The sequence below is a fragment of the Aulonocara stuartgranti genome, assembly GCF_965226115.1.
Source record: "Aulonocara stuartgranti genome assembly, chromosome: 1".
Taxonomy (NCBI): domain Eukaryota; kingdom Metazoa; phylum Chordata; class Actinopteri; order Cichliformes; family Cichlidae; genus Aulonocara; species Aulonocara stuartgranti.
The window spans coordinates 33,009,631-33,153,809 of record NC_138939.1 but is presented as its reverse complement, the minus strand read 5'-3'; the positions used below and the strand labels follow the sequence as shown (position 1 = coordinate 33,153,809).

At 39.8% G+C, this 144,179-nt stretch overlaps 4 protein-coding genes and 1 pseudogene across 11 annotated transcripts; 1 reads left to right on the top strand and 4 right to left on the bottom strand.

Moving 5' to 3' along the window:
* Positions 1–16,851: 16,851 nt before the first annotated feature.
* Positions 16,852–26,480, bottom strand: LOC309709704 (N-acetyllactosaminide alpha-1,3-galactosyltransferase-like; the record flags this gene model as incomplete). Its single annotated transcript, XM_082538485.1, has 4 exons — positions 16,852–17,135; positions 18,522–18,611; positions 25,384–25,408; positions 26,230–26,480. 4 exons carry the CDS (start codon positions 26,478–26,480, stop codon positions 17,004–17,006), a joined length of 498 nt encoding a protein of 165 aa, XP_082394611.1. The 3' UTR covers positions 16,852–17,003.
* Positions 26,481–39,012: 12,532 nt separating this feature from the next.
* On the top strand, positions 39,013–47,151 carry LOC309709637 (N-acetyllactosaminide alpha-1,3-galactosyltransferase-like; annotated as a pseudogene). The gene is made up of 6 exons (XR_014280873.1): positions 39,013–39,056; positions 41,641–41,729; positions 42,487–42,552; positions 42,674–42,763; positions 45,549–45,686; positions 46,476–47,151. The product of XR_014280873.1 is annotated as an N-acetyllactosaminide alpha-1,3-galactosyltransferase-like (transcript).
* A 20,083-nt stretch (positions 47,152–67,234) lies between these two features.
* On the bottom strand, positions 67,235–114,587 carry mapk8ip1b (mitogen-activated protein kinase 8 interacting protein 1b). Of its 4 annotated transcripts, XM_082535396.1 has the most exons (13): positions 114,325–114,398; positions 106,323–106,514; positions 96,882–96,993; positions 87,325–87,582; positions 82,926–83,007; positions 79,793–80,905; positions 77,788–77,863; positions 75,410–75,582; positions 74,776–74,879; positions 73,842–73,958; positions 72,897–72,967; positions 72,601–72,699; positions 67,235–71,406 (listed from the first exon to the last, which is right to left on the bottom strand). In XM_082535396.1, exons 3-13 carry the CDS (start codon positions 96,912–96,914, stop codon positions 71,334–71,336), a joined length of 2,199 nt encoding a protein of 732 aa, XP_082391522.1. In that variant the 5' UTR covers positions 96,915–96,993; positions 106,323–106,514; positions 114,325–114,398; the 3' UTR covers positions 67,235–71,333. The 4 variants fall into 4 exon arrangements, with proteins under 4 accessions (XP_082391522.1, XP_082391520.1, XP_082391523.1 ...); XM_082535394.1 differs by lacking the exon at positions 106,323–106,514 and having other exon boundaries at positions 114,325–114,484; XM_082535397.1 differs by lacking the exons at positions 106,323–106,514; positions 114,325–114,398 and adding an exon at positions 102,975–103,148.
* A 612-nt stretch (positions 114,588–115,199) lies between these two features.
* Positions 115,200–127,189, bottom strand: LOC309708728 (malignant fibrous histiocytoma-amplified sequence 1). 3 transcript variants are annotated; one of them, XM_082536999.1, is made up of 11 exons: positions 127,101–127,189; positions 125,347–125,473; positions 124,369–125,242; positions 122,526–122,823; positions 122,231–122,417; positions 121,946–122,139; positions 121,109–121,608; positions 117,345–117,502; positions 117,079–117,253; positions 115,984–116,051; positions 115,200–115,880 (listed from the first exon to the last, which is right to left on the bottom strand). In XM_082536999.1, exons 2-11 carry the CDS (start codon positions 125,372–125,374, stop codon positions 115,864–115,866), a joined length of 2,499 nt encoding a protein of 832 aa, XP_082393125.1. In that variant the 5' UTR covers positions 125,375–125,473; positions 127,101–127,189; the 3' UTR covers positions 115,200–115,863. The 3 variants fall into 3 exon arrangements, with proteins under 3 accessions (XP_082393125.1, XP_082393126.1, XP_082393127.1); XM_082537000.1 differs by lacking the exon at positions 127,101–127,189 and adding an exon at positions 126,413–126,425 and having other exon boundaries at positions 125,347–125,733; XM_082537001.1 differs by lacking the exon at positions 125,347–125,473.
* Positions 127,190–129,922: 2,733 nt separating this feature from the next.
* LOC309711244 (guanylyl cyclase-activating protein 2-like) lies at positions 129,923–132,842 on the bottom strand. Of its 2 annotated transcripts, XR_014277915.1 has the most exons (5): positions 132,545–132,842; positions 132,302–132,451; positions 131,410–131,518; positions 130,328–131,288; positions 129,938–129,958 (listed from the first exon to the last, which is right to left on the bottom strand). XR_014277915.1 is itself a non-coding variant. In XM_082541422.1 (4 exons), exons 1-4 carry the CDS (start codon positions 132,749–132,751, stop codon positions 131,161–131,163), a joined length of 594 nt encoding a protein of 197 aa, XP_082397548.1. In that variant the 5' UTR covers positions 132,752–132,842; the 3' UTR covers positions 129,923–131,160. The 2 variants fall into 2 exon arrangements, 1 of the variants encoding a protein (XP_082397548.1); XM_082541422.1 differs by having other exon boundaries at positions 129,923–131,288.
* Between the last annotated feature and the right edge of the window lie 11,337 nt (positions 132,843–144,179).

Below are 144,179 nucleotides of genomic sequence, written 5' to 3'. Positions count from 1 at the left end.
GAAAAATATTGTTTACTGTAATACAAGAAAATGTATACTAACTGTAGTAAAACACTAAAAAAATGTATCATGTGCATTGAAAAAATTCTGAAATAGTTCAGGCATTGGCAGATTTTTAAACTGTGTTAAGTAAAATATATTAAACTCCAGATAAAACAAAGTTGATGAAAAGAAGTGGCTGACTCACCAGTTTCTTTTCAAGGCCACAACATTAATGATGTTTATCGTCTTATCCACCGTGTTCTTTGTAAACTTGTTCAATGCAGAAGTTGAGAAAATATCCCAGTGCAAATACAGAGAGGACGTCTCATTGTCACTGGTGAGTGTGTAAGGGAACTATGTGTTCTGTGGTTTTGTGTGATGGTTCTGATTACCAAGGTTCCGTGGATGAGAGGACACCCAAGAAGCTTCTTCAGAGAGCTTCTTCAGTTGTTGAACTGAAGAAGCTTCTTGAATGAGAGGTGAAACGTCTTCAGGCAACTTAAAGAAGTTCAGACAATTTTCTTTCTAATACATGTTCGTCTTTCTGAACATTTACTGTATTATTTAAACCAAATGAATGGGATTAAAAATCTTTACTGAAATTATTGCATCGAATGAGGATTAGAACAGGCCATATCTGATCAGCCAAAATTAGGAATAACCGTTCTGTTATGTCTTGTGTGTGGAACTGAGCATGCATGTTTGTTGTTCTCACTCAGCTGTCCTTGAATTTTAGGTGTGGAAAAGTTAGAAATGAACTGTTTCTGTGTGTGTGTGTGTGTGTGTGTGTGTGTGTGTGTGTGTGTGTGTGAGTGAGAGAGAGAGAGAGAGAGAGAGAGAGAGTGTGTGAGAGAGAGACAGAGAACAGGGGCAAAGCTGATTGTTTTTTTTTTTCTTGTGAGGATGGCCTTGAAATTTGAAGTGGGAAATAGAAAGCCTCATTCTCTCCTAATCTTTGTCATCCTACTTTTTTGTGAGATACGAATAAGATGATTGAACCGCAAAAACAAAATCTCACAAATGTATACTTGCTTTTTATTAGCACTATGTGCAGCATGACATTAGACTCACTTTTTTAAACTCTACAACTACAACACATAAGCTCACTGTTTGCCAGGCACAACATATTTGAATGCTTATATTCAAATATTTACTCTGAGACTAACTAAGATTTGAATGAGATGTCCGAACCACAAAACAGCATGTTAATAACTAACCTTGTGTTGTGGCTGAATTGTCTCAGATGTTCTATTGACTTAAGTTTGGTCTGTTTTCAGCATATTTTCCCTGCATCTGATTGCATGTGTCTCTGCCCGTTGGGGACTCTCACACTGACTTTTATTAAAGGGAAAAAAGTAAACATTCATCATCCATCTTCCCCCTGCTAATGTGTTTATTTTATCCTTTACATAGCTCTGTGGGTAATCACTAGATACCATACCAGTTAGCTTAACTTCAGTTACACTGTTTAGTTTTCTGACTTCATTTATGTCCAAAATGATAGGTTTTAGTGGCTAGTGGCTACAATGTAGCTTGCCATCACCAGTGTGTGAATGTGTGTGTGAATGGGTGGATGACTGGATATGTAAAGCGCTTTGGGGTCCTTAGGGACTAGTAAAGCGCTATATAAATACAGGCCATTTACCATTTACCATTTTCAGAAGCCCCTCAATCAGAACATGGTATATCATCTTTAGATGGAAACTAGCAAGCTAACTTCAAACTTAGTTAAACAGACAGAAGTAGAACACTAGTACAGTTGTCACCACTAGAGTATGTAAGAGCATTACAACCACTACAGGGGTCAAGAGCATTAATACTACTAGGCAGAGCTATAACATGGATGACCTAGCAGCTCCCCAAATCTATAACCAAAACGTCTCTATCGCCCCCTGGTGCCTGGCTGCAGTATAGGACTGAGGCCAAACTAAAACAAAACGATCCTTTTTTTCCACCAAGGATACTTTCAACTATTATTAGTAGTTCATCATCACACTGATTTGTGTTCAAGGCATCTCTTTTCTCATAAGTTGGATTCTGATTTCTAACTTTATGCTCTTAAATTGGGGTGCTACATCAACATGACAGCTTTGATTGCCAGTTGCAGTCACAGAGAAACTTGCATACTGTATCTCTGTTCAGGAATCACAGATAAAGCAGAGAGGAGGTCCAGCGTTTACTTATTCCAAAAATGCCACTGTTTCAAACCAACAGCGTAAGGTGTTCTCCATTAAACTGGTCTAACCCTGTCTCGCCTTTTCAGTGAGGCAAATGTGTTTGTAAAATAATCAGTAATTAATGTCCTTGCTAAAATGGTTGTCTGTTGTCAGGGAAAGCCATGTTTATTACTTAATCCATGCGCATGAATGAATTTAGCCTGACTTAAGAAATCCTGTTCATTAAAGCCAGGGCTGTAGTTCAGACATTAGCTCTGCTCTGACTGTAATGAACTGAAGGATGTTCAAACCTGCAGCTGAAACAGTTTATATGAGAAAAAGAGTCATTGGGCTTGCTCAGTCACATATTAATGCTATCATTATTGTACTTAAGTATACTGTAAGAGCAATAAGCTGGACTCTTTAGCTCCTGGGCAGAGCTGTTTATTAAATATGTACAAATAGCTGCATGTTTCTTTCTCAACATCTGTAAGGATGGTAACACCATTTTTTTTAAAGTGTGGACCTCATTATGGCAAATGTCTCCTAATTTTAATGAGACATGAATTACAAAGAGGATTGAAAATATTCTCACTGTATTCTTCACTCACAGACTGCCTGTCAAATCAGTTCCAATTCATAGCTAATATCTCAGTTTGTTGACAACACAGCTAGTGTCCACAAAACAAAAATATATTTATTCATGTTTTTACTGACTTTGTTTTAAGTACTCGGGTACAAAAGCAGTCAGAATACTCTTAATGGGATATTGTTTACAAAGTATTCTGTACAGCTTAAATTTAAACACGAAGCATTAATATATTTTGTACAATGAGGCTGCTGATCAGATCACTGCTGATAATACCATATGTACATATGTCTCTGTTAGGTGCTAAAGTAAAAACTTTAATCTGTAATTCTTTCACACTGTGATTTGCCGATAGCATGTGTTATTTATAAGGTAATTCCGAGGCAATCACTTCAGAGTACCCAAGAAGATAATTTATATTTTAACTATTTAACACTATACAACTGAATGTAACATCACTATGTTAAAGTCCAGAGCCTCTGTACATTATCTGAGGATGATGTGAGTACTTCTAACATTACACAAAGCACAGGTCACTATCAGACTGTTTATGAAGTGCTGGGTTTGTCCATCTTCTGGAACGGGTCTACAGTGGAGGTCTGAAGATTTCCCTCATAGGGAGCTGCTGGTGAAGATTGTGAGTCCTGCTTGATCCCTGTGATGAGCTTCAGTCCTCTGGATGTTTCTGACAAGACGTGTGCCTCAGTGGGTCAATGGGACATCTGGAGCAGGACAGCTGGATGAAAGGGAGGATTTTTTCCTCCAAAACCTAACTTACCCAGGAAAACCAGCTTGGTCCTGATGGCCTGCCTCATTTTTCACCAGGGTGAATGTAGCTGTTGATCATATTATGGACTCTGGCTACTGTTGTAAATGAAAAGAAGGATTTACGTTTTTGTAAATGCTTCTGCCAGTCTGTTTTCAAATCCACCATTTTATTTATTGTTTTCAAGTTACCAGGCAGGAGAGTGCTCTTTGGGTGTGTAATGGAACTAAAACTGTTTAAATCTTCAACTTTATATAATTTTCAGTCTTACCCTAAAATCTGAAAGGACAACATTTCAATCAATCAATCAATCAATCAATCAATCAATCAATCAATCAATCAATCAAGGCTTTATTCGCCACATGCAGGTTGCTTTGCAGTGAAACCTTTTAATTTCCAGATAATTTTGATAGTTGCATGCCCGCACTTCTTTTTTTTTTCTTCATCAGTTAAATTTTACTTATATTGTGCCAATCACATCAGCTGGTTCAAGGTGCTTTACATTCTAAGGTAAAGACCCTACAGTAATACGAAGAAAACAGAGAAAACCCCAACAATCATACGACTCCCTTTTTACAGGAAGGAACCTCCAACAGAGCAAGTGTCAGGGAGGCGCAGCCATCTGCTGCGACCGGTTGGGGGTGAGGGGAAAACGTTATACTTGCAGATTCAGGCATGCTAAAACAAATAAGCAGAAAATCATACTCTGTTGCTTAAAACAACTTTGAAAGACTGCATACCGAGAAACATTTTACAAATATATTTTTACAAAATATATATTAGATCTCTGTTTTAAGTTACTTTATAACTGATAAATAGAGGTACCATTTCTTTCAAAAGTGTCCCCACTTTACTTTGAAAACTTTTTCACAAGTTTATTTTTTTACTCTTTCCTAGAAACAGTTCAGTGCTGTAATTACAAGTAATAAGCTGTCATTTTAAAGAAACTGTTGTGCAAGAATTAATTATTTCCTATCAATTTATAATAATGATACAACACTGATGACATTTGATGCTTATTCAAGATCATCTCCTCAAAGGCTGGAGCTCTCACCTCTCTGAAAAAAATGGGGCAGAAAGCTATTATGCTTTTATTTTTCTCTCGAGGTTCCCACTTCCTGGTGAAAGGAGTCATGACAGTGCAGTGTCACAGTCTGGCAGAGGCAGTGTTGCAAAAAAAAAAGGACTCAAATGGAGACTGAAACAGAATGTGAAACATGAAGTGGATTAACAGAAAATGGGCAGTTTATCAAGGCTGGCAAAATAAATACAAATAAAGGGCATGGGTGAAACTAAACAATAACCTTAAATTGGGTGAACTAAAACTAAAACATGAAAAAACCTTAAACATGGAGAACTGCCATGGATACCTGGAGACACGACGTGAAAACACAGATGACCTGACAAGGAATGACTGAAAATACACAGACGTAATACACACAGGAGGATAATGAGGGAAATGGAAACACATGGGGAAACAGCTGACACACATGAACATGATGATGTCACAAGGGGAGAGTAAAACTAAACACAGAACACAGGAACAAAGGACTTCTTCAAAATAAAACAGGAAACATAATGAGACACAGACATGAGAACATGAACTTGACAACATAAGACACACGGACATGAAACACATGAAGGGCAAGGGAGACTTAATATGGGCTAAAAACACAAGGGGAAACTAATAAGCAAATGAACTTAGATAACCCAATGAACTTAAACAAAAATCATAAACATCAAAATAAACTAAAACTCAAAAAGCTGGGTCAAAAGACCCAGAATTGTGACATGCAGGCTTCTAAAAAAAGGGTGATGTGGATGTGGATCGACTGTGAAGTAGAGTAACTTTAACAAGAACATAAAAACGCCAGTGGTCAGCCAAGGATAAAAATCTGGAATAAAAATAAAGGCCTTCTGTATTATTACAGGAAGTGCACATAAACCATTGTTTTTTCTTTTTCTTTTTTGATTTTGACCCCAGAGGGTTAAGTGATCTCCGTAGCTCTGTTTTGGAAGTTCAGTTAACGTTAGAAATAAGTTTTGGAATTCTTCACAGTACAGGTGGAAGTCTTTTCTGAAAAAGACAAGAACATAAAGTCAAGGTAGCAGTCGTCTCTTGGACATTCTGTACTACTTCAACACAAACTTTCACAAAGTATATAAACATTCCCAAATAAGAGCCAACATGTACAGAACACTGCAAAGTGCCATAAAGGCACAGAAAGTGCCAGTCATGCCTGAGACAAGCCCTATTATTCCACAGTGTATTTGGTTGGTTCCATTTTTGTTGTTTCTTTTAATTCAGTTTCAAAGTAATTGTAGTTACATAGAGGAAAGAGTGGCTGATCCTGTGGGGGCAAATTTCTTAGTACCAAAAAGTGTGTGTACATTGAGGTTGTGGAAAGAGAGGGGAAGAGATATTGACATTGACAAGAGAAGGAGGAGTAATGAAAAAGAAAATGGACAAAAAGCGTCCAGTAACTCATCTTCGAATGTTTTTCCAATAACGTATGTTTCTAATAAATGCACCAGTGTTGTAAGACTTTAAGTTCAACTGGATAAATATCTAAAATCTAAGACACACAGGCAAATCTCTGGTCTGCTGGGTGCTATGTAATGAAACCAAAATACCTGCCAAAAGGTTTCAACAGACGTTCAGTACATTACTCATATTAAAAAAAGAATGATGATTACATGGTGCCCCCTGAAACAGTGCTCACCTACCCACTTTTCGTGTTGATGAATGACAGCTCTGTGGCTTTCCCCTGTGTCAATGTTATGTTACTGCTTAGTTAATTTCATGTTTTAAATGTTAGTAAATGCGCCGCCCTGTGGTCCCTTTAAGTCGATATTTTGTGACAGTAGAAGAAGAGTTAGACAGGAAGTTCATGTTTTCTTGCGATACTGCTTCAAGATGGCTGCTCCACATTCGTGTCCTTCTTTGGGTGTTTGTTAAAGCATTGTCTGTAAGTACTCAATGGTAAAAGCAACGAGGCACTCAAAGTGCTGTCTTTATGTGTGATGGACCACAGTTAACAAGTTTTCTATGTGCTATTCATATGTAAATGAGATCGCCAGTTCATATGCTAATTAACGGTGCTAATCGTCATGCTAGCTCCTCAAATGCATTGTTAGGTCATTGGCACATGTTGTTGTTAACAGTACAGATGAGTAATGTACATTTCCACATATGTTTTATTGTTACAGTTTCACAAAATGAAAGAACCAGTAAACTTCTCAAGATCTCATCTATTGTCTGGAGTTCCTGGGTTCATGTTTAGCTGTGTGGATAGCTAGTCAGACTTCTAGCGAGGCCATTTACAGTCAACCTGAATTTCATTATCAGGATGCAGGAATGGTGGCACATGTTGCAGCTGGGACCATTTTTATGTGAAGTTTGTGTAGCTGAAAAGGTTTATTGATACTGGAAATAAGTTTGTAAATTGAACTTTTCAACTTCTTACCTTAAAGAAGCCACATACAGGAACCCTGGTTAAGATATTTGGACATATGAAGACACAATGCATACTTTACAGCACCTGCATACTCAGCAAAAGAATAAGCTATGTTCTGTTATTATTCACAAGGGGTCACCACCATGCGTAGCTTTGCATGTTTGATTTTTACAGCAGATGCTTTTCCTGACACAACCCAAAAGGGAGTTGTTTCCTCCCATTTGTTGGGCAAGTCTGTAAACAAACACATTATGTAACCACAGAGCAACTGATCATAAGAAGACAGTTTTTTCTGTTCATTTGACTATTTTACATGACTTTAGTTAACTTATTTTCAACTTAATGCTAATTTTTTTTTGTGAGTCAGGGATCAGGAAGATGACGGTACTCCAGAAAATGAATCAGTGACATCAAAAGAAATAGCGACTGGGAGAACGGAGAGGGTATACGCTTCTTTTCTCTAAATTACAATAGAATCGTACTCATTTATTTACTATTAATAACCTTCACGGTAATATATACAGATACAGATGTGTCAGTATTCATTATGTGCGTGTTTCCCTGGTAGCTCTGTAAACACAGATGCAGCTCTGGCAAATATGGCAGAAAAGGACTGAAGTCATAATCAGAGACATGGCGGCATTCATCAGTGATGTATACGCTATTTAATTAAATTACGACATTTAATAATTAAAACTAAAATGCACTAGTAGACACAGAGCAAGAAGAACAAAGGGCATCTGTTATGGAAATATATCCCAGGGTGTAATAAAAAAAAATCTGAATATATACATTTGATCAATAAGAGAAAAAGGGTTTGCTTTTTTGTGTCTGTAACCTTGGTTTTCAACTAGCAAACATGGTGGATGTAGCTGTTGGCATGATGATATTGTATATCATTTCGATTAGTTCTTTATCTTGTCAAGGTCCATGTCATCATTGTAAATTGTTTAAGCTGTACGTTACTTGATGTTTTTATATTTTATGTAGTTAAAGTTTTGGTGCTTTTATTTTGAAAGTTAAGCTCGCTTACAAGTCACGCTAGTTTTCCATTTTGGGGAGAAAGAAGGAGGAAACACCTGTAGCGCGTAACAAGAATGGTCTCTGTTGAAAGTCATGTTAAGTGGACTTTAACTGCACACTGTTAAAGGAAACCTCAAAAGAACGGTGACTAATTTCCTTTTTGCAGCATGCAGCCAACGAGGTATTTATTGATTTATCATGTTTGTTGTACAGTGTCACTTTTTGGTGCTGTATCTTACGTTGAGTTTTATTTTGTTAATGCTGTGTAGTTTTCACGGTGGCTTTGGAGAGAAGTCTTCAAATAAACCAGTGACAGAAAACTACTGTTAAGGTTCAAAATATTGGGGATGGACACCAGAGGAAAAACCCACAATAACAACACTGGTCCGGTCGGGTTGAATCAAACGATGATTTAATGATCACACACGTGGGAGATGGACACTGTATGCAGACAGCCTCAGATCTCAGCTCAAAAAACACATCACCATAGTTTTATGAAATCGGGGTATTAGAACGCCCCTTCATGCGTAGTGACAGGTGTAATACAATCAATGTTGACAATTTTATTTAACACAAAGAATAACATTGTCTCCTTCTCGAGGGCAGACGCTGACTGCCCCCGTCTCCTGGAACCGTCTGTACCCTGCTAAGACACAACATGGCAGCTACAAGGACTCTTTCATTTGTTAAGACCATCAGTGTGTATTGCTCTAAATCAAGTATATAATATTAAATGAATATTGCTGGATCAGCTACTTCTACTTAAAACATATTAAAACATGACTAAGCACAAAATCACCAAGAATAACATCTTATAAGTGCTGTGTAAGCGCGTGCGGCCTTCCAAGCTCAAAGCCTTTGCCCTCCATAGATCAGCCAGACTCGCGCTGGCTGTAGCTTTTAACCTTTAATTACCTTGAGCACAACTCTAGAATAAGCAACGAACTGCAATATGTATGGAATGATCATGGTTACATCTGCAATGGAAAATCATGTTATTATTCTGGTACCTGTAAGAAAAGATCAAACTAAAGTTATAACAATCACTGTAATGCAAAGGATAATGTAAGGTCAAAGACTTCAATTTATGTTTAATGCAAAGCTGGTTATATACTTCTAATGAACTAATAATGCCATATTAAAATAATGAATGATAATGAGAAAAACATCCCCTCCATATTCTACACTACTTAAGTCGGTAAGCTGACTTAGTATCCGCCCACCACTAACAAATAGTGTTGTTCAAGTTATTAAAAAAGTAATTAGTTACTTATTAGAGATAAGAGACAACTCTTTATTGTTATTGCACAGTCATACTTAGAGCTTTTTATTGTCATTGTGCGATTTCTTGCACAGCTGGACCACAAAGGTGCAAAAGTAAAGAAAAAATAAATAAATAAAAAGCAATATATATGTACACATATATGTGAGTAACTATATGCATGGTGTATGCATAGAAACATTGAAACAGAAACATTGTGGGGCTGTATAAAAGGGCAGTTATGTAATATAATAAATAAATAAATAAGGGTGGGGGGCTATTGTCATTTAGGGTGGGGGTGGTAATTCCACTGAGACCAAAATATTGCACAAAAACCAAAAATATTGCATATGAGCCAAAAATATTGCACAGAACACGGAAAGACTGGGATATTGCACATAGATGATCAATAGTAGCGTCAGAGTGGTTGCATTGGAGAAGTCTATTCACACTCTTAGTTTGCTTTAAGAGTTCCTCATGGGAAGAAGCTGTTCTTTAGTCTGTTGGTTTTGCACCTGATGGATCTGAACCTTTTTCCAGAGGTCAGGACGATGAAGAGGTGGTGGTTAGGATGGAGGTGGTCCTTTATAATTGCCCTGGCTCTGGAGAGACATCTTGAACAGGCAATTAAGTCCAGGGAGGAGAGCGGACAGCCGATCACTTTCTCTGCAGATCTGATGACCCTCTGTAGTCTCTTCTTGTCAGTTGCTGTGCAACCAGCGTACCACACAGGGATGGTGTGCTCCAGCACACTCTCGAAAGTGGCATGGTAGAAGGACACTAGGAGGTCAGTCTGCAGCCTGTTCCAAGACCTGCAGAAACGCTCCTTCATGCATCAAGGACGCAGCAGTCTGTCACTGAAGGAGCTCTGCAGTTCAGCAACATTTACATGCATGGGGTGGGAGACTCTGTCCATCAGAGATGTTATTTTGGCCAGAGTCCTTCTGTCTCCCACTACCTGCACTAGGTCCAGGGTGCATCCCAGAACAGAGCTGGCCTTCTTAATGAGTTTATCCAACCTGTTCCTCTCAGCTGCCGATAAACTGCTGCTCCAACATACAACACTGCAACAAATGACAGATGCCACCACAGAGGTCTTTAAAAGCGCTCCCTGGACTCCAAATGACCTCAGCCGCCTCAGCAGGTAGAGTCTGCTCTGACCCTCCTGTAAAGAGCATCGGTGTTGTGGCTCCAGTCTAGCTTATTATTCAGGTGAACACCCAGGTACCTATAAGACTCCACTATCTCAATGTCCACTCCCTGGATGTTCACCGGTGTCAGTGTGGTGGGTCTGCATCTCCGGAAGTCCACCACCAGCTCCTTGGTCTTCCCGGCATTGATCAGCAGGTGGTTCTGCTGGCACCAGTCCAAAAAGTCCAGAGTCCACTGTCTGTACTCTGAGTCATCCTCACCTGTGATGAGGCTGACTATGGCAGAGTCGTCAGAGAACATCTGTTGGTGGCAGCGTGGGGAGTTGATGGAGAAGTCTGTAGTGTAGAGGGTGAAGAGGAACGGTGACAGCACAGTTCCCTGTGTGGCCCCCGTACTGCAGACCAGCGTATCAGAGACACAGCCCTGTGACCTCATATACTGTGGGCGTTTTGTGAGGTAATCCAGTATCCACTGGGACATGTGGTGGTCCACTCCCAATAGCTCCAGCTTGTCCTTCAGAAGTCGTGGCTGGATGGTGTTGAAAGCACTGGAGAAATCAATGAACATGATCCTCACAGTGCTTCCAGGCTTCTCCAGGTGAGTCAGAGCTCGGTGCAGGAAGTAGATGATGGCATCCTCCACCCCGGTGCCAGGTTGGTAAGCAAACTGCAGCGGATCCAATGAAGACCTCACCAGGGGGCGCAGATGGTTTAGAACCAACCTCTCCCTGCACACCCATCCGACAGCCTCTGAACCTCAGCTCTGTATGCTGTCTGTGGTATCCTCTGCAAACTTAATCACTACATTGTCTGGGTGTGTACTGACACAGTCATGTGTGTACAGACTGTGCAGTAGGGTACATTGAGTGTCCATTACTGATTACTTATCTAAAAAAAAGCATTCTGTTACATCACTGATTACATATTTTCAAAAGTAATTAGTTAGTTAGTTACTTTTTAAAAACATGATACACAATACTTGTTAAATACTAAATACTTAACAAAGCAATATACCTTTCATCCCAATTCTATTTTTTCTGCATAATTCATCATATAAAATTGGATAAAATAGAAAAGTCTCTTTTTAAAAATTTTTTTTATTAGTTGTAATCTTTTAATTTTATGCACATTGCATTAAGCAAAATTTCAATTATTTGCAACAGTCTTGAACAGTCAGATTTGAAGTTTAATTTTTTTTGCCGTGAAAATAAATTTTCTTCCCATGCAGAGTGTACAGCAGACGCTAATGCTTTTGTCACTTTTTACAGAATCAAACTATCAAAGTAATGTAAGTACATCCACACTTTTAACGCTACATGGTCGTACTCTCTCCCGCACTCCATATTATCGCTTGTTGATCTACACACGTCTGTTGCTGCCACAGACGTTGCACGCTTGTATGTCATTGTCATGAGACACTTTCACAAACAAAATAATGGTTAAGTAATTCAGTAACGCAGTGTGCTTATGGGAAAGTAACAGTGATTAATAATCTAATTACTTTATTTTGCAATAGTAATCCCTTACTTGTTACTTGAAAAAAGTAATTGGATTACACGTTTCTGCCCGTCTCTAGTCATTAATGATGTCTTGTATTACTGAATGCAGCTTTCTCTTTATGTTTACTAAGTTGATAAGGGAATTTAGTTTTGTTTGTTTTGTTTTTGTACACAAATTGTTATACACAGGTTCCAAGAGTACATGTGCAGTCAATAATATAATAAAGTGTTATATGACTGCTTTGAGAAAAAGTTTAATCAGTGTGATATGTAAAAAAAAGTATGCAGCATGTTCTTTCTCCACAGTGCTCCAAAATAGCTTTCTCAGTTTCACAGGAATTAAATAACAGGAAATAACAAAGTCAAAATAGCAACTGAAGCTGAATAAAAAACAAATACTGTAAACTAACATAAGACAACTAAAAAAAACACCATAGCCACAGTAAACAAAAAAACTAAATAGGTACCAGAGTTCAAAGATAGTATCAAAAGAAGAATCCAAAACTGAATGTATCAAATTTAAAAATCTAAAATTTAAACATCAGCAAAACAAACCAGAAGCTCCAAACTGAAATATAATGAAATTCAAAGCGAAGTTGAGGCTCACCCATAGATCAAAGTTTTGACATAATCACTGGCTTCCTCTGCTGAAACAAAGTCCTTCTCAACACCCTTATGTGTGATGTGAAGTCGTGATGGATGAAACAGGCCATACCGAACACCTTCAATGCCATGGAGTCGCTGCTGCTGTTGAATGCAGCACGAGTCCATGCCACCCAGCAAGTTTAGTCGGGGGAGACTGAGATAGTCAGGTCTTCAACTTTAATCTCTAGCACGTCATAAAATGTCAACACAGTCAGTGTGGCAATGAAGCCTGCATACAATGACTTGTGGACGGTCGCTAGGCTTAGTTGTGGGTTGGAGGGTCCTGTGGGAACGATCCAAAAGTAGCTCCTTCCCCAGATCAAATGCTTCTTTTAGCAAGGAGGCTACGGCAGCAGTGGTTCATGTATCAGGGCCCTTCGGTACTCCCACTATCCTAACTAACTTTGTTATGCCGCGTCCTGTATGGGCAGTGTTGGGGAAATGACAGTCTTCACTGAATTGAATTATGAATTAACATACATGTTTTTATTGAGCATTTGAAGAACCAGCAAAAAAAAACATAAACTCTTGTAGAGGACATAAAGTCAGAGATAGAAATGACAAGGAGCAGGTGCATCTAGTACAGATAGAACTGCTATCTATCTGATAGAAAACCCACAGAGCTCAGCAGCCTGCGCAACAAATTCTGGATCCTTGGCTTTTAGTTAGCATTAGCAGCACATGCTGCATCCGATGTGAAAGGACCTTTACGTTGCGCACTGTGACTCACAGCAATCGTCCCGGGTCAGCCCTGACTTTGTGTTAAACTAATCTTAAAGTAATAATGGTATTTCTAACCACTGATATACCACAACTTTATCCTTTCAACAGCTACTGAAAGTTAGGGGACCTAGCTTCTATCGGATATTTATATAGAGATCCTCCAGGTTCAAACTGTATTAGCCTTCAAGGACCTATAGTTCAAAAAAGCGCCCCTCCGACAGCCAAACCCATCTGTTCTCTGACTGGATTGTTAAATTTGTGATTAACATGACATTGGCCAATCAGATGAAAGGAAGAAAAATAGGGTCAAAATTCGTACTTGTAACTTGAAACTTGAGTGCACAGTTTCACACGTATTTTTTGGCTAAGTCCACACACAAATCTTTTTTACGAACACACAAATTCTTTTTACACATACAAATCCTGATTTACAAGTACAAAACTGATTTACAGTACAAAATATTTATGACCACAATTTGAGCCCATAGTCCTGGACTCCAAGTCTTCACATTTATTTTCCAGCTTGGCTACGTGAGCTGTGAGGCCCTTGATGGTTTTTTAAAAAATCTCAGCTATATCAGCAGAGAACACAGTGAGTGCGTGCTCCATCTCCCTGACTGTACCTTTTAGCTCGGATATGGTAGCGTCACTGGAAGCTTTATTGATCGCCAGCTGCCTCTTCACCACTTGCAGGTTGACATAATCACTGGCTTCCTCTGCTGAAACAAAGTCCTTCTCAACACCCTTATGTGTGATGTGAAGTCGTGATGGATGAAACAGGCCATACCGAACACCTTCAATGCCATGGAGTCGCTGCTGCTGTTGAATGCAGCACGAGTCCATGCCACCCAGCAAGTTTAGTCGGGGGAGACTGAGATAGTCAGGTCTTCAACTTTAATCTCTAGCACGTCATAAAATGTCAACACAGTCAGTGTGGCAATGAAGCCTGCATACAATGACTTGTGGACGGTCGCTAGGCTTAGTTGTGGGTTGGAGGGTCCTGTGGGAACGATCCAAAAGTAGCTCCTTCCCCAGATCAAATGCTTCTTTTAGCAAGGAGGCTACGGCAGCAGTGGTTCATGTAGACAAAGCATCACCCAGAGTATCCTGAAGTTCTTTTTTAAAAATATTGGTGATATCTTTCCTCAGCGAAGCCAGCAACTCAACCTCGAGATCTTCAATACCAGGATTAGCTTGGCACGAGGGGGCTTTGCAGGAGACAATGGCTCACTCGAGGATGTGGTTGCGGTTTGCAAATTAGGCCTCAGTTGTGTTTGAATAGTACTGTGGGTTGTAATATTTTTTGATGCCATTTTACGCAGGCCCGAGTAAAACCTCTCAACACAACAAACTACAGACTAAAACAGGACTAGAATTATGGCCAAAAAGCGCAAATGAATAACAATTTAATCGAAATCGGCGGGAGCTCCCAAACTTACGTCCTACTCCATCAAAGCTCAACCGGAAATCCCCAGGGGATCAACAATATATCTTATAAATATATACTGGTAGTTGAATCTGTGATTTGATTTGGCAAAATAGGCAAACTAAAAAATTCAGCATATTTGGCCTTGTGACAGCCGCTGCCACCTATGACATTTTATTTTCTTAATACTAATTTTTGCTTACTACTTTTCAAATTGCTCTTTTCAACCATCCATCTTCCTCTGCTTGTCCGATTTAGGATCGGGGGGGGGGGGGGGGGGGGGGGGTTATAACTTGACATAAGTGCATGCCTTTGAACTGTGGTAGGAAGCAGGAGTACCCACAGAGGACCCATGCAACCATGGAGACAACATGCAAACTCCACACCGAAAGCATTGTATTGTATTGTATCTTTATTTCAGACATATACAGAAAAAAACAATATATACACAAGTACACATACTTGCATTTACAAATACGAATATATATGTAAATACACACACGTATGTGCTCAGATAAAACAAAAAAATAAAATAAATAAATTAAAACAGAGTCTAAATGACATGAAATGACAATTATTAGGTCTGAAATGGAGTAGGAAGAAGTATAACATACTTATTAATCCCTACCCCATGCTCAACATTCTATTGAATCCCACTATTCACCTAATTCCCATCATCACTTACCCCACACAATAAACAAGGAGAACATGTATAAACATAGCTACAGTGATAGATATAATTTAGATACAATTTAGCATAGTTATATATACAATGGGTGATCAACTTTATCAGTTTCATATTCTTCCAAAAGCAGTTTTCGAAACATCTTTATAAACTGACTAATGCTTGAACATTGCTGGAGGTCCACAGTAAAACTATTCCACAGTTTTACCCCATAAATAGTAACACAAAAGGTTTTAACCTTTGTCCGTGCTTTAAGAGTCTTCAGATTTAATTTTCCCCTCAATTCATAGTCCCCTTCTCTGTCAAAAAACATCCTCTGTACATTTCCTGGTAACATATTGTATCTGGCTTTGTACATAATTTTTGCAGTTTTATATTTTATAAGATCCATAAACTTCAGAATTTTTAATTTCAAGAACATGACGTTAGTATGGTCTCTAAATCCTGCTTTAGTAATCATCCTGATTGCTTTTTTCTGAATTTTACATAGTGGTTGAAGTGAAGTTTTGTATGTATTTCCCCAGATTTCCACACAGTATTCCAAATATGGCAATATAAGTGAACAGTAAAGTACCCGGAGTGATTTGGAAGGCAAACAATGTTTAACTTTGCTCAGTACAGAGATGCTTCTTGACAGTTTAGCTTGTATATGCTTTATGTGAGGTTTCCAGCAGATTTTGTTATCTATTAGCACACCCAGAAATTTTGTATCAGAAACTTGCTCTACTTCAACATTATTTATTAACAATTTTGCTCCGGCATCTTTTTTACAATTTCCAAATAACATAAATGTAGTTTTTTTTTTTTCAAATTTAGTGATAACTTTAAACCCAGGATCTTCATTCTGTGAGGCAACAGTACTTCACACCATGCCACTTGAAGCCAATTTATGTAAACTTATGTCAAACTTATTTTACATCATGCCCCAAATACACTTTTACCTTGTGGACCAGACCAGGGAAACTCCTGTTTCTATCACTATACAGACATTTAACTACAGTTCCCTGAGAAGTCTTAATATACAGAAAGGATGCACAATTTTAACTGTAGGTCTCAGTTTTTCTACATAATAAATGTAAAAACAGAAAAAAAAGGTTATGGTAGCTCATTGACTACACAAATGTTTGAGTAGATATTTCTACACTAGCTAGTGAAACACGACAACTTTCGGTCATTTAACTATTGATCAATTATTTTTCCTTTGTGCAGTATCAATAGAAGTGGGAGATGTCTCTATCAATAGAAAAAGTATGGGTGCCAGGGTCAGCCTTGTGTTTGATATGCCTGATGTAAATAATAAAAATGTCTTTTCATGCCTGAGCATTTAGATTTTTCCGAGTTTAATCTTTAGAAAAGGAAGATGAGTTTCTCCCCCAACCCACTTTTCTGCATGAAAGCTAGTTTTGGCTGCAGGTGGTAGTGGGGGGCAACCACAGGGGTAGCTCCACATGTATTAATTTGGAAGATTCATTTTATTTATTTGTTTAGGAATCTGAAAATCTTTCACTGGTTGGTGAATGTGTAGACCACTATACTATAGAGCCACTAGCTCACTTAACAGATAATACCCCAATATAAAATCAACAACAAGCTTGCACTTCTCTCACATAGGGGTTCTAATTTTAATTTCCTGGCCACTCTACTCATTACGAAGTGTGTCATAGTGTTTCGGTGCCCACACTAGGCGGGTGACAAATATATCACGCTTGACCCAAATGCTCTGGTCCCAGCAGTACTTTGGAGACAGCAGCCTGCTTGGCTTATGAATCCAAAGTACTTGTTTAGGAGTTGGCCGTCCGACTGCGGTCTGGGGTGTGGGGCCTCCCTGCTGCTGCGGAGTCGGGGTGGTCTGCCTCTCCCCACCGCAGGGAAAAGGGTAACACCACCTGGGTCTGGGTGCAATTCCCCCCTCCAGGGGCAAGGGTACCTAGACCCGGTTTGTAGAGTACGCTTGGGGAGTGTGATTGTGTGTACAGCGTCTCTTTATGTCTGTCTCCACGTTGGTTAAGTGTGGAGTGAGTGCATATGAGAGCATGAGGGTGGGAATGGATGTTTGTATCTGTGTGTGCCTGTATGTCTGTGTCTATATGTCAGGCTGGGTATCAGACGCCACCTCTCTGGGGACACCTCAGGCCCTCCAAGGTTTGGAGGCCTATCTCCACCCACCACCACTTCCCCTGCCGGTGGCGGACTCCCTCAGGTGTCGGTGTGTTGGTGGTTCTTTGTGTCTGGGGGTGGGTGTCCGGGTGCACACCGGCTCACTCCTTGGCGGCCGCTTGTCGGGGCCTGGGGCCTGGGGCTCGCCCGGGCCCCTTTGGAGGTGGGGTGCCCCCGGCCTCTCGGCCTAGGGCTCGGTCACTCAGGCGCAGCTGGGGGCCGGCGGAGCTCACGGGCGCGTCACTGCAACTCCCCCTGACTTCTGCTCCGCGGCTGCTGGGCGAGCCCTCATCTGGGACTCTCCTCAGCTCTTACTGGGACAGTGGCGCGGCTGCCCCTCTGTTGGTCTTCCATGGTCTCTTGTGTTCTGGGGGCCTCTGGATGTCTGGAGTTTTGATCTCCTCCATACCCGCTTCACACCCTGGAGGACGGGGCTGTGGCCCCCCCACACTCCCTAGCAGATCATTACATGGAGAAACCTTTGGAATGCAAGCATGCTGATCCACACAGGTATGCACACATGGGTATTCACAGACGCGGACTAAAGCTTTCTTGGCTGCTGCCTCAAAGCACACTGTGCGCTGTCTATCTTGCGTGCTGCACAATATCGTTTATTACTTAGTAAATACTGATATCTATGACTAGCTAGTTTATTGTGATGGTGCTTTGTTTTCTCTATTATTATGTTGCTCTTTGTTGTTTGCTGTCTCCTCTGTTTGTTTTTGTTTGTTTGTTTTTTTTTTTTTCTCCATACAGGTGACCCAGGAGTTTTTTTTTTTTTCTCTCTCTTCCCCCCCTTCTCACCGTCTCTTCTCCCCTTTGGGTTTTCTTTCTTTCTCTCCCCCTCTCTCTCTCATTCATTCCCCCTGTCCTATTTATTAAAAAAAAAAAAAAAAAAAAAAAAAAAAATGACAAAGGATGAACTGAAGCTCTGCCATCACGTAATGTCGCATACTGCTGTTTCTGTCATTTAGAAAAAAAAAACAAAAAAAAAAAAAACAAAGTACTTGTTTAGATGGCTTTCATCGTGCCACAGAGCTTCCACATTATTAATAACATGTTTCACAGTATCATTTATCAGTAATATTTCCTACAGGGTTTGTATTGCATTGAATATGTCTGTCATCACATTGACCTTTCTATTTTTACAGGTTGAGTTCATTTTATACACAATGCATAAATGTGCTTGAAGTTATTACCTTAAAAGGCAAGTAATGTAGAAAGGAGAAGTTATATGTCGGTGTAAGGTTATATGTACGTGATGTACCCTTGTCTGCACGAATTGAACTTTTGCCCGTCTGTCACCATGTATTTTTGAACTGCATTAACGTAGGTGTGATATTTTGTCCTATAAAACCAGAACCCAATGTATTCTTGTCAGAGCAACCCATTCCGTATGCTGACGGTTGGTTGTTCTCCTGTGATAATAAAACTCATCGTTTGATTGCACTTTTCCGGAGCCTCCGTCGTTTGTTGTCTGGTCTAAAGTTGATCGATCTCGCAACAATATTGTACACAGAGTCTGCTCATGTTACCTTTTTCCAAAAGACACTGTAAATAGTTTCAGCACGTCACTGCAAATAAACTTAATTCATTTACTTTATTCTGTTTCTGCATTCAACTCCTGCTTGCTGTCGGAGTATGACACTCCTATAATTTTTCACATTGCCTTTGGTGCATATCTTGAATATATGGAAATAAAACCACAGATGACCAATGGCAGATAGTAGAGAAATCCAGCACACATTGGCCTGTGCATTGAAAAGCACGTTTATTGACAGATTAAACGTGAACTCCCACTTCTTTGGCCCTGTCATTTCCCCGATGAACAACATTTTAATTGCGAAGAAAGTTGTGGCAGATAGACAGAATCAAACCTTAAAGAAAAGGAAAAAACAAACATTAAGCCTCTATTTGCATTTCTTTGTGAAAGGGATATTGCACTCTAAAAAGTAATTCATCAGGCCTTTTACCACCACTTGATTAAATCCATGGCTGCAACATAAAAATTCTAATTTATTGATTAAGATAGACCTTCTAAGTTGCAAACTTTATTTTTTTGGGTTGTGTTGAAATAATAATGTTGGTAATTACATTAAATTAATTTTATATGTAATTTGAAATTAAATCCCAATGTTAGTGGGTTTAAAATAAAATTCAAGTTGTAATTACTTAAAGAAATTGAATAGATAACTTATTCTTTTTCCACTGTAACTTCTGATTTCAAATTCCCTCCCCTACCGACTTAACTAGCCCGGGCAAATTCACACATGTTGGGTTGCATGGTGCAAGCTTTTGTAAAAGACATTTCAAGGTAAGTAACATTTCATTTACAAATAACAGTTCTACCAAAGCAAAGCATTTGTGCTAGTCACCTGTAGTGGATTTGTGTATGATGTGATGCTCATACAGATAAGGAAATACTTTGCACTACCACATGTGGCTAATGCTAGCCATTCTAAACTTTAGCACAGCAGAGGATAAGACTTATAAAGTTTCATTTGACAAAAGTCTTCAGCTAGAGAGTGCAACTGTGGCTAGGAAAAGCGTGGTTAAAGTTTTGCTACACATTGCAATCTAATTTCGATCTTAGGCTGATTTTGTTTTTCTTTTTACCAAAATTAGAAGCCTTTAAGCTGTGAATAGTTTTGTCAGAGGATGACCTAGAGGCTTCTTTTTCCCCCCTGGCTCACCTATTTTATGTCTTTATAAAATTTGCATGACCTATATGTAATATTACATTGTAAATGATTTTGGTTACTATTGTGATACAGCTTAAAGTAAGTATTGTTCTTGATCTTAAGAGCTGCAGCTATCTTTGTTTCTTTTTGAAAAATCAGGTTGTGTGAAATATTGTTAATGTCATTCCAATAGCATTATTCTGGCATAGGCTATGTGAATCTACTTAACATCAAGACTTTATGTAAGCAGTTAGTATAGTGTGATAATCTAGGGTCATTAGTGCTTTGTTAAGTTGGGACACAAAAATAAAAAATAAAAAAAAATAAAAATATCGAATTTCCCAGAGGAACCCACCCGAGGGATTAATAAAGTTCTATCTAATCTAATCTAATCTAATCTAATTTTTTACAAAATGGGCTGGGAGTGAACAATGTGTAAATTCGAAACCTCTGCAGAAACAGGGTTGCTAAAACATTAGAGATTACACCACGGTTATGGTGGGGAAGTCTCCCTTGTCTTCACCACGATTGTTTTGGTTCCCTCAAAACTTGGGGTAGCCTTAGATCATGTCTATCCTCTTTAAATAATGTAATACAGCATTCATTAATGCAGTATAGCTAATAGTCTGCAAGGTTTAATTCTTCTGTTTGTGTGGTCTACAGATAAAGGAGGAGTTCAAGAGAATAACCACTGTAAGCCTTGAATGGCTACACTTGACCATTGCACCCCAAAACTGATGGATGTCATTTTATCAAGGGGAGGAGCTAAAGGAGTGAGAATCAGGCAGATCAAGGACATGCTTCTTGAGGTAGGACAACTATTTAGACTTTGGGTAGCTTTAAAATGCACTTTGTTGGCAGTCACCCATGTAGTTTATACGCATACTTTATTTTTTCTTAAATAGTACAATACAATTGAAACACGCAGAGAAGTAGCCATCTGCTGCCTTCTTCCTTGGAGAGAAGGACGAGGACCTTTTCATGGAGTTTGGTGCAAGTAATTCAACAGTGTGTGTTCCATTGATCATCTGAATTCATTAAGATTCAGTAAGTATAAAAGTCTAATCTATAATTCACTAACCTATTTTTTAAAATTTGCTTTACAAGGACACCGAAGAACTTAAGGCAGGTGATGAAGACTGCCATCATCAGTAACCGGTACACCCCTGGATCTAACCATAAGACTGCAACCATTGTGGTGGAGGAAACAAAAATCATGGAGGGCCAGAATTTCCCAAGGTGCTGTGTTTTGCTCATGGGCATAATATATGCTCTCAATCTAAGCTAATGCAAGGATCTGAAATATACTTTTGAAGTTGTTCAGAAGCTGTTCCTTGACCTTGATGGAACTATCATTATGTTAAAGATGTTGACTCTGTTTCAAAAATTGTTAACTGTTTTGAATCCTGTATGTGTAACATTGATCTTAAAGGTGTTTGCTGCATTGTGTAATAGAAAGATGCAAGATCTTGTAAAGTTTAGTAGGCATTGAAAGTTAACATTTACTGAACACTTGCATGGAAGTATTACTGCAACAAAATGTTTTCTAAGTAGATTTTTTACCAATTGAACACATTTGTTTCTGTGGTGTTAAATACATAAAGGCATATTCTATAACTTGGCTGTGATGGTATAAATCTAAATTTCTGGTTTATTTTCACTTTTTAAATACAAAGTGTTGAAATGCCTACTGTTAAAAAATAAAAAAGTTATTTGATAAAAAAAATGTTGAATGAATTCCTTTCTTAAAAGCTATTACAATAAAAAAAATAAGAGAAAGCTAAAATGATGACAATAATGATGAAAATCAGCAACTTAATATTTTAAATAATGAACTTTAAAAAATTGTTTTTGTAATTGCTGTAATTAATTACATAACACTTACAAATCATTTCAAATAATGTGGAAAAAGTAATTGGAGGAACATAATTTTTATGAGTAAACAACTTAAAAATATGTTTTTAAGCTACCAAATATTACGTAAATGGTAATTAAAATCACCTTTGATTATGGAGGATAATTTAATTCCCGTAACTCAATATAGTTTGTTGGTTCAATCTAATTTCAACATAAGTTATCATAACTCAAAAAGAGTAATGGAAACTGTTGCGTTAATTTTTTTTGTTGAGCTTAAACAATAGTTTTTAGAGTGTGGTTGAAATAAGAAATTGTTATATTATAACAGTTTGTAAGGTATTAATAACAGGCAACAAAGATTTGACCTCATTAAAAATGGTTTTATGACATTATTAATTAGTAAAATAGTAACACTTTTATTCAAATGTATGCCTATTTTACTTCATTGCCTCATTCCTTTTTCATTACATTTCCTTCATTTTGATTAATTATATTGTATCTTGTTCTAGTCAGGCACATGTTTATTTTAGTTAGTTGGTGTATTTTTGTATTTTATTCAAGTTGGTTACCGTATTTTTATTTAACATGTAGTATTCATATAACATAAAGGGATCCAGTGGCCTTTACAGCTTAAAGAGATGAAATCTTTTACAGTTATAAAACTTACACATACTTACATTAGAATTAGGGATCTCTTATCATGCAAGTATTTAATGTGGGCTAAGATTACCTAACATCTTTGTTTGCAGTAACACTTGGTAGCCACATGATAGAGCTGTGTCTCAGGTGTTCATTAAACTCGGTGCTGTTATGAGTGTCACTCTTTCTATGTCACTCTATGCCTCTTTCTCTTCTTAAGAATTGATGCTCAGTCTATTGAAGGTTTCAAGCTTCGTTTGGCGTGATGTCCCGACGATCTATTGTGTAAGTGACTTGGAGCAATGGAAGGTTAAAACAGCATTCACGCTTACAGATATGATTTAAACATAGGCCAGGCCGAAAGCCAGGAATTCATTTAGCTTCTAATTGCATTTGAGCTTGCCTAGTAACAAGTGACAGACGAAGAGCCAAGAAAGTGTAAAGTCCCCAGGGACTATTCGGAGAATGAGTTTAATTACCATGTATGGAAGAATGTCCTAGAAAGAGGAACGTCTCTGTCTATTTTAGCTATGTTTAATTGATTATTTACTGTAACTGATGCATATTATGTTCATTTGTGACACAGAAGGGGTTGAACCCTGACATGAATAAAACCATTCTGAAATGAGCTGTTTGGTGAAGATCTATGCTGATGTGTTGCAGTGTACATCTTCCCACGCGTGTGCTCAATAAAATCATCGTTTGACTATCTCTTCTGGGCCAGTGTTGGTTTTGTTCCTTGCCTCAATATTTTGCATTCATCTTCATAAATTGAACACAAATTGAAAACATATTGAACAAGCAAAGAACAACAAAACCCAATCTGATCAGATGTCTGCGTTTCCTACAGTCTATTGCTCAGGTGCCAGTGGTTAGATAAGAACCTACTCAGCAAGTGACAGCTGTAATTTATTAAAAATTCCTAATAAAAGATGAAAAGATTCTTACAAAAGTAGTTAATAACTCCTTTAGTGCATCAGCAAGAAAAACTTTGATGATGATGGAAAGGAGACAGCAGCTCTGGCCATAAAACTGTCATGCTAAAGAGGTGCAAGCTCATTCAGCACTTTTAGATTACTGTTAATGAGAATGTTTGAATGTACCAGGTCTAACAATGTGGCTCAAAGAGTTGGCAGTTCGTCTTGTAATCGGAAGGTTGCTGGTTCGAGCCCCGGCTCATGTCTCGGTCGTTGTGTCCTTGGGCAAGACACTTCACCTACCGCCTACTGGTGATGGCCAGAGGGGCCCATGGCGCTTTATGGCAGCCTCGCCTCTGTCAGTCTGCCCCAGGGCAGCTGTGGCTACAACTGTAGCTTGCCTTCACCAGTGTATGAATGCGAGAGTGAATGAATAGTGGTATTGTGAAGCGCTTTGAGGGGTCCCGAAAAGTGCTATATAAATGCAATTTATTATTATTATAACAAGATGTTTTGTCAACACACAACCTTTATTTTTCATTCATATTTTAATTCTCCCTGTAGATATTTACTGTTAACCATGTTCAAGCTTTTTAATTCAGCAGATATTTTTGTTATTAATATTTACTTCACACTTTTTTTTTCAGTTGTCCTCGCAGGAGAGCCACTGCAGACATATGCTTTATAGAATATGATGCTGAACATTAAACAGCATATAAAGTATATAAAAATTAGCTCAGTCTTAAACATATAGAGCAACAATATTAATCCAGGTGACACTGATGGGGAGCATTTCCTGCAGATTCATTGTTTTTACTTTGATACTTTTTGCTCTTTAGGCGTTGTTATAATATTTTGATGATTGTTTTCCTAAAGGAAAATTTCAGCTAATGGCAAATAATAGTAAATCATTTTTGTTAATATAGTAGATATTTATTCAACTAAAAAGGTAATAATATTTACAATTCTTCAGCTAGAAAGGAGTTCAGAAAGGTGAGGATCACAAGTGGTTATTAAAATGTGTTCAGAATTTGCAAATTGATGACTATTCATCTCATATATCATGCCAACCAAATAAGCTCCCTTTCTGATATGATATATTGTACACTTTGTTATATATTGGATTATTTAATTTAGCTCAGTCTGTTACTGTTCTTATTGTCTTAAAGCAACTGTAACAACATAATTTCCTTATGTATTAATGAACTATTCTAATTCTGAAGCCTGTTAAAATGGGGAACATAATGTGTCCAACCTTCTCACAGCAAACACAGAAAGATGGCTTTTGACTGAAAACATTAGGGGCAAACATCCCCTCCCAGATGACAGATGCTTTCCGAGATATGGATATCGGTCTTAATCAATGTTTCAAAGCATGGTTTCTGCTTATCAGCTGAAACTTGTAGATGTAGATTATCGCGCTTTCCTCACCAGTTGTTTGCACTCCTCCGCTCTATGCTTCAAATATTTAGTTACTCCTTTGCCTCCAAGAATGGGAATGGTCCTTATAATAAATGTAGCCTTTTATTTTGTTTGTCGAAGTACGTGGGCCTTATCAAAACACGGTTTCTACTTCATTAACTGCAGATTACAGGCGTAGCAATAGTTTATCTAGCTCTTGTGTCACCAGCTGAAACCTCCAGCCCTTCCCTGCTCTCTCTCTCTGTTATTTAGTTACGTCCTGCCCTCCTTTAATGGTATTGGAACTTGTAACAAATGTAGCCTTGTTGTAGGATTGGAGGTATAAGTGAAAATACCTCCAAAATACCCAGGCAGCCTCCTGTAGCCCTTTACTGATACATGCAAACATACATGGAAATCCAGTTAATAAGGTAAAAAAACAACAACAAAGAAAAAAAAAATACAATTGAAATAAACTTAAAAGACAGTATATCCCGTGACCACCTTTATTCTTGAACACAGACACACTTGGAACTCAGACAGTTTTCGTGTAATCTTGTGTAAGTAGTGTTCAGGAATAGTTCTCCAGGTGTCTTGACGGACAATCAAGACTCCTCTATGGATGTTGGCTGCCATTTATTATATTCTCTGTGAAGATGCATTGCGCTCCATTGATAATTTCAAATTAAAATTTGTGGGAAGGTCAGTCCATGACTGCTAATGCTACACTGTGTGCTGTTCCACCTAAGAATGCTTTTATGCTAGCCAATCACATTGTTTCCATTTGGTATTGCATGGTGGATCGAAATTAAATGGAATTGTTTTGCATTCATAATTACCTATCACCACCACTATTTTACAGATGACCGTAATGTTTTGCTGGATTTTTTTCCATTTCTTAAGAACATTTTATTTCACTGAGTGGCCTCTTACCCATTCGGCTACAGGTGCTTTAGTGTTAACTTTTCTCAGAAAGTTATTTCTGGTCACTCTACCTAGTACGAAGTGTGTCATAATGTTTTGGTGCCCACACTAGGCGAGTGACAAGTATATCCTGCTTGTCCCAAATGTTCTGGTCCCAGCAGTACTCTGGAGAGAGCAGCCTGCTTGGTTTATGAATCCTAAAGTACTTGTTTAGATGGCTCTCATCGTGCCACAGAGCTTCCACATTGTTTATTTTATCCTCCATGATCCCCAGATAACAGGCATCTACCAGATTTGACAGATAGATTTGGGGTTTCTGTCATAAGTAAACTGGGCCTTTGGTAATTTACAATAGTGGGCATGGAGCAATGCCACAGAATCACTCAGTGCCTCAGACCCAAATCTCCCCTTGAACTCCTGATCCACATCAAAACAGAAGACATAATGAAATCTGTGACGGATCTCTGACTCTATAGCGGACACTAAAGACTTTATGTATTTTCTTTGAGGTACCAAGTGGGTTTGCAATTTCAAAATCATCCACATAAAGTATTATTGACAATTTCTGTCCCTCTTGTGAGTAGAACATTTTCTTCAAGCACATCATTTTTTTTCAACAACAATTGCAAAGATGTGAGAATAGGCACATACATATAAGTGTGCTTTGACGATTCAATTAAATACTCCACAGGTTTGCCATATGGAAAATTTTCTTCGTAATATGATTTCCTCCTCTTTGCTGTAGATAGAGATCCTTCAGATGTGGCACATTTATGTAAAACATTACTATCAGAAACTGCCTGACAAATCTCATTCACCAGTTTATCCGTATATGTACAGTTGTGCTTTTTCAGTATATCTACAACTGATTTTCTAACCAGAGGTTGTGATAACAAAAGCAACTGATCTATATGCTCAATAATCCCCTGTGTTGCTCTCTGGGACACATGGAGAATGGTCTGCATTTTCAAGAAAAATCCAGCCAGATTGTTTTGCAAGTGCTCTTCTAAACCCTCAATTCCACTGATTTCACTGGTGGATGCCACTTGATTGTCATCTGATGACTCTATTGAATCAAGTTGCATGTCATCTTTTTGTTCTACATTTATAACACTTTGCACAATGCCTTCATTGTAACTTGTTGAATTTTGGTGGTCTCTGCATTTGTGGGCATTGAAGGTTGAGTATACATTGGTTTTAAAATTGCAGTTCTTGAAAGGACATGGAACAGTTTCTTTTCGTTTTAAATGCCCCCTCAGATGGATAAACATTTGGCTTTCAATAAATGGCTGCTTAAAATTACACACAGGGCAACAAAATCCATAATTATTCAAATCTAGATAAGAACCGTCTTTTCTTTGCATGGGAGTGTGCATTCTTGACATGTGTATCTTTAATGAATTAAATGTACACATGCATGTGTTGTAGAGACAGGGTAAGGGTGAAATTGTGGAGTACTGACCATGGTTGAGCCGATAATTCTTCAACAACATGACTTTTATGGCAGTAGAAAAACTACACAACTTGCAATTCCACATTTTGATGCCAAATCGTTTTAAAATCACCTTTACTGGCTGTCTTTAGTGCAGTGCTGGATGATCTCTCGGCATGCTACTGCTCCTTCAATCGTCAGACTGTAATAACACAAAACCCATGAGGACAGAAAGCTAGCAGAACAGTTTTTACTTTTAGACTTTTACTTCACTTAAAAAAAGTCAATCTGAATAACACAAGCTTTGAAAACAGTAAGAGTTATTCTTGCACTACAGTTCATTTTCAATTCAGGTTGGTCAACTACTCTATACGTTATAAAATAATAAAACAATTTTACACAAGTGAAGTACACAATAGGCTAACCCTTGGAAAGTACAGAGTCAGAAACGTTTAGGTTTGATGCAGGGCAGCTTTGAAAAGGTAAATTATTTCACGACTAAAATGCCACTAACCATCATATTTAAAATTTGTGAAGGTGAACTTGTCCACTAAACTCTTAAAATTAACACTAAATAAATCTTCTACTATTTTCACTGTGTCAAAAGTAGGCTACATTTGAACTTGATAAAGTTCAGAGTCAGAAAAGCCTAAACACTGATTTTACCAAAGGTTTTGTGCCATGCAGTATGCAAAGAATAGACAACTTACTATTTGATTGAAACAAGCCACCAACCGTTAATTTTTTAAATTGTGAAGGCAGACTCCATACAGCGCTAGGCGGGAATTGTGTGCTGGCAAGCTAAGTTACGAGCTACTACAACAAAGTAGTCTGATAAATTACAACGAAGTACAACTAAAACAAAGCAATCTGATAAATGTACGTTTTGTTATGCTGTAAGCCTAGTTGTGATTGTCAAACTGAGCATAACGACCTTTCCCTACAGAAACGAAACTGGATGTGTCAACAGCTTTTATTTGTTCAGAAAAATACTCTCCCCAAATCTGTTGCCCATGAGCACAACAAAACCTACTGCCACTGAGTTGTATATATGAAATAAAGTTATTACAGTTTGGTAGAAAACACATACGGATCACAAATACTGACTATATAACAAGATGATCTTTAAATTGTACTTTTAAAGGAAAAGAGAAGTCCAGTCAAACCAGTTTTCTTTTCTGTTAACAATGACCTGTTGTTCAGTAAAATACTCGTGTGAAATGCACTATACACAGGTACACACACACACAGGTCTTTATCACCAGCTTCCACATTTCTTTATAGTTTTCCCAGGTTATGATATGAACACAGTCTGACAGCTGTCGGTCCCAGCTGATTTCCCTCTCCCTCCGCTCCTCTCCGTCTCACTATATGTGGACGCTTCATCTCTTTGCTCTTTAATGCTTTGCTTCTTTTATTGATTTTATTGATTTTTATGCTGATTTTTTCCCTTTTTTCCTTATGAGCTTACCTGCGATAGCTTCTGGACACTCATAGATCATTAGGACTAAAGTGTTCTTAACAGAAACAGCAACATTTTTATAGTTACCTTATCCTCAGCGCTCCGTGTGTCTGTGGCCTAGACACAGCTGAAGCCTGATTACAGCGTCTGGGCACCGAGCAGCCTCAATAGCCTGGAAAGGGGCTAACCGCTAGGCTAACTAGCAACAAGATGCCTTCCCTCTCCACAGATGACTACCACAGCCTCCTGCAGAAGATTGCAGTACTGGAGACAAAAATTCATCGCTTAGAAGTAAACGTGGAGGTAAATGGACTGTGTGGAAATGAAACAACCTTGCCTTTGATTCAAAACAATGGCGATGAGCAAGCTAGTACACAGCTAAGGAGCACAGATAACATGACCAAGAAAGTAGACTCTGTGCATTATTATAAATCCTCAAGTGATAATCCCCCCTTGGACTGTCTTGGTGCAAAACCAAGACATAAATCATGTCTCCTGGAAGGGGGAGGACGTACCACAGGCAGGGCACAGCGAGCTGAAATCTCTGAAACCGACTGGCTTTCACTTCCTACGAGACAGAGAAGCTCTTCTACCCCTGTATACGGGAGGAAACAGGACTGGACAACCGTGAATAGGAAGAATAACAACAAACCTCCAGAACAACTGAATGTGAAACTGCAGAACAGATTTGCTCCACTATCAAAGGACCCTGGATCTATATCGGACAACCATCCATCTAAAAGCAGCGAAGTAAGGTCTGAAAATCTGTTGAATAGCAAAAGACCACAGGGAAAGCTCTGATTGTGGGTGACTCTGCCGTAAAGGATGTACAAAGGATGTGCGGTAAGAACACTAAAGTCCTCTGCTTTCCTAAGGATATGGTCAACAACCTGAAGGAGAGAATTCTTCAAATTGCAGATGAATATCCAACTGTGACAAACATTGTTCTGCATACAGGGTCAAACGATGTGTCCAAACAACAGTCGGAGGTTCTGAAACGGGACTTTACTGGATTATTAAATACTGTAAACTCTCTGAATGCAGCTGTATTCATCAGTGGACCTGTACCGCCGGTCAGAGGAGGAGACGAGAGATTCAGCAGGTTGTTTACACTGAATAAATGGCTTATATCAGCATGTGCTGACCACTCAGTGCATTTTATCGACAACTTTAATATTTTTTGGGAACGCAGGCATCTGTTCAAAGCAAATGGATTTAATTTTAACAAGTCAGGGGTGAAACTGTTCACCTCCAACTTGTTTTATTCCATACGTCATCCATCTGTGCTTGGTGCCAAGGCTGAGATAAACGAGGAGTTATCTCATAAAGAGGAACAAACAGTACTCCAAGAACAGACAAAGCCCAGCAGAAACCTTGAGGACTCGGAGCTCCATTTGCCCCCACCCGGGAAGAGCCTCAGAAAGGAGAGACATCTAAGGCATCTGAGGAAGAGCCTCAGAAAGGAGAGACATCTAAGGCAAGAAGAGGGGTCCCTATTTGCCTCCAACTCTCTCAACAACACCAACGACCAGGACAAGGGACCACGACCTTCCCCAGTCCCCCAAACCCCTGACAGGCCATCACCCTCCTCCCCCTCCCTTTCTCCCTCCTCCCCACACCTGAAATTCACTGAGGAGATGATGGAGCGGGTCAATGCTGGGCTCAGATCTACCCCCCGTCCCAATCCCTTTTTGTCCCCCATAAACCCGCCACCAGAGCGGCCAAAGGTTCGCCATCGAGCCCCACCCTCAACAGAGCAATTGAAGTCACATTGCCCAGCCTCGCCCCGCTTCGTTCCTCTTCATGCCCTGTCTCCGCAGTCTGATGTGTGATGTGTAAAGGGTCCGGGCTGTGAGGATTATGGCAGTGGTGACTTTTCCCAGGAGAAGCTGGGACCCTGTTTACTAGAAGGTTTTAAAATTTCTGTACTTTTAGGTGACAGGAGACATGTGGCCTGGTCAAAACACAGAGAGCTGCACTCTAAAAGATCTTTAAACATAGTAAACATACCTTGTGTGCCACAGACTGCTCCCAAACACGAGGGGACAAGTAATACCTCTAAAACACTTAAGTTGGCTTTATTGAACGTTAGATCTTTAGCTGGGAAAACATTTTTAATTAATGATTTAATCACTGAGCACAGCCTTGATTTTATGTTTTTAACTGAAACTTGGTTGGACCAAAGTAACAGTGAAGCTGTTCTCATCGAGACGACCCCTCCTAACTACAGTTTTATCAGTGAGGCCAGGGTGAGCAGGAGAGGAGGGGCCTTTGGAGATCATTAAATGTCTTATTTAATGAATCATTTCAATGTAAGCAGCTATCTCCTGGAAGTTTTCAGTCTTTTGAATATGTGGCTTTACAGCTGAAGGCCCCATCCAAAGTTGTGTTTCTTAATGTTTACAGGCCTCCCAAATACTGCACAGACTTTTTTAATGACCTCAGTGAACTGCTGTCTGTGATCTGTGTTGATTTTGACTGTGTAATTATTGTTGGGGATTTTAACATTCATGTGGACAACCCTCAGGACAAAGGGACTAAAGACCTGAGTAACACTCTGGGCAACTTTGGGCTGACTCAGCATGTAACAGAGGCCACACATAATAGAGGACACACTCTTGACCTACTGATCTCCAAAGGCCTGAGCATTTCAAAGGTTACTGTGTCTGATGTGGGCCTGTCTGATCATTACTGTGTTTTCTTTGAAAGTAAAATCTCAGCCCACACAAATATATCAACAACAGTGATCACAAAACGGTGTATAACTGAACACAGTAGTGCAATTTTTAACCAGGTCTTCCCATTAACACCTGACCTGTCCAGAGGGTCAGTCAATGAGCTCGTCAATAGCTTCAATGCTAACATGTTAAATGTAATGGACACTATTGCTCCCATTAAGGTGAAGGTTATCTCTGGAAGGAAAAAGTCTCCATGGAGAAACTCCACACTGGTGAAAAATGAAAAAAGAGAGTGTAGGAAAGCTGAGCGCAGATGGAGAAAAACAAACCTCCAGGTTCATTATGACATTTATAAAGAGAAACTTCACAATTATAATTTACAACTGAGGAATGGAGGTCCTACTTCTCTGACATCATCACTAAAAACAGCCATAATGCTCGGGTCTTATTTTCTACAGTTGACAGGCTAACAAACCCTCCTGTGTCAGTGGCAGCTGAACTTCATTCGACCATGGCCTGCAATGACTTTGCCAAATTCTTCACAGAAAAAATCCAAAAAGTTAGACAAGCAATTGGTACATCAACAGCAGATCCAGGATATGTACTGTATCCACCAAAAAACTGTTTAAACACCATGAAACAGTTTCAACCTATTAACAGCAAAGACCTGGAGGACATCTTAGGTAAACTGAACTCCTCCTCCTGCTGTTTAGATGTCCTGCCAACAAGTTTTTTCAAAAAGGTCTCAAAGACTTTAGAGTCAGACCTGTTACAGATCGTCAACTTTTCTTTATTATCAGGTGTGTTTCCAGAATCACTAAAAACTGCTGTAATCAAACCTATACTGAAAAAGGACAATCTTGACAAGACACAAATGAACAACTACAGGCCGATCTCAAATCTCCCATTTTTAAGTAAGATCATTGAAAAAGCAGAATAATTGCTACGATGCCTTCCAGTCAGGTTTTAGACAGAACCACAGCACTGAAACCGCTCTGACCAAAGTGTTTAATGACATATGTCTGAATACAGACAGTGGAAAAATGTCAGTCCTAGTTTTACTGGATCTCAGTGCAGCATTTGATACAGTTGACCACAACATATTACTCAAACGACTGGAGAACTGGACAGGTCTTTCAGGAACTGTACTAAACTGGTTCAAAACATACTTAGAAAACAGGAAATACTTTGTATCAATAGGTAACTTCACATCTGAGCAGACAAGTATCACATGTGGAGTTCCCCAAGGTTCCATCTTGGGACCCCTTCTGTTTAACATCTACATGCTCCCACTGGCACAGATTATAAACAACAACAAAATAAACTATCACAGCTATGCAGATGACACACAAATATATATCACAATGTCACCAGGAGACCGAGGCCCTGTACAGGCTCTTGGTAAATGCATTGAGGAAATCAATGACTGGTTGTGCCACAATTTTCTCCAGCTAAACAAAAACAAAACTGAGGTAATAGTCTTTGGCGCCAAAGAAAAACGATTACAGGTCACCAGAGAACTTCAATCTATACATCTAAAAACCACAAACCAGGCGAGAAATTTGGGTGTAGTGATGGATGCAGACCTAAACTTAGAAAAACACATTAAGACAATAACAAAGTCAGCTTACTATCACCTCAAGAATATTTCAAGGATAAAAGATCTGATGTCTCAACAGGACCTGGAAAAACTAGTCCATGCATTCATCTTTAGTAGGCTTGATTACTGTAACAGCATCTTTACAGGTCTACCTAAAAAATCAGTCAGACAACTACAGCTCATTCAGAACTCTGCTGCTCGAGTCCTCACTAAGACCAAAAAAGTGGACCACATCAGTCCAGCTCTGAGGTCTTTACACTGGCTGCCTGTCCGTCAGAGGATAGACTTTAAAGTTCTGATGCTGGTCTATAAAGCTCTGAATGGTTTAGGACCAAAATACATCAATGACCTCCTGACCCAGTATGAACCTTCCAGATCCCTCAGGTCATCTGGATCCGGTCTTTTATCAGTTCCCAGAGTTAGAACCAGACACGGAGAAGCTGCATTCAGCTTTTATGCTCCTTATATCTGGAACAAACTCCCAGAAAGCCTCAGATCAGCTGAAACACTCAGTTTATTTAAATCCAGGTTGAAGACTCATCTATTCTCAGCTGCATTTGAATAAAGCACCAAATCCACACTTTTAAGCTTAAATTTCAAAACTTACATTTAACTACTGATTTTATCTACTGTTCTGATTTTATCTGTTTTGATTTTATATACTGTTTTGTTTGTTTGTTTGTTTGTTTGTTAATTAGTTAGTTAGTTTATTTGCTTGTTTTAATCAATTTTAAATCATGCTTTTTATTTGTTCTTGTTTCTAATGTCTCTGTAAAGCACTTTGAATCACCTTGTTGTTGAATTGTGCTATACAAATTGCCTTGCCTTGCCTATAAAAAAGGAAGGAAACCATTATCAGTCCAAATCGCCATCAGCTGTTCTCACCGGCATCTCCAGCACCGCCCCGTTGAGCCCACTGCACCACTCCTCCCCTGCAGCCGCGCCCGGGACCACACCTCTGCCACACGCCACACACCCCCACCGCCCGACTGAGGCCGGGGAGCCGTCCGGCCGAACCTACCCCCCCCCCCCCCCCCCCGAGCGAGAGAGGAAATCGGCCACTGCCATCTGCGCCCCCGGCCTATGGACCACCTTGAACTTAAAGGGCTGTAAAGCCAGATACCACCGGGTGATCTGGGCGTTGGCATCCTTCATGCGGTGGAGCCACTGCAGCGGGGTGTGGTCCAAGCAGAGGGTGAATGAGCGCCCCAGGAGGTAATAGCGAAGGGAGTCGACCGCCCACCGGATAGCCAAGCACTCCTTCTCCACAGTGCTGTACCGTCTTTCACGCTCTGCCAGCTTCTGGCTGATGTAAAGAACGGGACGGACGGGCCCCCCTTACCTGCTGGAACAAAACGGCCCCCAGCCCTCTGTTCGAGGCGTCAGTCTGCAGAACAAAAGGGAGGGAAAAGTTAGGAGTGTGAAGCAGCGGCTCCCCACAGAGAGACTTTTTCACCTGCACAAACGCCGCCTGGCACGGCCCCGTCCACTGAACCAGATCCGGAGCACCCTTTCGGGTGAGATCAGTCAAGGGGCTGGTCAGCTGCGCAAACTCTGGCACGAAACGGCGATAGTAACCTGCCAGTCCCAGAAACCATCTCACCTCCTTTTTAGTCTTGGGGCGCGGGCAGGATGCGATAGCCGCCGTCTTCTCCACCTGTAGACGCACCTGCCCGCCCCCCAAGTGGTACCCCAGATACTGTACCTCCCTCCGTCCAACCGCACACTTCTTCGAGTTGGCCGTGAGCCCCGCCCTCCTCAGGGACTCCAGGACCACGGCCACCCGCTGCACATGCTCCGCCCAGGTGTCGCTGTGGATGATCACGTCATCCAGGTAGGCAGCAGCATATGCAGCGTGCGGACGCAGCACCCGGTCCATGAGGCGCTGAAAAGTGGCAGGGGCTCCGAACAAGCCGAACGGAAGCGTAACGAATTGGTACAACCCGTACGGAGTGGAGAAGGCCGTTTTCTCCCTGGACTCGGCAGACAGGGGAATCTGCCAGTAGCCCTTGGTTAAATCCAGTGTCGTGAAAAAACGGGCCGTGCCCAGCCGATCCAGGAGCTCGTCGACCCGGGGCATGGGATAAGCATCAATACGTGACACTTCATTCACCTTGCGATAGTCGACACAGAACCGTATAGACCCATCCTTCTTTACCACAAGAACGATGGGGCTACACCAGGCGCTGTGCGACTCTTCTATCACTCCCATTTTCAGCATTTCAGCCAATTCCCTCTGAACGATTTGCCGTTTATGCTCAGGAAGCCTGTAGGGCCGTGAACGCACCGTCACGCCAGGCTGCGTTACAAAATGATGCTCAATGAGAGACGTTCGGCCGGGCAGGGGGGAGAACACATCTGCAAACCGCTGTTGTAACGCGACAACGTCCGCTCTCTGGGCCTGTGTGAGATGGTCATCACAAGGGAGGGAGGCGGGGATGATGGAATGTGGCACCTCCGGCCCCAACTCATCTCTCTCCTTAACCAGGCTTACCAGAGAAGCGGTCTCAACCTCTCTCCACTCTTTAAGGAGATTGAGGTGATAAATCTGCGTGGCCCCTCCCCTGTCCGACCGAGCGACCTCATAGTCAACGTCCCCGACTCGCCGTGCAACTTTGAGCTGGAAGAAGGGAGTAATACAAGCACTTTGTCTCCCGGTGAAAATTGCCTGAGTCTAGCCCCTCTGTCGTACAGGCGTTGCTGACGCTGTTGAGCCTGGAGCAAATTCTCCCATGACAACCTCCCCCAAGTGTGGAGTTTCACTCTCAGGTCCAACATGTACTGAATCTCATTCTTAGCGGGGCTCGGACCGTCCTCCCAGCTTTCTTTAATCAGGTCGAGCACCCCACGCGGCTTCCTGCCGAACAGCAATTCAAAGGGAGAAAATCCCGTGGAGGCCTGGGGCACCTCCCGCACTGCAAATAACAGAGGGTCTAGCCAGCGATCCCAATTGTGTTCATCCTCGTTAATGAACTTACGAATCATGGACTTTAAAGTCTTATTCAGCTGCTCCACCAGCCAATCCGTCTGAGGGTGGTAGACGCTGGTCCGAATAGATTTAATGCCCAGTAATTCGTACAGTTCCCGCAGTGTACGAGACATAAACGATATGCCCTGGTCAGTCAGTATCTCTTTCGGGATTCCGACTCGGGAGATGACCTGAAACAGTGCCTGCGCCACACTCTTTGCAGAGATGGTGCGCAGCGGGACTGCTTCCAGGTACCGCGTAATTGCATAATCCACCAGGACTAATACAAAGCGGTAGCCGCGTGCACTCCGATGAAACGGCCCGATGAGGTCCATGCCAATGCGATCAAACGGGACCTCTATGAGTGGGAGCGGGCGCAAAGGCGCTTTTGGTATGGCCGGCTGATTAACAAGTTGGCAGTCCGGGCAGGACGCGCACCAGTGGCGCACATCCGCTCGGATGCCCGGCCAATAAAATGAGAGTTTTTTCGTATCCCATATGCCCTGCCATGGGGTTATAATGAGCCACCTGGAAAATCGTTTCCCGGCGGCCCTGCAGCACCAACAACTGGGTGTGAGTCTCCTCCGTGCGAGTGTCACGACTCACTCGATATAGCCTATCTTTTGATAAAATGAAGCGCGGGTAGGTCCGCACGGCTTCAGGGCGCACCACGTGACCATCAATCTCAATCACCTGGTCAAAGGCTGAGCGTAGGGTGTCATCACGAGACTGCTCCAGTGGGAAATCACCCATGGGGGAAACCTCCGGAGCCGGCGGGGCTTCCCGTGAAGGACCCGCCGTCTCCCCCTCCCCGGAGTCAGTGTCGGACGACCCCGCGTCACCGCTGAGCGCTGCACAGACACTACATGCTACTAACGGTCGTGATCGCATCCCCGCATACTGTCCCAACAGATGATGAAACCCCGGCCAATTTGTGCCCAGAATTAGGGGATGCGACAGGCGCGGGCTAACCGCAGCCGTTACTCTATGCGTTTTGCCCTTATACTTTAATAACAGCGGCACTATGGGATACCTGTGAACATCACCATGAACACACTTCACCTCCACCTATTCTGCCTCCAGCAATGCCCCGGGGGCGAACCAAGCCTTGGTCACCGGGGACTCCTTCAGGACCAAGCGTTCAGTTTCAGAGTCGGTGCGTCCACGGTGAGCCAGATCACCCCCCAGGCAGCGACGGCCATCTGGGACTGTCTAGTGGACGACTTCATGGCTGTGCCTTCACTTGGAGACTGGCGGTCCATCACAGAGGGATTCCATGAGCGCTGGAACTTTCCTCTGTGCTGTGGAGCTCTGGATGGGAAGCACGTCCAGACAAAGGCACCCCATATATCATATAGGAGACACACACATTGATATACACTAAATATTTTTTTCATTTCTTTTTTGTGGTGCCCAAATTTATGCACCTGCTTGATTTTGTTTAAACAATTATTGCACACTTTTTGTAAATCCAGTAAACTTCTTTTCACTTCTCAAATATCACTGTGTGTCTCCTGTATGATATTTAACTGACATTTTTTATTGTAACAACCAACGATTTATACAGGAAAATAATGTCTATTAACAAGGTTGCCCAAACGTTTGCATCCCACTGTATTAATATATTTTCTCATTAGTATAATATGAAATAAATTCTACATGTGTCAAGTCGTGTGCCAACATTTGCTGTGTAGTAGAACTGAGACATTAGTCATTATAAAAAATTTATTTGAAATAATATTAAAATTCTCAAACAGAAAAACATTAAACATAAATATATGAAATATAAGAATTTACAGAGAGACAGGAATAAAAAGGACCAGCTGCTCTCCAGAGCAGGAACAAGGCTGAGGAGGAAATGCTCCATTGGAGACTGGTGTGGCCTCTTCAGGGATACCAGGATGGCCAGTCAAACTCCTGAAACGCGCGTCAGTGTAGCGCGTTTCAGGCGTTTTCGCGACGCAAATCTGCTTCCGAATTTTTGCGGGAGCCGCAATCGCGGGTCATCGCGCTTTTCCATTAACTTTACATGTAAACCTGACGCTCTGGCCGCCTCTATCGCGTTCGGTGTGAACACACCGTTAGACTAAAACTGACATAGTTACGTTTATCCTACCATAAAACAAAGAGAAGGTACGAACTCTCCCATGCTCCAAGGATGTGGGTGTGAATGACCGAGCACTCTGGAATGCACACAAAGTCTTGTAGTGAACAACAGCCTAAGTCATCAAAAGGTCAACATGCAGTATTCTACCATATGCAAACTTATATCATTAAAAGATTATACTGACTACTAAGTGCAATTTTCTATTGACACTGAGATACCGACGAGGCCTCCTTGCAAGTAAATCGATCGATCGCTGTTGCCTTGTTTTTCTTTCACGGGAATAAGTCCTGGATACAGCGGGGTCTGAGTTTAGACCCAACAATAAGGCTTATAGGTTCAGAAATTGGTCAAACTACCAAGAAGTTGAGTTATGAAAATAACCCAGCATTTTTTAGTATGTATGCCATTATGTTTTTGTTTTTGTTGGCTATTTTCCTGCAAAGAAAAATGAGGTAATCTATCTTTTTCTGTGGAAAAAATGTAGAAAATGTAAAATGAATTAATAGGATGTATTATTATTTAGTTCACAGCAGATAGTAGGTATTTCATCCTGTTCTTCATGTAGTGGAAACAACACTTGTGATACTGTAGTTTTTGTAGTTTGGGGCCCTCTGGAGATGAAGTCCAATTTAAATAATGACCCTTCACAATCCTTCAGTGAATTTTCACATTTTATGCACTATAAATACTGAGTGTTGTTCAACTGGCAACCATGTATGAATTTTGTTTAAATTTTAAGCATGGAAGATTTAGACTACAGTACTTTTTTTTCATTTCATTTTTAACAAATTTCTTGTTATTCTCATCATTATCACTAACACAGGTTTTGGCCAGGAATCTCATGGTAAATGGTTGCTGTCTCTCAAGAGGTACAAATAAAACTGGTTTTACTGGACTTGTGCATTCAACTGAGTCAATGGCACCAGAGATAATGTAAAAAAATATGTATGTTCCTCATATTTTTAATAAGACAGGTTGTACCAGTTTAAGACACTCCATTTTGTGCTCCCTGTCTTTTGGAAAAACATTTTTGAACATGTCGATGAAATTTCTTGAGAACCCACAGACATTATCAAATCTATGGAAAGTTCATAGAAGGGGCCAACTGAACCTTCAGGATTTGAAAACTGTTTGTGTAGAAGAATCAGCTAAAATCACAGTTGATGCATGCGACTAGTTTCTCCATACAGGAGGTGTGTTGAAGCTGTCATCACCAGCAAAGGATTTTGTATGAAATATTAAATACATTTCTGTAAACATATTCGATACTTGACTGGTTTTTCAGTTCTCATTATTACGCAATTTTTATGGACAGCTATGGGTTGATTTATTTGAATGTGTTGATTCGATGGGTTGCTACCAACATGCCAGTAGCACCTTTAGAAATACTTTTACTTAGAAAATTGGTGATGTGTTCAATACTCATTTCACCTTCTGTATGCTACACTATACTGTCACTCAGTTCTAAAGCTACTTCCCACCAATGTCCATCTGCCTTAATTAAGATAGCCACAATTTTATGACATAATGGTTTAAGTTTCAATGGTAAAAACATTAATGGTAAAAACAAGCTATAGATTGGAGAAATTAATCCTAGATGGTCAAAGGAGCTTGCAAAGAAAAGCGTCTGGACTTCTTTAAGTTACTTGAAGACGTTTCACCTCTCATCCGAGAAGTCAAAGGAGCTTGCAAAGAAAAGCGTCTGGACTTCTTTAAGTTGCTTGAAGACGTTTCACCTCTCATCCGAGAAGCTTCTTCAGTTCTAAGGTCAAATGGTGGACATATTTCCATACATTTTGGGAGGAACACCCTTCAACTGGTGCGGGAGTATGAAAGGGAATAGCGGATTATAGGAACCATCTCCGTTTCAACCTAAGATGTAGACAAAGCAGAGTTGTTCCTAAGAGCCTGCGCCTTGGATCCACTGTCAGGGGATACAGAGCAGACTTGATTCTACAGAGAGCACAAAATCACCTTTTAAGTGAAAGGATAAGACAGGTCCATTTCACCATAGATGCCCTCCAGATCAAGATCAGCCAGACCCTGCAGGAACTGGAAACCCTTCTACCCTCTCCAATCTTAGAAGAGGTTTACAAGTTTGTGGACAAGGTTCCTATAATCCGCTAGTTTCCTTGATTCCCTTTCATACTCCCGCACCAGTTGAAGGGTGTTCCTCCCAAAATGTACGGCAATATGTCTGTGAAGGTTCTCAGTCATCCAGGTCATCGTAGTCAAAGGAGCTTGCAAAGCGTAAACCCCCGCCTCTGCGAGGGAGGATAAGAAGGACAGACGCAACAACATTGTCATCCCCTATGTAGCCGGTGTATCAGAAAAACTCAGGAGAGTTTTCTCCAAGCATGACATCCCGGTGCATTTCAGACCCAGCAACACGCTCAGACAAAAACTGGTTCACCCGAAAGACAAAACGCCAAAACACAAACTTAACAATGTGCTGTATGCTGTACAGTGCAGCGAGGAATGCCCAGACCTCTACATTGGAGAGACCAAACAGCCACTTCACAAGCGCATGGCACAACACAGAAGAGCCACCTCCACAGGACAAGACTCAGCAGTCCATCTGCATCTTAAGGATAAAGGACACTCTTTCGAGGATGCCAATGTTCACATTTTGGACAGAGAGGACAGATGGTTTGAAAGAGGAGTGAAAGAAGCCATCTATGTCCACTGTGAGCGACCATCTTTGAACAGAGGCGGGGGTTTACGACACCAACTCTCTGCCATCTATAATCCAGTTTTGAGATCCCTTCCCAGACGCCTTAACGCCCACTCACATCCTGGGCCATCTGACCTCAGGAATTCGCATGATAAGGTGGGGCCAGGTTTCACAATGAACACACCCGAAACTCTGGCTGATTGGGACCCACACCCAGTTTCCCACCTTGGCTCAGGCGATTAGAGGATCATCAGGGGGTCCCTTTGTCCCTCTGTGGGGGGATACTCCCACTAGGTTTATATCTGGGACTCTCCACCATTTGACCTTAGAACTGAAGAAGCTTCTCGGATGAGAGGTGAAACGTCTTCAAGTAACTTAAAGAAGTCCAGACGCTTTTCTTTGCAAGCTCCTTTGACTACGATGACCTGGATGATTGAGAACCTTCACAGACATAATCCTAGATGCCACTAGATCATTTTGATGTTTGGGTCAAAGTATAGGATAGTATAGGAGGAGTTGCAGATGTAGCTTAGACTTTGGATAAAATGAATCAAGCTTTCACATTCACGGATTTACATCAATTGATCTTAATTGTAAAAATGAGCAATAGACTTTGTTGGTCTAAAACAGTTTTGAGCAGTTTATAATTTATGGATATGGCAGGTTATGCAGGAAATGAATGCAAGATAATGAAAATATCTTACATGAAATAAGATACTTTATTACTTTACTTTATTTATCCCAAGGTTGGGCTCACTATTTTTTTTCTTTTCAATAAGGTCTAATTCTGTCAACCAGCCATCCCTTTCTCCTCCATCAGAACGCCGCTTAAGAAGAAAATGACAGGGCTGTTTTCCCTAACAATGAGGTAGGAGCGTGGGCCAAGATGGTGGTGCTGTTGGTAGGAATGTGTGTGTGTGTCTGTGTGTGTGTGTCTGTGTGTGTGTGGGGGTGGGGGTGGGGGGGGGGCATTATTATTATAGAAACTGGATTTTGAATTGTGAGTTGACAACAAACGAGACTCTTCCATTGTAATCAGAGGAGGATTGATTTCACTTTGCCTGATTCTATTTTATACAAACTTGTATCAAGTGAAGGAGAGAGCATTTCCAGAAATCTTTCTAACTTATTGTTTTCCTTACCTTGTTGTTTTATCTGTAGGTATAAAAAACATAAAAATAACCATAATGTCCTCAATTGATTTTAGACTTTCTGGAAAACATTTTGGCTGCCACCATGTCAGTGTTTTGGAGCCAGACATTATTATTACTACCTACTAGCCCACTAGTGACCTAACCAATTGCAAGGAGGTTTTCAGTGCAGTACCATATACAGCTTTTTGACTAGTTTCACTACAGTGGCTTTTAGCATTGCAAGCAATAGCGGAATACACATTTTTCCCCATTGATTGATGGTTCCCAAAATGTTCACCAACAGCATTGTAAGCCTGCATGACTCGGGCTTTAGCAATCTTCATGAATTACCTATGTAAAGATATTTATCTGTTAATTGATGCTAAATATTGGTATACCTGTCAAAGGAAAAACAATGAAGTGAGGCCCAAACTTTATTTGATTTATTTAGTATTATTTTTAATATTATTATTTTTTATTAATTTCTCTAAGTAAAAAAGATGGAATCCTCTACTGTCTGCTGTTGGTCATCCTCGGTTCTACTTCCTTATATACAAGGTATGTATTAAGGCACTATTTTCAAAAACATATTGATACGTAATATCTATATGATGTAGCAACCTTTTCAAACAATTTATTTTGTTGTTATGTCTTGTGGTGCTTATTTTTCCGGTATCAGATATTTAAGGAACACTATCCTAATGATAAAATTGCACCCTGAACGAGAACCAAGCCAGCGCATTAATTTGGATGACACATTTGACTTTGGGTAAGAGATATTCAAAATTTGGACACCATTGTCTGGTAATTATAATGTCCCATACTTGTATTTGATTTTTAAGATGTTGTTTTTAGTAGAATAAACACATGTAGCTTGTGCACACAATTTAGGAAACTTCTGCATCAAAGTACAGTTAAAATAAAATATTTTTGGAGGTTAATGTTACAATAGCACTTGTGACAAGCAGACAGTAACCAAATTTGAAAGTGTGTTAAAAAAAGAAGAAAGAAAAACCAGAGCGACATGATTAAAGAAGCATTTACACAATAAAACACAAACTAACTATAGAATAAAATAACCTGCTTGGGAGTATTCATAATAGGGCTGCCACGATTAGTCGACTAGATCCCAAGATCCCAAAAGACGCAGGAATAAGTAGTAGGATTTAAGAGTGTAATAACGGACTGAAACAGAAGATGGCAGCACTGCATGTACAAGGATGCCAGCTGCCGTTAAACCCCGAAGAAGAAGAAGCTGTGTCCCAGAATTCATAGCACAGCCCAGCCTAGTTTCCAACAATGGCGGCAGCTAGTTAGTTTTAATATTACTCTTATTATTCTTTCTGGGTCACAAAATAAAGTTTAACATATTTTTAGGCGAGAATGTAGCTGTGTAAACTTCTGCTCAGTTTATCAGGACGGCACATATTTTCAAAAGCGCTCCGACGTTTTCGGAGACGTCTGTTACCCACTAGCTCGATAGCTAGCCGGGGGCAAGGCTCACTAGAGCCCGTGAGAACACCGGACACCCGGCTAATCATTTTCAAACCCACTGCCGTCTTTCGCTACTCAGGTTAAACATGATATATAAGTCACTTAGATAACTTGAAAATGTTATAGTTTGGCTTTTTTTTTTTTGTATTTTATTTGTTCCTGAGTAAATCGGTTTGGCTGAGATTAAAGTTATAGTTTTTACACAGCTGAATAAACCTCGAGCAGACAACTGATTATCAGAAGTGTGAGATGCTCGAGAATTTACTCCGGTTTCCTGTTATATTTTAGATAGCAAGGAGTTTATTAAACTTCACCAAAACAATCTGCAAATTTCATTAAAATTTAATAAACTATCATCTCGTCTTTATTTTTAGTTAGCGCATACAGGGCTCTAGAGTGCGACCAATTTGGTCGCAAATGCGACCAAATTTTTCAGTGGTGCGACTAAAAAAAATATTTGGTTGCACCTGTGCGACCAACTGTTCGGGTAGCAAAAAAAAAAAAAAAATCTGCAACCTTCCCTGTGGTCAACAACAGACACACATTTTGCCCCTATTGTGGACTAAACCAATCAGAGATAGTCAGGGGCGGGACCTCTCTGATTGGCCGTGGTCCAGTTGAAAGTGCAGGTGGAAGTGGGAGGTGAGTAGCTTGAATAAAGCGATATCAATTCATTAAATCCTGAATCGACTTTTAAACATAACTGTGTTTTGCCAGAAACGCCAGATTCTCAGATTAAAGCTCACAAAACCATTTCAACAACAACCAAACAGCAAATGAGAGCAGGTACACGGATTCTACACAAAGACGTAAACATAGACCTGACGCATCAGAATCAGCTTTGTCTTTCTCGGCTTTCTCACCCGATGGCCCGCAGACGGACACGCTGTCGGAGCTTAGCGATCCTGATGCGTCCGGTCCACGTTGTGTTTACGTCTTTTTGCGCTGATTCTGAGCTGCAGGTTTTGTCTCTCTCCAACCAAAATTCACCGAGCCAGCAGCAAAAGAAGCAGCAAACTGCACTTCACATTTGATCAATGTCATCATGAATTTTGCTGTTTTGCTTCCACGACTATTAAAACCACACTCCATGCACATCCTGCTCTCTCTCTCTCTCTCTCTCTGTACTTCAAGAACAGTTTCCCGTCTCCAATCTCTGTTTTCTGTATTATTCATTTGCTTATTACCCACCAGTCTACCGTTGTTTACAGCGCTGTGGCTGCTGTCTTTTTATTTTCTTTTTCTTTTTTTCACTTAAATGACCTCGGACAAGAAAGCCTATTTTTTCTGTTGTTCAATACTGAAGAAATTTAAACTTTATATGCAGAACATTGTAGAATATTTTTAAGGTTATCTGCTATAAAAAGCCAGACCAGGAAAATCTCCTTCATGTTTTTCTGTGTTTTATTCTCAGTTACTTTCACACAAAGGCATCTGCTGTGATGTTCACAATTCTGAAGAAGTCAGTACTGATAAATGATCAGAATTATAATATTTCTGACTCTCTGAGGCTAAGTTGAATCGAATCGGGACTTTGAAAACCGGAATCAAATGGATTATAGAAATCAGTGATGATACCCAGCCCTAGTGAGCAGCCTAGGCACGACAGAAGTGGATGTAGCTGTAATAGGAAAAGAACTATTGCTAACTTTTCTGTTAAGGCCTGATCCTTCTGAAATTCATAGCCAGTGCTCTGACACGGTGTCATCAATCTTTGAATGCTGAAAAAGCACAGTGTATCCAGAAAAACACATTATATTATATAAATTATTATAAAATTTGTGTGCGCCTAACTTTTGTGCTGGTACGCCCATGGCAAAAAGTTAGTCTAGAGCCCTGACATACCTTAAACACTTAAAGCTGTAAGCTAATGATAGTTATATAAGAGCAGATGCTGCTGGTGCGATAAGCTGTACGTTTTACGTCCAATGGATTTGATTAGTTGACTAATCGCAAAAATAATCGGTGACTAGTCAACTATCAAAATAATCGTTTGTGGCAGCCCTAATTCATAAGTAAGATTTTTTTGTGTTTTAATTTGTTTTGTTCTTTTAATCCAGGGCCAGACCAGCAGTTCAGACATCAACATCTTGGAATGCTCCTATCATCTGGGAGGGAATGTTTGATCCAAATCTTTTTGATCAAAAGCACATAGGAGAAAAGTCATCAGTGGCCCTTACTGTGTTTGCTGTGGGACGGTCGGTTCCTCCATAAAAACTGTATTCCTTGGCTATTATACAGTGGTGCCTTCTAGTTAATAGAATTGAATAGAATGAATAAGAAATGTAGGCATGCCTACATGGCTGAATCAGTTCAACATGGCGAATTTAAACTGTAAATTCACTAGCCCACATAAGTAATCATGAGGTGGTGACTCTAGTTTTAGTTTATGGGGGGAAATATGCCTTATACCCCTGCAAAAGGGTTGCAAATGCATACGATAAGATCCACAAGCACAAACAAATGTTTACAAATGTGTACATGGATTTCTGTGTAACTTTTGAGGAGTCACAAATATGTGCTCCAATTCATGCTCAAATACAAAGAAATTTGGCCAAATTTGACCAAACTGTTTTGAAATCCAGACATCTAAACCTGAATAAATTTGCGCACAGACATCAACGGTTAATATTATTATTATTATTATTATTATTATTATTATTATTATTAGCATTATAGTCATGTCTAGGTCTTTTCTTGCTTTCTTGCATGTTGCCTTCTTTGTTGCTATATTTTTTTTTTAGCTTTTAAAAATGTAATTGGTAATTAGTATCTGGAGTAGTTGGCCTTTATGACCCATAACCAATAAACACCAGCTTGCCTTGCTGTTTGTTGGGTGTGGACGATTGAACCTTGGCTCAGATTGAAATAATTACTTTTTGTGCATCAAAGATAGTGAAGAAATATACAAACAGGATGGTTTTTGTATTGTTTTGCAATAATTTACAAATAAAAAAATCATTTGTTTTTCTCTGTCTCTCATTAAGGTACCTGGATGCCTACCTCAAGACTTTCCTCATCTCAGCAGAACAACATTTTATGTTGGGATTACCAGTGACGTATTATGTGTTTACAGACTTACCAGACAAAGTACCAAACATCACACTTGCTTCTCACAGAAACATAAAGGTTATCCAGGTGGGAAAGCACACCAGGTGGCAAGACATTTCTATGATGCGAATGAGGACAATATCAGAAGCTATACAGTCAGAGATCCGTCACAGATTTCATTATGTCTTCTGTTTTGATGTGGATCAGGAGTTTAAGGGGAGATTTGGGTCTGAGGCACTGAGTGATTCTGTGGCTTTGCTCCATGCCCACTATTATAAATTACCAAAAGCCCGGTTTACCTACGACAGAAACCCCAAATCTAAAGCCTTCATGGAAACTGGCGATTTCTACTACCATGCTGCTATCTTTGGAGGAACGTGGCAAAATGTAAAGCATTTGGTAGATGCCTGTTATCTGGCTATCATGGAGGATGAAATAAATGATGTGGAAGCTCTGTGGCACGATGAGAGCCATCTAAACAAGTACTTTTGGATTCATAAACCAAGCAGGCTGCTGTCTCCAGAGTACTGCTGGGACCAGAGCATTTGAGACAAGCAGGATATACTTGTCACCCGCCTAATGTGGGCACCAAAACATTATGACACTGGCTAGATCGAAAATCAAAGTTGGAATTATTTTATAAGCAAGGGGCTAGCTTGTTAAACGTATATATAGACTTATTTTTATTGGATTATTTGACAAGTGAGCTAGTAGAATAGCTCGTCTTCCTTTTCTGAAAACTCATCTAATCCAGCTAGGTAAATCTAAATGCTTAGGCTTGGAGGACTGTTGTTCCTTTCTGTAATTATGTTGCAATATTATATATTATTTTGTAAATATTTTAGGTTGTGACTAAATCTGGAGACTTTAATTATAGCTTGGTGGCTAACAAAGGTGAAAATTCTGCTCATGTACTAAAATCTTAAAATACCATAAAGAGAAGCATATCCTCTGACCAGTAGGTTTTTGTGGAATATTTATGGTGTCAAGAAGACAGACAGAAGTGAATTAAAAGGCCTAAAATCCAACTTTCATGGGTGTAATGTAACAAAGAGTGCAGTGACAGAGATTTATGCTTGTGCTTTTGCTGATAGTTATTTTTGCTTTAATCAAATCATGACTCTAATCAAAATATGATCAAGAGGTAATAATTTAAAAACGAAGTGATTTTATTATGCATGGGCAATCAGAAGAAGTAATTTTTGGGTGTATTGTGATAAGGAGAGAAAGCAAATTCTAAGTTACAATGAAGTAATCAGAATTGAAAACTGTATGTGAAGTACAAAGCAATGTATTTCTAATCAAGATGATAAGAAGATGATAAGAAATCAGGCTAAAATTATGCAAACTGAAGTGAAATTATGTTGAATAAATGTGACAATTGTAATAAAGTAACTCTTACTACAGAGATAAAGTGAGGCAGAGAAAGAACACTGAGATGTGCTCAACATCAAATGGTTGGACTGACAAAACACTGGATGATGGCCATGACATGAAGGAAAGGTGAAAAGAAGAAGAGGACTATAAGACCCTTTGCAGACGGTGTCCTCTGCTATATAAAACACTGCATAGACACTGTTACAGCAGTCAAACGGATCCGGGCTTATCCCAACCAAAAGCCCTGGATGACCCGGGAGGTCAGGCAGCTGCTGAAGGAGAGGAACATTGCGTTCAGGTCTGGCAACAGGGATTACTACACCACAGCCCGATCCAACCTGAAGAGAGGCATCAGAGAGGCAAAGGGGGACTATAGGAGGAGGATCGAGGACCATTTGAAGAGTAATACCAGCCGGCAGGTGTGGCAAGGCATCCAGCACCTAACCAACTATAAGATCAATCTCGGAGCTGCGGACGGTGACCTGGAGCTGGCAGAGGAGCTGAATATCTTCTTTGCCCGCTTTGAGACCAGGGTACCGGAGGTATTGGAGCCACAGCAGCAACACGCCACCCATAGCAGCACCACCCTCACCCTGGAAGAGCACGAGGTGAGGCGCATGCTGCAGGCTGTTAACCCGAGGAAGGCGGCGGGTCCTGATGGTGTGCCAGGTCGAATATTGAGGGATTGTGCAGGACAGCTGGCTGGGATCTTCACCAGGATTTTCAACAAATCCCTCGCACAGGCGACTGTCCCACTCTGCCTGAAGTCCTCCACCATAGTCCCCTTGCCTAAGAAGCCCCACATCACCGGCCTGAATGACTACAGACCGGTGGCACTCACCCCAGTGGTAATGAAATGCTTTGAGAAGCTGGTCCGCAGACACATCACAGCAGCCCTGCCCCGCAGCCTGGATCCACACCAGTTTGCCTACAGAGCAAACCGATCCACGGAAGACGCTGTAGCCACAGCACTCCATGCTGCATTAACTCACCTGGAAGAGCATGGTAGCTATGTGCGGATGCTCTTCGTGGATTACTGCTCAGCTTTTAACACCATCCTTCCACACAAACTGGTGGCCAAGCTACAAGACCTGGGGCTTCCATACAGCACCTGCATGTGGATCAATAGCTTCCTCTCGGGCCGTAGACAGAGAGTCAGAGTTGGCCATCACACATCCTCAGCCCTGAGTCTCAGCACTGGCTCACCCCAGGGCTGTGTGCTCAGTCCACTGCTCTACTCTCTCTACACACACGACTGCACTCCTCGCCACCACAGCAACATCTTTGTGAAATTTGCAGATGACACCACAGTGGTGGGGCTCATTTCCAAGGGAGACGAGTCTACGTACAGAGACGAGGTGGAGCAGCTGACGTCATGGTGTAAGGCCAATAACCTCCTCCTCAACACTTCAAAAACCAAAGAACTCATAATAGACTTCAGAAGGAAAAAGGCAGAGATCCAACCACTATTCATAAATGGGGACTGTGTAGAAAGGGTGGCAAGCTTCCGCTTCCTGGGAGTCAATATAGAGGAGAACCTTTCCTGGAGTGTGAACAGAGACTGTACTTCCTGAGAATTCTCAGGAGGAATAACATCACACAGAGACTGCTGGTGTCCTTCTACAGAGCCACCATTGAGAGTGTTCTAACTTACTGCATATGCATCTGGTACACTAGCTGCACAGGGGCTCAGAGGAAAGCACTCCAAGGGATCATTAACACCGCCCAAAAGATCACTGGCTGCCCTCTCCCCACACTGGAAGTTCTACACAACGCCCACTGTTTTAAAAAGGCCCAAAACATCATAAAAGACACCTCACATCCTGGCCACTCCCTGTTCGAACTGTTGCCCTCAGGCAGACGGTACAGGGCAATCAGAGCAAGGACTAATAGACTCAAACACAGCTGTTATCCAACTGCAATAACACATCTGAATACTACAAAAAAATGTCCATCACGCCACTCTTGTGTTAATCTATGCACGGTCTGAAGCATGTGTGTGGGAATGTATGTGAATGTTTTACTGTTATATCTTATTAGTATTTTAAGTATTCTATCTATTTTATTTATTGAATTTTATTGTTTTATTTATATTTTGATATTGCTAGGGATGATGCAATGATCGGGGACCATTCTTAATTTCGTTGTTCTCATGACAATGACAATAAAGTTTCTGATTCTGATTCAGATAACAGTAAATTACTTAAATAAGACATTCTATCTGCAATTAAAGGTAATTTTGTGGATATTCCCTTTTTTGGATTGTTTTTAAATTCTTTTTTAAAAACTACTTTTTAAGTAATTTTGCAGCAGTCATGAAAGAATGGGGTATAATAAGCATGCTGGTGTTTTGGAGAAGGTGACTATTGAAGATCAGTTGGAGAGAAAGAGTCTCGATAAAAATCCATAACTGTATGTAATGATGTGTCTGTGAGATGGTTAGAAATATTTGCTTCTCTAGTGGCTAAAATTTTATTTGTGAAGACATTCATTAAGTCATTTCTAGTTAAGGTTAAAGGAATGATTTGGTCAACAGAGCTGTGACTCACTGAGCTTAGCAATAGATAGCGAAGAGAAACTGATGAGTTTCTTGTATTTTCTTCAGCCAGAGATAAATAGTATGGAAATCTTTTTGTACCATTCTCCTCGTGTGTACACCAAGGAAAGTGGTACAAAAAGGAGGACTGATGTTTTGTTTGAATCAGAGTCAAACAAGAATACAACAGCAAGTTGAATTATGCAGTGATATAGTACTCCATATGTATCCATGTGTAGTTTGACCATATAGGCACTACTATAATTCTAAAGCAAAGAGGAGTGAAGTCCCTCTACATTTCTTTATCGACTCTACAACTAGTCAAGGGTAGGGATGGGTACCGGTATTGGTTCTGACATAAACGGTAGTAACCAGACCGAAAAGCAACGCACATTTCTGTGCTTTATTTCTGTGCTTTTTTCCCCCTGAGATGTCATACACTTTGGATTCCAGCCAATCATTTTACCTTTGCGAGCGTAGTAGGCGGGCCCAGATACGTACGTTCTTTTAGAGCAGAGCTACAGATTAAAAATTCCCAAAGTGAAGCGGTCAAAGTCTGGCTGTACTTCACAGCAAAAGATGCAAACTCAGCAGCCTGCAACAAGTGCTTTAAGGTGATACTGTGCAACCGAGGTAACTCCTTGAATCTGATGAAACACCTGGCGACGTATAGCATTTTGTTAAAAGCCGAGAAATGCGCCGTATTTGATAGCTTGCTGCGAGACCTCACACCGTGCACATCGACTGCGCGTGGGTTGCCTGTTGTCTGACCCAGAGTTAGCAACATCCCCCAAAAACACGAAGAGGAGAGTCCTGGCCCCTAGCCCTGCCAGTGTAGCAGAAATGATGACGGATGATGATGGCAGCAGCAGCCGTTCTTCTCTGCATGAGTAGCCTAACGTTGTTCGTGTGTAATTTACGTTGAGTAGGCTAACCACGTTATTAAATTAATGCATGTAAGGTGAACTAGCAAACACTGTCGTAGTTACATGCGGCTGTCTTCTTGTTTGATGGCAGATACTCCCTTCACCCTGGCCAAAAAGGCTAAAATGATCAAAGAAAAGGTGGAAAACAGCTAAACATGAGAGGTTTTTGGACAAAGTTTGTTTTTTCCATTGTTTAAGCACTGCTTCCAGCCAAGAGTGATGCCATAAATCCCCTATAGCTGCAGAAAAGGCTAACATTGTTATCTTTTTACAAAAAAACAGCTGAACATGAGAGGTTTTTGGACCAATTTTGTGTTCTCCATTCTTTAAGCACCGGTTTGAGCACCGTTTAAGCACCGGCACCGTTTCAAAAGTACCGGTTTGGCACCGGTATCGGATAAAACCTAAACGATACCCATCCCTACCCACCTGTGTACAAGCATGTGCAGCAGCTGTAGAGGCAGTGCAAAAATCTGCTGACATAGTTTTAGGACACACTCTGACTGTTAGAGTACCTCAAGCAGTAACTTTTATACTGCTACAAGCACATTTGCCTTTCTTAACACATGCTAGACAACTCTCCTATGCTGGCACACTGCTTTTGCAATCCCACATCAACATAGTGAGATGTGGACCTTTAAATCCTAGCACATTGTTGCCAACGCCTGTTGTGATATTTTGATACCATGGTAGCATTTACAGGATATTGTTTTATAGTGATATTATACAGGAAAACTGTTACTCAATAAGGCCCATTTACTAGTTGTTTTTCTCTTTCTCTGTGACCCAAGAATTAATGTGTAAGAATCACAGGATGGTACCTCAAGGTCGAAAACACCACAGAGATCACTTCCTTACTCCCATCTTCCCTTCTTTATCTCCTAGAAAAGAGCTTGTTAAAGGCCAGGTGGTTTGTTTCAGAATTCACTAATGAAAGAACTCTGTATTCTATGTCTAGGAGTGTATTTTGCTGGGATAATCATAAATTGTAGCTGAACTGATAAACTATACAAAGGATACTTCTTTGCTCAGAGGGCAGGAAGACGCTTCCTTATTTGGTCTGTACCGGTTTGAACTGAGAATCTGCTGACACACGAACCTTTTTCCTCTATATAAACTGTTGTCTGATGAATAAACCTTTGAGTTGATTTTGGGAAAGCAACCTGAAGCAGTCTGTGTTTCCTTGTTCTCCCAAGCTACTCCCGGCGCTGTAACTAACCTGCTGAACGGCATACCTGAGTGTTACTTTGAATAATTTTGAATCTTATGGGGTAAAGACAAAACTCTGCTTATAGGTGCCCACGCCTCGGAGGAAACCCGATCCACGGAGAAACCGGGGACCGAGATTTCTTTCAACGTCCATAGAGCGAAAAGCACATTGCTGCGTTGAAAAATTAGAAAAGGAAAACTAAGCCACGTGCTGACATTTACAGTACACCACAAGAAGGTTTCACTGACATCTTTGTTGACGGTTCAGCATCAAAAAATGCACTGGGGCGTAACTGTGTAGGATATGCAGTAACCACAACAGACACTATAGTGGAAGCAAGAGCCTTGCCACACATTCAGCTCAGAGTGCAGAACTGACTGCAGTAATCAGAGCATGTGAAATACATGAAGGACAGGACATTAACATCCACACAGACAGCCAGTATGTATTTGCGGCAGTTCACCACTTTGCAAAAATATGGGATAACAGAGGAATGGTTACCTCCTCTGGAAACCCAGTTCAGCATGCAGATTTGCTGAAGCAACTGTTACAAACAGTACAACTGCCGCGACATTTAGCAATTTGCAAACGTGCAGCACATCAGAAGGATGACAGCAGCCATAGCAACCACAGTCTTATTAACAACTCGTGAAAATCACACCATTCCACTGTCTGTAATGCAGGACGAACAAAAAGGAGCACCATCAAAAGGACAAAAGCAATGGCTAAAACACGGAGCAGTACTAGACACTGATGACATAATGAAAATAGCAGGAAAACCCATTCTTCCCAAATCATTACACAAAACAGCCGCTCTAGTGAGCCATGGTTTAAGCCATGTCTTATTAGGAGGGATGATCTTTATAATAAACCAACAATTCTACACTATAAATTTTGAAACTTCAGCAAAAGAATATGTGAGAACATGTATGACCTGCCAAAAACACAATACCCAAGGTAACTTAAGACCAAGAGGAGGACATTTTCCTACACCACCTCACCCATTTCATACAATTCACATGGACTTCATTGAATTGAATGAGTGTCAGAGCTCAAAATACGCTCTAGTAATTATAGATGTTTTCTCAAAATGGCCAGAAATCTACCCAGTGAAAAAAGCAGACGCAATCTCAGTTGCAAAGTGTCTATGCAACCATTTCATTCCAACATATGGAATTCCTACTCTGATAAGATCAGATAATGGAACCCATTTTGTAAATGACGTGATCAGCAAAGTATCTGAAGCACTAGGTTTCAGTTTGAAACACCATTGTGCCTACCATCCACAGAGTGCAGGATTAGTGGAGAGAACAAATGGCACTATAAAGCAAAGGCTCAGGAAAACGATGGAAGAAACTAGCAGACCATGGTCAGAATGTGTAGGCCTAGTCAAAATGTGGATGAGAATAGCACAAGGAAGTAACAAACTGTCCCCATTTGAAATTATACATGGGCGACCTTTTCCACTACCAGTTACTAGCGAGCCACTAGATAAATCAATCTGTGAAACCACTCTGGCGGATGGATGACTTGATTGTTGATAAACAGAGAAGTTGTTCTGAACAATAAACTGCCACAAGATTCTTTTTCACCTATTTCTTGCAGGTTGAAGCCAGGTGATTGGATCCTTGTCCGAGTACTCCAAAGGAAAAATTGGAGCTCGCCGCGGTGGGAGGGTCCATACCAAGTGCTTCTGACCACTCCAACTGCCTGCAAAATAGTGGAGAGACCCTCCTGGATACATCAGAGCCACTGCAAAAAGGTCGAGGTCCCAGAGGATTCCACTTCCTCCACAGAAGTCAACTAGTAAGGGAAAGTTTCACCCTCACTTGGTTGCTTCAGTGGTGAGGGGTAAGTGCTGATTGAGCATTGCTTGCACTTCAACCTCCAGCCATTGGCCAACTCTGAGGGTGTGACGGACCTGTACACAGCCATGGGAAGGTGGACCCTCCTGGTTACCTTGACTACGACGCTCACCCTTACAGGACCCCAGCTGATGCCGGAAACCGTTGAACCTCGAGGCAGACAGAAAAGATGGACACACGACAACTCTCATCTAAGAGACATGACACAAGACCACATCCACCCGTGGATGAACAATGCCTGGTACCGTTTTATCCACAACAGGACAAAGGCAGAATCTGCAAATACACTGTTATGTCTGTTCTCATATGCCCAGCGCGTCGACACACCCCACACTATATGGTGAATATATGAACAACACTCAAGCAAAGTGTGCAGCTAGCTTTGCTGGCATTGGATTCCAACACAGCCAAATCACCACCAACAATACAATCTCACATGCTGTTGGACTTAGTAATGGAACATGTGATCAACTCTTCTGGATCGATTTCAATGTGACAAACACATTATACATCCATCCACTTCCCAGTGTTCCTGGACCAACTCCCAGGGAAGAACCACTCCATGTGTTATCAACAAGAGAAAGGTAACAGACCCCTTGGAAACACCACAAACTGTGTCCAAACTGCAGGCCATGGAGAGGGCGCCCCTGTGAATATGAGTGGACCTTCTAACGGCATGTACTGGGTGCAAGGAATGGCCTGGCTATGTGGACAACGGGCATATTTCATACTGCCCCCAGGCTGGACAGGAACATGTGCTCCTATATTCCTGTCAGACCACACTTTCAGGATGACCGCAGTAAACACCACTTCTACAGCACTCCGGAAAAGAAGATCAACGTTCCCTAAACTTCAACCACATGACCCGATATGGGGAAGCGACGTACCCAAGGAATTCAAATTATGGACTACCGGACAGTAAGTACTCCATTCATTGTTCCCCTGGGTGGGAACTGGAAAAACATGCTGAGGATTGAAACTCTGGACTATTGTTTTGTACTCTTCTTGAAGGCTTCGTGCAAGATCAACGAACAGCAGAATGAGGAAAGCGATGCATTACGGATTGCAGTGATGCAACACCGAGTAGCTCTGGTGAGGTCGTACCTTCTCTTTGTTTTATGGTAGTGTAACCCAACCAGTGCAGGGGCCTCCCTACACCCCGGACTCTGCATTGTGTAAGTTTGTGTTGGATTGGGGTGCACAGTAGAGAGACCAGTCGGACACAGGCGTTCAATTTGTGGCTCGGACCGTGCCGTTTATTCAGATGCTGGGGCAAACACCACTCCAACTCTGCTGCTGGCCCTTTGCAAATCACAGTAAACACTGAACCAAGATGGCGCCCGCGCGAATGAGAAATCTGAACTACGGTGTCCTGCAGAGGACAAATAGTCAAAATTGCTTAGCTCTACCATACATATGCAGCTCAACAGCGACACCTTGTGACTTATTCCAGTCACTGCCTTACAGTAGGATAAATGTAACTATGTCAGTTTTAGTCTAAGTGCCTTTTGTTTAGATGAACTGAAGTCCTTATGGGGTCACACTCTGACCCCCCCCCCCCCCCCCCACACACACACACACACACGTATAAACATCCACATTCCAACGTATACACATCCACATTCCAATGTAAGGAACAAACGCACCTACTGATGTATAAATAAAGACTAGGGCAATGGCAGAGCACGAGTCCCTGAGCTCTCACTCTCGTGCGAGCGCTCTGTGGCTGCATTTGCTGCAAGTAAAAGCTGTGTGTTTCTCCTCTCTGATTCTCAGCTGAAGAAGTGTCTTAGAATACATCTCTTGACACTCAGAAACGCACTTCGAATCTCATTACGAATGACCCCGACGATGGCCTCCTCTCGCTGCCTTTTATTGAAAACGTTCACACAATAAACAATAGTTTACATGCACCTCCCCTCGTAACCCCCCTTGGTTACAAAGACAAGGCACTGTATGTGTGTGTGTGTGTGTGTGTAGGTGTGTGTGTTCTCTTCAGCACTGTAGCCAGGCTGACAAAAAGTCAGAGCTCTTTTGAGCCAACCATCCCTTTAACGTTAACTAGTAATGACTTCATGAACTTCTTCACAAATAAAATTTTTATCATTAGAGAAAAAATTACCAGTAATCATCCCACAGATGTAATATTATCTACAGCTACTCTTAGTACCATCGATGTTAAGTTAGACTCTTTTTCTCCAATTGATCTTTCTGAGTTAACTTCAATAATTACTTCCTCCAAACCATCAACGTGTCTTTTAGACCCCATTCCTACAAAACTGCTCAAAGAAGTCCTGCCATTAATTAATTCTTCAATCCTAAATATGATCAACCTATCTCTAATAATTGGCTATGTGCCACAGGCCTTCAAGCTGGCTGTAGTTAAACCTTTACTCAAAAAGCCATCTCTAGACCCAGCAGTCTTAGCTAATTATAGGCCAATCTCCAACCTTCCTTTCATATCAAAAATCCTTGAAAGAGTAGTTGTCAAACAGCTAACAGATCATCTGCAGAGGAATGGTTTATTTGAAGAGTTTCAGTCAGGTTTCAGAGCTCATCACAGCACAGAAACAGCTTTAGTGAAGGTTACAAATGATCTTCTTATGGCCTCTGACAGTGGACTCATCTCTGTGCTTGTCCTGCTAGACCTCAGTGCAGCGTTCGATACTGTTGACCATAATATCCTATTAGAGCGATTAGAACATGCTGTAGGTATTACAGGTACTGCACTGCAGTGGTTTGTATCATATCTATCTAATAGACTCCAATTTGTGCATGTAAATGGAGAGTCCTCTTCAAACACTGAGGTTAATTATGGAGTTCCACAGGGTTCAGTGCTAGGACCAATTCTGTTTACATTATACATGCTTCCATTAGGCAGCATCATTAGAAGACATAGCATACATTTTCACTGCTATGCTGATGACACCCAGCTCTATCTGTCCATGAAGCCAGATAACACACCCCAATTAGTTAAACTGCAGGAATGTCTTAAAGACATAAAGACCTGGATGGCCGCTAACTTTCTGCTTCTTAATTCAGATAAAACTGAGGTTATTGTACTCGGCCCTGAAAATCTTAGAAATATGGTATCTAAGCAGATTCTTACTCTGGATGGCATTACCTTGGCCTCCAGTAACGCTGTGAGGAACCTTGGAGTCATTTTTCACCAGGACATGTCCTTCAACACACATATTAAACAAATATGTAAGACTGCTTTCTTCCATTTGCGCAACATCTCTAAAATTAGAAATATCCTGTCTCAGAGTGACGTTGAAAAACTAGTTCATGCATTTATTACTTCCAGGCTGGACGACTGTAATTCATTATTATCAGGATGTCCAAAAAACTCACTGAAAAGCCTTCAGCTAATCCAAAATGCTGCAGCAAGAGTACTGACAGGGACTAGAGAGAGAGAGCATATTTCTCCTGTTTTGGCTTCCCTTCATTGGCTTCCTGTTAAATCCAGAATTGAATTCAAAATCCTGCTCCTCACATACAAGGTCTTAAATAATCAGGCCCCATCTTATCTTAATGACCTTGTAGTACCATATCACCCTATTAGAGCACTTCGCTCTCGCTCTGCAGGCCTACTTGTCGTTCCTAGAGTATTTAAAAGTAGAATGGGAGGGAGAGCCTTCAGTTTTCAGGCCCATCTTCTGTGGAACCAGCTTCCAGTTTGGATTCGGGAGACAGACACTATCTCTACTTTCAAGATTAGGCTTAAAACTTTCCTTTTTGCTAAAGCATATAATTAGGGCTGGAGCAGGTGACCCTGAATCCTCCCTTAGTTATGCTGCAATAGACGTAGGCTGCCGGGGGATTCCCATGATGCATTGAGTTTTTCCTTTCCAGTCACCTTTCTCACTCACTATGTATTGTGGAGCAGGGAAATTATTTTACTGCTATTGTTAAATAATTGTCATCATTACCATTGCATTAATAATATAATCTGGAGTTTATATTGCATTCAGATGTTTAAACAGTGTGTGTCTTTCAGAGAGACTAAGTTGCAGGCTGACAGGAAGTTGCAGGTTTGCAGAGTGTGCCTTTTGCAGAACTGAAACCGAAAGCAGAGTCTAAGTGTAGGTTATTTTGAGGAGCATTTGAGGACGAGACACAGACAGTTAAGAGGTGACACAAAGAGCATGTGAGGTCAACACATACACACATATTAGTTAGACTTATTTAGAGGAGAGATCAGTTATGTCTAGACAAGAAAGAGGAACAATTCACTTTGAGACAAGAACGGAAAGTACCAAGCCATGAAAATAGAAGATGATTTTCTGGGTGAAAAGTCATGATGATGTTGATCTGATCTATGTATAAAATGTACCGGTGACGCATGAAGGGGCGTCAGTAAACAAACCCTGATGCTATAAAATATCTGTTCATGCTTTGATTAAGTCGAGGACTACTGGCTGTCTGCGTACAGAGTGTCTTCCCACACGTGTGTTCATTAAAATCATTGTTTGACCAAAGAGCTTCTGGACCAAGGCTGGTTTGTACTCTCCTTCCTCAATTTTGAACCTTAACATTTGGGGGCTTCGTCCGGTGGTTGAGGAGGGAGGATTGGAGGTGTAGACGGTGATGTATGGTCCGTTGTGGTCAGACAGGCAGGCGTGACCCGGCAACCAAACTGAGGGGACAGGCGCCTTTAAAAAGAGGTAGGCACAGGCCTGTTGATTTTATCCGAAGTGTGCTGAATTGGATGATAAAATTAAATGTCTATTCAGTAAAAGTTGCCGGTAAATGTCTGCTTTGATTTTGATGAGAATCTCATGACAGTACTGAGGATTTAAAAGCAGTTGGACTGCTGGTAATGATTGAATGCGGTTGGACCGCTAAAAGGAAAAGCAGTTGGACTGCTGGTAATGATTGAATGCGGTTGGACCGCTAAAAGGAAAAGCAGTTGGACTGCTCAATGTTTTTAGTATCTTAGGGAATTTGGTTATTTTTTGGGCAGCAAAGGTTGGACCTTGGGTGTTGGACACTTTTAAATTGAGTTAGGGACTTTAGAGATGAGGCCAGAAACTGTTGGACAGATACTGGTTAATTGATTACAAAAAAGTTGGACTTTTATCGGTTAGACCGTTAACTTAAATTTTTCGAAATTCGGTAGGTGTTAAAAGGCATAAAATCTGTGCAGTTGTAAATATAAGACGTCTTTGTGAATATAAAATAATAGATCTCTGTGTGAAAGGAGTCTGAGGCAATGCTGGAGCTATTTTCAGACGGTGTGTGTGTGAGTGAAAATGCAAATGAGTAAGCAGTGAACTGTTTAAACCACGGTTGGTTTTACAAATACTGCTGCAAACATTGCTGAGTGTGTGTTTAAAATGCCATTTATGTTTATTAGAGGACTATAAATAAAGTTTTGAGTTGCCGTAGTGGATGTATAGTAATTGACTGAGTTTGGATGCAGATATATAAATATATTGAGTGCACTGTATATACTTAAGACTAACAAATCACTTTCAGTAGTAACTTTTCTCCAGCATTAGTTGCTGGTGTGTTTTATTTTTAATTTCTTGTGTGTGCGGTGAGAATTAATGGAGGTTTCAATTTTTTGTTTGTTTGTTTTTTACTTGCTCTTTTTGATTCCTCAACTCTGGTCACACTTTAGGTGTGTGAATGCGGTGACTAGAAGGTTTTGAATGATGAATAAAGGTGTGAGAGGTATTTCTTGGGTGATGTAAAGTAGGATGTTTTAAAGTTTGAAAGTGTTTTTAATTTAAGAGAGGCATGAGTGATGTTATAAGAGTTTAGTTTATTTAAAAGGTGTGTGTGAGAGGATTATGAAATCATTGTGTGAATGATGCTACATTTTAGATCAAAAGTTAGTAGAATTACAGAGGGTTTGTAGATTGTAAATACAAAATAAGTTTGATTAGCCTGGAGAAACAGCAGAGCAGCTGCGTGCTGTGTGTGTGTAACAGGAAATGGTGTGGGTGACAGGAAGTTTGCATGCCCATATAAGGTGACGAGTGAGCACCCAGAGAGAGAAACAGATGAGCTAAACTCTAGGCAGATAAAGCGAATGGAGGTTTTGAGAAAAGAAATGAAAAGGATAGTAATCGTATGCTTTAGTGTGTTAATACAGGTTCCAGATAAATGAAGGTGGACTTCTCTCAACCTGGAATTTTGAGTACGGCGCCAAAACCACTAGAGTAGCATAATTGGGAGAAAACAGGCCAGATTTTGGCTTAAAATTTTACAGCTTGACCTCGCACTTGTCCCCATCCTGAGAAGAAGCTCAAAGGACAGTTAATCTCCTGATGAAGACCGACAGAACATCGTGGACTTGAGAAGAATTAATAGCAGGCAAAAGACAGTGCAACTGAAACCACACTGACGACACCAGCAGCAGCATGAAAGGAACCACGAGGTGGAAACATGTACTGTAAATTACAGGCTGGGCAGTTGAACAGTGGGATAATGAACGGTGGTAAAGCACTGGACACTGATTGTCAGATTTGTCTTGCTTGGAGTAATCTTGAAAGGGACGAGTGAAAGGATCAACAGAAAAGAAGAAACCACGTGATGAACCATGCACGGTGGACAGCAGGCTGGTAAGAACAGTGTGACATGACTGTTTAAAGGCACTGAATGTGGTATTTTGCCAGGCTGGGACTTGATCCAAAAGGAAAATACTGAAGAGAAACAGAGAAGAAACAGACTGTGTTTGCTGGAATTCAAGACAACAAAAGGACACTGAGAGAAGAGGACGGTGACCAGTGAGAGGCGAAGCTGGACGAATTCGACTGTGAGAATAGAGGGTGTAATTGGACTGAAAGTGAAGCTTGAACTCATGATGGTTTAGAGATGTCCACCGTCACAAAGAAAAAGGGGTAAACAAGAATAGAAAACACACATACACAAAGTGTTACATGTGAAATTATTTCTGGAAAGAATCAGAAGTGAGATAGTTTTGAATTAAGAAATCAGAGAAAAGATGCATGAATTAAACCTGACTATAACATATAGAGGCAATGAAGAAAGCAGCTTACACTTACTGAACATTAACAAAATACATAGGAAAAGCAATGAAGACCTGCTTACACGTATATACATGACATAAGTTGGGATTTCTGACCAGAGAAAGGGAAACGGGTAGTTTATGTACTTATGATAATAATGAAAATGTCTCAGTTGTGTTTCTATAGGGGCGAAACAGATCTGGATCAATTTTCCACGTGCAGCGGTCGGAAGAAACCTGTAGGTTAACTTGACTGGACATGCCAAGGCAAGTTTCTGGTTGAATTGTTCACAGCGCCATGTCTCCATAAACCTGACAAGTGGGCCCTAACTTCTGGCTGAGGAGCAGGAAGGGTGTTAATAAGGTGGGAATTTAGAATTTGGGTTAGCAAATTTGGGAAAGAGAACTGACGGCTTAAGTGGAGAATTGTGCAGGAGTCTGACACACTGCAAAAGCAACATATGCAAATTCACATACACAAACAGAAAATGCATTAACCTTATAAAGACAAGACAAGCTCATGGAGTTTAATGCATAGACACTGATTAAACCTGGCTAAGAACACAAACATATGCAATGAAGAACAGCTTGCTATTTTGTATGAATGACACAATGGTGTGAATGTTTAATAAAATACATTTGAGTTTGTAATTGAGGAATAGAAGAAGCCATATGACAAAGGGAGTTATGAAAACAAAAAAGTGATTAAAGTAGTTTTAAAAAGAGTGACTTAGGAGTGCTCTCGTACTGAGTGATCAAAACCAGTGATAACTGTAGAAAGAAATAACATAATTTAATAAGTTGGGAATGTTTAAACATATGTTTCTGTTGTTACAGCTTTTTGAGAGATGACTCAGTATGCACATTAGCTGGAGTGAGTGGTGACGTAGGAGCTTCCTGTATGTGTGTGACTGAGGAAGTGACTTTCAGGAGAGGAAGCATGGCAGACAAGAGAAGTGCAGATTTGGGTAGGAAATTTATAGTTTAGTGATATGTTGTTGTAAGGGGGTTATGTTTTATGCTGAATTGAAGTATGTTACAGAGCATAAGGGGGTGATTTTTGTGTGCAAATTGTGTGGTTTTAATGAGACTTTCGGTGTATTGAGGAGGTGAAATTATGTGGTGGCAAGACTTGTGTGTTTAAGGTTGTTGAGGTTGTTGTGGTGAGGGGTTGATTCTGTCAGTTAGGTTGTTGTTGTTATTTTTGTTTTTAATAGAGGGAGTTTTAGGAAACATGGACATGTCTAAAAATTGGGCCCATTATTTTGTAACAGTGCACTTAAAGAAAACCTGTCGGGTGATTTTGTTTTGTTTTTATGAGCTAACAATCAGCTCTATTTTTTCATTTCTGTTTTAAGCAGGCCTGCAACAGTGAATAACGGCGCTGAAAATATAAGGGGGCTCTCCAGATTACAATTGGCTGAGGAGAGCTACCTGTGGGGACTGATCAAGGTCGTAAGTCCCTGTAAAAAGGATTTTATGCGAGTCGATCCAGTCCAAAAGCATAAAGAAATATTTTCCTATGGAAAATAAAAAATGACTGAGCTCATTTTGCTGAGGGTGGAGTATCTGATCGTGCGGGAAGCTCCACTATCAGCAAATACATGGTGTGACTGCATGTGAGTGAATGTGTGACTGCATGTGAGTGAGGATGAATTAATGTGGACAAACAATTTGTTTTTACCAGAGAAAATTTCTGTTTTGTTTTGTTGACTGGGGTTAGATTATGGGATTATAGTATATTGTTGGGAGAATGCCAAATGTTAAAGGGGAAATATTTTTTGATGTAACTCAGTTATCATTAATTGAAGAAACACATGACTGATAACTGTTCTGTTTTAAGTTTATTTTTATGACATAGATTGGATCATGAGTGGGGAAAACTGAGCATTTTTAAGTTTTGTATAGTATCTTGACACATGAAATGTATCAAGATAAAGGGGGGTTTAGGGTTTAATAATTTAATTGTTTAATAATTTAGGATCATTTTAGGACCTTTTGGGTTTTTGATCATTTGGATATGGTAAAACTGAAACTGTTATTTTTAAGTTAAGGTTAAAGGATTAAAAGTGAACTTGTCACGGTTTGCGAGGCAAGCCGTGTGGAGTTGTAGAAAAGGACCCAAAAGGCGGCAGCTCTGGTGCAGGTGAATATTTATTTACAACGGTGGGCACAAAACAGCACTGGTGGAAAAACAAGAAACCGGAAACCTAAACTGGGTAAGCTAATAACACAAACCAGAAACGAGGATGCAGGGAGGTCCGGGGAAATACACAAGAGACGCAGGGAGACCGAGGGGAAACAACACAGACGAACCAGTAACTACCATAACAGAAGACACAACTTAAATACACCCAGAGAACACAGGGAGATTACACACAGGTGGGGAACACAGGTGACACTGATAAACATAACGAGACAGGGCAGGAATGAACACAACATTACGCATACTGACGAGAGACTGTCAAAGTAAAACAGGAAGTACACAGAGGTTCAGACAGGAGGAGAGAAAGCACGGGGAGAACACAGACATAACAGGTTGGGGGAAACATGGAATAAACACAAAGAGAGACGAGAGCTCATAAATAGACAGAGGGGCACAAGGGGGTAAGAGTCACAAAGGGAAAAAACACTTAGGGAACACCACAACAGGACACCTCAGAAAACCTGGCCTAAATAAGGAGCGAAAATACAAGGAACCAAGAATACTGGGCCAACATGGCCCAGGACCATGACAGAACTGAATCCTGTTTAGAAGATAGAATGCCGGTTTTTCAAAGCTGTGAATAATTCTTAGAGGGAAAATTAGTGAGGGTTGAAGGGGTAGAACAGCTTTGATTTCTTTTTGATTTCTAGAAGTAGTGGTTATAATGTAGGCTTACACATAGAGATATTACATAGGAGGTATTTTTAGGATAAAGGGGGAGCTTATAAATAGAAATGATTTTTATACATATTGCATTTTGTGCTTTTAAAGGAGTTGTGGCTCAAATTTGTCTCTGGAGGGTCACGAGCCTTTGGCTAGCGCTATGATTAGCCAATCTACTGTGAGGATAATATGAGTTCATGAAGGATTGCACACGCTTACAGACACAGAGTTAAGAAACACACATGACAGTATTGATTCCAGGCAAAAGGCCTTAAATTCATTTAGTTTTTAACTGAACTTAAAGAAGGACCTAAGAGGAAGGAAAGCATATATTTTGGTTAAGTCTGATAAACTAGAATTAGGAGGTATGGTTACATTAAAGGAGCAAAATGAAATAAAAAGGCTATACCAAAACGGGTTATAACATAGGAAATGTGAGGTTAAAATGAAGTTAACACATAGGAGTTGTTTCAAGGCAGCATTTAGCTATGATGAAATGTATACAGGAGTGATTGCTTATATGCTTAAACTTAATTGATTAGAATGGTTGTTTTCTTTTGGAGTAGAGGAACTTGCAGCAGCGACAATTTGTGCACAGGATGTTGATGATCAGATAAGGGAAAATAGAGCGAGCAACCGGACGTGAAAGCAGGGCTTAAAGAGTTTAAAGGGATGAGTAACGTTGAAGAATATATATACATATAAGTCAATAAGTTAAGAAGATAATTAGGATCAGGCTTTTGATTAAAGAGTCCCAGATAGGATAGGTTAGGGAGGTGCAGGAAAAGGTGTTTTGTTTCCTTTGCAGAAGATCTCGGCGACCACAGGAGGGACGAGGATCCTGGAGATCTCGAGGTCCGAGACCACCAGAGAGGGTCTGAGCGAGGACACAATGTATTGCGACCTCTGGTGTTCCAGAGGTCGAGAGAGGGAGTGTGGAGCAGGGAAATTATTTTACTGCTATTGTTAAATAATTGTCATCATTACCATTGCATTAATAATATAATCTGGAGTTTATATTGCATTCAGATGTTTAAACAGTGTGTGTCTTTCAGAGAGACTAAGTTGCAGGCTGACAGGAAGTTGCAGGTTTGCAGAGTGTGCCTTTTGCAGAACTGAAACCGAAAGCAGAGTCTAAGTGTAGGTTATTTTGAGGAGCATTTGAGGACGAGACACAGACAGTTAAGAGGTGACACAAAGAGCATGTGAGGTCAACACATACACACATATTAGTTAGACTTATTTAGAGGAGAGATCAGTTATGTCTAGACAAGAAAGAGGAACAATTCACTTTGAGACAAGAACGGAAAGTACCAAGCCATGAAAATAGAAGATGATTTTCTGGGTGAAAAGTCATGATGATGTTGATCTGATCTATGTATAAAATGTACCGGTGACGCATGAAGGGGCGTCAGTAAACAAACCCTGATGCTATAAAATATCTGTTCATGCTTTGATTAAGTCGAGGACTACTGGCTGTCTGCGTACAGAGTGTCTTCCCACACGTGTGTTCATTAAAATCATTGTTTGACCAAAGAGCTTCTGGACCAAGGCTGGTTTGTACTCTCCTTCCTCAATTTTGAACCTTAACAGTATTAACAGACCTCTCTGCATTGAATCATATCTGTTATTAACCTCTGTCTCTCTTCCACAGCATGTCTTTTATCCTGTCTTCCTTCTCTCACCCCAACCGGTCGCAGCAGATGGCCGCCCCTCCCTGAGCCTGGTTCTGCCGGAGGTTTCTTCCTGTTAAAGGGAGTTTTTCCTTCCCACTGTCGCCAAAGTGCTTGCTCATAGGGGGTCATATGATTGTTGGGTTTTTCTCTGTATCTATGAAGCGCCTTGAGGTGACTTTTGTTGTGATTTGGCGCTATATAAATAAAATAGAATTGAATTGAATAGGTAAGGATGTGTGTGTTATGTGAGAATGTATGTGTGTTCTCCTGCTGACCAAAAGGGTCATAAAAGCAGGAAGCAACATCCAAGGCATAAAGAGGGTAGTGTCCACCACACCCAATTTATGGTTCACCCTAGATAACACAGTGAAGCCACAAAAAGGGCAGGAAGCTTACCAAACATCAAACAAACAGTCACAAGGATGTGCTTGTGATAACACTACAGCCCCCACCCAGAACCTCAAGAATCTGGGGAGGGGGACAAAAGAATTCCTTTCATCACAGAGTTAAAACAATGTAGAGATGGTAAGCATAAAAATGACAACATTTAATAATTCACTCTGACACTTATAGGTTCAGAAGTTGGGTTAGTTTGACCAAAAATTGGTTCAAAAGTTGTGACTCAGGAGTTGGGTTGGCGATGTGCTGGGTTCTTTAATTAACTCCCAGGCTTGAATAATTTTGTCTGTTTATAGGTTGGGTGACTTTGATCAAATATTGGGTCAAAATTTTACCCAATTGTTTGGATTGAAGACAAACCTCAGAGAGAGCCAAATCATTCCTTACAAACCACCATTTTCAACTAGACTGTGACCTGATCAGATATCACTGGACTTCTCCTCTACTGTGAAGTAAAACATGGTAAGTACTAAATGCTAAAGTACAGCAACTGCAAATTTCATTGCAATAATTCAAAATTTCACTCAGTAGTTTGTATGGCCCCTACATTCTTGTATGCATGCCTGACTACGTTGGGGCATGCTCCTACTCAGATGACAGATGGTGTCATGGGGCCTCTACTCCCAGTGAGGCCAGCGCTTCACTGAGCACAAAGTTGTATCCAAGTTTCAAGCTGTGCTGTGCAGGCATCACTGGTATGTAGGTGCATAGCAGTACATTACAGTAGGCCTACTGTTAATTTATACATAAATACCCATTAAGATGTAATAAAAAAGCAGTATAAAAGCACAAATTCTCTTGCAAGTTTCATTAACCTTTCTTATCTTTCTTTTATGTAGAGATGCAGCACTGTCACTGGAGTTTGAATCAGGCAGCAGGAGCATGGCAGCAATATATGTTTGTATAACTGATCCCAGCACATTAATGACAGCACACCATGAGATCTGCAGTAAAACTTTTAAATCCAGAATAATTCACAGCTGAAAGAGAAAAGTCCAAAATAAAGAGAAATTTCACAAACTACATGTTGAATCAATACAATGTCATATTTATAATTACAGAAATTAAATTCTTGATTTATACACCCATGTCTGTACACTCTTTGTATAGCCCCTGCTGCAGTCCACGTTCTCCTGTCAGTCTGATCGGCTCTTAAGAGGGGAATTCATAGAAAAGTGAGTGTTGATCTCTCCTGATACAAACACAATGGCTTTCAACAACAGCAGACAACTTGTTTTCTTCAAAATGATTTTTTTTCTGTTTTTGACAATGAAAAACTGACAACTGGTGAGACAACTGCTGAATAGAACATTTTCAATATTCTTCATTAGTGAATCTTGCTTTTACATTTATTTAATTGTCTGATAAATATTGACCACATAAAATATTTAGTTACAAACCGGTGTTAGTGACAAATGATGTAGAAAGAATACTTTGTTTTTAACTGCAAAACAACTGTGCTGTACGTGTGCTGATAAATAAAAAAAATCTCATTATCACAAAAAATGGTGTAACTTAATGTTCATTTCAATAATTCAGATTACCATGAACAATCTGGGTTACTAAAACGTCTATAAAGCTCTGCAACAAGCACTTCCTCCGAATAATTGGTATAACAGCTCAAAAATCATTATTGCTTATTAACCATTATGGCACATTTTACAACATCAAGTCTCAGTGATTATCCACTGTATGCGTTTTCACTGGTTTCACATGTTCACAAACAGGACATTAATAGACTTCCATAACACTTGGGTCAAGTTTTTGTTTCTTTTCATTGTGACTAAGTTCTCAATCAAGCCCAACTTGTGAAATCTCAGGCATGAGCTAATTAAACACAGCTCCTTCTCTAATAATAAAATTCATAATTTCCCAAGTATTATGTAGACTCCTGGGGATACCAGAGACATAATGAGAAGGTGTATTTGAAATCTTTTGGATAAAATATTCACTCTGTATGATCTGAAAGGAATTTTGAAACAGAAACTACAAACACTGTTGCTGTGAACAGTGAGCTGAGTGTCACAAAATTGTTAACCTACAGTTCAATCCATGTTTCTACAATCATCTATGGCAATGAGCAGAAATAAGATGATCACTGATATGGGTGTTAGCAGTGTGTTTACACTAAAGGCCATCCTGGCTCTGCCAGGCACAGAGTTAGGAGCCCAGTTATTTGTCTCACACCTCAATCTTCACCGGGACAGTGGCGCAAACGATAGAGCTGCAACTTTGCACTGAAAGGAGCTGTTTTGAGTTTGCTGTTTGAGGATGGCCTGCAGAAATGAAGGTTTGCTGAAAGTGTAACCTTAGAGGAGCTGGAGGAGCTTCTCTACTGGTCTCTCTGATGGCAACAAATGGTAGAACGAGGATGAATAGAGGAAAAACTGACTATTACCAGCACATGTACAGCAAATAATGTGTAGTGCAGTGGAATGAAAAGCAAATCACAGCAAAACAACTCAATTTGCATTCATCACCTTAAAGTCAACACACACTCAATGGAAAACCCTTAAAAGATTTTAATAATGTTGACTCAAAAAAGTAACAATGATCTCATGAAAAAGAGGCACTACTAGTGAAGATCTGAAGACACCAGTTTTGTTTTTGCTCCCTCGTTAGCACCTGTACCTACTGCACCAAGTATCATTTTCTTGTCTCTACAAGTCTGAGAATGTGTCATATTCTAGTTGCAGAAAAATGTCGTATGAAGGAGTAAACAGCCGAACTCAGATGGGGTTTTTTCTCTGTTAAACATCTTTATCACTAATTTCACACCTAATTAGAGCACACAGTAAAGAAGCATTGCATGTCTGACATTAGACAAGGAATTACTAAGGCTTTACTGAACATATGGACAGAGCTGTGCACGATAGCACCAATAGATGTTTGCTTAAAGTACACACTTGTGTACCTCTAAACATTCTCTGCATGGACAATGCTCAGTACATTTAAGGAGTTCTTTATTCTGCCTTTGTCACAAAGAACTATTCAATGTAGCATCAACACTTTGCTGTTTTTCAACTATGAAAAAAAGTACAAAAGGGGCTGGGGCCATTAGTAAAAAAATACAACTAGTACATCATCTAGAAGAAAAACCCAAGTGTCAGTATGGATGATAATTTAAGCAGACTGGCAATATTAAATTAAAAAAATCAAGCAGCAGCAGTTATACAAATACACCTCTGTAGTTTTCCAGCAGTAGTTAGTGAGAGAGACAAATTGTCTCTTTTCACTTCATTTCTCAACAGAACTTCAGCAAAAAGCTGAGACCTGTAATGCTTTCTCCCCTAGAGATGACATTTGTCAATGTCCCCTGTAAACTTAACGATGGTTTTTGACACCTAAGTCTCTTTCTCTTTCATATATATATATATATATATATATATATATATATATATATATATATATATATATAGAGAGAGAGAGAGAGGGGGTTATTTCTCATTAACTTCTAATGCCACAAAATAACAGAAACCATTCAGTCATGAAAAGAACTTCAATGTTTACTCCAAAGTAACATTTCAAAGAGTAAAGTGTTAATCATTTGATGTGTTCATAGTCTTATACATGTGTTGTAAAGTTAAAACTACAAAGGCTCGTGAAAAAGCTGACCAACATTTGGAAAGCCCAATTGCACACTACCACTAGCACAAAAGACTTGAGCCAGCACCTGGCTCACCTTGGTGGAAAGGGGGAATATGAGATTTTAGTATTTAACTTACATTACATGTTTGTACCCTCATTTTAGGCTTTAACCTAAAACTCCAGTGCATTTGGTCACACTAGCCTCCATCAGGAAGTGAAATCATCAATCCATGGTTTGTCCGTCAATCTTTTGTTTTGGTAGTTTTCCACCAGGAGCAAACTTACACAAGTGGCGAGAGTGAAAAAATCCACCAGTAAAACTCCACCAGTGTGAATCTCCAAATACTGAGCCGCACACATGCAAGAGAAAAGTAGTTTAAAGTCTACTTTAATTAAGCATTAGCATGTAAAGTATATAAATCAATCGGCAAAGTTTACCTTCTGCCTGTCTGACTGAAAAGTGAGAAGCTGAAACCATCTTTTAATTTTATTCAACTAAAACTATTTGAAATTAACTTTAGATACTCAGCTGTTCCTTTACTAGTTAGCTCCAACTGCTTAATGGAAAAGCAAACCTATTCTACTCTTGTGTATTCACACTGTGCTTACTGTACCTTGAATATGCAGTACAGATCTGTGTCTGGGTTTAACAAAAAGCAGTAAAAATGTGGCAAGAACCCCCAAAATGCAGAGCACATCACTGCATCTGATTTTCATTGAGATTTCTCTCTCTCTCTTTGTTTTTTTTTTTTAATAAATGTGGATACGCCTTCATATTAGGTGTGATAAAAGGATAAAATTAACTGTTCCTACATGGGTTTTATTTAGTTTAGTACTCCTTTTTCATTGTGAGGTTGTTACGTCTTTAGTAAATAAACACCTCTCTCGTGCTCACACCCTGGTTACAGTATTTCAAGACAAAATGAACCAACATCACTTGTTTGTTCACTTCCAAGTCAAAAATTCTGCTTTTTCTTTCTTTTTTCCAGCGTACAAAGTGGTCCAGACTGACTCCTGGGCTTTCAGCTTTGCCTCTGCTGACATGATGCTACAGGCTAACAAGCATTGCAGAAACTGATGAGTTAAAATATTTGTGCTTTCCATTTTTGCCTCATCACTGATGCCATTTTGCATATTTTCATTTGCCAGGAAACCCCTCCTTTGGCTCATTTTCATCTCTGGTTGCTGCACAAGGTTTTCACCACAGGTCTGAAACTTGGGCCTTCTATACCTGTTCGTTTGTCAGATGTGTTAATGTTTAATTTTTCTCTTTTTTTGTTTTTGTTTTACCAATTAATGTATATCTGTCCTTCATGCAACATTATGTTATGATACAGCGTACTTTACAGGGTTGTGGTTAAAGGCAAGGCTATTCCAGGTAGATGTCCTCTGTAGGGCATGAGAACTCCACAAACTCTTTATAGTACAGCTGGAAGGCTTTCCTGAAAAGAAAAACACATCACGTCACATAAACTTAATCACAACATAAACATTTCTAATCGAGAGCCAACAGGTGCAGAACATTACAAAGTGCCAGACATGCCTGAGAAAAGCCTTAAGGTTTTGTTTTTGTCATGATCCTGGGTCTTTTGACCCAGCGTTTTGTTTTCTATTATTGTGATTTTGGTGCTGTTCCTCCTCAGTTTAGTGTTTATTCTTTTCTGCCCGTGTATTCGTGTGTCAGGTCCGCGTTTCTTTGTCTGTGTCCTTGCATGTGTAAGTTCCTGTTTTATAGTGAAGGTCTGCGTCTTATGTGAGTGCTTTCAGTTTGACTCCCTTGTCTCGTCACGTTAATCACTCCAAGCTGTGTCCCCCACCTGTGTGTAATCTCCCTGTGTTTCTCTGAGTGTATTTAAGTCGTGTCTTCTGTCATAGTAGTTGCTGGTTTGTCTGCGTTTCTCCCGCCGTCATCCTGTGTGGTTTTCCCTATGTTCTCTACGTCTCCCTGCATCTTGCTTTCATGTCTCAAGATTTCAGGTTTGTTTTTTGTTGTTTAGGTGTTCTTAGTTTTAAGCTCACCCTTGCCATCTCTGTTTGTATCTACATTGGCTAAATAAACTCACTTGCACCAGAGCTGCCGCATCTTGGGTCCTAAATAATTCACACACGGCTTGCCCCGGCAACCTGTGACAGTTTTCTATTTTTTATTCCTTTGAATGAGCTCAATTAAGTTTAAATTGATTTCTGCAGTGTATTTATTTGGTTCCATTTTGTTTTAGTGATTGTTTAAGATCACTTATCACTTTCAGAATAACAGAAGATTTGCTGAGAAGAGAAAAACTGGCTGATCCTGTCAGGTCAAATTTCTTAAAAGGTAAAATGTTTCTAGTAAATACTGCACCCGTATTGTGAGACTGATGGGGGTTACGTTGACTTGCCTGTTTTCTTAACCTGCAGTACAGTGCACTTTCGTGGACACACTAAGGATCTGAAGGGCCTAGTATGAATCAAGATTAATGGGTTAGTGTACCTGGCTTAAACACCATAGTAACTTATACAAGTATTATTTACAGCAAGTTTCAGTGCTGTAAAGATTCTCTGCTGGCGGGATATATTTATATATGCAACTTGTTAAACCGTATCTCACTAAAACCACCAACTGATGCCCAAAGGAAACTTAAAAAAACACAACTCACCCTACTGACTCTGCAAGAGGTTTGGTAGAATTTTCAGACACAAATACGTGGCAGGCAAATCTCTGGTCTGCTGGGTGCTTCGTAATGAAACCAAAATACCTGCAGAGAAGTTTTAAAAAAGACATTCAGTATATTACTTTGACACCTAATAATGATTAACTCCTGCTTTGTTTTATCAGAGAGCAGGAAGAGGTCCAATATTCTTGAATATTTATCTAATAGTGAGACCTTGTGGCAATTTTAGTCTCGACAGAGAGAGCAGCATAACTGCTCTCTCTGCTTCAGTTTTTACTTACTTGCTGTTTTTTGGGTGATAGCCACAAAAGGAGACGTTCTTTAACTGGAAGAAGTGACTGCACTCGTTACTCTGTCAACAGAGGATGCATAAACGTCTAAGATTAACACCAAGAAGCAAACATTTCAAACCCTGTTTCATATATTTTACTTTTATTGATTTTTCTTTTTTTTGCTTGTTGATAAAATAATTAAAGCTTTTAATTTAGACTAGTTGGCGACTGCAATATTAAAATATATCAAGATTGTGCATCACATTGTATTATCTGAACATCAGATCTTGATAAAAGTAAAACATTAATTTCTCAATTGTTTAAACAGATGAACTTTAAATTGATAATGATCCCATATACATACATAGAATTCCCACAGAATTCTTAGTTTCTTTTCGCTGAAGTAATTACTGTGGCCTGACACTAACACGTTTGTCTGCAGTACCAGTCGGCAGCCACATGGTGGCGATGTGTCTCATGTGTTCCTTCAACACTGTGCTGATAGATTATAGCTTCTCGCTCTCTTTCTCTGCCTTACTCTTCAAATATACACTCGCCAACCTCTTTATTAGGTAAACCTGTTCAACTACAAAAAAATGCAAAAATCTAAATAGCAAATCGCAGTGTAGTAACCCAATGCATTTAGATGTAGACATGGTTTAGACAACATGCTGAGGTAAAACTGAGCATCCCAGTTATTTCTGCCACACAGGCTGGTTTGAGTACTGCTAACAACTAGGAGCCTTTTCTTCTTCAGAAACAAAATATTTTAATTTGAAAGAAAATCTTTATCAGTTAAAAACACATGAACCAAACCATGCATCACTGAAAAAGTGAGATCCTTAACCTTTTCACCTTTCCAAAAGATTGCTGATGAGCTTTTATTTGATTAGTCTGTGAAGTTGCATGTAATTATTTCACAGTAGACATACACAGGCTCAGTAAACGTCTTACTCTGTCACAAGCATAATAATCCTCTTGAACTGAAAGCTTGATGCCCTTCACACTGATCTCCAGGATGCATGAGGAAGGTGGGTTATACTTGACTGTCATCCTTCGGTTAGTAGCAATCTGTAAGACACGTGTTAGATTGTTTTTGAAAATGTTACTAGAATAAAGCTCTTCAAAAGTTTCCTTTACCTGTGAATATGCAAACAAACAAATTGCAAACCTCTGCCAAGGCAGCTCTAGCTCTGGGCAGTATTTACTTTTAAGGGGATAATATTGTAGTTTGAATGTATTAACTTTAAAGTGCAATTAAAAAAAATTCAATTTGGGGTTAACTTGAAAGTAAAATATAGGCAGTGAGGTCAACTGAAACAAAAGGCACTAGAATTTAAAACAAAGGTAAAAGACGTTTTTCAAAGGTTTGACCTTAAAAAAAAGAGGTCAGAGTAACGTTATGCAAAACTTATGATCCCTATATATCATTCCCTATATGCGTATATGTCGTCAATAAGTAAGAGACATAGTCTTCTGTTGAACTTAAAGGAGAGGTCAGAGGTCAAATGTGACAAGATAAAAACAACTCCAAGAATAATAGTTACTAAGTTGTAAAGGCTTTAATGGATTGTTAACATCACAACTTTTTGAGCTATCAAAGCAAAACAACACAAAGGCACACAAATGCAACTTAAACCCCTATGGTGTTGAGTTTAGTTCTTTTATGCCTCTGAGTTTATTTGTATCTCTCATCTCTTGTTTTCTTGTCTCTGTCTCATCCCTGTGTCTCCTATGACAGAGACATGTTCTCTGTGTATGTCTCCCAGTCATGTCTGTATTTGGTCTCTGTCCCTCTCTCTCTTTCCCTTCCGCGTCTCTTGCTCCTCTTTCCCCCCACATGTCTCGTCTCCTATAACTTACACATGCGTGAAAAACATGAGCTTACCTTCTGCATAGCTGCACACAAAACATCGTTTCCTTTGTGATAGGGTACTTGAACTGACCCCAGAAACTTTAGGCGGTATCTGTCAATCCATTCATTGCTCTTTACTGCACAGAGAAAAGCAGAAAAACAACAACAATGACAATAAACACAAGAAGCAAGATGTGTAAAATGTAATACTTCATACAGCACTATATTCCAGCTACAATTCAGTCACTAGCTCCTTTAAGGGAAAAGAATACATTTTTGAGCTGTCGATCAGTACCACTGACTAATAATCTGTTATAGCATTGCACTTCACATCATTTCATACTTTATCCCCTGTTGCTTGCTGCATACACCACCTTGGGATTTCAAAAGTAGAGTAAAACACTCCCTGGAGTGCACATTAACCCCACATATCAGAGCACACTCCATGCAAGAACCCTGATAGGCTTCCCATCCACAAACACAACTATGCCAGAGGTACTGAATCTAGAAAATCTGATCACTGATGACATTTCTGATGTTCATGGCATGTAAACAGCCCCCCCCCCCCCCCCCCTTTTTTTTTTTTTTTTTTAAGCCTAAAGCAGCCATCTCTCTCTTTACTAACATATTCGTGGCCCACTCCTACAAATCCCAGCACTATTGGTACCTTTGTAGTTCTCCGTGTCCTTGGTCACCTCTACAGCGTAGTAGGCCGGGAAGACCCCACGAGCACCAGTTCGCATATTGTAGCCCTCATACCAGTAATCCTCTGCCTGGACCTCCACCAACAGCGGGTCATCCACCTCTAGCTCCAACTCATCTTCGTGCCGAGGGACAAACCTGTCGAGAAAGATGTGAGATTTTTATGTGCTAACTGCTCCACAAAGTAGCTCTGAATTTAAAATGAAATTTAAGGTTTAAAAGTCAAACACGGGTTTCCTACGCCTGCTTGTCGTTACAAGGAAATTTTTAAACAGTGTAAAGAAAAAAATAAAATCAGTGACTTAAATGCAACTTATGTCTGTTAGCTGGTCAGGTGTGTTGCTACACAATATTACACACAACCCAGGGTAAAAATGAACTACAATCAGTTCCTTGCTTACAGCTATATATTAGTAACACTGTATTTTTCCATTTGATGTACAGTGTGAGGACACTTTAAAGAAGGCCTGTCAAACTCATTTTACACTGTGGGCCACATCCAGGTCATTTTGATGTTAAGTGGGACAGATCTAAAAACTCCCCTTTCTAAAGACATTTAACCACAAATTTAATCTCCAATACAGTAATATCAGAAAAAGGAAAAAAAAAAGGAATTTTTGTCATTTTCATGTTTTACATGTTACTTGTTTACTTTGATGTAGTATGAATGGCTATGGGGGAGGTCTGTATTACTGTGGAAAGCTGTAAAACCTATGCAAATACAGTTACAAATCCAAAATTTACACCCTCCTTACCCTTTTTCTAAAGCCATCCATTGGGTTGGACTGAAGTCTTTTCTGGGCTGAATCTGGCCCCTGGGCCTTATGTTTGACATACCTTATTTCCGCCACTAAATTTATTTGTATATTTTTTCTTTGCCATCCATAACTCAACATCTTGAGCTATATGTCCAAGCTAAAATTTCAAGAAAATAACTCAAGATTTTAAGGTAGCTCAGTCAATCAGGAAGCTCTGTGAAGGTACGTCATTTCCTTGTTACCTGTAAGCAAAAGGTGGAAGGCATTAGCTACCAAAGCTGAAGCTGTAGGTCATGATTGAGTCAACTGCTGAGTTCTTTCAGCATGGTTTCAGAAATGATGAAATCTCTGCGTTATTAGCTAAAAGGCATGCTGTTATTATCAGCACGCAGCAGTTTGTACATGTTTACACTGGTAGCTCATGGATACTATCACTACCCAAGGTTGAGTGTGCCTGTGTCACTGCCATCTGTTTTCAGGTAACAAAGAAATGTCAACTTATTAACTAAAAATTTGGAGAAAATAACTCAAAATGTCAAGTTATGGATGGCATTTTTTTCCAGTGGTGAAAACTTCCATATGACAGAAAAAAACCCCAGAAAGCAACTGGTGCAGTTATAGGAAAGTCTCAGTTTTCTTTTCCCAGTTACAATTACGTCATTCTTGGATAATAAAAAAGTAGGATCTCCCAGTTTCTTCCAGTTAAATTAATGCAAAACTGAGGTCATACTCTTTGGCCTTCTACTTTTAACTGAGTGCTTGGAAGATGACCCGGGCTCTTTGATACTATTAAATTACAAGTTATATAATTCTAAACTAACCTCATCTTTGACACAAATTGGAAATTTACCAAACAAATAAATGCTGTAGTCAACAATCTGCAGACTAAAATCTTTTCTTAAAAGAACAGGGAGTACAGGGAGTTTTAAGAACCCTTTTTTAGTTTTATTGAAGCACTTTGGTTTTAAATGTGCTGTAAAATCTACTTATTTATTTTAATAAATAAGTAAGTAGGTCAGGATGGAAAAATTGCGATGATGGTTTATCATTAAAACACTTAAAAAACACACCTTTCTGTTAAATGCCTGTAGATTGGCTCATTCTAAAAAAAAATGCTGTTTGACTTATTTGAGTTATCTGAAAGCTGCTGGATGAATTACTCATTTCTACGAAAGATTCATTAGTAAAGATGAACACCAACCATTTAATACTTCAGGTGATCATCTTTGCTTACACAATCTGGTCTGTTTGACCAAAGACATAAGAGGCTGGATAGGAAAAATAGAATCTCAAATGTTTATAACGGTAACTGACTGGGAGATGAATGCCACACTTTATTGATAATATAAGCATAGTGTGTCATTTGATATTACCGCAGTGTTATTTCATCAATCCACACAAGTTTTAAACATTATTACAATATCAAACCCTAAGACTTATTTTTCCCATTTCTTTACTATGGTTTTCACAATTCATTAACATCATAATCAACAGAAGTGACAGCACACACTACATACTGTCATTTTTCACGGTTTTACAATGTCTGTTGGGATTACAGCGAGGATGGTAGTGTAACTGTCATTACCTATAGACTGCTCGGTGGCTCTGATCCTTCTCCTCACCATTTATGATACAGGAATATAAACCAAAGGATTCTGCACCTTGAATACCAAAAAAAGGACAAAAAAACAAGAGAGATTTATTTTAAAATAGGAAGTAAACAGTATGCAATGTCAGCCTTTGTGTCAGGCTTGCAAAAAGATTAATGACACAGGCTTATAATTTGTAACACAAGTCCAAAAAAGACCACAGAGAACATAATTAGGAGATGCAGCATTTACATGTATGCATTCTCTGAGACATAAATCACACTTTAATCAGGCATGAAGCAAACGTGCATTGTGTATTTCTACCTACATTCCCCTGAGACCTTTGTGACTGCTGCCTGAACTGCTCAGAAAAACTGCTGCAGCATTTCTAATGAGACTAAAATACATGGATCCCTTCCAAGAGACCGGCCTGGACTATTAGAGCAAATACTGTAAACACGCGTATCTCCTAATCTCTGTCTCCATAACATGAATTGCCTCTTGTGCCCATTAATGCTGGCTCTTTAACAGACACTATGATGAGGGTCAATGTGTGGCTGGCAACAGCAATTGAATCAGTCCTGCAGTCCTCAAACAGAGAATTCTCATCTCCCTCTCAGTGCAGCGCTCTTTCTCATTGAGAGATCACAGATAGTCTGTTTAAGCAACATCTCTTAGACAGAGCCTGCAGCTTTAATAAGATATGACAAAGGGATCTTCATTGTCCCCACAAGATTTCTAATTCTTTAGACCCCTTATCATCAAAATAGTCCAAATTTACTCTTAAATCTTACAACTTAGATAACATTTTTAGGTTTTAATGGAATTCACTAAAAGTTAACTGTGTTAAAACAAAACTTTACAGTCGTTTTACAGATGTTGAGCATTTGCAAAGCACTGATTTATCTGACAAATCATATCATATCTCTGATAAAATAAACCTTGTTGACTAAATATGGTGACACAAGAAATCAATTTTGTCCCGGCTAAATACTTAACCACATAAGTGGGCATTGGGTGCTGTTGGAATACTACTACAAAAGTAGTAGTTAATAGCTAATTAAACAGGTAATACTTACAATTCAATTAGACTTTCTAAGTCTCTTCTAGGCTATTAATACTCAGTAGAATATCTGAGTAGATATTTTCTGAATTTCACAATCAGTGCATTGTTGTTCTGCTTCCTACTGAAAATGAATGAATCTTCCAGTGGAAGTGACACAAAATTACATCAAGCAATGCGCCTTTAGTCAGTTTGGGAAGTTTTACAGTTTTATGGAAGTGTTATGTCTAGAACTTCAAATGCCTCACTAACTTCTTTCTAGATGTGTGTTTTCTCACATCCCCTTAACAAGCTGGCTGAGCACCTTTTCACTAAACAGGTAATTTAAATGTCCAGTCTACTGCTTTTATTCTCGAGACTTAAAAGCAGAAGTGACATAATTTTAAAATAAATAAAAAAAATACTACTGCTTTGCAAATACAGTACATAGTAAATGTAATAGCCAATGGTTATACTGTGTATCAGTACGGCTTAGTATTGTATTACTCCACAGTTAGGACAGCCATGTGGATGACTGTGTTTAGTGTATGACAAAATTTTGATTCCTGAACATTCCTGTGGCTTTGCTTCATCAGCTGCGCTGCTTTAAGCCTTGAATAGCAATTGTTGCCAGTTTGGCTAGACACCACTGACAGTGTATATTTAAAGAGAATTAGGCAGAGCACCAGCCAGTAGTGCTGATAAACTTCCTGGCATTTACAAGCAAGTCTCAGAAATGTAGTTAATGGATTAAAGGGAAAAATGTAAAAAAAACCAAAAACAAAACCCCAAACTGCCATCAGCACTGTCAGACGACCACATTTGCTAACCAAAGTGAGTTTCTTCAAGAAGTCTTTATACTACTACTACTACTATTACGCAACAAAAAAACAAACCAAAAGCTAAATGCTAGCCATCGCCACCATTTATGTTTGGAATTGAGTTTTTACCAGACTTACTGGAGGAGCGAGAGCGCCCATTCATGAAGACATTGAGGAACTTCTTGGAGAAGTGGAGGTCCGCCTCTGGAGTAGAATCCTCAGATAGGCACGCTGTGGCCTCTCGACGCACTCCTCCCATACGAGGGTCATGCTCCTCTTCCTCTTCCTCATACTCCTCTCCGATGGCTGACTCGTATGGAGACGAGACACAGTTGTCATAGACGGTGGCCGAGTCGCTGTCATCGCTGTAGCCTTGGTAACACTGCCGGAGACTGACTAACTCCAGCTGAGCATGTTCATCCACCACCAATGTATATTTAACTGAGTCATATGTCAGGCCGCTGGCCTCTGAGCTCATGGAAGTCCTCGGTGGGGCAGCTCCCTTTACCCCTCCCTTTCTCATCTTTGCATCCATTATTAACCTGTCCACATCCTCGTCGTCCCCACAGTAGCTTTCATCTGTGGCATCAACGTACTCAACTGATGACCCAGCCCTGAGCATTGCCCCAGCTCCTGTACTTGTCCCCTTTAGGCTGAGGTCCAGTGCATGGGAGGAGTGAGCTGACACAGCCATGCTAGGTGGCGTGATGAGGGACTCTACACAGGAAGCGTATGACGGTGGGGGGACATAGATCTCGTCTTCCTCATAGATGGAGGGGTTGGTCCGGTCCGGGAGGGGCTGATAAGGAGGTGGTCCCTCTGTGTCAGAGCTAATGGACATGCGTCCCTGCTCAGTCTGCTGTGAGAGGAAAGGCCGGTCCTGGACGGTGGGGGGTTCCAGGGGATCTGCGGAACGTTGCACAGGAGTCAGATAGATCTCCTCTGTTGGCTCTATATGAACATCTGTGTGGTATCTAATCCTCTCCCTGTGGGACCCACTGCCATCTGCTTTCCCTGAAGGATATAGAGGAGCTGGTGCATAGTTCTGTGGTGGTGGTGGTGCCGGTGGCTTCTCCTGAATCTTGGACCGTGTCCCAGCCCCTGCAGATGAGCTGTGCGAGTGTCCCGAGGTGTGACTGTGTCTGCAGGGGGCGTCGGTGGAGGTCCCGCGGTCTTTGGTCTGCGCTCCCCCACCGTGCACCTTGTCCTCGTCGCTTAGACAGCTGTGCTCACGTGGAGGGGTGAGGTCACCTAGAGGGAGTGCGGGCGTGAGCAGAAACATGCAGACACCCAAGCAAACACACATGCAGACGCAGATGCACAAGCAAAGCCCAGACGCGCACACGGAGCAAACATACGTGATGCAGAAACGCAAACATGATGGACAAACAAATGCGCACACATGCACGAAGACAGACATGGCAACGAATGCACAGGCAGATAAAATAAAGCACACACAGAAAGAGAGAAAAGTAGAAATGGTTAGGTAACGGATGTCAGGATTACACAGCCAAATCCCCATTACTCATCAAATTCAGAGTGTGGCCAGGAGAAGGTGATTGACGTGTTATGTCATAATCCATTGGCAGGGGATTCAGACATCATTCCCGAGTATTTTAAATGGTATTTAAATAACAGAGGGGCTAATTCAGGACAGGACTGATTTCAAATTAAATCTGTTTCATTTTCATTTAAATGTTAAATCTGTGCACACAAGAAGCACTGCAAAATTGAAAGAATTTTTTCATTCAGTGGCGGTCCTAGCCTGTTTGGCGCCCTGGGCGAACACACCCTCTGGTTCTAATTTTGCACTCCAGTATGAACACAAATCCCCCATATCGAGGATCATCACAATTAACCTAATAGACCTAAACCTTAGTTCACAGATTGACTTTGTCTAAGGTGTATTTCTGGGATTTCACACAACCCAGGATTCAAATCATGAATACATAATGGGCTTGGATTTACAACATTATGAATGAAATGTGCTCTACTTGGAAGCAGCAGGGCCCCTCCCCTTTCGACGGGTTGTGTGTGAGACTTTAAATCATCAAACTGGAAAATATAAATTTTTAATTGTTATTGATCCCTTTACCCCGAGTCCTAAAGTGTATATTTATTTTCTTACTCTTCTTATATATATTGTTTGTTTACTTGCACTGCTGTAACTGAAGCCTACTGTACTGTATGTAGCGGAGATGACAAAGTTTTACTTTGACTTCAGCAGTAAGCAGGCGCACCGAGGGCTCTCGCGCTCACTTTTCACGTACAGAATTTCGAAAAAACATTGGTGCAAATTATAAGTCTGTATCATAATGTCTGGTGTTTTCGTGTTTGTTGGGTTGTTTTTATTTTGCGAGTTGGTTATTAGATGCTGCTCCAGCCAGCCAGAGAATCCCCCGCCGCCCCGCCCTCTCCTCCCTGTGCCGCAAGCACCAGGCGCACCTCGCAAACGGAGGGCGCCCTTACTCCCAGCAAATGGGCGATAGAAAACCGATCGGTGCCTATGCCATTCCTAATATGCGCTGGCATGACGTCGGGGCAGCATGAATACGAGCAATGATCTGGCAAACAGATTTACATTTGTTTTGTTCAGTGAGTCTGACATATCAAATGACAAATCGACTATAGTGCTCGCAGTCACACCTAATGAAATTCAATCCAATCCAAATAAAACCAAACTACCCAGACAGCAACACTGTAACACTTGCCATTATTTCAATTTATATAATTTATAGGGCATGGAATAAAAGGGCATCATCTCACAACAATGTGCTTTAAAAGCTCTAAAGTTTGTCCCTATTACTTGAATAGAACATAAAAGTTCATTTCGCCTGAATTTGGAAGCTTGTTCCCCAGATTTGCCTTTAAAAGGTCGACTTAACACCTAATATTTACGTTTTTCTAACTGTTGGCTGTGAATCTGGTTACTCTAGCTTTGGATGGTGCTCTTCAAAGAACAGCATCAATGGGCTATGACAGCCTCTAGCTAGCTTTAAGCCTCAGCTGGCTTCCAAACACGCACAATATACAGCATAGCCTCAGCTAGCTCAACTTGTCCCAGCAGCTAATCCAAGGCTGAGCAGTGTCCCCAAGGTTCAGAGGGACACACAAGCTGTCAGACTCAATGCAAATCACACACGCCGACACTGACTGAATGTTACTAACACAACAATGGATTCTGTCCAGCACATCCCAGTTACCATCAACTAAATGAGAAAATGTGTCTAAACTAAAACATGACTCATAAACATGATGTGGGGAAGCTCACCTGTTTTAAGGGGCGAGGATGAGCCTGAAACCTTCTCCTGCCAACTGTACTTCTTACCAAGGGAGTTGTTGTTTAACGTGTCCTGAAAAAAGAAGAAGAGGAAGGAAGTTGAGAGAAGGAACAACAGATGGATAAAAGAGGAACAGAGATGGGTTTGCTCACTGAATTCTGGATCCTGACACAACATATACAACTTCTCTGTGTGTGAGTGTGTGTGTCTCTCTCTTCCTCTCGCTTCTCTCTCACTTCATATACACACATGCACACACAAACCTTTTATTCTGTTGAATGAGCAGGAACTCTTTTGTCCATGCTCCGTGGTGTGCATTTAAAGGGACCTGACATTTACACAAGCCACTGGGAAACACACTCACGCAGTCAGACAGCCTCTTTAGGCTGTTTTGGGGGGTAATTGCTGATTGAAGTCATGAAACTTGTGAGGTTTCCTTTCTTTCTATACATTTCTAAATATGGAAATCAAGAAAGAATAAAAGCAAAATCAACCTTGTTACAAAAATCTATATGAACATCTTTGTGGTATCTATATGACACTTTCATTTATAAGTACAGAAAAAGAGAGGTTGCTGATCATTGTCACTGATGAAAGGAGTCATTTAAAGAGCAGCTTATCAGTGATTGGTGAACAGATCATAAAGGGTGTGGCTGCTCACAGTGACATCTCTGCTGAATTAAATACAACTCAGTGCATCCAGTCCACACCCACAATCAGTCACAACACAGTGACTGAAACACTTCTCAGCATGATATTAAAGTTGTTCTTAAGCCATGTTTTAATCTCTTTTTAAAATATATGTATAAAAATGCAGCAACCAATAAACTAATTGATCATGGCATCTAGAATAGGCCGAAGAAGCCAGCAGTGTTTCCAGAAAATTTGGCATTTAGCCACCAAATAGGTTTTAAAAGGAATTATTCAAAACCTGCCAAACACGCTTATGAATCTAATCATTATCACGACTGATATATTTTGTGACTCAGTGGCTTATTTTAACGGCTTCCACAGAAAGACTATGGTTTAACACTCAGTTGTAGATAACAGAAGAGTTAAACAGAGATTTTAACAGATGGAGAGCTGGAAACTCCTGTGACGACAGCACGCACAAAATAACATCTTTTCCTCCTCCGTCCACCCACTACGTGTGACTCACTTTTCCATCTACGTGTACCAGGCGGAGACAGGGCTGTTGCCATGGTAAAGAGTGAATCAGCAGGTAGGAAACAACTGCATATATCTGAGGACTCAGAGTCCATGACTAAAATCTGTGTGAATTTGATACAACAGAACACAAGCTTGCCAAGTTGAAGTGTTTGGAGACCTTGGAAGCTGAATGAATGAGATGGGGCGCCTTAATTGACAGCTGTCTCAGCCTATCACAGCTGCATCTTGTGTCACCCTGCCATATTTGGATTTTCTGCATGAATTTCATTGCAAATTGAGCTAGCTATTAAAACCAGGTCAGCTTGAAACTTTATAAATCAATTTTAAATGACAACATGCTACTTGTTCTTGCTGGTATCTAAGCAGACCTTCCTTATAGTCACACTGCCACACAAACACACATGCACTTCAACATATGGAGCATGCCCGATAAGTAATTAGAGTTAGATTAATCCTTTCTCGGAGGGACATCTGTCTCTCTGCCCACTGAATCACTTCAATTGGGAAGCAAAAGTGGACACAGTCTGTAAAGCAGCACCCTCCTCAGTACTGCAAAAGATTTATTATACTGTGCATCTTTGACTACTCGATATTTCAAATACTATAACAACTAAAAGGTGGACAGAATCAGAACTGGTTATTCATTTTAAAATGGATAAAGAAAACTAATTTTACCTCATTTATTTGACCACTGCACAAGGAAAAAAGGTTTTTAAATGATGAAATTCAACCTCTTAACAGTCTGACTCGATGTGGCACTATTGACATTACTGGATTAAAAAATACTGCTTTTGAAAAAACCCTCAGTGTGTTAACGCTGATCAGAGATGCTTTTGTTCAGACATGGGACTCGCTGCAAAACGATGCAGAGCAAATATGCCGTATACTTTTGCATTTCTGCACACTCATTGACCTGGAAACAGTCGCCCAGTGTACACAACCTACTCATCTTCTAACAATTCAAGGTCTGAGAAAAAACATTAATGACTGGAAATCATCCTAAATCTTCTGTCTCATTCCTGCTGTGTAAGGATGCACACTGTGAAAGTCTTCACTGTCACCTCTGCCTCAACTGATTTAGCCATGCTGTCTCAATAACAGAACAATACTTTAATAAATCTACTTCAGCGATGACAGATCAGGTTTTTTTTTTATAATGCCATGTGATCTTCTCAATCTATCAATTTTGATGGTATTTCAGACACAGATTTTGTTTTGTGTTTCGTTTTACTAAAACATAATATTACCCCGATTTCCTTGATCACACCTGATGATATTTTTTATGACCAAAAAGTATTTTAAATAATAAGTATCTAAGTAAAAACGCGACACCCGCAACTGCTAATGAATTTATCTGGTATAAAATGCAGCCTGTTGATCTGTGTCTTCACTTTCATTGCATGTATTAAACTTTTTAAAGAAACCTCAACAGTAAAGTATTTCAGCACTGGTTTAAATGTTTTTTTTCTAGTTGCTGTATAAAAGGTAAAAATGAACAGTGCTGGAATAGACAAGAAGATTTCCCCAGTTGAAACATAACTAAGACCAATTACTTCCTTTATACTTTTCATTTTTGACAGCTCAAACAACCTACAGGAACAAAGCGGAGCACTGAGCAGAGCAGACTTTGCTTCCAGATCAAGTGCAAAGCAAAGGCAAACAGGCTGTAGACGCTTGGCTGATCACGCTGACTGCCTGCACTCAAGGAGGCCAAACTCACTCACTGTATACATTACTATGTATATGACATAGAGGTAGTTCTACATTTCAGTGAATCAAAGGAAATATTTCTAGAATTCAAATGTAAACATGAATAAAATGATTTAATTTGTTTTCTTGAATGACATGGTTTTGCCTTTTTTCTCTCAAATTAATTCCATCACATTAACAAGTCATGGCAACAAATCCTTTATTATCTGAATTAACAGTGTAATGTATCATGTAACATTATTTCTGACTCTTTAGCCCATTTTATAGTATTTTGTTCGGTTATAAGGCAAAGTATCTGTATTGTTCATCCAACCATATTCTCTGAAGCTCTTTTCACCTAACAAGTTCTAATCCACTCACTACATGCTACTTTTCCTTCCCAGAACTGAAAGAAACATCAGTGACGCTTGTGCAGGTGTTGAAACATCTCCTGGAGCTAGCTAAAGGTTTTGATTTTGTGCACATTAGATGTGTCTTATTTGAACTTGGACACTGTCCTCAAGTCAAGAAGATCAACGTATTAGCAAGAGGCTATAATGATGAATGTCCTGGTCTAGTAATCATTACGGATATAAAGGAGGGAGTCAAGAAAACAATAAGATGAGGACCTCAACTTCAAGTAACTCAATAAGTAATTATTAACAAACTACAAACACTATCTGAACCAAATCAGTTCATACTTTACCATGACAACCAAGGCTTTTATAACCTTTTGATCCAAGTCATAATGTTTTCCTTATCTGAACAAAGTACTTCAGCCCTCATCACTATCTTTCACTCTGATGTCTACCACCTACTCAAACCATAACTATACCACTGTCATTATCAAAACTTAATTAGCAGATTGTAATGCTCAATTTTTAATTCATAGGTTTTACTGAACAAAAAAAGAAAAATCTAAATGTGTGCTCTATAGTGCAAATACATTTTTTAAACACACCTTCACTGTCGCAGTAAACCCGAACATGGTTGCGCACATTTGTATGGCTACACCGCTGCTCTTTATCGATACTTTACATTTTTTAGTTCCCATTCCAAAACTAAAGCCTAAAACTACCCTAAAATGTCTTCCTTCTTAGTGCTGGTCCTCACTTAGATTGATTTACATGGACACACACACACAGACACACACAGACACGAATGGTCACGAGCTCAAGCGCCATTGAAGCAAACAGAGACGGGCACCAATAGAAAAAAAGAAATGACAGTTGAGGCTATTGTTCAGTGGAGAAAACACATCCTGTCAGAGAAGCAATTGTAGTGAATCCAGTGGTGATGTCAAGTAGGTTATCCAGTTATATTTACAATTTCAAACATAATATTTGTGCGAGAGGAGGCTCCAATATAGGTGGAGTGAAAAAACACTGAAAGAAAAACACTGAAACATTCCCACAGTCCTCCAGAATTACTCATCAATATTTGTCCACCTGCCACAAACTGTTTAACTGTGTGAGTGAATGTGTGTGTGTGTGTGAGAGAGCGAGAGGATAAGATTAATTCAGGCTATACCTGTGTGCGTGGCACGATTGGGAAGAGGTTAAGGGTCGTGGGTCTCTTGGGCCGGTAAGTATCCATGGTAACAGGTGCTGCAGGGTCCTTGGTGACTGGCGGAGTTGAAATTGCAGACGCCTTCGAGGATTCTTTGTCACCGCGGTAACCGTCAGCACCATCGATGAGGTCCAAATGCAGCATCTCTGCCTGAAGCTGGCCGACTGCTCCTAGCTCCGCCTTCCCCGACATGCTATTGGTTCCTCGTCTCACACGGCTCTGCAGGGATTGGAATAAGCCCGACATCAGTCAAGACAGGGAAGAGAGAGAGAGAGGAAGACAGTGAGAGAGAGTGTATGTGGATGGGATGAGGAGATTTAGCTAGCCAATTGGAAGCAACTCTGTCTTCAACAGGAACACATTCACTGCCAACACACAGTGCCGTTTAAAGCTGAGACGGACTATTTCTAGCATCAAGCTTTTCTACCTGACAGAATTTACCTGCAGTAATGAGGTTAGAGTAAAAACTCAATCTGCTCTGCTATTTCTCATTTTATCTTTTTACTTTTAAAGCTAAGAAACCTATTCTATTAAGAAAATTAGTACAAAAATTTCAAAACAAATTCATGATATTGACCCTGGAAACAGGAAATTGTTAAAAATATTCACGCCCCCAAAAGAAACAGATATAATACCTCTGGCCTTTCGTGCAGCACTGCAGTTGAATCAATTTGTTAATTGCTTTGATGATGAAACCTCTCAAAATCGATGACTCCGTTAGGCTAAACAATCAATTCATAAAACAAGAGTTGGAAAATTAGGCACATTTATTTACTCTAACGCTAATCATACACAGTGTGCAAGATATGAGTTTGTTGGCAAAAAAGAAGAAGAGATTCACTGCTGCTGAAACAACACACAAGCAAAGCATTTGAGAGACAGTAAGTCAGAGGGCACTGGGACAGTACAGTCTGCTTCACTTATCATCACTATCCCTGCAGCTACACATACAAAACAGACACACACACAGCACATGGCAAGTCGTTGCTAAGCCTATTATAGTCTTTAGTGCTCTCTGTTTGCCTCACATACAGAAAAACCTGTAAAAAAACAAATGCAAATAAAACAAGAACATGAACAATGTTGAACAACTGTTTTGGAGGTCTGCCACCTTCTACAGCACAATCAGAAAAAAAAGTTATTTAGAGTTATTTAAAGTTATGAATCTAAAATAATCTATTTCGTTTTTACAATTTGAGAGACATGAGCAAAAAAACAAAATGAAACAAAAACAGTATAGTTGCTCTAGAACTAAAACCTAATTAAACTTAATGCTATAACATTTATTTTTGATACTAAGTAATATAGTATTATCAAACCTTTATTTATTTATTTATTCATTTTTGTTTGTTCATTTGTTTTGTCAGTTTTAGCATCTATAAAATTTAGTTTGGATCCAAGTCATATTCTTTTTAAACATCTGTGCTAGTCCAGATTAAAGTTAACGGTGTTTTCTCTAGGCTGACTGTGGGGTGAGGCTGCAGTACTGGATCGCCCCCTCAAGGCAATGGTAGGAGAAACACTGGTGTAATTCTCAGCTGCCATACAAAACACAGTCACAGTCACCTTAAACTATTTTAGGAAACAAACCTCACAAAGGAAACTGTGAGGAAGAGAAAAAAACCCCATAATTTAATAAGCTACTGTTCTGTAAATACTTCATACACCGAGAAATCACAAGTACCAGGAATGTATTATAACCAATATCGTAAAGATTTAAACCTTTGTTGTAACAGACAGCACTCCTATTAACCGAATTTACTTGTTGCAGACTGTAAGGTAACAGTTGCTGAATGGAATGGAGGTTAATTCATTTCTGTTGGCTAAGTGTTGCCTTCAAGCACATTTGTATGCAGTGAGACACTCATCCCAGATATCCAGAGGTCTCTCACTCCCAAGAAAGAAAGAAGCCTGCCTGTCTTTGAAATAGGACTGCTATAATGGTTTGCTGAACAGCCAAAAGCTAAAGTGGAAAATGTTCATCTAATTGCATTCATACTCAGTCCACATTTATTAGACTTATATGGTTTAGTCATTTACCCATACAACTGTTTTGAATCAAAACGAGGGCAAAAGCAAGAATAAAAGCTCCTTTAAAAATACAGACATAAGCCAAACACAAAGATTGCCAAGATGCAGATATTAACTGTATATGGAGATCGGTTGTTTACTGCCGAGTATATATCAGACCATGGATTACTTTCAAAGATGATACAAGAAAGGACTGACACCAACATGTAAAAATTTAAAAATATATATATTTTCCATAATCTTAGATTGCAGACAATCATGAATTCTATGTTTGGAGTGTGAGTTTACATGTAATCTCTACTAGAGGTGTTTTTATTATTTAGTCAGCTTGATGCCAGCTGTCGTAGATCGGATGGTTGCATGTCTAATATGCTGACAATAAGTAACTGCAACAATATTTGCAATAAGCATGTTTATATGCATTTACATGTGACAGAGCCATGACTTAAGTTCATGGGAAGAGGCTTGAAGTGAGGAGGAAGAGGATATCATTGTCTTTTTTCCTATGTGTTTTCACACACATAGTGAAAACACATAGTGAAAACACATAAATAAAACAATAAAACATAGGTACGACCCTTCATATCTTATGTCTGAAGTTGCAGCCATGAATTAAAATGTTCCTCCCTGCAACTTGAACACCTACAAGTTTTCTTCCCTTCCATCTTTGGCATGCTACATATGTCTCCAGCCACATACATAAAATGTGATTAGACAGAACATCCATGTCCATCTCCACAACTGTGGCTGGGCAACATGATGGCTTACAGCTCTTATAGTGTTACTAGATTAATTCTTTATTTGTGAGAATGCATCAATTTGTTGGAAGACACAGTCACACCTTATTCAATGTATATTTATGAGTATAATTCTTTTTTAATGCCTGACTATATCTTTAATCCTTTTTTGATCATCCTGTATAGCAGGGATCAGGCACAGGGGGGATTGGGACTGCTGTTGAAGGTCACTCTAAGATAATATTAATACTGAGCAGATCTGAGATCAGTTTATTGGTGTGGCCCTCCACAACAGGTCCAGTTTCTCATGTGACCTCCTCGGTTAATTAATTGCCCACTCCTGCTACATAGCTATCTGTATGCTTATCTACCTTTCCATCCTCTTATCCACTTAATAATCTTCCATCAATCTATTATCCACCCATTTATCAAGCATCCAGCAGTCTAATGTTCTATATTCGATTCTTGTTCATTCATCCATCCATTTCAGTCTAGCTGGCATTTATCCCATCCCATCTATATACCACCTTTCATCATTCAGTCTAACAGTTATACTGTTTATAAATAACTGATGTTGTTGATGTCTTAAACCTGTGTTTTTTTCACAGCAGAGATTATGGGAAAATGATGCTTTTTTTTAATACAGTTTGATGTCAATTTTGTAAACTATGGCTAGACTTATAGTAATACCGGTGATCAAGTAGGGCACAGTTTGGGGCCTGCAGCCTTCGCTGCCTCTTCTTCCCAGCTAGTGTTGTCATGGTCACTACTGTTCATCGTTCATATGCAGTCATGATTTATCCAGCTATCTATTCCTTAAACAATCCAATTATCAATTGGTCATCTTTAATCTACAGCCATATCCAACCAACCATTTACACACACTGCAAACACCTGTAAGTGGCATGTGATGAGCAGTGAGTTTGTGTTGTAGGGCAGCAACGTCATGTCAGTGTCTGTCTGTGTCTAATAACAACAATCCTCCCACCAATATTTTTCTTTTGTCTACCCTCACTCTCCTTCACTTCACCTTTTCACCTGCTAAAAATCAATGCCTCCTAATGGAGCCTGCAAATGCTCTTCTCCTCTTCTTGTTTATGATGAGAAATTATTACTGGACTCTGAAGAGCCCTGCCCCCTGTTGCTAGGAGACAAGGGGATCAGTGACTAAGGAAATGATGCTGCCTTGAAGACGTGATGCTCTTCTTTCTCCCAATCAGAGCAGCCGGAGCAGGGGAAACACAAGGAAAGACTGAAAATGTCAAATCACCCCAAACGTACTGCTCAGCTGCAAACCGAATGCCAGAAAAATAAAATATAGAAAGAGAACATTTGAACCACGCCGACTTTGAAAGGACCTGTATGTGTTTGTCAAATCCAGAGTTTTGGCTTCACTCTGCTCTTATAAAATACAGTAAAGTATTGCATTTTATTTCATTTTTATTAACAAACGAGCAGATAGATAGATATCTATATATATATATCAATTTGGCTTAAATGAATCATGCAGGAGAGGGTCGGGCCTTGTAAGCGTCTGTTCATGTCAATGGGAATACATAAAGGTAATATCAGAACACTGCTGTCATATCAGTTGCTCTTTATTAACAGTAGCAGAGCCAAACAGGGCTTCTCCTGTTTCTGTTTGCATTGATGAAGCAGCTTCCTCTCCACTGTTACCATGTGTGGATGAGATGACGTGAGCGGTATCCATGGGGGCAGTGTGCGTGTGTGTGTTTGTGTGTGTATAAGTGCCAACACTGCATGTATTTTCAGCTTTGACATGTGCAGTAGGTGAGAGAAACACTGTTGCCATGGAAATGGGTCTGCTTCTCCACTGGTGTTTTGCTAGACCCTCTTTCACTCCCTCTCTCTCTCTCATTGCTCCATTTATTTTCTATTGCTTCCGTCCTCACTCTCCCTCAGTATATCACTCTCCTTCTACCCTTCTGGATTAAGGGGATCTGTTTCACTGATACTTATTTATACAGGTTCACCTTTAAAACATTTTTATGGGCACCTTATATTTTAAGACAATACTGTTGAAGTGCATTGCAGTGCATTACAAATATCAGTAATTAAAATAACACACAAGGGACATGACACCTTTTTATGAAGTTCAATAGCTCAGATTTTTCCAACTTTCTCTAAAAGGTTTTTCTCTTTTTGTTTCTGTAAAATAAAAAAATAAATCATTTCAAATATTTACATTAAGCAAGTGAATTTAATATAAATAAAGCAGAATCTAGACATAATACAAAGCCTTGATTCTCCATGTGTGGTAAATCTGTGTGTAGATGCTGCTTTTTGTGTGTTTTTGCAGTCACTTAAATATAACTGGCCATCCTATCTGACTCCACCCTGACATACGACATTTCAGCCATCCACACACAGCAAATGACTCCTAATCAAATCCATTCACCCTTACACTTGGGCATGAAAGCACTTCCCTTTCTCTCTCACTGATTTTTATAATGCATGTTGTCACTTTATGTCTCTCAGAAGCACTAAATATCTTTAAGTCTCATTCTGGACATCAGCTGCTCTCCATTAACCCTTCAAGAACCCTTCACAATAGCCATGTGCACACTAATTTAGATAAAAGCCCATTTTCTCTGTCTTCTTCAACAGAAGCTTCTTAACTGTGGAATAACAAGTGACTTTTGTTTCATGTTTGTGTGTTCACCACAAAAATGAATCAAAGAATCTATTTATTTACATTGTCATAAGAGCAAAAGAAGCAGAAGTTTTGTTTGAGAAGAACATTTTGGGATAAAAGCACCTAAATAGTCTAACAATTCAGGCCTATTTGGTGGTAATTTGGATTTCTTCAAAAATATACCTACAATCTTGTTGATCATGACATCTCCTCAGGCGCAGGAGTGTTGTTTTCCAGATGGCAGAGACTTTATGGGTGAAATGCACGTGGTTAGCTACAATGATTAATATCAGTTAGCTCAGCTTTTATGTCCTTTTATATTAAGTTTATATTTATTATCATATACTGTATACCCCAATAAAATGCCAGGAAATTATGGAAAAATATATATATTTTCTACCCAAGTCTAATAAAAAGAGATATAAATCAAAGAGAGATTCTGATACAGAAGGAAAAAAAACACACCCATCTGTCTCCCTGTGTTAGCCCTGCGACAGACTGGGGACCTGTCCAGGGTGAACCTTGCATCTTGCCCTGTGGTACCAGGGATACCCCCCCGCGACCCTGATAAGAATAAGCAGATGAGAATGGGTGGATCCCGTCCCATCAATTATTTGAAGTACTGTACAAAATATCTTGTTCCTACCACTATTAACACTACTTTCAATCTGTGCTTACTTCTGCCTCTGGTGGCCAATTTGGGCCTATTTTTAATCAGCCAAGCTACAGGACTGAACAAGCCCCAGAGGAGACATGGCTATGTGGTTGATGGTATACGCCTGTGGCAATGGGACTCAAAACACCTGAACTTAAAGATTAAAAGGTCAGGTGGAAAACTTCTGTCCTTATAATGTTGTTAGCCCACTGTCCATCCACCCACCGAGCAAATACCACAGTGCACACCTCTGTGGCCCCCTACTCAGGCAGGCACCACACATGTCTGGTGTGTGTGATGTTCCTTCCATGTGACCGTTCATTATTGATGAGACCAGATACATTTTCAGTCTCCCATCGGATGATGAGATCACTGATGAATTCAGCTCTGTGTGTGTGTGTGTGTGTGTGTGAGGGCTCCCTACCAAATATTCTAAAGCTGCCCTGCCTCCTCATAAATTTTTAAAACAGACTGGGCCTCTAAAACTCTGTGCACTTTAAAATGAGAAGCAAAGACAAGGCAGTGCCCCTAAGGTCTGTGATTACAGCTGAAACATAAAGAATGTCAGTCTGTTTCATCAAGCTGATTCAGTCTTTGATCCTTGCTTCTGTTTTCCATGGTTAAACATTCTACAGTGGCTACATTTGTTATTTGTCATCAGAGGTTGTTTCCTAAAAACAGCTTCCTTTAGTCTTAAGTGATGGGATTGAAGTTGGGCTCAAGACAAATATAGAACAAAAAACATGAACTGAAAGAATCAAGCTGTGTACAACTGTGGGGTGGGTGTAGTGGTTTAAAAACCTCAATGAAAATAGCAGTGGTTAAAAAATAAACACTGTGACATCTTTCTTTTTATTACTACAACCTCCCTTTGTCTGGTGTCTGTCACGATTTCATGCTGGTGACAAAAACAACAATTTCCTTTATTCTGCTAGGTGCCTTCAGTGTAAGGTTCAACACCATCTAAAAAGCAAACTGCATCCTCACTGGTGAGTCATTGCAAGATATAGAAAACACTCAGAAAATCAACACATCTTGTTACTGACTACCACAAAAGATTATACGACTCTGTCCGGTTATGTACTGTACAGCTCGGGAAACCAGCATTGTTAAATACACAATTCACTAAGCACTGGACTCAATTCCAAGCGTGTGACTGTTGTAGCTGTTATCTATCCATAAGATCGCCAAGAAATTGTTAAATTGGACATTTTGCAATTTTTCTCCTTCAACATATAGCTGCTAAAATGATCTTAGAACAAGAACAATATACTATATGCGATCTACACACTAACTATACCTTAACTTTTGAGTAACATCTAAATTTTTAGCCTAAATGGTCTCCTACAGGATCTGTACTGTCATTAGAAGAAAATTGCACAATAAGGGGATTGCATTTCTGTCCTTCTTTCTTTTTTTCTTAAATAAAACAACAGTGCAATTATTTTGCCCCCTAATCACTGGTTGACATACTGAGGAGATAAACAAGAAGCAGTGCGAGCGGATCACAATCTCCTGATTCTTATAGAACCTTAACAGCCTTAACTTTAAATTGCAAGTTTCGACCAGTTCCTTGCTCCAAAAGAAAGTTAATCTTCTTAGACTAGATATGTAAAATGATGTATGTATGCCAAATGCTTTGCTCTAAAACAAACATGCTTAGATGTCCAAAAGTGAAGATGCTTGGCCATAATGGACAATATAACATTTGGAGAAAAATAAACAAACCCTAATCACCCCATATCAATTATAACACCATGGCAGAGAAATGAATGACTGTACTTTGCTAAGGCTTGGCCAACACTGGCACATGCAACCGGACAGTGATCACAACAACAGAAGCAAATCTACAATAGAAAGACTGAAAACGTATGGCCCAGTCCAAGTCCAGACGTCAACCCAACTGAATTGCTGTAGCACAGCAAAATCCCGCCAACTGCAATGAACTGCAGGTATATGGTAAATTAGACCAAAGGACACGAGATTTCCAAATGGAGGGGAGTGACATTACTAGGACCAGTGAGCTGTCTCTTCCAGCAGCAAAACAGTTTGTTTGCGCTTCCTGAGAGTGACAACACGTGAGATTTGTTGTTGGCTGCGCTGTGAGATTTGTCTTTTTTGCCATCCATGGGGCCATTTTGGATTCTGCGAGGCTCTTCAAGGAGATGAGTCATCTGTCTTCACACACATAGACACTTCCAGCAAAAAGTGCTCACATTCAGCAATGTGAGCTATAATTAGCTCCCAGGATAGCAAGACAAGAAAAAAAGAGTACTGTGTGAAAGAGTACTGGCTTTTAAAACCCCAAAATATTCCCACCACTCTGCATTATTAGAGTCATTTTTGTCCCATCAGTCAAGTCACTGCCTCACTAAAATGATAAAATATAACTCACAGAAATAATGAAAAAGGAAAAGAAAGATAGAATCTTATTTACTCACACAAATGCCCTGTGAAAAGCCTCTCGCCCTCTAGTTGCCTTGGTTACAGCAGTAGAGTTAAATAGAAGATGATGATCTGACAGAATAACAAATTTAACTCTATTTATTTTCTCCTTCAGCACCACTCCACTACTATTTCTCTTATAGTTACATGTATATATTCCTTACTCAGTTCTGTTAGTGACCCCCTCATTTCTATTCTTAAAAACAAAACAAAATAAAAACTCCCAAAAAAAAACTCTTGGTGGATTTCAACAAACAGTAAAAAGCTCAGAGTGAATTATTTAGATGCCCAGGATGGATCGGGGCAATCGCATGTGATCACATTCAAAGTTCTTTCAGCGAGCGCCTCCGACACCGTCTGTCAGGCCTGTCTGCCTCGGGCTCCTGTTCTCTGCTGGCAGGAAGCTGAATGCAGCAGCTGTTCATTACAAAACACTACAGAGAGGAGAGACTGACCCTTAGCTGTACTCAAACTTTGACAGAGTGTCACCGAAAGGAGGCAAGCCCAATTTTTGAAGGATCGCATGATGAGTTTGACGAATAACACTGGAGGTTATGCATGAGTGGAACGTACAATACGATATAATTTTTTTTTTAAAACTTTGTTAGATAAAGTTAAAAGGCTTTGGTGTACGATCATTTTGACCTTGTTTGTCAGCGGCCTTTTCAAGTGGACGACCATCTGATGTAACTTAAAAGCTTCCCAAGACACTCAGAAAGTTCCCAAAGTCCCACCACAAAAATAATGTCATAATCTTTGCAGGAGGACTCACGAATGCTTTCTATAAATGACAAATAGCATACACAAACAATTTGAACCTCCAACCCAGCTTTACATAACTCAGCGGATCCTCTAGTATACTGCAGCTCTCATTCAGAGCTGCTGATTATTTTTTTCACCAGCAGCTGATAAAGAATAACTTGAAGATGAACACTACATCTGCAGCTATGACAAGACATCTGCCAAGAAGCAGCTCTTCATGGGGCCATCCTACCTTTATATCTGGGCCATTGCAATTGAGGCTCATCCCACACTCATCTGTGATCTCTGTGATTTCGGAGAGGTCGTCGTCCTCAAATTCATCAAGGCTGATGTCATGGGTCAACCTGAGTGAAAGGGTAGATTAGGGTGAGAGGGACAAGAAGAGGATAGCGCATAGATGAGTCATATATATTTAAAAAAAAAAAAAATATATATATATATATATATAATCCTCAAGCCATAGTACATCTCAGAATCTCTTGTTGACCCAGTTATTTGTATCTCCTATGCTCAGTCCAATGACAATTTGAATATAGGTCGCTATAAATGACCAAAATATAACAAGCATAGGCATCTACATTAATACTTATAAGAGATAAACAGATCTAAAGCTATTGTTTTGTGTCATAGTACTGTTCCTAACAAATGGAAACATGGCGTTTGACTCTTATACCACATAGTTTTATACACTTCACTCAGACCTCTAAAGGATTTATATTTAGTATTAAAGCACTTACTAAATGTTTCAAGCACTGATTTCAGGCAGATCTAAATCAAGCACTACCTGCTCGTTTAGAGCAGAAAACAATGAGCATCCAGGATTTTATCGGCCTGTTTTATTTTGTGAATATCTCCATCTGCTGTTTGTAAAAGTGATTTTCTTTTGGCACCACTACACTTCATTCATCACAAGTGGGACTAAAATTAATACACACAGCATAACTCTTTTTCTTCTCCTTCTCATACTTTGTCAGTGACAATGAGCTATAGGGTGATTATTCAAGGAAAGTAATGTATTACACATAATTCATTATAATGTATCATGCTACTTATTTAAAGAAGGTAATGCCTTACACCACTTGTAGCATTACCTTTGGATTACTCGTTGGATTCACTGTCACATAAAGCCACCGCTGGCAAAAATGCAGAATAGGAAACTAAGAAAAGTGAACTTGTGTTTTGCAGAGAAGTACAAACGTCTTGAATGCTCCTGCAGCAGAAAGGGAAATGTACGGTCCTGCTCTCTGTGGCAGGATTCAATTAACATCCAGTAAACAATGGTTCAGTTTTCCCCATCTGCAATTATGGCTGCATGTTGTCCCTTTACCCTGCAGCCTCCGGGCATAACAGACTGAGTCAGAGCAAAATGTTATTTGAGATGCAAGACAAAGACGACAGAGCATGGGAGCAAGCCGTCAAATAAACCTTGTAAACCTGTGCAGCTACCATCCCCCCACTGATGCATCATGGTAATGTCATTTCTGACTGCTAGCGTGAGTGTACATACAGCTATTACAGTCTTTAGCCATCACATGTCAGAGGATGGGAATAGAAAGTTAAATAGCCTGAGAAAAAGCATCTGTTACCTCCATAATGAAGCCCTGAAGGAGGTGGGAGATACAGACTGAAGGAAGGACAGAACAAAGTGAACAAAAGAAAAGAAGACAATGGGAAAGTAAAAAAAAAAAAAAGGAATACATGTAAAATAAAAAACTTTTTACAACACAGCTATACACAGTGTATGTGAGTAACTTAGATGACCTTAAATAAAACTACTTGTACTGGTATTTTCATTTTTAGGCAATTTGTGGTGAGGAAATATTGATTTACATCATCATTATCCTTAAATCTTTTTCTGACACTAAAACCTATATATCATAGGTTAATGATTTTATTCTGACTAACCTATAGGTAAAAATACCTAAATTTAAAATGATGAAATAATGTTAGCTTGTTAGTTTGTCCAATTACGTTTGAGCACTTGGGGGAGTGTGTAGAAAACTGGCAATAATTCCTCAACAGTTAATGCAGTACTTTTGGAAACCCACTCAATTAAAGCCAAAATTCTGAACTTTAATCACATCTTAATTGTTTGGTTTGAAGCACCCTGTGGTGGTGTACAGGGGCAAATACAAAATGTTAATAATGTTAGTCCTGCAACAGGTTGACAACCTGTCCAAGACAACCTGTAACCCTGGGCTATTTCACCACAGGTTTGCATATATTATTAAACTACAACTGAGGAAAAGTTATCAAATACCAGACTGAATATGCCCTCTGACCAAAGCTATCAAAAAACAACATTTTAACTGGTTTAAATTGCAAGTTTTGAGCAGTAATCCGGGCTTTTCAAGGGATATTATGAAACGGTGAGTCTACAGAGTTATAAGTGAGAGGGACTGAGTCCATAACAATTAAGTCAACAGTGAGAAAAGTGTGAAGATGGAGAGAGTCATGGAGGGAGGTGGGAAAAAGAAATAATTTAAAAAATAAACCTCTTTGTCTGCAGCCAAAGAGAAATCCCAACAGACTCTATACCACAAAGCAAATTACATTGTCACACGTCGAGGTTCACAGGGTGAAGGGTTGAACAGTTCTCAGATAAGATGGGCTGCACGGGTCACATCGCAGTTAAATAAAAACGGAATGCAATTATTTGCAAATCTTATAATCCCACATATTTTCTTCAAAGTAGAAAACAGATAACTTTTTGAATTTGATGGCAGCAACAAGTATCACAAAAGTTGAGACAGGGGAAACAAAAACCTGTAAAACTATGTGGTAGTAAAACAAAACATCTGGCAACAGGTGAGTAACATGATTGGGTATATATATAAAAAAATAATAAATCTTGTGGCGGTAGAGTCTCACAAGCAAAGAAGGACACAGGTTCCCCAATCTGCAAAAAAACTCCAGATATAAATTCTGCAACAATTTGTTACTCAGTATAAAATTGTCACAACTTTGAATATCTCATCATCTACAGTATATACAGTAACATCATGAAAAGATTCAAAGAATCAGTAATGGGTGCTTGTGATCAAAACAGCATCCCAACTTTTCTAAAATTGGAGTTGCAAATGCACTCATTTAACAGTTGATTAGGTACACTCAGCTAAAGCTAAGACGATAATACAACAGTTCTCCAATAAATCCTCCCTTCATCAATGTTAAGTTTTCAGTTCAGTGGAAATTTTGCTAAAGAATTTTATTAGGTAGTAGAATAAATTATTATGAATCATGTATTTTTTGCCTAAGCATTATAAATGGGATAAGCAGTAGAAACAGCTGCCAGTTTCACACAATCCAATCAGCAGCTGTCCATTTATGGGCTCAAATTGTGGTCATAAATATTTTGTATGTGTAAATCAAATGCATATTTGTGTACTGAGTTTTGTAACATGGTAAACCAAAATATCTGAAAGTTTTGTGTTTGTGCATCTACAGATGAGAATTTGTGTGTGTGTAAAAAAGATTTACACGAGTTACAAAATGTTTTGTTAAGATCTGGTTACAGATACAAAGCAAAAAACTACGTGTAAACCTCTGCACTCAGGTTTCCTGGCTGCGTGTGGATTTCAACTTAGAAGTACAAATTTTGACCTGATTTTTCTTCCTTTCAGCTGATTGGTCAATGTCATGTCAATTACAAATTTGACAATCCAATCAGACAACAGATGGGTTTGGCTGTTGGAGTGATGCTTTACTGAGCTTCAGGTCCTGGAAGAATAAATGCCCTTTTACATGCCAGCCCACCATTTTCCTTCATCACCAAGAAGGAAAACAGTCTGTGTGTGTCTGAGTTCGGTCACAGGTTTTTTGTGTCACAGGTTTACGCGTTTATGCAGAAACCTCCAGTATGGGCTACTCCAGAGCCTTTTCAACAGCGCTGCAGACCTCGGGGGGAAAGCTGTGGAAATGACACAGTCTTCACTAGTGGGGATAGTTACAAAGCTTTCTTCGTTATGAATTAGCGATACATGTTTTTGTTGGATATTTGAAGATAAAACAACACAAACTCTTGTAGAGGACATAAAGTCAGATACAATTTTTATACTTTTATACTTTTATACAATTTTTATACTCAAATACAATATTTTTTTAAACACTAACAACTGAATTTAAAATTCACCTTCCTGAAATTGAATTTGTATTTTTGAAAATTGTAATATTAATAGATTGAATTCTATTTAAATGTGTACACTGATCAACAGGAAGTTTGCTGGACCAGATTATCTAGGCAGTACTTGATGTGGTAAGAAGACTGTCATTGTTCCATAGTGCCACAAAAGTATACAGTGTTTGGATTGATCTTAATCAGTATGTAATGGTAAGGTTTTGACCCCCAGCCCACTGACACAGTCCAGCTCTATCGACCTTTCAACATATGTCTGCAAACACTCGATGCACCTTTGCTAGCTTTGCCTTGAGGCAACTGTTGTTGTGGTTTGGCAATGAATAAATACAACTGAAAACAAATGGAATTCCCTTGGGATTATATTCCTGCACTATGTATACTCATCATCTCGCTACACTTACAACCTTACCAGCGATCAATGCAGGCTGACTCAGCAGACTGCTTGGGCTGTCCAGGTCAGAGATTCCTGTGACACATTTACTGTGTCATCATTACTGAAAGTGAAACATGGCAAATAGGGTCAAGATGTAGTAACAACCGGCCGACATCAACATCATCACCATGACACAGCAGAGAAAACCAAATAAATTCAGCAACATCTCACACAGGACGGGACTCGGGATTCGACTTGGAAACTAAAGGCTTCATATTTTGGCAAAGTTTAGAAAGAACAATTCAAAAGTAGTTCTGTAATAAAAAAGAACACATTCAAGGATTGAAAATTGACTAATATGTCTCAAAACATAAATTTCTCTCTACAACATGTCAAAAAAAACTTAAGTTCACCTCTCCTTGGCTGATTTGAGCATTTCCTGCTCAGATCTGTGATTTTGATCCCATTCTCAGCACATTTTATCTTTCTGCTGAGATTATTTAATTTGATTATTCGCTTTAAGTGATGTGGGTTTTAAACTGTTCAGCTTTTAAACGGTCCCTGAAGACAAGTCCCATCAGCTCATGTTGTAAAACAACTTCAGATTGTAACAACACTGCAGGACGGATGTTTCAGTTTTATATCGCTAAGGATGTGGGACAAACTGCAGCATTATTGTAACAGCAGGTGGTGACAGGGCAGCTTGCTGCCATGTTTGTGTCTCCTCGGCCTGTCTCTCTGCTTGTGTTAATGAAGGGCAGAATGACCTCACGCTCAGGCCATGATGTGCTTGGCCAGCTCAGTAATATATAAATATCTCTATATATGTATGTATATAAGAAACAACCCAATATAACCCTGATAGAACTACATTTATCTAAGGCTTGCTTGCAAATTCACAAATGGCAAACAAGGTCAAATACGGGTATTTTCCTTTTAACTCTTTTTTATGTTGATCTGAATTTGATATAATCTCTGTGATAAAAAGACATTTTGCAGTTTATCATAAAGGAAGGTCACACAGCAGTGAGAAGACGACTTCTGTTAATAGAAAGAGATAAGAAAAATATGCAGAATGGAATTAAATCTCCTGACAAAGAGCAATGAGAAATAAATAGTGCTTCTATATCTTTTATTACAGTGAAAACAGGAAAACCATGCTCCCCACATAATACTTTTCTTAAATGCTACGATCACATGTGTTTCTGTGTTGTGTTGCTCTGATCGTGCTATTCTACCTTTCAGCCCAGTATTTAGTCATCACAGCAGCTCCAACTATACTCTTTTCCCTTCCTTACTCACGTTTACACTACCACTAGGAATTATGAGGCTGCATGCTCTCTGTCATTCATTAGCTTCGCCCTCCTGCAAGGACAGGAGCACAATCAGGACCGTCCCGTCCAATTCAACAGATCCAAGTACAATCACCCTCTTCTCCATCATCAGCTGCATGAAAACAAACTCTGAAGACAACAATCCGTCTACACAGTGCTTCTCCTACACCGGCAGTTCCACTGTAATACACATGCAGCAGGATAACATGTGATTGCCTCTATGGTCCTATTTTTGGTCATCATAAGGCAGCAACCTCCGCTGCACGTTCTACCTCTCTTGTTTAGGTACAAACGTACACACAGTCATATAAAGGCGATCTCCTTCAAGGGCATGCTGTACCGAGGAGATGCCAAATAGCAAGAAGAAGAAACATTAGCAGTTACACACTTGCAAGGTCACACACAGCCATGTTGCTGCATGCCAATAAACTGAAAAAAGAAAAAACAAGAGAGAGAGAGAGAATAAGACAGATGTCCTACCATTTCTCCCACTGGTCCTCCATCCAGCCCTCTCCTCCTTCCCCTCCCGAATCCATGCTGTAAGTGAGGAGGGCATCCACAGTCAAGAGGAGAGGAGGAGAAGAAGGAGCAAGAGGGTTAGAAAGTGAAAGAGGCAGTGAGGGAGGCAGAGAGGGAGGAGCGAGTGTAGGAAGAGAGCTGGGGGAGAGGGAGAAGGGGAGCAGCTCGTCCAGGGTCGATGGAAGCGGCGTCTGATTCAGAGCCCGGCTGCTGCTGCTGCTCATTGGGAGGGAAGCGAGATGGATGGAGGATTTTTTTCCCCCCAAAGAGAGGAGCTGAAGCCACCAGAGAACAGTAGTATTATATAACCCTCTTTCTCTCTCCCTCTCTCTGATGTTTACTCAGATTTACTATGCCAATGCTGGAAACTGCTGGTGTTAGCAGATCATCTAACAACACGGGAAGTCCAAACAGGAAAAACATCAGCACAGGAGGACACTCCTCTCTCGCTCTCTCTCTCTCCTCTATCTGTGTAAAACACGGTCACCCTCAATTATTCATGGGGCTCATTGATCACAGAAGACTTCTAATTTTCCCTTTTCCATCGCTCTTTTTCCCTATTCATCTTCTTAAAAGAAGATTCTAGCTTATCATCATTCATGAAACTACTGCACTCAGTGCTGAGATCTGGCAGCATGGCGACAGTGACAAAATAAGAAGGCTGACAGGCCATAAAGCAAACGTAGACAGGTGCCCAAACAGTCACACGGTATATTCAGATAGTCTGCAGCACTTATCGTAAAAGACGTCATTCCTTTATGTCTGTGAAATTTCTGACGCAAAAAAGATGTTGTTGTGTGATGTATTGCTGTATTATTTCATAAATAATAATACTGTTATTAGTAAAATTTTAAAATTTCACTTCAACAAAACCTCTGACTAAACAATACAGGGAGTGCAGAATTATTAGGCAAATGAGTATTTTGTCCACATCATCCTCTTCATGCATGTTGTCTTACTCCAAGCTGTATAGGCTCGAAAGCCTACTACCAATTAAGCATATTAGGTGATGTGCATCTCTGTAATGAGAAGGGGTGTGGTCTAATGACATCAACACCCTATATCAGGTGTGCATAATTATTAGGCAACGTCCTTTCCTTTGGCAAAATGGGTCAAAAGAAGGACTTGACAGGCTCAGAAAAGTCAAAAATAGTGAGATATCTTGCAGAGGGATGCAGCAGTCTCAAAATTGCAAAGCTTCTGAAGCGTGATCATCGAACAATCAAGCGTTTCATTCAAAATAGTCAACAGGGTCGCAAGAAGCGTGTGGAAAAACCAAGGCGCAAAATAACTGCCCATGAACTGAGAAAAGTCAAGCGTGCAGCTGCCAAGATGCCACTTGCCACCAGGTTGGCCATATTTCAGAGCTGCAACATCACTGGAGTGCCCAAAAGCACAAGGTGTGCAATACTCAGAGACATGGCCAAGGTAAGAAAGGCTGAAAGACGACCACCACTGAACAAGACACACAAGCTGAAACGTCAAGACTGGGCCAAGAAATATCTCAAGACTGATTTTTCTAAGGTTTTATGGACTGATGAAATGAGAGTGAGTCTTGATGGGCCAGATGGATGGGCCCGTGGCTAGATTGGTAAAGGGCAGAGAGCTCCAGTCCGACTCAGACGCCAGCAAGGTGGAGGTGGAGTACTGGTTTGGGCTGGTATCATCAAAGATGAGCTTGTGGGGCCTTTTCGGGTTGTGGATGGAGTCAAGCTCAACTCCCAGTCCTACTGCCAGTTTCTGGAAGACACCTTCTTCAAGCAGTGGTACAGGAAGAAGTCTGCATCCTTCAAGAAAAACATGATTTTCATGCAGGACAATGCTCCATCACACGCGTCCAAGTACTCCACAGAGTGGCTGGCAAGAAAGGGTATAAAAGAAGAAAAACTAATGACATGGCCAACTTGTTCACCTGATCTGAACCCCATTGAGAACCTGTGGTCCATCATCAAATGTGAGATTTACAAGGAGGGAAAACAGTACACCTCTCTGAACAGTGTCTGGGAGGCTGTGGTTGCTGCTGCACGCAATGTTGATGGTGAACAGATCAAAACACTGACAGAATCCATGGATGGCAGGCTTTTGAGTGTCCTTGCAAAGAAAGGTGCCTATATTGGTCGCTGATTTGTTTTTGTTTTGTTTTTGAATGTCAGAAATGTATATTTGTGAATGTGGAGATGTTATATTGGTTTCACTGGTGAAAATAAATGATTGAAATGGGTATATATTTGTTTTTTGTTAAGTTGCCTAATAATTATGCACAGTAATAGTCACCTGCACACACAGATATCCCCCTAAAATAGCTAAAACTAAAAACAAACTAAAAACTACTTCCAAAAACATTCAGCTTTGATATTAATGAGTTTTTTGGGTTCATTGAGAACATGGTTGTTGTTCAATAATAAAATTATTCTTCAAAAATACAACTTGCCTAATAATTCTGCACTCCCTGTACTACTGTTTATTTGTTTTCACCAACTGGAACATTTTTTCTGAAAACATGTAGGGGCATTCCCATTTTGGACATCCCAACTTTTGACAAGGAAGTTCTTAAAATTCGCTCTCACTAGCGTTTCAGTTTTATTTTCAGTTGTGAGCATTTAGGTTAGGAAATCACAATGAGTTCCAATATGGTTTTACCATGTTAAAGACACGTTACAAAGTTCCATTCCCTTATTTTCCAGGGTGCCCGTTTACCTCTCATGTTCTAGGGATGTAGCATTTCTCTAGTCGAGAATAAATCTACAGTCTGCTTTTCACAGTCTTTTATAGCTTCCCACTTGATGTTATCCCACCACTGTCGCTGCTGTGAAACCCTTTTGATATTGCTAATGCAAGCATAATAGGATGGTAAAAAGTGCAGGTCAGTGCATAAATGTAAAGGACACAGGGTGAGAATTACCTGACATTCATTGCGCAAAAATTAAAAGATTACTTCATTACTAAACTGGCCAAGCTTTCACAATTTTACAATTGTTTTTCTTTCCTTAAAAAACCCCCCATTGTTTTGCTGTAAGCAGAATGTCTGTAAATTGAAGCTAAGAAATAGCCTCAGTAAATGTATATGCAATCATATTCTCATTAGCCGTGTGGCTGAAAACTTCATTTTAACACACAGCTGTAGATCATAATACCAGTTTGCATGGACTGTAGATAAAATATGCATATAGTTGTTTCCACTTTGGTTTTTTGAAACCAAAGAGGTGTCTCTAAATTTGAAATGATTGGATGGATGAAAGAACTGCCAGGTATATATAAATGCCTTAATGCACCTTTAAGACTGATTGTCTGCATGATCAACTCGGTCACCTATAACATCTCCAGGTTTCTGGTTTCGATCCTCAACCCGCTGGTGGACAGCTCTGAACACCACATCCAGAACACCCTGGATTTTGTTGAGAAGGTGAGAGATGTCATTATGGAGGCAGATGAAACCATGGTCTTGCAAGACGTTACATCTCTCTTCACGTGCATCCCAGTCACGGAAGTGTTGGAGGTAGTCTGTAAGAGATTACAGGATGACACCAACCTCAGCAACAGGACCACTCTCAGCATCGACCAAGTGTGTTTGCTTTTGGAACTGTGTCTTCATTCCACCTACTTCACATACAAGGGTCAGTTCTACAGGCAGAAACATGGGTGTGCCATGGGCTCCCCAGTTTCACCCATCGTGGCCAATTTGTACATGGAAGAAGTTGAAAAGAGGGCTTTGCTATCCTACCCTGGAACACCACCAAGCCATTGGTTCAGATATGTGGATGACACCTGGGTGAAAATTAAATCTCAGGACGTACCACAATTCACGGATCACATTAACTCAGTGGACTGACACATCAAATTCACCAGGGAGGATATGAAAAGTGGCAGGTTAGCCTTCTTAGACTGTGAGATTTCCATCAGTAATGGGGGACATCTAAAAGCTGACGTGTACCGTAAACCTACACATACAGATCAGTATCTAAGGTTTGACTCTCATCATCCACTGGAGCACAAACTGGGTGTCATCAGGACGCTACAACACAGATCGAACACCATCCCCACTGACACAGCGGCCAGGGAGGCAGAAGAACAGCACATCAAGAAGGCCCTGAGTAAATGTGGTTATCCCAGCTGGACTTTTGTCAAAGCTGGAAAGGCATCTAAAGAAAGCTCCAGCCGATCCAGGAGAGAAGGACAACCGCTGCCCAAGCGAAAACCTGTAGTGATCCCATAGGTGTCAGGAGTATCTGAGCAGTTGAGACGCATTTTTTCTAAACACCGGGTCACTGTGGCTTTTAAACCCCAAAACACGCTGCGCCAAAAACTGGTCCACCCCAAGGATCGGGTCCCCCGACACAAACAGAGTAACATAGTGTATGCTGTTAAGTGCCAGGAGAATTGCCAGGATTTATACATCGGGGAAACCAAACAACCTCTGGTGAAGCGGATGGCACAACACAGAAGAGCTACCTCGTCAGGCCAGGACTCTGCAGTCTATTTACACCTACAGTCCAGTGGACACTCTTTCAAGGATGAGGATGTTCACATCCTGGACAGGGAGGAACGCTGATTTGAGCGCGGCGTCAAGGAGGCCATTTATGTGAAAAGGGAAAGACCATCTCTGAATCGAGGAGGGGGCCTAAGGGTACATCTTTCGCCATCTTACAATGCTGTGATTGCAGCCATTCCCCAACTCTCTGTGAATGGTACTCATGGCCATTGATCAGTGGTCTTTGATCAGTGGGTTTTGGTCAGTGGTTGTTGATCAATGGTCATGAGAATTTGCATAATTAAGATTAAGGAACTGACCTCCCAGCCCATTGTTCCTCAGTGGGCTGGTTTCAGTCATTATGCGAATGTACTGTTTATAAGATTGGGGAAACCTGCAGTCAGCTGAGACTCAAGAAGTCACTTGGATGAGTGCTGAAACGTTTCTCCCAAATGCTACGTCCAGATGAAAAGAATCAACTTTTGGAGGTTTTCTTTCCTGGATGATTGAAAATGCATCAAGACCTACCATAGGTAAAACAGACACCTTGTCATAACTCTTTCACCATCTTGGTGAAACCAGATGTCACAAGCGAAGCAGGGATCTTTTAGAAAAACTAAGGGAACGTTAGCAACTTATCTTTCTCTAAATATAACTGTAACTCCTAAATTAGGTTTTACTTGTGCTGTACTTGCTTTTAAAGAGAGAGAGAGTGACAGAAAAAGAAGAGCGAGAGAGGGTCCTGTACTGTATAAACAGAACGGAGTGCTGTCAAGTCAAACATGCATTGTTAGCAGAAATGAGACACAGCAGTAAATGATCATCCACTGGGAACAGCAAGCAGGGCAATTACTGTCCACTAGCTCCTACTACAGGTGAAATTCAAATCAACCAACATTAAAGCTGCAAATGAAAAGGTGAAAGTAGAGAAAGAGGGTCAATGGATAAATGACTCAAACACTTTTGTGGATTTATAATTAAGAGATTACTGATAAACTTTTGATTTTTAAGTAATTTGGGGAAAAAATGGAAAGATGTGCCTACGAGTTCTGATTCCTCGGGACATAAGTCATGCAAAATGCAAGAGTATGGGTGGGCAATATAGCCTCCAAATTAAATCACAATGATTCAAGAAAAAACTAGAAAAAATCCTGAACAACATTTAACTGATGTTTGCAGCAACATTTACAAGAGAAATGAAGGGCCTTTTCCAACTTTCTTTACCAGAGAGCTAGTGTCCCTGATGACACACTACCTAATTTGAAATGTAAATCTACTGAAACAAGGTGGCAGCAGCAGCATTATAGCAACAGTAGTGACACAGCACAAGTCAAATGTAAGCATAAAAGTACTGTTGTCAATGTTAATTTTAAGTAAAAATATAATATGACTGCTTAACGCTGCAGTTAAAGTAACTTAATGATGCAACTCTTCTGCTTTTGCATTATTGTCACATATTAAAATTGAAAAATATTTTCTATTATGGATGCTGAATTTGGATCAACCTTTTTAACCAACTGCACAATGCATCCTTTCGACCATGAAAGAGCATCAGTAATTGTATTTGAAATTTCACAAACTGCTAGCCAGCTAGGGTCCTCCTTGGCATAGTAAATCTGAGTAAACATGATCTACAGTGAGCTGGAAAGGCATATCTAACCAGAGCCTGAGGAACGAGAAAAGCTCTCGCCACTTTATCTCACTACGGCTGTAGAGCAGAACAGGCAAATACCTGTGGAGTTCATTCAACGGATTGGAAACTTATTAGCAAGGCAGTTGATTATTTCTTTATTATTTATAATGTGGTTAGTGTATATGCTATTATTTAATAATTCATGAAATTTGTGAGTGTGCTCAACAACATTTAAAATATGTGCACACATGATCTGCCTCGCTGCCACAAATACAATCTAATTCTGAGGGAAACATCCCTAATTATTTTAAACATAATCATGTGTAAAGACTTTTCCTTCAGTTTATGCTAACATCATTCAAAGTATTATCCTTCTTACTTAATCCTGAAATATATGTTATCATAGCTGGCAATACTGTTGTGAAATCAGTTTCTTCCACAGGTTACAATCCTTGCTGTAACGTTACTAGACTATTCGACAACCACCCTAACATTTCAATCTGTGTTTTGTGAGCAAATTTTAATGTTAACATTTTAATTTAAAATTATGCCAGTATGTCAGTGTTTTAAAATACCTTTTAATAAAGGAGTCTGTTTAAGTACAGTACATAGGATAATAATTGTGGTTTGGTAATGAATTGGGCATGGAGACTCGTATAATCCTACTGGTACCAACTTCTAAATTTCTGGTATCATGACATCCCTAGAACAAACTCCAGCTGCCTTCTACTTATGTTCTTTAAACACGAAACAGATGAATGATGACCTACAAAGGTATTTTCCGTGCCCTTAAGGTGGAAACTTTTATGAGCAATATTGGAAATGACAGCCAGTTTAATGAAATACATAACAAAAACTACTGGCAACTGGCAACACACCTGAGTTGCCAATTTCAAAATCTTACGTAGTCCCGTTTTCAAGTTTTTGCATTCACAAGATTTTCAGAAAGCATACTCTGACCATGAGGTCAAGATCACTGACATTCAAACTTATCCAAGGTTTTTAGTAGATGCACCTATGGCATCAATTTGAAAATCCTACGTATCTTTGTTCTCGACTTATTACATTCACAAACTTAGATGTCCACTCCACCCGCCTTGTCCATCTGTCCAACGGGGTGATGACAATACCTTTATTTCAGCTCCAGTTGTTGCTAACAGAGTGAAAGTTCCAGCTTAGACAAGTTAACCAAATCAAATTAATGCTACTGTATGATAAACCAATCAAATAACTTACTAGAACTCTCAAACCCTATTCACAGAAAGCTATTTTATAACTCTAACAAGTGATTACAGTTAACTTGCACCTGTTGAGAAAGACAGGCATTACCTGATCCATCAACAGGGATCTCAGCTGGCTGATGTCTAATGAGTTTTTCCCTTAAAGCACCCTAGAGTAGTCTGCAATCCTATACTGTTGTTCTGCTTCATATCTTCTTAATTATGCTTAACTACGCACACTTGCACAGATACAGATTTCCCACTACGCCCTCTTGTGCCACAAGTGAGTTATGTGAATAATGCATGGCAGGTAATTTTAAAACAAAAGTTCACATAAATGTATAGCCCAGCCCTCACCACACCACTCCCTCTAAAATGAAAAAATACAATCCAGGTTTGAGACTTCCTGAACACCTAATTTCACATTAAATATTACAGGATAGCTGAAGATTAAATTCTGTTTGGGGATGACTAGTTGAAAGGTCTAATTATTTTATGCAGCCTTTATAAGTTTTTTAGTTTTCCTTTTTTTGTAGACTACATTGTGCAGCATTTTGCTGTCCATTGCTTAATATCAGTTACAATATGACTGCCGGTTTCCCGAACATTTCAACAGTTTCTCTTCATCTCCAGGATGAACATAAAAAGGATGTTCAAATGCAGAATTCAACATCACTTTAGACTATTTTTTTAACTCTGCTGTCACGGCTCATTGTCAGCTTGAATATCATTAACACCACATGCCACAGTTTACACACGTTCTACCAAAGCTGCCTAACAGGAAAACGTTTCGTTGTTGTTATAGTGCACAGTGTTTATAACAACCACATCATGAGTTGTAAAACTCTTACTAGATAAGAACTGATATGAATTTAGAGATTCAGATTTCCATTATCAAGATCACTTATCGATTAGTGTCCTTATCGATTCTCCTGTCAATTGTCATTGGGTTGAGAGTCACCACCAGCAGCCAACACATCAAAGACATCACATTTGTGGGAAATAACTGTATGCTGTGCGGTCAAATGTTTGTGCATGCTGGAGGCTCTGATTAGTGTTGGGGTCATTACTTAAAAGTCAAAAGATGTATTACTACTCATTATGTTACTTTCACTATTCTCTGTAAAATGACATGAAAAATCATTGTCTCATAATTTACCAGTTAACAATAAAAACCTATAGGCTACAGGCCAACATACCAACACAAACCCCTATTCTAATGAGGACACACTCATGACGTTTCTTTCAGTATTAAGGTATGAACACAAAGTTGACAACACAAAGCAAAAAGATGAAAACTAGCACAGAGAGACTTTAATGCGATCGCCACAGTGATTCTACTTTAGAAACATGAACAGGGAGAAAAATGCTAGAGCCTGACTGCTCATCAATTTGTTGCCTGTTGAAGTTCAGGGTCTGACTGTTGGGCTGGGCTCTACACTCAGCTTTAACATCACACTGGGTTCTTGGCTAGCTTAGCATGCTATCTGTGCAGATAATTGCAAAGAGCTGAAGTTCTTTTAGCAGCACAAGGTTTCTGTCCTGTATGCAGTTTGCACTTTACCATTGTGCTCTCGTCCTTTTGTGTAATAAAAATAAAAGTTATGTCTATATTCATGCTGTAGACTGCACCGCTACTTTCCTCCTCCAGGACACCAACTGAAGTGGAACCAATAAGCAGAATCGATAGGAAAGCAGACTAACAATTCCAAGGAACTGAACTACTGGGAACTCAGTTTCCATCCTTAGCGGTAACATGAGTCATCCAGGGTACACCCAGTGAGAACAAACTTTTCAGTAAAGCAGAAGACACAATTTGCATACTGATAAACCAATAGAAATAAATGATTTTGGCAAAAAGAATTTTACCTGCTGTACATTTTGGATTAAAAACCTAGAACCTTTACTAAAAATCTATTGTTATACAGAATGATTTTGTGCGGCTATCTGACTTTGTGTGGCTCAAGAGTTGGCAGTTCATCTTGTAATTGGAAGGTTGCCGGTTCGAGCCCTGGCTCCGATAGTCTCGGTCGGTCTGTCCTTGGGCAAGACACTTCACCCGTTGCCTAATGGTGGTGGTCAGAGGCCCAGTGGCACCAGTGTCTGGCAGCCTCACCTCTGTCAGTCTGCCCCGGGGCAGCTGTGGCTACAATATAGCTTGACATCACCAGTGTGTGAATGGGTGGATGACTGAATGTAGTGTAAAGGGCTTTGGGGTCCATAGGGACAAAGTAAAGCGCTATACAAATTCAGGCCATTTATCTGACTTGCATAAAAATCGAATGGGTGTCATCCTTTCTGTATAACCCAGTTCTTTATGACTAATACATAATTCAGTTGCACTCAGATTCATGCCACAAATCCTAATGCGCCACTAAAACACCAGAAATAAAGGTGAGGCGTTTATGTGTCTCACTTACTGAACATCTCCAACACAAAGAGCTGGTCTCTTAACTGCAGTGGCTTGGGCTGAGACATAGGATTTCACTGTAGCGTGCACAGGCAGGGAGGTGAGAGAGAAAAACATGACAACATATGGCCGCTCTGGGACTGGGCCAGCCCCCGAGATTTTGGATTATCTGGCTTCTTTCCTCTAGTCAGTCACATTTCCCAAATACCAATCAGCAGCATTCAATCCCCAATAACAGATCATCATGAAATCCTGAACAAAGATGTTTGGTGGTTGTTTTCAGCTCAGCTAATGAGACAAGGACAGACTGGGCCAGAGGCTGGGTGTTTGCAGGAATGTGTGTGTGTGTGTGTGTGTGTGTGTGTGTGTGTGTTGTTGTCTCACTAGAGAATATTGATCACAGGCCTCCATCCTCACAATAATCACCCTGAGGTAATGCCACAGCTTCTCTTAAAGCAGAGCTGCAATGGTCTCCGAGTGTGTGAGGCACTCAGCATGTGAGAGCAGACATCAGCGTGGAGCTAATCTCTTGCAGTGCTCAGCTCTACAGGTTGAATCCCTCTGACTGGTCACCTGACCTACCGTTTTTAAACAGCTGATATCTACATGTCCATTTGTAGAGCACAAAGATTCCCCAGACTGCTTTTTTCAGTCTGAAAATCAACCCAAGGAGCAAAACCAAAATCTAAATTATTATTGTAAGGATGTAATTATTTTACTGAATATTTTGTTTACTGAGTACATTAGGCTATTCAAAATCAGTCTGACTGTGTGGCAAATCTATGCATTGTAAAAGTGAGTAATTGGGACAAATAGTGTACTTGTTTTCTTTTTTTGTTCTGTCTTTTTGGTGTTTTATTTTTAAGCTGGTATAAGAATAATAATTCAGGAAGAATGATTCAATAATGTTTTAAAGTCTTTCCACTTAATATCAAAGTTTACTTACTGTTAAACCACAAAAGTCAGCTTATGATGACGTATGGCTCTGATAACATTTCCATAAAATCATCAACACAATCAGTCCCTTAAATATTCTTTTGGAGGCATATGCTTTACTCCTTGTCTGTATTGTTAAAATCCGAAAATATGACACTAAATCAGTGCCGGGTTTGTCAAATCAAGAGTTTTAGCAGCAAATCAAGCTCAAAATGATGCAAACGTATGATGGAGACTTGGACTGCGTCGTAAAGGAGTACCAAAGCAAAGGAAAAAATATGTATTAAACATGCACTACGACCAAGTATCCTTGTACTGTGAGGATTTTGAAGCAGACTAGCAGAAAGTAGGGCATATTTAAACCATATTTGCAGCAGGGAGCTCATCGCTCGTGTCTGTCCACCGGGAGCAGACACGCCCAAGCACAAAACATGCGACTCAACAACACACTGCAAGTCGGAACGCTGGAAAGCTCCGCGGAGACAGACACTGTTGCTGCTGCAGCGGCTCCAACCAGCCAGCATCAGCACCTTCGGATATGCAAAACCGCAGTGGTTCATCCCTCATTCACAGCCTCCAGCCTGGTGGGCAGGCTGGCAGCTCGGTCGCTCCCTCCCTCCAACCCTGTGTCCGCCGGGACCTACCTGAAACTGGCCGGGGACTTCACCTGGATGTTGCGGCCAGACGGCGGGGTAGCTTTCCTCTTCTCCCTGTCCGCCATGCTGCCCCTTTCTCATTTCTCCGTTCCGCCGTGCAGCTGCCCGGGAAAGACACCTGAGAGAGGTCCGGCGATGCCGCGATAGGATGCTGCCTTCGAAGACTGTGGGAAACATAGTAACTACCTAAAGTGGGGCAAGAATAATCAAAACTGGTAACGCCCAAAGATTTTGATGTATTTGGAAATTATTCGCCCTGTAAAATTATCCAGTTTGTGTTTTCCTTCATTAAATTATATATATATATATATATATATATATATATATATATATATATATATATATATATATATATATATATATATATACTCTATGTAGACTTCTATAGCTGCTCAGCACAACGTTAAAGTGAATGTTGACCAAGGTGCCATGGTCTTATAATTCTGTCCCTCTCGTTTTTAAACAGAGTTACATAGCTGAGATGTAATTTCCTAAAAACATCACCTAAATTTAGAACTTCAGGAGGGTCTTAAGCATTTGCATAAATATTTCTGAAAAACATGTAAGTTGTGTACGTCCAGAAGTTGATCAATTCGATTACCTCATTCTTCACTTGAACAAGTGTCAGATTTACATTTAAGCAGGTTATTTCCAAAACAGAAGACACAAAAATAGACTTCAGACAGTCGATTTCCATCTTTAGACAGAAGAGAAGAGAAAATTACTGCTATATGACTTATAGGACATTAACTCACTGGGTTCTGTTCTATCTGGATTTAACTCAGACTACACAGTTCAGTTTGCTGTGAGGACTTTTTTTTCATACAGGCATGAGTGGCTACAAAAAAGACTACAAAAATATATGATAATCTGACATGTATTTTTTATATGACAGCGACAGTTTATGTAATTAATAACATGTCATTTCTTTTGACTACAGGGGTTTAACAATTAACCATTCTTCATGACATTCTTCTTGACATTTACGAGTAGACCCTGAAGGCAGCATGAGCCAGCACGTAGAAGAGAGTTTTGAGGAACTGATGAAAAACTAGAGAAATACAGGGGTAGCAAGCCTATTTTAGGAGTTTGCAGATGACCGGATTGATTTGGACTATCATATTATTAAAGATCAGCTTAAATGTTTTACATGCAGCAGTTGTAATTTTTCATGTAACACTGTAAGGTCTACAACTTGTCTTCACAAAGAAAAACATAGCTGACAGTCTTCAAGAGCCAGCAGAGGCTGTCATTGTACACATAAACACTGAAACGCTGCATATCAAAAATAGAAATGCAAGTAGTCTTCTGGAGTATTTTTAAATACATCTATTACAAAACATTTATTACAAAATCAGCCTCAGCCCTGAACGTAATACTTGGTGACACTTTTCCAAATAATACTCATACCAGTCACTAAAAAAGAAGATAAAATTGGCTAGCACAAAAAACATTTTGCCACTAAACATATTGCTTAAGAGGTTGTGATGCTGTGTTTGTCTTCTTCGACGTCATTCTCATCAGTCATCACTGCGAAGTGGCAGCTTTAGAGAAAACACAGTGGTGATTAATAACAATATAAACAATGCACATGTTGTTGTTGTATTTTCCCCTTTATTTTACAGAATAAAGAAGACATCAATTTACCTTTTGGAAAAATGAATTCCGTTCGTCGTGTATGGCCTCCCTGGCAAACTAATTTTTCCTCCTTCACACTGTAAAAAATAAAGAGATATAAACAATAACCAGATGAAAATACATAATAAAACAGGGGGAGGAGAAAAACAAGTTAATTCTAGTTCTGTGTGCTATCTGTTACAAGCTAACAGTAATTTGTTTTAGCACCGATGCTAATGGTAAAAGTCTGAGGGCACGGAACATTGGAATTCTGACCATTGCTAGTACATCAGAAGACTTACACACCACTTTCGCCTCATAAAAATCAGAAACAAGCTGAGTCGGACTGGAGCTCTCTGCCCTTTACCAATCCAGCCACAGGCCCATCCATCTGGCCCATCAAGACTCACTCTCATTTCATCAGTCCATAAAACCTTGGAAAAATCAGTCTTGAGATATTTCTTGGCCCAGTCTTGACGTTTCAGCTTGTGTGTCTTGTTCAGTGGTGGTCATCTTTCAGCCTTTCTTACCTTGGCCATGTCTCTGAGTATTGCACACCTTGTGCTTTTGGGCACTCCAGTGATGTTGCAGCTCTGAAATATGGCCAACCTGGTGGCAAGTGGCATCTTGGCAGCTGCACGCTTGACATTTCTCAGTTCATGGGCAGTTATTTTGCGCCTTGGTTTTTCCACACGCTTCTTGCGACCCTGTTGACTATTTTGAATGAAACGCTTGATTGTTCGATGATCACGCTTCAGAAGCTTTGCAATTTTGAGACTGCTGCATCCCTCTGCAAGATATCTCACTATTTTTGACTTTTCTGAGCCTGTCAAGTCCTTCTTTTGACCCATTTTGCCAAAGGAAAGGATGTTGCCTAATAATTATGCACACCTGATATAGGGTGTTGATGTCATTAGACCACACCCCTTCTCATTACAGAGATGCACATCACCTAATATGCTTAATTGGTAGTAGGCTTTTGAGCCTATACAGCTTGGAGTAAGACAACATGCATGAAGAGGATGATGTGGACAAAATACTCATTTCCCTAATAATTCTGCACTCCCTGTAGTCTAGATTCTGAAAAGCCATCAGGGATGAAGTCTTAAGAGATACAACACTTACAGACTGTAAAGGTTGGTGTTGTTCAGTTCCTGCCAGTCCCTCCAGGTAAAATAATGCAGACAGCCTCTCTCTGGACAGGGAGTGTGTACCTGCTGGGTCAGTCCTGGCCACTGCCTTGACAGCACAAACAGCTTGGACATCACTGCCAAGATCAGATCCCACATCTGCCGAAACTCTAAGAAAAGAAATGAGCTACATGTAGTTCTACTGTTGCTGTCGAGCTCTTTTTGGTCCTAAAACAAAAGACACCACAGATTTTTTTTTACCTTCATCCTTCTCAGGTCTTCGGCAGCGTATCTCTATAAAGGAATCTCCATTGTTGTCCCCCTGTCTAAACAGAGCAAGTCTGTTTCCACAGCAGAGGAGACACTGCTCCTTTCCCACCCAGTGAGTCGAGTAAAGAGAGCACGTCTTAATGATCAGTCTAAGGGTTACATGTGGCAACCATGAGAGATCAGAAGATTTATGGTTCATGAGGTTTTTGAGTGGAGTAAGAATAAGAAAAAAAAATAGAATTATAAATCAATGAAAACATTGGAAACTGAAGAAATTTACAAAGAAAGTGTAAATGTAAAAGTGTGCCATTATATATATATATATATATATATATATATATATATATATATATATATATATAAAAGACACAATACATCTTCTCTGTAGCTTATTGAATGAGCTTTTTGTGGTGCTAGTGGTGTCTGTGAATTTCATTGTACATATTTGAGTCTTTTATATAGACTCTGCCTTGAAAATTGTGAAAACCAACATACAATTGAAAATATACTTATCTTACAGATTGGGCTGGGCAACTCCAGGCCTTAAGTGCTAGTGTCCTGCAGATTTTAGATAACACTGTTGTATTGTTTATAATGTTTGCACTTCGTGCTTATTGTCCCTTGGGGTTTGCCGTAGTGGCAGTGGGGCGGGTTACGGAAGTGGAGGTGTGTTATGTTGTACCGAGCGAGTGGTAAATAAAGAAGATGGAGACTCACGAAGCAGTTTAAGAATATATTATTCATAAGTCAAAGAACAGAATATTACATGGTGTCAGAGTAATTCGAACTAAACGCCCTTTGACACCGCGAAATGGATTCGTCGGGAGTTCCTGCACCACGAATGGACTGGGATTCAGCTACTCTTCCCGATGCCTGGCAAAGGTTTGTGCAACATGTGAAGCTAATGTTTAGCGGCCCGCTAAGTGGCAAGCCCGAGGAGACCCAGTGCAGCTATCTTCTTCTGTGGGTAGGAAAAAGAGGCAGAGACATTTATAACACATGGCAGCTGTCTGATGAAGAAGCTAAAAGGCTGACCACCTATCTTGACAGGTTTGAACAGTACCTCATGCTGAAAACGAACACCGTTTTTGCCAGATACAAATTTAATGAAAGACTCCAAGGCGAAGGAGAGTCATTCGAACACTTTGTGACAGAGTTAATTAAAGCTACTCGTCAAGCAGTGTGGCTATGTTAACTGTGATGAAATGGTCTAAGACAGGATTGTCTTTGCAACCAGTTTCCCACAAGTCAAAGAAAAGCTGCTGAGCCAAGGGTCAGATTTGACTCTAGAAAAAGGCATAGACATTGCACGTTCCTATGAAATCGCACAAAACAGGTACTGCTTTCTGCGCCTTCCCTTTGGGATAATATCACCACAGGACATTTTCCAAAGGAAAATCAATGAGACATATGAAGGGCTCAATGGGGTGGCAGCCATCGTGGATGACATCCTCGTGTTTGGCAAGACAAAGGAGGAACACGACGAGAACCTCCGTGCCATGCTTGAGCGCACAAGGGAGCGAGGAGTGCGTCTCGATCCAGAGAAATGTGTCATAGGGGCCACAGAAGTGAGTTACTTTGGACACAAACTCACCCGGGAGGGCATCCAGCCAGACCCAAAGAAACTACAGAAATTCAAGGACATGCCACCTCCTGAGAATAAGAATGAGCTTGAGACAATTCTTGGTATGCCGAACTACCTGTCCAGATTCGCACCACGACTATCAGAAATGAACGCACCGCTGCGTCAGCTGCTCAAGCAAGACTCTGAGTTCGTCTGGGATCAGAATCATGACAGAGTCTTCCAGCAAATAAAGGATCTCATAACCAGGGAACCAGGCCCCATACTGGCATACTACGACACGACCAAGGAGCTATGCCTACAGGTAGATGCATCAAAGTATGGCTTGGGAGCTGTGTTGATGCAGGACGGACATCCAATAGCATATGCTTCAAAGACACTGACCCCGACAGAGGTTAACTATGCACAGATTGAAAAAGAACTCTTTGCAGTGTTGTTTGGATGCAAGCGCTTCCACACCTACATGTACGGCAGAAGAGTTATCGTCGAGTCAGACCACAAGCCGTTGGAGCACATATTGAAGAAGCCAATCTCCATAGCCCCTGCTCATCTGCAGCACATGCTGTTACAGCTGCAGAGATACGACATGTCCAGGAAACCATTGCTCGACCAAGACAGCACGCTGAGCAAAGGCATGGAGGATCAGGTCCACTCAGTGATAAACAGCCTCCCAGTAAGTGACCAAAAGCTCTCAGAGATACAGGCTGCGACAGCATGCGACCCGCAGCTCACCCTTCTGAAGTAAACCGTGCATGATGGCTGGCCTGAGGACAGGAAAAAATGCCCCCATATCCTTTAGGACTTCTGGAATTTCAGAGATGAAATTTCACACTTCCATGGCATCATCTTTAAAGGTGACAAAATCACAGTGCCAACAGCCCTAAGAAACAATATGCTGGAGAGAATCCACACTGGGCACATGGGGATTGAGAGGAGTAAGCAGAGAGCGAGGGACACCCTCTTCTGGCCAGGCATGGGCAAGGACATTGCTGCCACAGTGGAAAACTGTTTCATATGTTAGGAGAGGTGTGCAGCGAACCCTAAAGAACCTCTCATTACACAACAGATTCCTGAGAGACCATGGCAGGCTGTGGCCTCAGACCTCTTCACATGGCGTGGACGAGACTATTTAGTAGTTGTGGACTATTACAGCCACTTCTTTGAGGTCGAAAGGCTATTCTCCACCACCGCAGGGTCCGTCATCAAAAAGCTCAAGGCCATATTCGCCAGACACGGTATACCAGAGAAGCTTATCTCAGATAACGGCCCACAGTACAGCTCTCGAGAGTTCAAGGACTTCGCAGTCACATGGGACTTTGTCCACACAACCTCAAGCCCTTTGTACCCACAAAATAATGGCCTTGCCGAAAGAACAGTCAAAACGGCCAAAGCAATTCTGGATAAAGCTCATGCTCAGGGAGTAGATCCCTACCTGTCTCTATTGGAGCAAAGGAACACACCAGTCAACGGCTTCAGATCACCCGCGCAGCTCCTCATGAGTCGATGTCTGCGCTCAGTGCTTCCCATCACCGTATACCAGTTGGTACCCAGCGTCGTAAGCCAGACGGTGGTGCAAAAAACACGGATGGAAAGAGAAGAGCACCAGAGGCGATACTACAAATGCAGCGCAGAGGGAGCACATCTGCTTTCAGGATGAGTCCAGAAGTTGGAAACCGGCTGTCATCATCCGACCTGCAGAGACTGCCCGCTCTTTTGTGATCCGCACTGGCGAGGGGCAGACGTCGGCGTAACTGACGACACCTGAGAGGCGCTAAGGCGTGACCAGCACCTTCAGCACCAGCACCCGATCTGATAAGCCAGCCTGATAGTGCAGCTCAACAACAAGCAGAGCCCTTGTCGCCATCTAGAGACACTGCAACACCAACCATGGACACTAGCCCTGCCCTGACCACCAGATCAGGACGAGTGGTCAAACCAAGGGTCATCCTTGACCTGTGATTGTAAAGGGTGTAGGCGGGGTCAAAACACCTGAATCAAATGATAAGTTCATTACCAGGCCTCTGGAGAACTTCAAGACATGTTGAGGAGGTCATTTAGCAGCTGTGTGGGATCAAGGACACATCTAAAACCTGTAGGACACTGTCACTTGAGGCCTGGAGTTGCCTACCCCTGTTATAAAAGGTGACAAACAATTAAATTTTTTCCAAGCTACCTGTGAAAGAAGCCATGTGGAACCTCAGGAAGGACGTACACATGCACTCTGACATCATCCTGCTTGTTCTCACCCCATTTCTGACATACTATGAGGTCATCCTTCAGATAGATGGGGAAGAGGCAAGCTCCATCAGGGTCTCTCTTTGACTCCCTGACTGACTCCCAGAGATTTTCTCCTGGGATGAAGTCTGGTGCTTGGGGGTTCATGGGGCTTCTGACAAGAGTTGGGAGGGTAACCTCAAAGTGCTGCAACAGGGTGAGAATTATGCCTTCCTCCTTTTTGTTACCTACTACCTCTCTGACCAAATCATCATCATCTATGACCAGTTTCTCTAACTCCCTCCGGACTAAGATGCGCAGGGCTGCATTGTGCAGGGTGCCTCTGCACCGCAAGTCCTCCACCCAGATGAACCTTTGTTTCATCAGAGCTCCTTCTTGCATGAGTAGGTCTCTTGAGATTCTCTCAAGCTGCTGCACCAGGTCATGTCTCACAATGGTCTGCAATCACAGAAAGCAGTTAGGAGAGTAAATTAGGAGAAACTGTGGTAACAGTAGTTTAGTGTAGTTTGTAAATTCTGTGGAAATCTTCAGGCAAAGGGATCAAAAGAGTGTAGCTGCTTGTTTGACCGTGGCCAGTGCTATTTTTTGGTCTTAACCTAACTGCATTCTGATCCATGTATACATTATATTTATTGGTAATTTGTTTGGAATTAAAATTAAAGTGGAAGCGACACTACCAGGAATCTTCACATTAATGCTTGTAAAGGAAACCATTGTACTTCGAAAGGGTAGTGTGTGCATACATAGGTCTGAAAAAAGAAAAACAGCCACTGACCTTGAACATAGAAATGAGGAATGAAGGCTGGATAAACACATGGTCACTTAGTACATCAATATCTTCATACCAAATAATAACCCCAATTCTGTGCAGATATCGCAAGAGGAATTGCAATATGGAGTGGAGGTGCTCTCTGCTCTGTGTTACATGGTTCATTATTAAATCACAGAGTTCTTCAAGTAGAACAATACCTGACATAGAAAATGGATACTTTTTATTACAAAGCAAAAACAACTTCTCCGTGTTACTTAAATAAAGTGCACAGTCATTAACTGGACTTACCATGTTGAGGAATCTGTTCTAGTGTAACAAGGTTTTGGATGGCTTGTTCCACTTCTTCATAACTTTGTGGTAAGATGGTCTCAGAACACAGGAAAGCGCTTTCTGATTGAATGCATTTCAAAATATGACTTCTGAATCTTACAATATCCTGAGTCTTTGTGCAGTCAAGAGTTAGAAGATCCAACACCTGAAGGGAAGGTAAAGGAAAACTGTAAAAGGTTCTGCATCCACAGTAACACCCCACTGGGCCTGTGTGGCATTTAAAATGGTATATTTTAATCATACCAATCATTACCTTCAAACTGTATTCTAAAAGGGAATCAATCTCATCCACTTGATCCATGTAGAGAAATGGGTCTGTATTTTCTTCCAGATTTTTCTTCTGGTACTTTAAAACCATCTTTCTGTTTACCAGCATTATGTTAATCTTCTCATCAATGTCTTTCTTCTTCTCCATTACCTCTTCCAGGTCTCTGCACTGATCACAATGTGTTCCCACAAGCATGACCACTGCATTTGGCACACGTAGCTGTATGTTGTTTAACCAGAACCAAATCTGGTCTTTGAAAGACTCTGGGTCTACAGTGCTATAGCTGATAGAAAATCAGAATCATTATTGTCTTTTTTTTTTTGCTATTGGTCTCTAAGATGCTGGGTGTCATTGGTACTTACACATAATGTCAGAATGCTGCTGCTCGATAACTGGCATACACAAATATTAATTTCACATTTGTCATATCTTGGCTAACTAGCACTAAACTCAATGTATAGTTTTTGTTCAAGTAAATATCAGTAGGGTGGAAGGTGTTTGGTCATAAAGCACATTAAAAAAAACTGTTTCTTGACTGAAAAAGTAGGGGTTTTTTTTGAAGCTGTAAGTACAACATTCATAAACTAAGCGACATATGGCAGCCATGTGAATATTGAAAATATCCACTGCTGCTGTCACCTAGATAACTAATACACACACACACACACACACACACACACACACACACACACACACACACACACATATATATATATATATATATATATATATATATATATATATATATATATATATATATATATATATATATATATATATATAGGCTAGACCCCTTATGCTAAGCAAGCCTACCGCAGACATGAGCGAGACAGATAAATATGGAGGCATGCACCGCGTCAGGTGTCGAGGAACCAGGGCACCCTGACAAGAAGTGGGCTACTGGAACAAGAAGGCATTGGTGGGCAAGAGACGAAAACAAGGCGTAGTTGGAATGCTACTACGCAAGTAACCCTGGCGGAAGGGGTTACATGAATAGGATGAGGGACCTATGGATTCTTCGATACCCAACATCCACAACTGTTCCAACATTCGAAAGAAGGGACTGCTCTCACAGCTAGAGATTGACGAGGTACAACATAAATGCTACGGCAAGGGGGAGCCAGGATGCCAGGTCAGGGGGGAGATTTCATCACCCCCACCCGAGATTGGGTACCAAGCCCCAAGTGCGATAGGAGAAGGATCGTTGAGATCAAGATAGGATCATGGCCAAGCTTGAAACCTGGACCCCCCCCCCCCCCCCCGTAGCCGGTTACCAAGGGAACAATAAAAATGGCTAACCGAAGGCCGGACAGTCCTGATCCTCAAGGACCGGTCCCCTCCAACTGACACATGGGTCAATACATGAGCATGGGCAAGAATACCAGAGGCGCAAAACACCAGCTACTGGCAGACCAAGCAGTCAGACTGACCAACCTGTGTATGCCACAGGACCACCTCCTGTATGCCAAGAGTGAACGAGACATCGATTCACTCTTGGCATATATATATATATATGTTCACACACACACACACACACATATATATATATATATATATATATATATATATATATATATATATATATATATATATATATATATATATGTTAACTTCCACAGATTTCCCTTGCTTTCTAAAATAAAGACTGAATATACAATTGCAAAGCATTAAAAAGACTTTCTAGTGAAAGAATTTCTTTTAGAAAGATAACTTTTAGATAGCTGGAAGGGCAACAAAAGAACTATAGTCACATTAGTCATATTATTTGACTATTAGTCATATAATTTAACAAAATAACCATAAAAAAAAGAAACAATAATTGTCTCACCAGGCCAAATTGACAGTGAGGATAACAAGTGCTCTTGGTGTGATAAAGATATGATGTGTCAGATAGTACTCCTCCTGCCCTGCAAAGTCCCAGAGAAGGAAGCGGACTTCATGGGTGTATAGCCGAGTGATATCTATTCCTTCCGTCCGATCCTTCATTGCAACTGCCACAGGCTTCCCTTCCCTAAGGCTGTGGCAGAGTGTGGACTTCCCGGCCATGGAAGAGCCCAGAAACATTGCTTTAACTGTCCAGGTAGTGTGAGCATTGGGGTTCTCCTCCATTTGAAGGAAGTAGCTCTGAATGTCCATGACCCCTCCAGCACAGACTTCCTCTGGTGGACACCTTAGTGGATTACACATGGCCTTGAACTTGGTCAGCTCACAGCTACCTTTCTGGAAAAGCTGGGATGGTAGCTCTGTAAGCTGATTCTTCTCAACCAATAACTCCCTCAGTTTTGGTAGCCCAACTAGTGGTTCGATGTTTTGCAGGCAGTTTTTGGAAAGGTCCAGGTAAGTAAGACTGGTACACTGGTTTATATCTGAAGGAAGCCTTGCCAGGCGATTGGTGCTGAGTTTTAGGAACTTTAAATTTCTAAGATGTGGGAAGATTCCTTCTGGAATTGATCTGACATTGTTATGATTCATATAGAGTGTCTGTAAATTTTTCAAGTTGCAGATTTCTTGAGAAAACTCGATTATCTTGTTCCTGGACAGATTAAGCTCTGTGATGTTGGTGTTTTTGGAGATGCCGGTGACACGTTTTAGTTTGTTCCTCTGCAAATCCACACTTGTATACAAAGTAACTGGTGCCAGAAGGTCCTGAGGAAGGTACTTCAGTTTTTGTCCTGATAGATCCCATACCTCCCAACTGGTTGCTGTGTTACAAAAATAGGTTAACAACTAGGCACCGTTTCATAAAGCAATTTTACTGACTTGTGTGGTACAACCCTATAAACCATAGACTAGATGCTGGATCTACCTAAAAGCTTTGCAGCCATCTCCTCCATCTCATATATGGTGTTTTGGCTGTGGGCAGGCAGGCAGGAAAAGGACCCAAAATGCAGACTCCAGGAAATGAAATGTAAACTCCAAAACCAGCTTTATTGCTGAACAAGGAAAAAACGAAATACAGATACAAATTAACTAGGCAGGTTGACGGACCGAACACAGAGTGAGGCATGATGGAGATCACGACAAGAAGCAAAGGAACATGAAGACAAATACAAGTGGGGAAAGGGCAAGAGGAAATACCTGGGAACATGGCTGGCACAAATTACACAGACAGTGCAGAGCCATTGCAGCGGGGGCACGGTGTGAAAAGGGGGGAAAGGAAACAAAACGCTTGGACACTGCTAGCACGGGGCGCCTACAGAAACGCAAAGCAGGAGATGAAGCATGAATATGTTTCCAAACCAACTTCATTCTAAGCCAAAGACTAGAAAATATGGTGAATATGGTGAAATATGGTGGTCTTTCCTTTGGCTTCACCTGCACAAGTGCCGAGGTAGGTCTCCCCTGCAGAATTGGTTTTCCCTTTGTCGGGAGCACGCGCTGGGCTCTCCAAATGACGGACAAACAGTATCCCACATTCTTGATTTTTAGTTCACAAACACTTGTTGTAATAACTAACTACTCCTGACATTTTGGAGATGTTAGCTAGTATACAGTAAAGTTACAGTGGGATACAAATAACATCAGGCTGATCCTGCCACGATTTGTTCCCCCTGTCTAAATCACCGACAAACAATATCCCACAGTTGTTTATGTTTTTGAACCCATTTTGCACAGAGAGACATTTTTTGAAAAATGTATTGATAGCAATGTTGAATATTATTACACAGGAAAAAAACAACTACACGTAAAATAATCACATCGTGACGCCTCTGCCTTTCTAAATAGAGGGACAGTAACTGCGTGTGTATATGTAAGCTGTGAAACCTGACGATAGTCAGATTAACAGTATTTTGTCTCTATCTGCTACTCTGCAATTCATCTCATGTAAACAATAACGTGGTGCACAGCATGACGTGAAAAAAGGCACATACCTTTGACGTTGTGTGACAAACTCTGTATTCCTCGTCCACACGTAAACGCAAAAAAGGAGTTTTAAAAAAATCTCTGTTTTCGGTGATTCGAAACGCCGTTTACGTGTGGACGAAACAGCTGCGTTTTCAAAAATACCTGTGTAGGTGCGGAGGCAGGGGCAGCATTTTTCTTGTAAAACAAAGGGGGGCCTAGCAAAAAAACTTTGGGAACCACTGCACTAGAGGTAGGCTGATTGATCCAAATATTCATCATACATTAAAATATGAAAGCTGAGTTTGTATTGTATTAACTAATTATTGTGATTTAGTGGTCATACAAATTTTTGCAGAATTTGCAAATTAATGATGTTTCATCTCATAAATCATGACACAATGTTCTCTCCTACATAAGCTGCCTTTATAGGGTATTGTAAAGTATCATATAGCACTACCATACATGTATTTTGGCAAGACAGCTTCTTTTTTTCTTTCTAACACAATGACAACAGTAAAAGTGTTTTTGGAACATGAAAATTCTCTGATGCTAGGGAAGTTCCCTTAAAATTGTCTTCACATCTGTTTTCACAGCCACACAATCTCAGCTTTCTCTAGAATACATTATGGGACAACACCTTGAAAAATGTCTCATTTAACAACTGTCACAGACCTAAACAATATTAGCACTAGAAGTAGAATTTAAGTTACCTACCAGCCATTTGACTGTGGAATTCTTCTCATGCAATTGAAGGACGGTTTACTTCTTGAGCGTTTATATCAGGAAGTGAACAGCTCTGACTGTTCCTGCACACTTCCTGATTCTGAGGCAAACAGGTCACTGATGATTAATATCCCTCTCACTCACTTACAAAACCTTACCGTAAATGGACTGATTCTTTCTTGTATAGCGTTTTCTACTCTCCTAAAGTACTCAAAGCGCTCTATACAACACAGCCAGGAATTGAACCACCAACCACCCCACACTGTGCAGTGCGTGTGCAATTATGCTTGTGGATCATACCTTATGCATTTATAACACATTTGAGATGTCTTCCCTATATGTACAACACTAACCAGTGGCATCATATACATATTTTTAAACAGGATTTTTGTTTCAGCTGACAGCATCTATGACGCACAATCCAAAGACAGTGAAAGTTACAGGTCTGTTGCACTTAACTATAGTAACAGAGCTCATAGTGTGTAAAGGAGGTAGCTTTTGAATACAGAGCACATTGAAACATTGTGTGTTTTAAGGTCATATGAGGATTTTAGGAAGGCTGCTAAACAGAGAGGGCTTATTGCTCATTATACAGGCCTATATCTCACACAGCAGAAAAAGGGAAGTTAACTGATAATAGTATGCAATCACCTTAGCTGAGTTGATTAACCCTTTAAGACCTACCATAGAACCAAGTCTGCCAGATCTTATATTATATTTTTACATGCTATAGTGCCATTTTTGGGAGCATTTCAAGTTGCTATACATCAATACAACCATTATAACCCAAATTTTAATAATATGTTTGCATTAAGTGCATAGTAACTACATAAATTGCAAAAAATGCAATAAATTACAAAAAATTTGAAAATTGTTTTTGTTTTTTAACATATATTTAACCCTGAACCCTTATGCTTCAGTCCCACACATTAATACAAATGCCTCTCCTAATGAGGACACAATCTTTATTTAAATTTTTATGTATAAACACAAAAATGACAACACAAAGCAAGGATAAAACCAGGCTAAAGTGCTATAAAGTGATTCCCACAGAGTACTCTAGAAACGTACATTTGTGACCTGGTCTATAGTTCAGGGTCTGACTGCTCAGCTGGTTTAGGCATTCACTCAGTTTTAACATCCTTCTGGGCTCTTGGCTTACATTGTGTTAGTGTAACTTCGTGCATTCGGTCTGTGCAGGTGCTTGTCAAGAGTCGAAGTTGTGTTAGCAGTGTTATACATTTGTTTGTGTCCTGGATGCAGTTTGTGTTTTACTATCTTTAGCATGTAACTAGCACTACAGAAGCAGAAAAAGAGCAAAGAGCAGAAGATAATGGATGGAAATGTAAATATAATATTATTTCATTCCCAAAGATAGCAAGAGTTAGCAGATAGAGAGGACAAAAGACAATGATGTAAGATTGTGTTCAAGGTTAAAGTCTTACATGCCTGATATATGTCTTTGACAATCAGTTAAGGTTAAGGATTGCGTTAAATTCATAGTTTGTGTGAGAATAATGCGTAAGAGTGCAGACTCTAGAATGAGTGTCTTCTCAGTTTTGCAGTTTTATAGAAAAGATTGAAGCAATGGATTGATTTGGTATCTATTTTGGAAGATCTGTCATGGTCCTGGGCCATGTTGGCCCAGTATTCTTAGTTTTTGTATTTTGTTCCCTATTTATGCCTTGGTTCCTAGGTTATTTAGTTAAGATGTTCCTTATTTGGTTACCTCCTGTGTGCGCCTGTGTATCTGTGAGCCCTCGTCTCTCCTTGTGTTTTATTCCATGTTTTCCCCAGCCTGTTATGTCTGTGTTCTCCCCGTGCTCTCTCTCCTCCTGTCTGAACCTCTGTGTACTTCCTGTTTTACTTTGACAGTCTCTCGTCAGTATGTGTCATGTTGTGTTCACTCCTGCCCTGTCTCGTTATGATTATCTGTGTCAGCTGTGTTCCCCGTGTGCTCCCACTTCCCTCGTTAACCCTCTGTGTATTTATGTGCATGTCTCCATCAGGTCAGTGTCGCGTCGTCAATGTCTTCTCTCCGAACCTGTGTGTCTTTCTGTGTTCCCACGGTCTTCTGTTAGTATTCCCAGTTTAGTTCTGTTCCTTTGTGAAACCTGCAATAAAGCAGTGATTTTGAGTTCAGTTCCTGCCTCCGTGAGTTTTGCGTTTGGGTCCTCATCTGCCTCCACACAGCCGGTTCATGACAAGATCAGGTCAATTCACATACTAAATTAGTTTTTCCATTATCATGTGTAAAATTTAAAACAGAATGTTTTGTGACAACAGCCCAAAAAAGCCACAAGCAGATCCACCTCCTGTTGCGTTACTCCATGGCGCTAGTCATAATGCCTCTGCTAACACACTAAGACCTCCACCAAGGATTCCATACTCATCTTATTCTCCCATCTGCCCTTCTGCCCATCGTGACTCTCTTGGAACTGGACAACTCTCCCCCCCCCGGTTCATTTCCCAGGATACTCTCACGGACACAGCGACCAGGATTCAACAGACTGTGTTCCTCTCGTGTAGCATTCTTTGGCCTCGTTACCTTCCTCGTTTCTCGGCCGTTTGTGAATGTTATAGGTTGGGTCATGTTCTAAGTCTTGAATTTCTGTTTTTGTTCATAAAACCTGTAAACAGTTCTTCTAGTCCATTGAGTCTGCTTTTGGGTCCAACGCTCTCATTTTGACCAGTTCATGACAACTACTTTGCAATTTGTTCATTTGTTCTGTCTCAATAAAGAGTGCCAATCAAAGACAACACTTTAGTATTTAGGATACTTGATTTAAAAAAAAAATCACACAAATCACAGGTTGTATTTTTTACTTTCTCTCTCTCTCTCTCTCTCTCTCTCTCTCTCTCTCTCTCTCTCTCTTTTATTATTTTTTTTTATCCACTTTAAATCCCAACTTGTAATGAGACTTGGTAAGAGGACTGCAGTTCACCTTTAGATGGCACCATTGATCTTCACAACATAAACTAGTGGATCTCTGCACACAGAACAGGTTTATACATGTTGGATATATACAGCATGGCAGCATGACTTATTTATCTTATGTTTTTGTTTTTCTTAAAGAAAAAAAATATTTCTGTACTACACTTTCATTGATATGCACAATAATCATGTAGTTATCAAAAATAAAAATATATATTTTTTCAAATGATTCAATAATTACATCATTATTTACAGCATAAACTTTATAAAAAGAAGGCTGTACTTGTCTCTCTCTCTCTCTCTCTCTCTTTTATTTTTTTTTGTATCCACTTTAAATCCCAACTTGTAATGAGAGGACTGCAGTTCACCTTTAGATGGCACCATTGATCTTTACAACATAAACTAGTGGATCTCTGCACACAGAACAGGTTTATACATGTTGGATATATATAGCATGGCAGCATGACTTATTTATCTTATGTTTTTGTTTTTCTTAAAGAAAAGAAAATATTTCTGTACTGCAATTTCATTGATATGCACAATAATCATGTAGTTATCAAAAATAAAAAATTTTTTTTTCAAATGATTCAATAATTACATCATTATTTACAGCATAAACTTTATAAAAAGAAGGCTGTACTTGTCTCTCTCGCTCTCTATCTCTCTCTCTATATATGTGTGTGTGTGTATGTATGAGTTATTAAAGCTGTTTCAAATCATTTCAAATAATGTATACAGTGTATGAAGAACAAAAAGAGCATATTATAATGACAGCACCAATGAAGTTGAGGGAAGATGATGGCTGAGGGAGTTAAAGTTAGGCCACATGGTATAGAAAAAAGGTGGACAAACAGAGCTAAACATGCAGCTTTGAGGTTTTTGGTACCTCTGCATTAAAGTAGGTGGGGCAGAAATACAGAACTATGACTCTAGATCCCATTCTGCAATCCCATAACCATCCAGGAGAGCTCTTATATGTCAAGTATAGAGATTGCTTAGAGAAAAGATATTTTCTACCTTACAGTAAGACCAAAAGCGAATCTAATTCCATTTCATAAACAAGGTCCCTTGATAATAGTCAAGATTGTTCTCTCTGGGAAAAGCTGCTTGGATAGTTCAGAAATGTGCACTCTTTCTCCTTTGGTCCATCACCCATCTGGCAGGGTTCATGTCCAGCTTTAAAATATTAAGCAGCCAGGGGTCCTGCTGTGCACCTCTAATGAATTCTTCCATGCTCACAGTACCTGTAAAACACAAAAAACAGCAAAACCCGACTCATTTTCTCACCTTTTCACCATTTCCACTCTTGTCCTATCTACATTTGCATTCACTGCAAATTAATTATCATTATTAAAAAATGCTCACCATCCCCATCAGTATCAACAGCTGCTAATATTCGATCAACAACCTCATCGACAGTAAGATAGGAATCACTTGTGTTGTCCTTGGAGATTTTCTTAACCCGATAGATGCTCTGGATAAAAGCAATGATTTTTATAAAATAAGAAAATATATAGTTAGGTCTTAGGAATTTTAGTACACATCGTTATGTAAATAAAACAATAATTAAGGCAATAATAATAATGATAGCAGAAATCAATACAATATTGAACTGAAGATTTGGAAATGAGCAGAATAAGAGACAAAGAAATTCATTTATTAACTGGAAATATTATGGGCATCACATAAATAACAGCATCACCAGAAGCCATTACATTCTTCATCAGAAATAGAAATGTCCAATAGTTAAAATTCATTCTTAAAAAAAATATCTTAAAAATTTTCTTTTTCTCTCTTTCCATTGTCCTTAGCTTCTGAAATACAAAAATACAGTATATGAGATTTATCAGGCTAAACATATAACACAGTTTAATTATCACGTATTTAGAGTTACAGACTACCATAAGTAATTTGAAATGTATATTTGGTAGAGTCACGTTTGGTTAAAAAAAAGGTTTGTTGTCTTTTTTTGTACTTATATTCTCAGCACTTACTCTGTTAGGAAATACAGTGAAATCCCAAGGATACAGTGCTTTTAAAGCATTTGCATACTCTCTAAAGCACTTGACAGTAAAAGCAAATATTAGGAACTTTGCTAGGGAAGTACATATCAAAGACCACAGCTTGTTAAGTATATGTAAACGCTATCATAGACAAAATGTAAAAAATAAATACACTGAGATGCATCATTCTGAACATAAAATTTCTATTTTATAAAAAGAAAATATTTTTCCTTTGGTTCACATTTAGGACTTACATCGATTATTGACCGTAGTTCATTCCTATCCACGTATCCATTTCCATCTTTGTCGTACACCTTGAATGACCAGCGCAGTTTATGCTCCAGGTCTCCCCGGAAAACAAGATTTAGTGCTGCCACAAACTCAAGGAAATCAATTGTATTGTCCTAAAAGAGAGGTTAGATGAGAACATTTTGGTTACTTTATCACATTTCATGATATGACTGTAAGCCAGGCTGTAGCAGGTTTCATTCTCTCACCCCATTTTTATCAAACGCTCGAAACATGTTCTCTGCATAATCAGAAGCTTCTCCTGTAGCTTCCACACCAAAGAAACACTTAAACTCATGCAGAAAAAGTAATCCACTCGGGCATTCCAAAATAAACCTTTTGTACATATCCTGGATGATTTTAATGTCTATCTGCTCAGTGCTCTCTGTTTGCTGCGTCTGCCCCATGTCTGTCATGTAATTCAGTCCATAGTCCTGAAACCTTTCTGTACAGCTTCCACGACGAGTTGGACAGATTTAAAATGGACGTCTGACACTCTTAGGTGTTTTTTTTATAACCCGCTAGAATCACAGAGCTCTACTTTCTTTATGGGGCAGGTGATTAGTGGCCTTGGGATTACTGTGGTAATACGTTGCTAGGGTTTCCTCTTGCTGAGTTAATTAGGTTTGTAGCTAATTGTGGGCCTAGGCCAAACTCAGAAGAGCAACACCAGTGATATTCCAACATTAACATCAAAGGTGTGTGCATTCAGATTGGCATACAGTACACTGGTGTCTGTAAAAAGAACAAAAATAAATTAGCGAATATTAGTGTAATAGCAATAGATGGGAGTTAAATAGCAAGGGACAAAGGACACATCTTGTCTTTTTTTCAAATGTATTAATTTATAAATAAAGAAATGAAAAAAGAAAGTCAAAAGCTTGCACAATTTGGTTCAATGAGGCAAAAACAATGCAACAAGCTGAAATGCAATATTAGCCACAATGGGAAGTTTGAAGCTTGAACTTTGGTCATCTGTACTTCCCAAACACAGTGTGTTGTTAAAAATCATGACCAACATTGCTGGTGCTCCTGCCCTTATTTTTGGACTCCGGGCTCAAATTGTTTTCCGAAAAACAACCAATTTTCAACCTTTCAAATGTCGTTGTTGAGTGATTTTGAAATGAATAACTTCAAATTTACACTTATTTATCTCTGTAGTCTTTTTCAAACTATAAAGAAATAGATAGATGTGCTGCTTTGTTACATAAATTCTTTTGCAGATTTGCTGAGCAGTTTAGGTTTTGTCACATTAATTTGCAGACAATAGCAAAACAACGACCCAAAGGAGATCCTTCAAGATATATTATTTTCCTTTTTACTGTTTCAATTATTAACCAAATAGCCAAATCATTTCCAGCAGCAGTCTCAGCTGCAGTTCACGATTGCACTTTTCATGCGAGAGGAATCACCAAAGGTTTGTTCTAAAGCTCCTATACAGACATATAGCTTCGGCTGACTCTAAAGCTGACTTACGTGTTCATGTAACTACTGACTGGGTCATGTTCACGTGGCAATCCTTAACCAGTGCTTCTTTTCTATTTAGAAAAAAGAAGCTAAGCAACTAAGACGCTTTAGGTCATCTTATAGATTGCATTAGCACCACAGGCTAGAGAGCCAAATCCTATAGAGTGAAAACATCCCTAAATGTGTCCAAGTTTGCCATTAGTATGTTGCATCATTTTAAGAATAGCTTAAAATTATTTGTTTGATGCTTAATAATTCTATTAAAACATAAGCAATACAAAGCAAGAACTACTTACATAGTTGCTAGGGATTATTTGTAATATTCTGTATCTCTTATTCTCTGTCTTATTATATGTTTTTAAGTAATTCTCCTTTTATTTTGAGTTTTTTCTTTCTCTGTTTTTAGTACTTCTAAGATTGTAAAATATTGTGACAGGGTTGTGGTCTCTGGCTCTACTGCAATGGAGGGGTGGTATGATAAGCTCATGGGATGGTCCTGAGAGGTCGTAGGGGACAGGTGAGATGGATGAACTAATGAACTCTGCCCCTTTTTAGTATTTGGAGTCGGGAAGGAGGAGTGTGTTGTGTGGGAAAACCTGTTTCCCAGTTGAACATAAGGTGCAGAACCAGTGGATAGTGCTGTTTCAAATTAAAAGTGCTACGACTGACACTCAAACGCTGGTGTGGGTCCTGATCCTTTCACAAACATTTTGTATATTTTCTTTGACTATAGCTACTGAGAAGTATGTCTGAAACCTCAGCGTGAAGTGACTTCTCACTTAAATTGTCATTTTAGGGCCCTGTTAGATGATATTACACACTGTCAGTCAGTTTTTAACTGCAAAGCATGAGCAGCAACTATTGACTTTCTGGAGTTTTTTAAAGTGTACACTATAAAAAAATTGTAATAAAAATAGTTTACTGTGTATTTTACAGTTTTGTACTGTTCTTTTAGAATATCATTAAATTTACATAAATAGACTGTGATTTTACATTTCAAATGTGAATTAAAGGTAAAATCACTGTAAATCTAATAAAACATATTTTTCTTGTTTTTTAAATGTATTTGTCTGTACATATGCATATTTAGATTGTTAAAATACATTCACAAATGTATCATAATTTCACAAATATTTGTCCGTTATTTGAAAGATTGAACTGTTAAATTCAAATGTAATGCTATGGAAAAGTATATAACATGATTCTTATAAACTTTTTTACATCAAATAATAATAATTATTATTGCTATTTAGGGCGATCGTGGCTCAAGACTCTCGGTCGTTGTGTCCTTGGGCAAGACACTTCACCTACCACCTACTGGTGATGGCCAGAGGGGAATTATAAAGTGGAATTATAAAGCGCTTTGAGGGTCTCAAAAAGCGCTATATGAATGCAATCCATTATTATTTAAACCAACTGTTAACTGTATATTTCTGTACATTTAAGTATTATTATTCATATTGCCGCATTCATTGACCTTGTTTACAGGTAATTTCATTGTTTAATCACGTTAAAATGTTCCTAATTTAATGTTTAAAAGCACTTGAAAAAGGCAAAATCCCATGTAAAATTAGGGCAACAAACTGTATTGTCATTTCTGAAAATAACCGTATTTTCATGTGAAAGTTATTTTCTGGTATTATTTTGGCGCCCCAGCTGCCGGAATACTACTGTTTTTATAGGATTTTTTTTTTTACGGTGTACCCTGAATCATTTCTTCTTCTTCTTCTTCTTCTTCTTGAAATAATAAAAATGTGAATTTTGATTAAAAAGCTTTTCAGAAAAATAAAAATATTTTTGTATTGTATCTTGAATCCTTTCCAGCATATACAAGCAGACACAAGTCCAGTTGCTTTTCATTTGTATTGCAGGAAAAGTGGCATTGATAAGCAGTGTTTAATCGTGTTTTCAATCACAATGAGGTGGTATTAAAAGCATCATCTGCCCAAGATCACTGATGTAACTTGGAATTCCCTTTTTGCTGATGTCTCACTTGTTAGCTGGCAGTTTAACAGTGTGATCCACACTTAAATCCCTGAGATCTGATTAGAGGTTACTCTAGATTATCACACAGGTCCAAAAGAAAAATATGTTCACTTGCTATGTGTAACTGCATGTATCAATCGTCATGATATGTATTTTTGTGTTATGTATTTCTGTCTGTTAACCATAGCAGTTCTCAAAGTTGCAGCAAAAGGTTATTGTATTTTAGTTGTTTTAATGCTCATTTGGAATGCATCAAAAGGGAAGGTTGTAGGAGAAGGAAGACAACCATCCATACAACTTTCTCCATATTTAACATGCTGCTGCCTTTCCATAAATATGTTTTAAATTCAGATCATCACTGCTTCATCGCTGGCTTGAATCTTTAAGAGGTCAGTGGCTTCTTCTTTTGTTGATCTGATTATGTTGTTGTGTTAGACTTTATCTGCAAATCCCTTTTTGCACTGAGATTAGCATACTTCCCCAACGTGCAACAGGGACAGACTCTGGCAGTGACTCAGAAAGTGGATTTCAGTACATGCTATTGTTACACGGGGAATGCAATTTTTAAATTTCTATTTATTTATTGTATTTATTTATTACATTGGCTGTGTTCTTCTTTAATTGTTTTATTTTTTTGTGTAGATAGATTAAGAAATAAAAGTAATCAAAATCCTAATTAAAATTATGCATCCCTAAACTTGCTCCAAACTCTTTGCCATCTTGACTGGATGTTACGGTCGCTGACCTCTAGTGGCTCTCCCTCTGTGGAAGAGTTTTTTTTCTCCTTTTTCTTGTGTTGCAGGTCTGCCTCATGAGCCACAGCTGAGGTGTGTTCCAGCTCGTCAGCCACGGCATATAGTCTGCCATCCTAAACTGCCACACCCCTGCCACTTCCCCCATTTTTGCCAGAGCTGTGAGCTATAATGTTTTGGGCAGCAGGTGTGTGTGTGTGTGTGTGTGTGTGTGTGTGTGTGTGTGTGTGTGTGTGTGTGTGTGTGTGTGTGTGTGTGAGCAAGCAAGCAAGCAAGCAAGCAAGCAGGTAGGGGTTCTCTGCCATTTTTGTTTCAACTGTTTTCTCCTGTTTTTGGTTAGACAGGGAGCTCAGCCATTGTATTTTGTTTTGGTTAGAGAGTACTTGGTTTGATTTTTAGCTAAAGGGGGTGTTTTGTTTGTTGTTTTGGCCTTGGAGACCCTGAAGAAGAGAGCTTCCCTGTGTTTATTTTTACTGTAGTAGTTTCGGGCAATAAATCATGTTTAATGACATCTATTCTCCAGTAGTTCACGTTTTCTCTTTCACTCTGTGTTACCCCTCGCCCCAGTCAACACTTCGTTTTTAAGTGGGGCGTAACACTGGAATTGAAATAATCATTTGTAAATGTAATCTTAGTTATAGAATTAATCACACATTCCCCCCCCCATTTCTTGTGTATGACTTATTATAATTTGGAAGTTGGCTTGCTCAAGGTTTGCTAGACATTCTCAGCAGAGGTTGATATGCCACCACTATGTCTGATGTAATCATGTCAAAGACTTTACTGACTCTGTTTTATCCATCCTTCGATTTTCTACCGCTTATCTGGGTTCAGGTCACAGAGACATGCAGTCTAAGGAGAAAAGCTCAGACTCTCCTCACCACAGTCACCTCTTTCAGGTCATCTGGGGGCACACTGAGCCAAGCCAGCCAAGATAATCTCTCCAGTCAGATGCCCGAACCACCTCATCTGCCTCCTTTTCTATTTCTACAAGAGAGCAAATGCATTTAAATACTGAAAGCTAGAGTAACACATTCCATTTGGTAGCTACTAGAACAAAACAAAAAATTATTTCAACAATATGACACTTTGCTCTTACACTCCTTTCTCTGTAAAGAAATATGAAATGTGCCTTTCTAGAGTCTTTTTGTTCAGTTGTTATACGCCTGTTTCCATTAAATGTTGGGTACAGTGTGTAGTTAGACTTATAAACTAAAATCCACTACTGAGTACCTATAGTACAGATCATCAGAAGATAAAGAAAACTGAATATGTGAAATAAATTCTTGTTGTTGTTCTCTACCAACCACCAGAGGGCGCAGTGCCTCTGTCGCTCCCGTCATGATGTCATTATAACTGAATGAGTAATGGCGCCTAAAGAGTCCTCTCTCTTTTTTCTTTCTTTGTTGTAGAAGCACAGTATGTCAGTAAATGGAAAAGCGTGCCTATGAACAATTTTTATAATTGGAAATTTCATCCCCCTAACTACATATTTGTGCACAACACTTTTTCCCAGGTTCAGTCTGGGATGCTGCTGCATTTGCGCTCCATAAAGAAACTCAAACAAGACTTAAGTCTTGTTTGATTGTTTTCCTTCATCTTTTTCTTCTTCTTAATTTTAGGTTTATTGAGAAGGCAGGTCAATCAAATTCTTAATTAAAATTACACAACAAGCAACAAACAACATAGTCAAATCTCTTGTCTCTTACTGAAAATACCATCATGTATTCTGGGATATTTAACTTATTAACTGAAAGCTATGACTCTGCTTCTAAGGTCACAAGTCAGTTAAGACCTGGTAATGAAGCTTGGCAAGTTGTTTAAATGAGCAGAACTTTGCACTTTAATCCTCATCTGGGCTTTTATTTGAGGTTTTCTTCATGGTAATAGTGCTTTAATATATGTATGGTAAGTTATTCAGCATGATTTAGAAGCCCTCTAGATATTCGGGAAACACACCGTAAAAAAGTACAAGCACCCTACGGTCTTAAATAGCCACAAGATTATAGATCTAAAGTTAGAAACACAATTGTGCTCATGTTGAGTGAAGTTTACTGTAAGGATTGTCTGAAAGGATTAAATGAAAGGCATCATGGACTATTCTATTTATGTCTTGACGTTGTCCTGCCAATTCCAGTTGTACCATGCACTTCAAAGTATGCTCAACTTTTTAATTATTCAGTTTGATAGATATTTAAAATCGATTAGCTTGTGCTACTTTATTTTAAATAAAGCAACAAAACAAAAACCAACAAAACTACAACAAAATGGATAATAAGGTTTTTGCTGCCTTTGACAAGATTATGCTCTTTAATAAAAGATTCTAATCGTGATGTCTAATGAGCATTCCAACATTATTTTTATATAAACTTTCAATTTGTCCACTGTTATATAATGTATTATCAAGTAACAAAATAATTTTTAACAATAACAGAAAACATGTGGTCTGAATTTGTATTATATTAATGTGCTTCTATGCTCTCTACTGACTGATGCTAAAGAAAGGCAAAATATCAACAAAAAAGAAAGAAAGATCAGAACACTTATGTGATTATGTTTCAACCACAATATACTGTTGCATTATAAAGTTAAAGTATTAGGTTTCAGATAGTAATGCATTAGTGTACAACAGTTAGGCCCCACTTTATTGGTTACACCTATACTGTGCTTGAATTTGACGTTTATGATCAACAAAAAAATCGAAAGATAGTAAAAAAGAAGAAAAAGAAAATTATTTTTTTTGTCAGATTGTGTCCACCAGATGGTGACATTGGTTCACTTTTTGAGCTACCTGTCTGCACACTTCAGTGTGGGTTAAGTACCCCTGATACAGGTTCTGAGACTAAGCACAGAGTGAGTTGTGCATTTACTGATCCATTAATCAGTTTGTAACAATCCAAATGCTTCACATTCAGAAAAACCTTGAAGAAAAAAAGTTGAATGGATTTGGTTATTAAAGTTTCTCGTAATGTAAAGCACTGAAAGCAAGTAGCATATACAGTAAATGCTATTGGGAAGCTGTCCCAAAACACAAAACAATACATCACAACTGACAACACAGGCACAGCCCAACAATCAAACTTTGCTCACAATTGAATTGTGGCAGAATTTATAAAATGAATTAAATCTATCTTATTGTCAAATATAGAATCATTCATCATTACTCTTTTCCTGTCTTATTTACATATAATATAACATTATCAGAAGAATTTTGTTTTGTCATATACTTAAAACTGCTTAATACCATAGAAGGTGCAAAAAAATGAGTGCAAGAAAAGCATTCATAATTTTTTTGTGCCTTCCATCTACACAAAACAAGACTCGTTTATGATATTGCAGATCCGACAAGGGAGCTGTGCATCACACTGCATGTCTACTAAAGCTTACTTACTTTACAATACACCGTTTCAAATTACATCCAATGTCTTGCATGATACAGCATTTAAAGTTATAAAACTGCTAAAAGATTGAAATACTAAAGCTCAATTTGATCTTATATCTTTTTCTAAATTAATGGCACCAGTAATGTCATGAATGATTGTTTATATTGTATCTCAAATTGTACTGTATTTATTTATTTTTATTTCATATTATATGTTTTCTTCTAAGGCTTTTAAACTTTGTTTTCAAATTCATCAAAATGACTTATTATATTATTATATATATTTGGATAACTGATACACTACAACTCATTTATAACACTTTGCATAATGCTTTAGATAAATTTCAAAATAGGATCGCAGAGTATAATATTTTTGCGCTCTGCTGGTAAATGTCCACTGGGTGGTGGCAAAATATCACTTCAAATTCGACACCAATGTTCTATTAACCACACCATTTGCATCTATTACTCATAACTTATAAGAGCTTTCTGTACTTGTGAGTGTTACTGCCTCCATCTGTTACCATCTGTCACTATATGGGATGAAAGTCTTTACTTTTTTCTCCCAAAACTGATAATAAAAAAGTTATTTTTTAATATGAATGGATGGATGTTTGTGAGTGTTTAACTGGAACAAAAAATAACCACAATAATGATTTAAAACACATTTTTATCATCACTTTTATAAATAATTGTTAAAGCACAGCACTTATAAGCTCTCTCCAGCCTTTCTCTTTGTGGGTTTAGTGTTTATATAATTGATTAAAGCAGCCAGAATGCCTTAGAGCTTTTATAAATGATCAGCCACAGAATGTGAGCAAGAAAAGAAGATTTATCACTTCATTCGTTTTTTGAAGTGATAACAAGAAATCAAAATATTTAAATTCCAAATAACTTGGAGGACACTTCCATTTGAACAAACATTATTTAAGGAAGTCAGACTTGAATTTTGAAATAAAATTACAGAGGTGTGGACTCGAGTCACATGACTTGGACTCGAGTCAGACTCGAGTCATTAATTTTATGACTTTAGACTTGACTTGAAAAAATGTTCTAAGACTTGTGACTTGACTTGGACTTTTACACCAATGACCTGGGACTTGAATTGGACTTGAACTGGTTTACTTGAAAAGACTTGATATTTTACCCCAAATATAAAATTTAACATGAATATTATATAGAGATTGAAAATGTGACGTCATTCACGGGTAGAACCGCAAAGGATTCTGGGAACTCGTGGCAAGCGGTACTAGCGCACGCAGGCTTTCAATTAAAATCAGTTATACAGCGATAAAAAGAAACACAAAAATGTCAAGAAGCTGTTGTATTATTAACTGCAATAGCCGGTCGCATGACAGCCACGGGAAGCCGACGGGTAAAGAGATCGGTTTGTTATCGGATTACGTCGTTGAAGAGAAATTGTTCAAGCCATGTTTCCGAAGTAACAAAGACGCGACGGATGGCCTGGATTGCAGCCATTCAAAGATCAAATATAACGTCCCAGAACACTCCAGCTCACAGGTTAGTCTGCTCCAAGCATTTACACAAAGGTCAGTGTTTTTTAGTAGTTAATACGTCATTTTTCTTAACATAATTGGTGATATAGGTTACAAGCAAGTCTGGCGCTGAACAGAAATTGTCGCGCTATGCTCCTTTGTTTATTGTGCATAAATAGTGAATTGTCCTGACACAATATTGCGTTTCGCCTCTGTTATTATGGTACATTGACAAAAACATATACTTTTATTCACAGGATAAAACAGGTTTTTTGTATCACTAATTGTCCAGTACGATTACAGCATACAGTATTATTGTCACTGCTACATTTCTGTGATGGGTACCAGAAATTATTTCCACTACTAATTAATTACCGTTGAGCTCAAAGGTCCTATTAATAAACTGTTAAGGAATGTGTATTTATGACGACAATTTGTGAGACTGGTAAACTTATGATACGTACGATGGTCTTTCGTTCTACACGGTGCATTTCAAGGTCCTGCACCCATCCGTCGGTAAACTGTACCTGGGCTTGTTGCAGTGACCTGAAGTTACTAAACTTCATGAGTGTATGCACTCACTCCAAGAAGCGTATAATTATAAATATGCATACAAATATGCTAAGATGAGATAGCTGACTTCATCTAACTAGCAAATGTTGTCCAGGCTACGTTGGTGATACAGTTTTTTTTAATGTGTATGATATTTTTGTCATGCGATTTTAAAGCTGGTCCTAAAACCGCATCCAAGAATAACATGCAGCTTATCTCAGAACTGTTGGTGAAAATTATTCTTGGAGCTAGGTTTAATTGAGCTGCATTTTAAAGAGGTGCAATTTCACAATTTGTGTATATTTTCTAAGTTCACTATTTTGTCATGTGTTGAGAAAAACACAGATTTTAAAATTACATGGTCTAATATTTACATTTAGCATATAACTGCAACATTATTTTTTCGTTTTTTTTTCAAAGTTTCAGACTTGTGACTTGACTCGGACTTTTACACCAGTGACTTGAGACTCGACTCTGACTTGCCTGACATTACTTGAGACTTGACTTGAGACTTGAGGATAAAGACTTGAGACTTACTTGAGACTTGCAAAACAATGACTTGGTCCCACCTCTGTAAAATTATACCAAACTTTTTTTTTTTAGAGAATTTGGCTATATTCCATTCAACACAGTGCAAATAGCTTGTAACTGAAAAACTAAAATGTACAAAAATGAGCCCAGGGCCTCAGAAGGGTTAAGGCTAATAAACCAAAGCTCAGGTAATCTAGAAAGAGAGGTAGCAGTAAGTCAGAGAAAAATCAAGCAAAGAAGCATGGAGGTGTACGAAGGGCAATAAAATGTAAGTGTAAATGTTTTCTGTGGGACTACTTAAGCAACAATGCAAAACAAATCAACGATTGGTCTGGAAGCTTAACATATTTTGGGAAGACACACTGGAAAGCCCAGTGCTATTTGTCCAGCATTACCAATCATTCAGCCTTGCTTCAGCATATCTATCAAGCTTCCCCATCTGCCCTGATGGAAAGCTATTGTTGACATAAAAGCATTTAGTCCACATTTAGCATATTGTGTCATGCAAGAAGGCTTTACATTATACTAAACACTCAGATAGTGAAAAAGGTGACTTCAGTTGCCGATTGAAAGACCCACAGTGGATGTTACATGTTTCACCAAACAGAGTTCACACAGTACTTTGATGACACAGCTTCTAATTACACAGTTTTTTTTCCCTCAGCAACCCTTCACGGTACACACAAATGTTACTAATGACATTGGTGAAGGTACTGCTCTAATTAGGCTCAGAGCCTTAACTAATGTGAATAATAACAGCTGTGTTTTCTTTGCAAAAATGCCTGCAGTGGAAAAAAAGAAAACGATTTATCATACCTTTGTGCATTACATCCTGCTTAAAGATACTTTTGTTTGTATTATTTTGTTCACACCTACTATTGAAATTTGAATCCCTTTTCTGCCAGAGTAAAAAAAAAGGTCTGATATAAAGCTCATAAACTGCAGTTTGTGACTAATACTATATTTAGTACAGCCATAAGATAGTTTTGGGGATAGATTTAACTGTTAACATTTGAAGGTTTTCAACAAGTTCGGCTTATCATGCAACTCTTTATTTATTTGCTAAATTTTGGTTGTAAACAGAGTATATAGGGTATATACAGCATTGCCAGAAAAGTTCCACTTCAGTAAAAGAGCAACCCAAATCCTCTTCCTTATTATAAAACTGCAGAGAAGAAAGTTGTAATCCATTTTAATATAATTGTCCTTGAACTGGACATTCTGAAATGAAAAAGAACAGGTGTATAAATCTCCTGGGTTAAAACCTGTGAGGAGGAATCTTGATTATTTTTATGGTTTGCTTTCAATAGAGATTTATGTAGAATTTCCAGTTAATGGCTAGTTTTTTCCAGTTAATGGCTACTTTCAATTATGCTTGAGAAAAAAAAATCTTCAAGGTCAAACCAGTGTTTTTCCAGACTTTTTCTCACTTGACATCTCATGATGAAAAATCTGTGGAGGTCAACAGTCACCACTGTTTGTGATTAAAAAGAAGAATGGCTCAGATGAAAGGAGGACACATTGATTTTTAATTTCTCTCTGCACAACACTCTGTCAACATATAGTTTTAGTCCATCCTTTGTCTTTTTTAGTTCACACAAATACACACACACATATAAAATATCTCAAGGACGAGGGAAATATCTCTCTAGGTTACAAACAGAGGACTTTGGTTCTT

Coding starts and splice junctions, on each gene's coding strand:
- LOC309711244 (XM_082541422.1), bottom strand. CDS start 132,751: ATGACAGACATGGGGCAGACGCAGCAAACAGAGAGCACTGAGCAGATA. Junction 131,519..132,301: donor AACTACGGTCAATAATCGAT/GTAAGTCCTAAA, acceptor GCTTTTATCCAG/AGCATCTATCGGGTTAAGAA. Junction 131,289..131,409: donor TGTTGATACTGATGGGGATG/GTGAGCATTTTT, acceptor TGTGTTTTACAG/GTACTGTGAGCATGGAAGAA.
- LOC309708728 (XM_082536999.1), bottom strand. CDS start 125,374: ATGGAGGAGATGGCTGCAAAGCTTTTAG. Junction 122,418..122,525: donor TTTTAGAATACAGTTTGAAG/GTAATGATTGGT, acceptor CCTTCCCTTCAG/GTGTTGGATCTTCTAACTCT. Junction 117,503..121,108: donor CCACATGGCTTCTTTCACAG/GTAGCTTGGAAA, acceptor TGTAACCCTTAG/ACTGATCATTAAGACGTGCT.
- mapk8ip1b (XM_082535395.1), bottom strand. CDS start 114,513: ATGTTTCCCACAGTCTTCGAAGGCAGCATCCTATCGCGGCATCGCCGG. Junction 83,008..87,324: donor CAATCGTGCCACGCACACAG/GTATAGCCTGAA, acceptor TTCTTTTTTCAG/GACACGTTAAACAACAACTC. Junction 71,407..72,600: donor CCTCTTGCAGAGTCAGTAGG/GTGAGTTGTGTT, acceptor TTTTCTTTTCAG/GAAAGCCTTCCAGCTGTACT.